General features: G+C 37.2%; 1 long non-coding RNA gene across 1 annotated transcript; it reads left to right on the plus strand.

Annotated features, from left to right (window-relative positions):
* Positions 1 to 59,134: 59,134 nt before the first annotated feature.
* Positions 59,135 to 85,486, plus strand: LOC131557210 (uncharacterized). Its single transcript, XR_009274711.1, has 3 exons — positions 59,135 to 59,197; positions 83,850 to 83,921; positions 84,866 to 85,486. It is a non-coding gene; the product is annotated as an uncharacterized LOC131557210 (long non-coding RNA).
* The last annotated feature ends 58,693 nt before the right edge of the window (positions 85,487 to 144,179 follow it).

Consider the following 144,179-nt stretch of genomic DNA (forward strand, 5'->3'; position numbering starts at 1 on the left):
CAGTGACCCATACTCCTTAGTAACTGATGTTCAAGCTTTCTATTGCATTCTTAAAAATGAATGTATTTCAGTCCTGACCTCCATCACTTGTTCTGATCCCAGCCCTGAACCTTTTCCAACCAGAGACTAGCAGCGATAAATAATGTGTTACATTTTGTAGTGGCTTTTTACTGTGAAAAGAATATCACATATAAGTTGAATGAGATCACTGGCTGTATTTCTACTTGTGCTGACAGAAACATGGCTCTCAAACCTGAGAGTAGTTTACATGCTTTACACCCAGCCCACCCAGGTCAAGCACTAAATACAGCTGTTACAAATGAAGAGTCTTCATATGTTAGGAAAATGAGTAGTGGAAAAGTTAAATAATACAACCTTTGTTAGTATAATTCATAGAGAAAAGTTCAAAAGAAAGTACCTGGGTAAGCCCTATGTATGATGAGGCTTCTCTGCAGTGGTTAGTCTTAAAGAGACTTTGTTATCTTTATGATAATTCTTAAGAAACTGGAATAAATTCACTATTTTCAATGACAGCATAAGATGGTGTTGCATGTTGATCTTATAATCAGTCAGAAGGTTCTAAGGTTCATACTGTTCTATGTTACCCTTGATCCAAACATTCTTATACCTAAAGGTATAAGAATAAAGGAATACCTTTATTCTTATACCTGTAGATATGCATAAGTATGTGCAGAGTGGTAAGCATGTTCATATATGTAATGCATTTCACAAAGGTGAAATACTGAGTTAATAAGAAACACGGAGATTTTCAACAAATGAGTTGGTATGCATTTCCCCAGTATCTACATCTGCTTCAAATTCATACTCAATAACTTTAAAAAATTTAAGAACTGTACCTTTATTCTTATTGAGGTGAGTTCAAGACATTTGCTGTGCTTTCACATCAGAGTAATTAGAAACCTAGGAAATACAAACATTCTTCAGATAACATTCTGACTTTTGAATTAAGATTAAGGAAAAACAATCTTGACATTTTCTGTAGCTAAGAAAATTATGGAATGTATTGTAATCAAGTGGTCTTATCTTAAAGGAATCAATGGTGTTGGATGCACTCAAGAGTGCAGAGGTGTATTAAAACCAACTGGATTCCACAAACTAACTGAACAGTTGAAGTCATAGAAAACCATATAATTCAGAAGAAGGTCCAGATCAGAGTTTGCATAACTCAGGGCTAGTGAAGTTTCATTACTGCTGATTTATTGTGGCCTCAGGTAGGCCTTATGCAAAACACAGGCAATGAAAGGGCTTTGCCATAGCTCCATTCATAGAGCTGAGCTCTGCTAAAGAGAGAGGTCCTGTAAATCAGCCTAACCCATTATAACCTACTTAACCCATTATAAAAATAAAGGAATTAATCTAAAAATTTGCTAGATTCATAAAATCACAGGATTGCTCAGGTTGGAAGGGACTTTAAAATCGTCTAGTTTCAACCCCCTGTCTACAGGACAGGAGGGACACCTTTCACTAGACCACTCATAATGTATAAAATATTGAAGTGTATAAACTGCTATTGATAACTTTCTCTATTTTAAGGTAGATTATCTTCCTGACAAATCTTACTTTATGGCCCAATATTGCACCGAGCCCAAGAACATCATCTTTGCTGTCACAAGCTCCAGTTTATGAACACTTCAATATATGAGAACTTTGGGCATCTATGCAGCCAATTTGTTTCCTACTTTTTTTTTTTTTAAATCAGTATGATTATCTTTCAAGAAACACAAATTAACTAGAATTTGAGAGTACAAACTTGCTGAGTAAAGAGGGGTTTATTATTTATGACACTAATTTAAATATAAATGAAAGACCCAGCTATGTTGCATTAAATCTGAAAACACAGCTTTACAGATAGTAACTAATCCTTCAGACCACCTAGGTACTGCTGGCAACACAAGGTCCTACTCCCCAAATGGTTCTCTATGCTCCCCTCTGCATAATTTTCTGCAGACTTGCCATTTTCCCCAGAATTTCGCCCTAACAATCAGTAAAAGCTAGTCACTCCTCAAGTTCTGTACTTTTTTCAGATTCTCCCTTTGTTTTTTGTTATGTCAAACAATTTCTGTTCAGTAGTTTCTCATTTTCTGTTCAGCAAACCTCAGGCCAGGATCCCCTGCCTGCGTTCTTTACCAATGTTCCCCCATGAAGAGGAAAAATTAGTAAGCCAAAGAACTGCCTGTGGTTATCTAAGCTCCCCTAGAAATTTTCCAAAGAGCAATTAAGTCTAGTATTCTTCTAAATTTAACTTGAGTTGACAACATTCCACTTAGGTATTTTGTACATGCTTTTTATTCTCCCTCAAAATCTCACTCTTATCCCTTCCTATTGTTATTGAATCTACTAGAAGAAAGTCTGACCTCAAGAAACTCCCCAGTCCCTTCATGTTTTCATCTGTCTGATGCAAAATATCTTTATTAGCAAGTGAGCAGAGGGAATTGACTAGAGCCTCCTTTTAGAGGCTCCTACAAAATTTGTTTTATCTTTTGTGCCTTATATTTGACTTTGCATGAAGGCACTCTGTGCTATGGCTTTCTTCACCTGTGTCTCTAGATGGGGGTATCTGCCTAAAATACACATCATTCATGTTTTTCAAATTCACATACAGTCATCATTCATGGTTTCCAGGGGTAGAATGAGAGCAGGGTCAGCCCCCAAGCTCCAGCTGGTCAGGGCTAGGCCCTCCTTCCAATGTCTTTTATCACCATTAAGTAGAATTGATTCAACTAAACTCAAAAACAACTCTATTCTTTCTACCCTCATGACACACCACCTAATGGCAGATTGCAAAAATTCACAATTTCCCAAGATAAAGCCAAATGATAACAAGTAGAGACAGCTTCAGAGAATGGGGGGAAAATTATATTGGTTAATAATGGAAAAAAAGTAAATACATGAAAATATATGAAAAGGAGTGGAGAAGTAAATTCAATAAGATACTAAAAATGTATGAAACACAAAAAATGCAGAAGCGTAAAGGAGGAATAACACCATAAACCTTTCCAGTGAGAAAAGAGGAAGAGACAGCTCATAATATGGGAAATTAAAAGAAAAATCTTGCCAAAATATGACATAATATATGGAGTGATAGTTGATCAGTAAAGGGGGAAAGATCTTGAGAGGAATTATTTTAGATGAAAAATGAAGCAAAAGGCCTGTTTCCCTGGAGTAGAGATTATAGTTGTCCTCCTAGTCATAAAGATTTCAATAATGTTTGTTAAAATCCTAAGCAGAAAATACAGCAGGAAATTAACCTCTAATTAAGGGATGAAGGGTTGTTTTAATTTACCAGAGTATATTTTAAAAAAAGCTTTCTTCTGAACTGAGAGTGTGCTCAGCAATTTTTAAGTCCAGATTATAAATTCAGTTGTTTAAGAAGAATGTTAAAATGAATCTTCATTGTCAAACTTTTAGAAATCCTTTAAGACATTTTTAGTCTTCTGAATCTTAAAAATGTTTTTTCTATCAGTTAGTTTCAAGTCGGAAGTTAGGTGTCATGAGGAAGAGCACAATAATCATAGTCATGCTTAAACTTTTCTACCTCTTATAAGCCAAATGAAAATTTGTCAGTTCTAAAATAAAATAAAATATAAAGGTAGATTTGACCAGAGGAATTTAAAATAAAATATTATATTTTTTAAAGGGACTGTTGATAAATTCTATAAAGAAATGGAACAGCAAAACTTACCTTACTTTCATGTAAACTTTGTTTTGCAAGACAGCATTTTTTTGGGGGTTTTAATCTCTGTTTTAGGTCAAATAACCTCTTTTTAGCCTTGAAAAGTGTCTTCTTTAGTGTCTTCTTCAGTGCTCATTTGCTGACTATTTATGGAAAAGAATGCCTAAAAGCACCATCCAATTCAAACACTTAGTTCCTGTAACAGATACTGCAGTCCGAAGAAAGGAAGTGCAGGAGGTGCTACCATGTGCTCTTACATGAGCCAGAGCTCAATTTTGCAAACTCAGAGACTGGTGTGGTTTAATCCTGCAAGTTGTGTAGCCCCACAGTAGTTTTGACAGGCCTTGTGCGCCCTGGGCTGCGTGCTGGAGCAGCAATGTGTGGGTGTCCCAGGCTGTGGCAGCACCTCCGAGCGCGGGGACCTGCCCCAGGCTGAGCTCACACAACACCCAGGGCAAAGGAGCAGCATCAAAATAGGTGTGCATCAAAATCAATTTCTACCTTGCCATCAGCACCTTACACGTGAAAAGGGAGATAAGCCAGAGACAGACTTTTCATGCCCTGCCACTTAAAAGGTTTATTGGCAGAGGTGTGCAGACCTCAGATGGATTTTGTCCAAATCGCTGCTCAGCTCATCTGAGCTGCCTTCCCTTGGCTGGAGGCATCTGCCCTTTCCCATGTAAAGTATTTGTTGACTACAGAGCTAAATAATTAACACTATATTTTTAAAATCTTACTTTAAACTGAGAATCAATGTGGCTCCAGTCCATGATTTGAATTATAAACTGCTCTTGGAACTCAGTAATATTTTTACTAAGTAAATATATTCTTTAAAATGCACTTTAGTAGTGTATACTCAACCTTATACCATCAGAACAGAAAGTGCATTTAATTGGCAAAATATCAGAGAAAATAGGAAGACATTTTTTCTTATATGTGACCCAGCACTTTCAATATCTCTAGAATGCTGAGGGAATATTTTTTATAGGACTGTCATCATCATAAAAAACGCTATGAACTCTCTCATAATATTAGGTAGCCAGAGGTTCCATATCGAAATCTAAATGTCCAAGAATGCAACAGAGCTTTAGCTCTCACTAAAGTTAATTGAATTTAAAAATCATTAAGTAGGCAAAAATATAAAATATTATATTTATACCATTTATAAAATATTACCATTTTATATGTCCCATTAATATTATTTATAATAATAAATAAATAGTCCCATTTTAAAATCAAGAAAGTGGAGAAATAAAGAATTCCAGCTGTGTTTGCATTTCATGATTAAAGGTAGTAAGGCAATGTGGACATGGTTTACTGAGAAGGGAAATCATATTTCATTTATATAAATTCTCTGTTTCTTTAATAAATCACGATTTAAAAACACACATACACACACAAACAACTTTTATTTATATTTAGGCCTAGCTTCCAGTCTATTTTTCTCTGTCAGCAGTGCCAAATTAATCTGAAAGCCATTCTGAAGGGTTAAAATGCTGGAAGTGGAGACTCTCCAGGTTAAGCGGACTCCTCCAGGTGGCAGTGAATCGCAGCCATCACAGCTCCTCGGGTTATCATTGAAAACCCAGTCACAAATACACGGGTCATGTGTGAGAATGTGCAAAAACAACCTTTTTTTTTTTTTTTTTTTTTTTTTTCCCTTGGCAGACAGCCTGCCTGCCTACTGAGCAAAGAAAGTTTAACATTCAAGGAGGGCAAATCTTTAAGGCTGACACTCTGGAAGGAGATTACGACGAGCTGTCAGTGACCCTATTTTCATTGCTCCTAGTGAAAAAAAAAAACAAAAAAATCTTCTAATGGGTAGTTGCAGCCTCTTGCTCGGGAACAGAGACAAGCGTGCCAAGTCTCCTGCAGAGGAATTAGGGGGTGTCCGGGGCTGCACCAGCATTGCTGCTGCATCGCGGCCCCAGCGAGCCTGCCGGGGAACCAGCAGCTGCTGCTGATGCTGCCTCTGCTGCTGGAGAAAATTCCCTACAGCGGAGCATCTGGGGCCTGCCACTGCCATGTGAAGCCTTGAAATTTTTGTTTGAAATAGCGAGGGATGTGGCACTGGGAATTGAGCGCTAAAACGTTTCCCTCACGAAACACAACAAAAATGTTTAAACAAAGACAAATGGCCCTGAAAACGCTAAGTGCCGATTTGTTTGGAATAATAGAAGTTATAAAAAATTGAGCATATCAAGTGGTTTTCCTTAGCTCTTTGCAGCAGATGGGCGGTTGTTCAGTTCAATCCTGATTATTTTGGCTGTAACCTGGCAATAAACAAACAGATACTAAATCTTACCTAGTGATAAACTGAAGCAATTTCTATGATGAGATTATAAATTCCCCCAAAAACATCTAAACAAATTCATAGCTAAAAATAAGTTCTGAGGAAGGATGGCCATGGCCAAATTTGGATGCCTGAAGGATTATTCTGAGTCACAAAAGTATGACGTTTCCACCAACTCAAACTTTCAAACAAAACCCCCAAGTTTTAGGGGGGGTCTTCATTAGGGACTAAAATGTGAATGTAAGAACTGAAGCCTAGACTTTGTTTTAGAGGTTTCCTGCTCTTGGCTTGGAGGTGCAACAGCACTCAGGAAATGAAGATATAAAAATAGCATTGTCTTAGTCAAGGATTTGGCCCATAAAAGTAGATACATCTTCCAGCTCATAATGATGTATTTACTTGATTAAAAAAAAAGAGTCTCACAAAAAGAGTCACATTTATTTCCATTATATATGTTCCAGAAAAAATGTGCTATAAGTGTTTTTATTCTGCATGAATATGTGCTAACTTAAAGCTGTCTGAAGTACTACTTTCAGACATACTAGAAAGTAGTTTTGTTCTACTGGTTTTGGAGTTATTAGCATTTTTTGCAACAAAGCTATGCCCTGACACAGCTACTTTCCTTAGTAGCAATGAAGCTGTTAGTCATGGGAGGGAAGTCCATAGGAGCTGGAGATGCCTTCTTCAGCAGCAGCACCCAGGCTTGGCAAGTCATTACCAAGGGACACTGGGATGAACACAAACCTTGCTGGTTTCAAAGCAAAGCAAAACAATGCACTTCCTTGGCTTATCTCTCCTGTCACTTCTCCAAATGAGAGTGAAAAAAAGGAAGAGGAGAATAAGGAAACAAAGAGAGTAACAAAACCAAAGAGAATTAAGGGATAGGGTAAAGGTAGTAAATAGTCCGCCTCTCCTTTAAAATTATCCTCACTGAAGAATTAAAACCATGAACTACACACAAACCATTATCAGCCATGAGATTCAAAACTTGTTTAAGAACATTAGAAAGTGTCCAGAATTCATAATTTTTGGCAAACTAGAGTATCCAAAGAGACAGCTTCCCCCACTTCTACCTGTAACATGACAAAGGATTAATGGGTTTCAGGACCAGAAGTAATAGACTCATATCATTTGAAGGTCCACCCAGATCAGGTCCATAATTTTGATTTGATTGGCAGTGTGACCATTAGAAAGACCATTAGGGATGTATCACACACTACAATTACATATGTGAGATCTGATGTGCTCTCATCTTCTGGGCACCTGTGGTTTGGACCATTTTTGTGGTCTAGAGGGTGTACTTCTGTTTGCATTATCTGAATTTTATTTCCTGTTGGTTTTTGTCAGTTGCACGCAGTTCAACATCTCTTACATTTTAAGTTGTTTCACAGACTTAAGCACTGCATCTTATCAAGCAGAATATTCACATTTTTTTAAAACATGTAAGGTATTTCAAATTCTCTTTAACCTCAAGTGAATGGAGAATTATCAGATTAGCGCATAAACAGTGCTTCTATTTTCTAACTGTTGGATATTGCAGTTTGCTCCATTCATGGTCTGTTCATGCAGGGTTTTTCCAGATGTAAAATGTAATACAAAATTAACCAGGTCTCCATCAATTCGTCTTGGTGTTACACAGATGAAATGGTAGTGTCTTCTCTCTTCTCTCCTTTATATGTCCCAATTGTGATATTAATAAAATAGCCAATGAAAATATTGCATTGTTATATAATTTTTTTAATTGGCATTTCATTTAGAAGATGTTGCGAGGGGTTGTCAGGGAGGCTTTAGCTACAAGAAAAATCAGTATTTCTAATTTAGAGGACATCTGCATCTTCATTGAACTGTACACATTCACGTAGAATAATTTGATGAGGCACTGCTTTCTTGCCATGATCTGAAAAAGGGGGTTTCTTTGAAAGTCTTAAATTCAATTGGAAGTCTCACATTTTCAATTGTTTACTTTACTGGAGAACATGACAGTATGTCTCTCACTGACTTTTATGAAGATTAGATGTTTAATCAATTGACATATACAACCATAAAATTAAACACTGTTAATGTAATATTTTGTTTTAATAATGCACTTATTTAAATATTTCCATATTCTGGAGATAGGAGGTCTTGTTTTCTGATAAACAGATGTAGACACATATATTTAAATACCTACTTTTAAGGCTGGAACTGAAGACTCAGACAGGACAAACGCTTTTACCAAAAGGATTGAAATATTGAGAATGATTTTGCATGTCAGAAAGCAATCCCAGAAGTGACCTGTATTCTGTCAAGTAGTCTGTAGCAGGGAAGTTTAAAGTTTACAGTTTGCTGGCTTGGTCAGCCATGGAGACCACATACAAGCAGGATGGGATTTAGATCACATCAGTTGATGCCAAGTTACTTTCAGAAAGCAAGGCATCAAATAGGAAGAGTTCCTGCCATTCCTACTTCAGCTGGGTAATTCTTTTCAAGCCAGACTCTGATCTGATCCACCTCCTCTTGCAGGAATGTAGTGGAACAGTTTGATATTATATTTTAATTATTAATAGTCATCATTCTCTCCCACTTACCACAGTAGTATGACTGTGCAAGTAATATGTGACCCAGTGCTATGAAAGGCACAATGATTAGATGTTCCAATTGCTGTATCAGAACTTCATTATTCCTATCACCATAAAGGTGCAAAAGCAGTCTGGATGGAATGTTGATTCATCAGTTAATAATCAGTTAAACCTAAGCAATAACTCACTGTATGGCAGAGAGTAAACATAGCAAAAGAACTTTTATATCTATGCTTGTGATTTTTCAATCCATTTTTCACTGATCTGACTGTAATTAAATCAAAAAGCCATTCTGAGTAGTAGTACTTTCTTAAAGTACAATGTTGTTGTGAATCAAGTTTTTACTTTTTTCCATCAGGGAATAGAAATATTTCTTGGATGCTGGGAGTTCACACAACAGCCCATAAGTTTAGCAGATTAACACGTGTGTATCTGCCCTATTTCTTATCCACCACTTTTTTTTTTCAATTTCCTCTTTAGGATTATCTATAACCTCTATTGAGTTACTTACTCTGCATATTTTATTTCAGTATTTTTCACTTAAACAGGTCAGGGCAAGTGAGTTCCATGATGAAGAAAGTGGCCTGAGAAATTTTTATCTTCTTAAAAGCACAATATAGGGATGATCATCCCACTGAATTCATCACTGCTGTAGCCTTCCCTGGAGTACTGTGTGCAGTTCTGGGCCCCACAACTTAAGAAAAATGGGATGTTCTAGAGAAGAGCAACAAAGCAGGTGAAATGGCTGGAAGGCCTGTGCCATGGGGAAAGGGTGAGGATCTTGGATTTGTCAGTTTGGGAGAACAGGAGGCTGAGAGATGACCTCACTGCTCTCTACAGCTTCCTGAGGAAGGGATGTGGTGGATGAGAAGGGGCTGAGCTCTTCTCTCTGGTATCCAGTGACATCCAGTATGGGAATGGTTCAAAGTTGCACCAGTGGAGGTTTAGACTGGTCATAAGGAAGGATTTCTTTACCAAGAATATATTCAAACACTGGAATGGGTTTTCTAGAGAGGTGTCCATGCCCCAACACTGTCAGTGTTTAAAAGATTTTTGGACAGCACACTTAACAATATCCTTTATCTTCTGGTCAGAACTGAAGTGGTCAAGCTGTTGGACTAGATGATCTTTGTAGATCCCTTCAAATGGAAACAACCCATCCTACTCTATTCTCTGATGAAATCACAAAGTATTTACTCTGATGTGAAGAAAGGTCTTATTAATATTTTATATTTTGCCTCTCCTAATGATGTTTTACATTTCGAAAGAGATACCCTGGATTTTAAGGAAGAGAAAATTCGAAAAAAATGCAAACTATTCTGCTGCATTGGAAATTAAGTACTATCTCCACATGTTCCTGAAAATAGTCTATACCATAGTTCTATGTAAATGCTTCTTGTGATCACCCCAAGACCATTGCAACAAGTTTAATGCTAGTCTTGAATTTATTGTATTTAATAACCATCTCTCTCTTGGAGACATTATTGGAGATATTAATTCTGTTGTTGTTTATCTGATACAAAGAGAGCTCAAACAATGCAAAACAATAGCTGACATGAAAGTCCATGAGCATGACAGTTTCTGCTGGACCAGAAAGTGTTCAGAAGTAACCCACACTGCAGTTAAATTGACAATAGAAAACCAGAAAAGTCCTCTTAGAAAGGAATGGGGACTCAGATCACAGCCTCATTTGAAGTGCACTAACCATTACTTTATAGACTTGTGTGCACACACTTGTGTATCTCCAGTAAAATAAGTTCTCAGTTCTTCACTGTGACACTAAACCAATTCAGGTCATGTGCAATGAGGTGCCTGGCAACCTCCCAGGCTGTGGCTGCACTATGCAGTGCAGCCCAGCAGCAGGAGATGGGAGCAATGCTGAGGACTGACATGCACAGAATTTTATTTCCAGAATTTTATTTAATGCTAGCTGTAGCCTGGCCCTGAAGGACTGAATACCCATCAGTAATTGGAGGGAAGAAAGGTACTCTTGGAATACATTTTCTACTTTCTTGCCACCCAAAGGGGCAAGAGGAAAAAACACTTCAGGACTTTCAAAGGAGCCAACTGGAATGACAGTGCTGTTACCATTGTCCAGAGGGCTCCATACAGAGACACAAGGAAAGGCTCTTCAAAAGCATACCCCCAGTCCAAAATCAAAAAAGTAATGAAGAAGCACCTGTAAAAGCATTATTAGATGCAAAGTTTAATCCATCCCAACAGTTGAAGGGAACAAATTGTGGCCTTCTCGGCTTGGGTTAGTGATGTAATTAGATAAAACAGTGGTAGTATCAGTGGTGCCCCGTCTGGCTGCCATTTCCAGAGAGAAAACCCACTGTGCACCTTAATGAAGTCTGTACAACCACTTTGTGTGCTGTCTGGTGCCTGCTGTACTCACACTTGAGAATACCTGCCAAATCCGGCTGTTCAGAGAATTTAGGCATATGTTTTGTGATCAGATCCTGAGAATCAGGCCCTGCAAATTTCCTGTGAAATTGGTTTGGGAGGTTTTCCAGTTAGTGGGCAGGTTCTTCCTGCGGCCTTTAGCAAACCACTGCCCCAAGCAGACAGAAGGTGTTGTGCCACCTCCTCACCTACAGTCATACAGCCTTTTATATGGTACATAAACTCCCAATAAAGAACAGGAATGGGGAATTCATTGTTTTTCCTTTTTTTTCCCTGAAAATATTTACTTGAGCCATTGCAATGGGGGTTGGAATTAGGTAACCTAAAGAGTATCAGGAACATGCATTGAGTCTGTCCTATACTTTCATCAAAACCTCAAAATGAGATAAGTAAGCGTGTAACAGAAACTTTTAAAGCACTTGAAGCTAAGCTTTGCTGACTGTAAATAAAAAGAGACAAGCAGGAAAAAAATGAATAAAAGTAGCATCACAAAGGAAGTAAATCTTCTGGTGTCCTTAAGCCTGGATCTACTGGAGGTAAGCAGGAGTATGCTTGTGCAACCAATACTGCAAAAATGAAACCTACAATTTCCCCATTTTTTTAATAATCTGAAACCCACAGAGAAAAAAAAACCTCAGTGTATCCAGGCAACCCAGAAATCTCATCTTTTGTTAACATTTTTAAGTCAATATTGATAAATATTCAATAAGTTAACAACATACAAAATGCAAATATACCCTTACTTTATCTATATTGAAACATAATAGCTTCAGCCAGCTTCTTACTTTTTTACTGCTTGCTGACATTGTAATTTTATTTAAAAGTTCTTTTAAATTTTTTTTACTTAAAAATTGAGAGCAGTAATCCAAGTGCTAGCATTGCTGTTATTATTATTATCTACATTTATGTCTAATTTGTTGTGGAAATATCCACAAAGAACCTCTAAGGCATCACACCTTCACTGGTTCAATTATTCAGGGAAAGCCTCAAAATCTGTCCTGGCAACTGCATGACACAAAGGGTCTGTCTTTAACAACTTTCATATGCTTGTGGCTTTAAAATTACATTAGTAAACATTGCAGGTCTCAGAATGAGATCTTGGTTTGTTCTTAGAATTTAATTTTTTTTAAATTTATTCAGGATAATGAGTAAAATATGATTAATTTCTAGCTATACAAAGTCCTCTAGTCTCCTGATGTGTTATTTACTCCAGAATTTCATTTTAATTAGCGAGAGCCATGGCATGGGCACAGGGGAATAAATGAGAACAGAACTATTAGGCTGTATATAGATCAGCACACAGATCTCGGCTGCTGGTGGATCACCTTTTCCAAAAACCTAAAAAAAAATAACATGAGCAAGATTCTACTGATTCTGACTCAGCATTGCTGCCCTGATGGACAGCAGAAAAGAAAATAATTTGATTTTGGAAAAGAACATGTGGCAATCCAAATTGGAGGTGACATGTTTTTAGCTTTTTTTCAACTCTTCCCTTTAATCAAACCAAGAATGTGGTTCATTTAGTACAAGTTGAGCTTGTGACTGTGAACATATACATAAAAATGGTAATGAACAGTTTTTTCCTGCACCACAGAAGATAATCTTATGAATACCTTTATTGTCTATTTTATCTAGCTTGGCAGAATCAAATCTCAGCTTCAGCAAATAAAGCCTCAAACACACTGATAAGGTACACTTTAAGTAGCTGTGATTTACGATAAAAATCCAACATTTTATATTATATCATCATTTTGTAGATTTGGGAATCTAAAGTGATACCAATAACTTAGGGAGTTCATTTTTTTCACACAATTGGAGATTTCATATCTGGAATCTTTCATTATTCAAAGGCAATGAGGAGATGAGGGTAGTTTAGAAGACTGTAGTCAAATTGGTTGAATTGCTACTTTTGTTCCAGATCAAATTGAAATCTTTACATAGGAAAGCTGGTTTGAAGAGTAGCTGAGCTCAAGCAAAAAGCAATATAAAGGAAACATGTCTATGTGATACTGCTGGGATAGTAACAGCACACACTTCTCAATCAACATCTGTCACTGATGAGACTCCCTCAGAGGAAAGTCTGCAGCAGAATATTTACTTCATCAATAACATTAAGTTTTAGTGATGAATGATAAGACAAAATACATAGATACTGTAGTGCAGTAGCAAAAAACCTGGAAATTAGGAAAAAATATTTTCATGTTTTCAAATTAATGAATAATTTCTGACCCATCCTTTTAATAGCATAAAATTACTTTTTCAGTAATATTCTTGTTCCCAGAAACACACGTATTTATGTTTCAGTAATATTTTATCATTACATAGCATGATAAAAACAATCTAAAAAAGAAATACATATCATAAAAACAAGAGGAGATTATGTATTTCTAAGATTCTATATAAATATCCATGTCAACCTAACCTTTAAAATGATTCTATGAATATGATCTCTATAAATTATGGCACATATAAATACATGTAAAGTATGAAATGACCAAAAGAAACAATTATTCCTGCCCATATGTTGCCATCTTTTTGTAGGGGATCCATACTGTTGTCGCCTCATCACAAAAGCTTCATACCTTTGTCATGCTTCCTCACGTGCAGCTCCTCAGAGCACCGACTCTTTATTCTTCACAAAGAAGCCAACTGACTCCAGTTCCCTTCTCACCCAGCCACGCCACTCTTTTATAGAATCTTCTCCTCATTGCTTACAGCTGTGGCCTGTTGAAGTCAGGCCTGTTCCCAATCTTTGATAATTGGCCCAGCTGCAACTCCTTAAGGGTAAGATTACTGTCTACACTATCTTTATTTTCTTATATTCTATCCCCCTACACCCATAATTTGTTTCTGGCTGAGACTGCACAATTCTACATCATTCAATGTCAGTAATTATCTCCACAAAGATTAAACAATGTGGACCTTTGTTTACCACCAAAGATGTTACTAAAACATACTGTGAATTTTTCCAATACATATTAAAGTAGCATAAAAGTGTTTAGTTTGGAAACTTTCCTATTTCTATAATCAAAAATCACATTGACCTTTGTGGGGAGTACGAGCATAAATCATTGGTTTATATGTAATAAAATGTAAGAAATCCCTCCTTCTTGCTATATTCTAGAACATTTTCTTTTCCTGATTCCTAAGTTACACTCACTGCTCTGCAAAACTATTTTTCTCCTCTGTCCCTGATATACAACCACATGCTTGGTAGGATTAAAATACATTTTTTTTCCTTGTACCCTGAGAGCGAATGATCAAGTTATTTTAGACAATTTCTCATTATCATCAATGAAATTTATTGCTCCCAATTTTTTATGTGGAACCTCAAATTTGCATTTGCCATATTCTTATGTTTACTTGAAATTACTGACAATTTAAACATGGAGATAACAACAACAGATTTCATAAGAACCTCCCTTTCTTCCAATGTGCAGGCATACATTTGTGCTTCGGAAAGTGTAATCCAACTGAAAAATTTCCTGCTCATCACTTAAATAAAGCTATTTCTGAGGCAGAGTGTTACAGCCATTTAGTTACTCAATCTAATACTAGACAAAAGAGCTGGGGAAAGAAAACCCCAAACATATACAAAAAATTCTTCCTTTCATTAACATGCATGTTGCTTTCTAATATCTAATTTTTATTTTTTTCCATGAATGAAATCTTACTAGGTTAGTTAAATTCATGTTATTTCAATATATTCTTATTTATTTAGAAAGTTCAATAGGAGAAATACAGGTTGTGCATTTTCTATGGCTAATTTCTCCCCATATTTAAGACAAAGCTCAGTGAGGAATATGAAACGCTTTAGATAATGTGATCAGTAAATTATCTATCAAAACAAGTTCTCTTTCAGATGCTTCACAAAAGCCCTACCTAAAAGAATTGCAAAGCTTTTTGTATAAAATATTTATTTTTAAAAAAAAAGTAGTCCAAACTGGATGCTTTGTACAGCAGGAAAACTTACAACTCGGAGTCTTCTGACCAGTTGTAGAAAAGACACTGATGAGTCTTAAATTTTAAGGCAGGCAGCTTTGGGGTTAATTGCTACATGCCTTTTGAAATGTCCTCTCTATTGACACATCTTCAATATGATGAGTACCATTTATTTACAGCAGTGAACTCGCCAAAGAGGTATGGTTTTGGACATAAAGGTCAGTAAAAGAGAATGCAAATGCTGGCAAGAATTTCTCTTGTATCAAACCCAGCAAACCTCACCAGGTCTCAGCAGAGCTGTACCGTGGATGATTCAAGTGAAAGGTTAAAAGGAGCGTAAGTACAAAAAAGTTGCACCTCCCTTGGTACAATCACTGAGTGGTTGGTAACCAGCAGTTAAGGACTTTTTGATCTTGAGATTGTTCTCTGGACATTTCCTCCTACTGATGCTTGAGAAACCTATCATATATTAATGTCCCAATTCTTCTTCTAGCCCTATTATTGTGCTTTATCAATCCATGAAAACTGTGACTACGTTGTATTTTATTTTATGATAAGAACCCTCTCTTTGATTTGTTTTCAGCTTGTTCCCTAACAATTTTGCTACAAGTTAAACTTTACTCGGTTAGGGTATTTGTATTGTTTGAGATTTTACATGACCTTTTATCCATTCCTCCTATCAGACAACTTGTTTCCAAAGTGAGGAGTACTTTTAATCTCCAGATTTCTAATCTGATTTATCCTCTACCTCTCCAACTGCCGTACTTCTGCTGCTTTTTCTTACAAGGATGATCAGAATTACATCCACAAGATGCAGATTCACCAGACATATTGTCATAATGACAATTTCTGTTCTTTATTACTTTCCTAATACTTCCTATTTACCACTTTAACTGCCTCTGATCATTCAGCTGATGCTTTCAAAAATCTACTTATAATGACTACAAGATCCTTCAGAGATCATTATTGTGCATTTACAGTAGGTTATTGTGTTTCTCCTACCAAATGCATTATTTTGCATTCATTGGCATTGAATTTTATCTGCCATTTCATTCCCATTTCCAGAGCTAATATCACAAGATATTTCTGCAGGTCTTCACAGTCAGCTGTAGATTTTAACTCACTATTCTAAACATATCTTTTACTCACACCACTGACTCTGTCAAAGGACTCCAGTAGATTTGAGAAGAAAAAATTATGTTGCAAATCACATTCCCTTTACATAAAGTACACTGACCTTTTCTAATGTATTATGGTTACTTCACCATCTAATAAGTCTGTCTTTCTCACAACATTTATTTATAGTCTCAGGTTTGAAATCAAGCACCTAGAAATATCTAGATACCTCTTGCTGCCCTTCAGAGAAGATAATTTGACTGACAGATGGGTTACCATAGTCAGTATTTCAGCAATTTGATATTTGAATTTCCTTAGTTCTCCTAGTTAAGAAATGGTATTGATGTCTTGCCACAAGGTATTCTATTTAACTATTCTGACAACTGACTCTTCAATATGAGATGGTTGCTCCCTCCTCCTCCTTCTCATTCTTTTTGTATTAATGAAAAAAATTAATTTAAATATTATGCTATGGCCTTGTCTTTCTGAAGATCAGTCAGTATGTTTCCATAGTCTATTAAACTTTATTTCTAGTTGGATTCCTGCTTCTGATATGTTTGAATAAAACTGGGGGTTTTCATTTTTATACAAGTAACAACTTCTTCCTTGAAATTTCTTTTTGCCTTTATTGCTAGGGGCTTATATTTAGAAAAATAAGTTTGTATTAATGGATTAATGTTTCTATGTTATTTCATATTTTTCTTCTTCTAGGCTTTAATTTTTCTGAAAATTCTTTTTTTTTTCTATGACCTTCTTTTACTTCGCTGTTTTAGTAAAATCAGTGCCTTGCTTGATTGCTTACTTCCAATTTTAAGGGAAATTTTGATAAGCAAAGTGCAGGATAATGTGTAGTGCTAAGTAGTCTTCACTCTGTCATTAGCATTTTACTCCTCTAGCTGTTCCTTCTCATATCTCTAGTTTCCAAAGAAATGGAGAAAAACCCCAAAAGAAAAGGAGTAGCATGTAGTGATACACCCCTAGACTCTAAGCATTGTGGGTCTTCGGTTTCCCAAACAAAGGTTATTGTATTTATCTTTTGATTTTCTCCACATATTTGTCAAGTACATTTTTAACTCATGTACTGCCTCCTTTTCTATGCTTCAGACCCTCAGATACCAGTTTCTACTCCAAAGCATTTCAGTAACAAGCATACAGATGTAGAAACCAAGACCTGTGTGCCTACACAGTTCTATCTTTTATGAACAGCATTTTTTTCCAATAATCACAGAGAGAAACATCCTGAAGTTTCTGCTAAGGCAATAAGGCTGGGTGATTTGGTAGGATTAAGTTTCTATTTATTTATTTATTTGCATAATCCTGGGTAAATGACTGGTATTAAATGAAAGATGTTTGATCTAATGATTGTAGCATATTTAGTTGAGACTGCAATGTACTCACTACACGTAGATGAACAGAGTTTAAGACCATGTAAAATTGAGATAGTTTAATAGGATTGCCACTGAAAGACCTCTTAACACATCTTTTATTAGCATCAAAATATGTGATTATTTTGACCATTGCAATTTTGGGTCCTTTAGGAATGTCATAGAAAGATTATGCTAAAGAGGACTGCTTCTTAAGCTCTTGACTTCTCTCTGAGTCACCTCAGCAGGTTTTTGAGGCTAGTGACATTCAGTCTTTTGGTCACAGCAGATACTTTTTTTGAGGAACTGAAGAAGGAAAAATGTTTCCAAATCCAGAAGTTTATGAGATTTTTTTTTCCTCACTGCAATCCTGTATGGCTTAAAAGCCATTAATTTTTCAGCTTTGAAAATCAGCTTTCTTCAATCCATGCCCTGGCACCACGAGGCAGTGTGGGCAGCAGCCAACAGCTGTGGCTCCCAGGGCTGCACTGGGGACAGGGACTCCTCCCAGGTCAGAGGTTCTCTGCACCCCATTTCTGGGAAGAGGAGGCCAGAAGGAAAACCAGAAGGAATTCTGTGTGTTATTCCTGCTTTGTGTTTGGGTCGTTGGAATTGTTTTGATCTGATTTATTGCTTTCTTATCTTGCAGCATTTGGTTTGCAAGCTGCCAAAGCAGGCTTATTAGCAGAGCATTAGAAACTCAGACTTCCTTCTTCACCTTAGGGTTTAAAATCATACATTCTGCTGCTGGCATTCAGCTTGTATCAGGAAAAGAGGGTGTGGAGTTTCATCAGCAAAAGACAGTAAAAACAGTTCTATGGAGTCTTAACAGAATATTTGAAATGTCTAAAGAACTTCTGTGGGGATCCACAGGCAGAATTAGAGATCCTCTGAGAGCAAGGTTTAAATATTTTATTACCAGAACTATCGTTTTATGTAAGGATGATGTGCTCAAAAACTACACAGACGTTGTTTTAATGACAGCTTAAGCAAAAGATTGCTTCCATTCTTCCCATAATGTGACTGATCCCACATCTGGGATAAATTCAGTGCTTTTTCCAAGAGAAATCCTCATGATTGTTTCCTAATTCCAGCAAAAGCCGAGTAAGAAGGTATGCACTGCTACTAGGAGGCATCAGAAAGAACCAGATGGGGGAAGCATGGAGAGAGGAGAGGCTGGATTTCCACCTGTACACTTCAAGTGGCTGACTGAGCTTGATTATAATTTCTATTAGAAGGAGGGGAGGAGGGAATATTTATCTTTTTGCAAAGCTTCTGGATTTATTCTCTCTTTGTGTTGACTTTGCGTTTTTTACAAGACTTTCTTTGGACTTCTGGAGCTGTCTCTGAAACTGCAGGAAAGCCAAAAATCCTCCAACAACATTTTTTGTGCTAGAGAATCAAGGCATTACTTTATTCTGGCCAGGATGTGCAACAGAAATCATTTCATCCACACATAGCCCACTGTGTAGAGAAAATCATTGGAGTATGACCCATGACTCTTTACCACATTTTGTCAGATACTTATACAGTCAAAACCCATAGAAATTCACTGGTTCAGTGTTTGCTCGTCCCAAATTGTACAGTTCTTAGTATTTGGTTTCCTGTTGGCTATCAGTGTCTTCACTTTTGATGTGAATTAGGTTCTCACTCTTGGTTCTCTTATGTTTCCTTTCCCAGGCCAGGTGTCTCTGACCATGCCAGGGGTGATATTTGGAGCTGATGGTCATTAATGGTTGTTGATGGTGGTTACCTTTTGTGTATCCGACTAAAGTTATATAAAAAAAATTAAACTTGGTATGTTTTCCAAAATGGCCATGATGGTTTTGCTTTGCATTGGTTGGTTTGGGGTTCTTTTTGCGGATCAAAATCCTTCCTTCAAGCTGTTTGACCACTGCCAATGGCCTCTGGTTTATTTCTCTCCACTGCAGTGGCTTCTGTTCAGCTTGCTGAATGGCAGCCTGATTCCTGGCAGCTACTTTAAATCTGCAGGACCAGAAAAGTTGGGAGGATAAGACGGAGTGAGGACCCCCATGTGCTCTTTCAGAGGTAAAATCTATTCAAGTTTTATAGATGTTTTAGGCATGAATGGATTTTGAATATAGGTAATTCATCTATTAATATACTGCAACAAAACAAAAAGAGCTTAGTTTCTACAAGCTATCAGAGCAGTTACTACTTGTAGTCTATTTTACATATTACAGAAAAAATGTTACACTAAAAGTTTTTACAACTCTGCATTTAACACCTTTTGCATGTTTCTTTTCTTATTTTAAATGATAAAAAGTATATAAATAAAAAAAAAGTGTTTAAATAACTTCCAAACTGCATTTTATAGTTTAAATGAAAGAAAAAAAAAAATCTATTTTTAAACTACAGAGCCTGTACTCATGGAAGCTTGTGACACTTCATGATAAAGTCACCTGATCCTTGCATCAGGTCCTTTAATACAAGCACCAAGTCTATGATGCTGCACAAATTCCTAGAGCTCTGCTTTGAAAAGAAAAACACCTTCAGAGGAAGCACAGAAGAAATGCTCTGAGCTTTTGCCCAGAACAATGAATTTGAACCCATAATATAGTGCATCCTGATGTCTGTTAGCCCTCCTCATGACAATTCCTGTTTGGCCTCGGAAAAGAGCCTGATAATTTTGCTCTTTTGAACCGGTAAGTATAACAGGTACCTAAATATCTATTAAGTACCTATTATGTACCCATTAGGTAGAATAATAGCCCATCTGAATATGGCCTTAATTGCTTCTGTGTAAATGTTCCAGAAATTTGTGTGCTAACAACAGTAAAGACTTCCACTGCTGAAAGAAAACCTATGAGCAAAGTCACAGCTTCTTGATAATGGGCCATTATCCATTAACTGTACTCACATAAAAAGACATCTCTTTCGTAAAATGCCCTTTCAATGGGACTGCAGCTGAGAGATGATACTTCCTCTAACAAGTGTTTTCTAATGAAACAGAGGCAGCAATTTGCAAAGGCTAAAAGGGCAGCACAGAAATTATTCTGAAGGTCCAAAAGGTGATTCAGGTGCCAGGAGGATGCCTGTAAAATAAGGTAGGAAAAGATGACGGATTCTTAAGGCAGGGAAACCTGCAAGAATTGGTGAAGGCAAAGCAAAAGCCTCCTAAGAGAACACGGTCTGAAAAAAGCCTGGAGAGGAAATTGAGAAAAGAGTAGCTGTAACATAGGGAAGTGTCCATCTTCAGGCTTTTTCCTGCAATAGGGACTACATATTGTCATTCCTCTGTGTTCACTCATAACTTGCCTTCTTAGGGACATGACAAATAAGAGAAAAGTGAAGCCTTTTCACTGGCTGTGAAGGAAATGCATTTTCTTTTTATGTGACCAACACTTTTAAACCCCAAGTCCATCAAGCCCTGTCTTTACAGTATCCAAAATCACTTGCAGTGATTTGCATGCAGAAATTGAACTCTTCATTTCTGTACCAAGAGGAATGTTAGTCAGAAGATCTCAAGCAGGAGTTGAAGGCAAAAGCCAAGGAAACAGATCCTAAATTTTGCACATTTTCTCCTAAACACAGATGCTGCAACCTTTCTGTACGAGTTTGACATGTACTGTAGGTAAAAGAGCTCCAAAGAGGTTTCTCTTCTCATCTCAGTTTTATTCTCAGTGATATGGGGGACCAAAGAAAAAGTGCTACTATACATGGGGAACAGAGGAGTTACCACAAGTCCTGTGACATAGTATTCCATGGAGTCTTCATGCATTTCTATTGTTTAGACTGAACAGAAAGCCATAAGGACATTTGAATGAGATAAAGAGCATTCTGAAGTTTCTTGTGTTCGGGTGATAAGGAGTTCTCTGTATCATCATACATGTATTCTCAAGTAGTTTCCTTATCATGGCAAATCCCAGTGTTATATCTTGGCTAGGAAATGGATTGTTTTCATTTTTCACCTAGGGGCTTCAAACAACAAGAACTAATTAAGCATAAGAGTGATGTGAGACTGACAAGCAGAACAATTTCTTTTTTGCTTCTGACCATTATCTAATGAGATTTTTTTTTCTCTTACTGAAAAAAATAGATTGATCTTTAATTAAAAATGCCACCATTTGAATAACTCTTGATGACAGTGAGGTTAAAGAACGTAATTTCTGGCAGCTTTAATCAGAAAGCCATGAGACCATCTTACATGAATAATACAGTCAAAATAACAGACTATGTGCTAGCAATAATGATTTAATGTTTGACACTTGTTTGCCTAATTTTGTTTGTGTTTATGCAGAAAGAACTACTACATCTATTGCTAATGCCATAAATAAATGCATCAACTCCCAGCTCTTGTTCTCATGGTATCTGCAATATAATGGAGCCATTACTGCATTGCGCTGCTGCTGCCCAACTCCTGGCATGCAGATTGATCTATTCCCCAGGTGATTCATCATGTTATAAAGTTTGTTTGTTTCTGGTCCATAAGCAACACACTGTAATAAAATCTGGCTATAGTTGTCAAAGAAGTTGAAGAGTCCTGTTTTATATCACCCTTAGGCTAGCTAAGTTACAGTGAGCACCAGTAAAAATGCAGTTACCTGCCATCTGAGGGATTGAGAAGAAACTCCTCAAGTAGTCAAATGGTTTTCTGAGATTTTTGATTCAAACATTATTACATAAAAAGCTAAAATTGAAATTTAAAAAAAATCCTTTTCCAGGAAATTCTTCTATTTTGTTAATTTAAGACTGCTGACTTGCACAGCACTGCATAAGGAACACGCATGGGAGCTTTTCTCTTGACAACATTCCCCTAAGAGGTGAGGAATGACCAGCCAGGGTAGGTAATGGATGTATTCTATTGAGCCATCACTTCTGGTTTTTTACTAGGGGTGTAAAGACTAGAAAAATACCAAGATATTAATGCACACATTTTCATCATCAGGATCTCTTTTATATTAATTTATTCCAGCTGAATAAAGTTTGCATTAATTTATTTTAAATTCAGTTTTTATTAAAAAAAGAAAAAAAATTGTATACCTGCCTGTAGTCTAGCACATCTTACTCCTGACTTCAAAAATAAAGTGGTGCAAAACTGAATTATTTTCTTTATTCAATAGCTCATCTAATAAAGTGCTGTACTGAAAATTAATTATACAGACAGAACTGAATGCAGCACAAATACAAAATAATCTATGAATGTACAAAGCTTGATAACTTTAAGGAATTTTTATCAAAGTGATGAGAAGCTAGACTTACCTCTGATGGTTATCTTGTCCTTCTACAAATGTACTACTGTCTTTTGAGATAAAAACTGGTATAGATCCTTTCTGAACAGATTTTATAGGTTCTTTTTTCTCTCATATGTACTGCTACAGCTCTGAATGAATGATGGGTGAAGCTGGTGAGCAAAGTAGTTGCAGGCAGCCGAAGATGAATTTGAAAAATTTTTAAGTCTAATTTCTATTGGGCATTTCAAACCCAGATCCTAGGTTGGGTCATGCTGTGAAAGACTGGTCAGAGGCTGAGTAATGGAAGTGGAAGCTGAGGGAAGATCTTGCATCAATAGACAAAAAAAAATCAGAATATCACACCGAGAGAGGAGAGAGGCTTAAGAGTGCCTTTTGGAAAGGAGAGTTAGGAATTCTAAGCAGACCAAATGTCTTAAGCTCTCCCTGTTCATGAAAAAAAATCATATCCATCAGCTGATGGTAATGACAATAATGGGTAAAAATATCTTAAATCCGAGAAATTCCATCATCTTATTTCTTTGAGGGTTTGTAACTCAGAATCAGAGATTATCTCAGGGAGTTGGTTTTTTTTTTCCATATACAAAACTTTATCAGAACAAACAACTTTGAGTCCTGGGAGCCACTTAGGCTCCTAGGAAGACCAAGGTGGCCAGCATTTCCCATTTCCAAGAACCACATAGCTTCTGGTCACTCGGCCTGGTTGCCATTGCTCTGGGCAGGGCTGCAGGATGGTCAGGATACATCCAGCCCTTGCTGCCACTGCTGCCAGGGCTTCCCAGGCTTGGGAATGTCTTCTGCTGCCAACTGGTTTGGGAGCTGGAAGTGTATGAACAGGGAACATCACCTACAGGTGCACTGCTGAGGCCTCACTTGGAGTATTGCATCCAGTTCTGGGCCCCTCACTTTAAGAGGGACGTTGAGTTACTTGAGCGTGTCCAGAGGAGGGCAACGAGACTAATAAGGGGCTTGGAGCACAAGCCATACGAAGAGCGACTGAGGGAGCTGGGGTTGTTCAGCCTGGAGAAAAGGAGACTCAGGGGCGACCTCATCGCTCTCTACAACTTCCTGAAGGGTGGCTGTGGTGAGCTGGGGGTCGGTCTCTTTCTCCGGGCGACAACGGATAGAACAAGAGGACACAGTCTCAAGCTGCGTCAAGCAAGATGTAAGTTAGAATTAAGAAGGAAATATTTCACAGAAAGAGTGGTCAGATACTGGAATCATTTACCCAGTGAGGTGGTGGAGTCATCATCCTTGAAGAATTCAAAAAAAGACTGGATGTGGCACTTGCTGCCATGATCTAGTTGAACAGTTAGAACATCGACTGGACTAGATGATCTTATAGGTCTCTTCCAGTCTTGAACTTCTGTGATTCTGTGATTCTGTGAAGAGGCAGCATTAACTGCGCAATGGGTGTGGTGTTTGCCCCACTGGGCAGCACCGAGCTGGAGGGGCAGCTTTGGGAAAGGGCAGCTGGATTTTGGCACAGATCCAGCCAGCCCTTGTGTGAGGAGGAGATCAAGACTGGGAGATATTTTTCTTGAATCAAAGGAAGGTTTCCATAGAAACTTCTCTTTTATTTTAAACAAATTTAAAAGAGAAATTTAGCAAACTATAAAATCAAGCTTCCAGAGCCCAATTTAAGCTATTCCTTATTGATTGCAATACAAATGAACATAAAAGCCTGCAGCCTGGAACTGACAGCAAGAGACACACTTCTGCCAGCTCCCTTGTTCCTTCCATCCGTGCATAACCTCTATTAGTTGATAATGGCAGTGACACTTTCTAGCACCCTCCATTTTATAAAAGGAGCTTTCTTTAGTGTCTCATCTAAAGGCTCTTTGTTCGTTAATGAAAACACATTTCTTGGACTTAACATGCAATGCAGGCATCACCCTTATTCTGAACATCTCTTACTTTAAATTCAGTTATTTACAAACAAGCAGAGCAGATGCAAAGTGGCCATTTCACCACTACACAACACCTCCTGGAATACCAAAATACAGCTCTGAGGCTCCAAACACCTCTACCAGCTGGAGGTATGGGAGATGGAATCCCTCTTAGCAAGTATCTGATGCAGTGGAGAGGGTACCCAGAAGAAGCAAATAAATAAGCATCTTGAACTCAGCCACACATATGGCTTATTGCAACAAAAGCTTACTAAGGTATCCCTTTGACAACCATTAAGTATTGCACATGCCATTTTAAAGCCAGACCCAATTGCCCTCCCCCTCACAGTTTTGTTTTTTCAACAACCTCTTTAATATCCAACTTACAGTAGAAATGGAGCCCTCTTAAATATCCTTATTTTCTTAAATAAAAGTGTCAGGCTTTTCATCAGTGTTTACTGCAATGAAAAGGATCCAACTTGGTTGGTCAGGTATAACTACAAAACCTTACATGTTATTTTAGAGAAGTCTTACATGCTGGCAGTGCCTTGTGTACTCCAGTAAATGCATTGCTGCCATTCCATGCCAATCCATTCAAGTCTGTCATGAATGAGTGGCTTGGCTGCTTAAAGAAACATTGTAGAAAGTATTGGCAAAAAGAGGGTTTCACATGAATTTGTGAAAATGTGACTTTACAGAGCTTGATGGCAAGGTTCACTCTATTATGCACAACCCAGATCAAAGTATAAAAAGGATGATCAACTTAGAAGCAATTTGGAATGATTTGCACGGAAGCTTGGACTGTAAAAGGGGATAAGGGCGCAAAGAATACGGATGTAAAGATTAGGGTGCAAAAGGGTTTAGCAGCACTTAATTATTGAGTAACATTTACAAAGCAATTTGATAGGGTTCACTACAATTATAACAATGACTTAACTACAGATTTGAGATGGTAACAGTCAAATCATAACCAAATCACACTCACACAAGTTAAAGCAATATGTACACCTATTTTTTTTTTTGTGTGTGTGTGCAAAGGTACTTGTAAAAATTCCCCCTCAGGTGCAATGAAATACTCATAAAAAATTCCTCTGCATTTCCCAACAGGCAATGATTGCAGCTCAAGGAGCATGAAGATGTGCCAGGGGTATCAGCCCAGGGCTCATCTTTAGAGACAGTTTGTTGAATACTGCAAACTTGAGCGTTTGTGAGCTCCAAGAAGCATCCCACTCAAAGGGAGATGCTCGTTCAGCCTGCTGCGGTCCAGAAAAGTTCAAAGAGCCTCTCTGCTGTTTATAGGGTTGCAAGCTGATTAACTCTGGCCATCAGTAAGCTTCCATCCTGGCCATAGCCCAAGTTAATACCTACTACACGTTTTTTTTCCCAAAGTGCAGTGACAATAATATGGGTTCCTCTCAAACTGCAATTCCCAATAGTGCCACTCCATTCAGACTATGATTCAGGAAAATGGTTTACCAAAGGTACAAATGATAATTGCTTATCCTTTGTTTCCCACCTAGGTTGGGCAACTGATATTTCTGATTGTTACCACCTTTAGCATGCAAGCTCCTGGAAGATCAGGGAATGCCTCTCAGACCGACTAGTGTGGTAAAGGGATGATTAACTGCTCAGCTGCTTTGGCTGAGGCTTATCAGGGAGCGTCTGTGGTCATAGAAGAGGCCTGAGGATGAAGTGGGATTCAGACACAGCACCACAAAGGCAATGCTCTCTTTACTGGCTTCATAAAAAAATGGTTAAGTTTTCATTAAAGACATGATGGACCACTCCATTTGCTATGGCAGTCATGGTCACACAACCTTCCAGTCACCCAGCAAAAAGGTTGCCCTGCATTTTTTTTTTCCAGAGAAAATTAAAAAAACCTACATACTCTATAAAAGAGGGGCTGTTTTTGATCCTGGAATGACACAAATATTGGAGGTTAGCACATTTTCCCCTCAAGCACATTTTCTCCTATATATAGGAGGTGCTTTGCACCCGCTCTGACAAAAGAGGAGTCCAAACTTGCGTCTTCATGAGTGACACAGCACTCAGTAGGCTGAAAGGGCAGATGGCACAACCTCTCAGCTGCAGAGGGAATGAAGGAGAAGGATGGGATTGCCAGTACAGCCAGTTCTTTGTAATTTGGCACTGCTACATTTCTGCTGCTCTCTTCCCTTCATCTTGTGAAAGGACCCTGAAAATTGGAAATATTCCCACTTTTTGCAAGGATAAAACAAGATACTGGTCGGAACATTTCTTTTTCTTTCATTTAATTGTAAAGCTTGGATTTCTACCCTAGAAGACTGCTACCAGGTTTCTGATGTGAGAATAGCTGGAAATAACTGAAAGATGGGGTAGCAACAGTATAAAGGGGGTTCTGGTGGTACATGCTACTTGTGTTCAGGAGGAATCATCTTACTCATGTATCATGAAAACAGCCAAATAGATTTAACATTTCAGAAAAGAGCAGCGCAATTCAATCTGCTGTTACTCCGCTTTTTGTCCTGTGTGAGCTTAAATCTTGATTCCAAGTTATAAAAGACAGAACAGGTTGGAAATCACACATATGCTGACTCACTGTGAATTGTTATGAGTAACTTAATAGCTTAGTCATCAAACATAGAGATACATTTGCAAAAATATTGAAATCTGTGAAGAGGAATGAAGTGTAACAGAGCATAAATAAAATGCTCTTGTGTTTTTCTGAGATGATGGTTTTGATTTTCATCTGATATCTGACAATTGTAAGAAAAGTACTGCCTCAAATATTGAAAAATAGCAGTGATACAAAATAATCTTTTTTATTTCCACCTAGAAATGAAAAAAGAAACCTTGAAAAATAAATGTCCTCCAACATTTCAGTTATATCTCACATACCAACAATTTAAACCTATTGAAAGAGATAAACAAAAACCAAAAATATAATAATCAGAATTTCAATATTTTTATCCATTTGTTTTAAAGTTAAGAGTCAATAGGATGGGAACATATTGTTATCAGCAAAAATCATGTTTTCATTATCAGTTTGTGCCAAGGATTCCTGGCTATATGTGAGATCATGTGTTCATAGGCATTGCCTCAGAAGACATAAGCATATTTACACATAAAACCAACTTATTTCTACATTTTTGCTCTGTCTGTATTTACATGAAAAAAAGATTATAATATGATCTTCATATGGATTATCTTTAGATGATTAACATTTACTTGCAACTGGACTTACCAAATAGCATGCCCTGCTGGTGCAAACAGGAAAATTGATGTATTAGGCCACCCAGGCACTGCTGGCTGGACACTGGGCAGGAAGCAGACAAAAGACAGGCCGGATGCTGCTCTTACAGCTACCTAAGAAGGTCAGTGTATCAGAGCAAAGCAGCTACAACCACTGACCACCATGACAGAAACACTTAAAGTTTCCAGCTAGCATTTCAGATGGAGGAACTCCTGAAGGTGCTATGTATTTGTGTTATATAAATATCAAAGAAGATCATTTCATATTTGTTCATAACACATTTCAGCATGTAGACTTGAATAAAGTCAGAGAGTATTTCAGAACACATATGTATTGCTATTACTATTATTAGTTTATTTATCCGTTCCTAAAAAATGGAAAAGTATATTCCTTGGATTTAGAGCACTAAATTTAAATAGGAGGAAAAGATGAAAAGAACTAGCAAAAAAAAAAAAAAAACAAAAACAAAAAGGGAAGAGAGTAGAGCAGGATATAAAAAATCTCTGAACAAGTCATTAGAATACATAAACAAATACATATTTTGCATTTGATTTTCTTTGGTGGTTGTCTTTTTATTTTTAATTTTTTGTTCCTTAGCACAAAACTTTACTTTGGAAATGTCTAACAATTTTGATCCCTGAAACTCCTAACCCCTGCCAATATTCTTCATACAAGGTAGGATTAATCCCTTTGGAAAAGAAGTGAAAAAAAAGTAGGCTAGGATTATGGAAAAATATTAGCAGTAGCATAGAAGTTAGTAGCACAGTTAATACTCTGTCATTTCTGGATTAACTTTCCATATCAAGTTTTGCACAGTTTCCTTTCAAAAGTGGATGACTACTACGATCAATCTTTGCTGTCAGAGATAACCCCATGTACACACTCTATATATTAGGACCTGAATGAATGACTCATAAAAATCAGATAAAAGAACAGATGCTAATAATTTATTTAAATAGAGCTTTCTTGAAAAGGTTAACTTGTCACATTTCATCTTCAGTCGTAAACCCCCTATTTTTATAATCAGCAATATTGACTATCTGCTTTCCTCTTATTGGATGGGAAAGAACACACAATAAGTATCAAAAATAGCCTAAAAATTGAGCCTTTCCCCATTTGTGCAAAATGGTGTCTTGGCAATTATGGTAAAACTTCTTAACATGTACAAAAGTGCTGTAATTAAGCTCTTTCTGCCACCTTAAAATCCTTTATTTCCACCTCTTGGTTCAACCCATTCAAATACTGTGCCTCTAAAACTGCTGTGTGCTGTGAAAAAAATTCAGACTCTTAATAAGAGTTGCTGCACATGGAGTGCTCTTGAACTGTCCTGGCACCTTATTTACATTTTGTGTATCTCAAAGAAAGACTTTTTGGTCATCAAGGCTTTATATCATGAAATAAACTGTGCTACTCAGTCCTAACTCGTGCATGTTGCTTTGTTGGGAGAGCATCCTCTCCTATGCCGTTAAATATTTGGTACTAGTAGGTGGTCATGTTCAGTTTTGCAGCTGCTATGTGCTTATTAGTCCAGAGCTATGTGCCACATACCTCTCTCAGCAGTCACCAACAATCATTTATAAGGACTGGGTGTGAGAAAACAGACCCCGCAGGGAACTAAAAAAACCTCTTAGAACAACTCAGCCATTTTTTGTTGCAGGTTTACTAAACATTAAGGAGATGTGTACGGCAGCCTTCATCTGCCTTAAGTTGTTCAAGAAATTCTCAGCGTGTGGATGAGCTTGGGAGGAATGGTGAGACTGCAGCGCACTTCCTCATGAAACTCAAGAGTAATGCATCACAGAGATTAAGCAAAATGGCTTCTTTCCAGACTTCATTTCTTAGAACAAAGAGTACCTCCCTCCAGCACTAAGACTTGATTATGCCCTCAGATATGCACAGCACTGAAAAGAGGAATAATTTATGCATTGAAAGGCTGGCTGCAGCTTCCATGATGAACTGTCGTTCCTTAGAGATACTGTCTTCCAAGACGTGGTGCATTGTGCCGGTTATGCACGGCTGCTTCTGCACTTCAGTATTTCCCTAAACGCAGGATAAGTTTGACCAGATGTAATGTTATGTTTCTACATTTAATTTTTTTAAATGTTCCCTTAGATGAATATAACACTTTTTAAAGTTGTTCTTGTGCACCTTATTTTGTACTTAAAGAGGTACAAAATATCCATGATTTCTGGATGTAGTTCCTTCACTACACCATTTCAGCAAACTCAAAATTCATGCACTAAGTTTCAGCAGTATGCTAGAATACACATCCAGTAGTAACTTAGACCAATAACTTAATATATTTTAAAAATAAATTATCTGTGTACTTTTTGTATGATCTCAAAAGACATATATGGGAACTCCAGCCTGTGCTTGCCTTCTGATAGGACTACAGGACTACAGGATATGGCCAGCTGCATTCAGTCCAGCCACAGAGATTTCTTTTTTTTTTTTTTCAATAAGACACAGAACCAGATTCCAGCATTCCCTAATATAACTGACATGCTATTATTGTAACAATTCTGTAATATAAGAATATAGTAATTATAGCAATATAATATAAAAATTGTACAGCAAGAAGATATCTGACAACTGCACCTAACAAAGCCCCTTTTTCCATGGCTTTTTCTTATAGTTGACAGACATTGTAACTGAATTAGTCAAAGGCTGCAAGATGAGCTCACTCCTAACTAGATAGCAGAGAATGTAATGAGAAGATAAAGGTAACTGCAAATAAAGATTTTGCCAGCAAAGTTTTGCCAGATTGTTCCCTGTTACATATGAGAAGATCAGTAAGGGGCACCAACTTTGAGTAGCATCTGCTCTCATGTCTGCATATTTATGCATAAAGCTCCTTAACTGTTTTCCTGCAGATTTCTGGACACCTACTAAAGTACACTGACTTCATCCTGCAGTTGTCCTTTTAGTGAAGGCATTAGCACAGTCTTTGTTCTGTCCTGTTTCAAGTTGTTTGCTTTTACCAACAGGTGGAGGATCTATTTACGACTTCAATGAACGCAGTTTGAAGTTGGTCATTACGTTCAAAGGTTGCTAATGGGGCTCAGAGAGACGTCTGTGCACACATATAAACATGCAGCATCTCAAACTGCAGAAATCTGATTTACAAAATGTAGATTGCCAACACACAGCGCCCAGGTGTACTTGGTATGACTGAAATAACTTCAGTTAACACCGTAACACTGTTATGATGACATTCAAATCTGTAAAGTAACATGATTTTGCGAAAGTACGCTCCTCACAGAAATATTATTAATATTTGTGTATTAAATATTAATGTATACATATATCTTTGCATGGCACTTTTCAGATATTAAAAAGAAAAGGTCTCTTTCCTCAGGAGCTTACAGTCTAAATACCATTGTTGCAAAAAGCACTTGCCTCCCGATGAAACTGAACTACTCTGAAACAATTTCTTTCTTACGGAAATGTCCAGCTCCTCTAAGCAGTGCTCTGGAATATCAATGCATTTTTCCCACATGAAGAGGGATTTTTCTCCTGATTCACAACACTTATTTTCATTATAGCTAAAGATTTACAGGTTTTTCAACCTAATAATATATTTGCATATTTATGCATTAAAGTGCCCACTTTGCTTGCAAGAGGTCAGTGAATAATTTTGCTAGGAAGTTTAGCTTTTCAGGAATCTATATGCATTAAAAATATGCACATGGATTATACATAATTAGAATATCTGAAATTATCTAAGATGCAGAAATATTGTGCTTTGTTGTTCTGGAAGTGTGAACATTCTTTTTTGAATACCCAAACTGTTGTGCTGAAATTTGGATTATTTTGTGATAATACTTTGTAGAGTCTTTAATTCATAAACTTACACAGATGGATGAATATAAATTCCTTTATCTAACAACTGTGGAAATGGATGCAATATGGAATATGAGTTATTGAATTAGATAAAGTCACAGAGCAGGCCATTGGCAGAGCAAAAGCAGTTCTTCTAACTATGTCATCCCTCTGTTGGATTATTCTATGCATAAATTTGATCTCTTGGAGCAATTTGGTAGAAAATGTGCCTTTTCATGAAAAAGATTACCTCATTTTTGTCCTTAGTAGAAAAAAAATTCTTAATGCCACCATCTTTCATTTTCTCCAAACATCATATTGCTTATTGTGTGTTAAATAAAGTTCCCTTGTATCAGCTTATAAAACGGCCTTATGCTGGAGTATTCTCATGTAACTGTTTAACACGTGAAGTTAGTGGTGGAGGCTTTGGAAAATGAGAAAGAAACACAGGGATGGAGAAAAAGGGGAAGAGTTATTTGTATTGGGTGGAATGGTGAGAAAGGCAAGCAAAAAAGTTTTGGGAAGGAAACACTGACCTTTTCCAGTCTAATTCAAGTCAAACAATTTCATCTCCTAAGGCTTTTCTATTATTAATTTGATCTAAATATTGCTTTTATTTCTCCACCTTTCCTATTTCCCTTCAGATTTCATTCACACATTTAAAAGTTCTGTAAAGTGTTGTAGTATTATGAAGGGCGGCCTTGAAAAAGTTACATAACCCTCAAGTTATAGAGCAACACATGGTATAATGCTGCCACTATATTCATTTGTATCCATGATCAGAATAATTCCAATTCAATGCAAACTCAGACCATCAATCACAATGTATCTTTAAACATATAATTTTTTTGATCAATATAAAAGTATTTCTGCAGTGAATGGAAGAATGGGATGAGCCTTAGACCTTTTTGTTACCAACACATTTATTTGCTCACATGATAATGCTAAACGTAACAGCTAATGGGAAATACTTATTTGTTCTCTGCTCTGTTTTATTTATTGTAGAGTTCTTCTTTACTCTTATCTCTCTTAAGCCCCAGGGCATAGCAATGGTTTACAGGCCCCTCTGCAGCCTTTTCTAGGCCAAAGAAAGTTATTCCTTCTGGCTTGAGATGGATTCTGAAGCATGGAAGAGAGTTTGGTACCTTAAGCCCAATTGTTTTATGTTACTCCAACTACTCTTCCTGAGACGGAACTATAATGTAACATACATATACCTGTGTCAGCCTGACATCCATTATTAACAACAACAACAAAAAAACCCCAAAAACAACCAACCAAACAAAAAAAGTTACATGTTGTAGAATGGCATAAAAAAAGTCATGGTGTTTAAGAGCTATATTAATACTAATCTGTTCTCATATTTGATGCTGAATCTATATCGTTAGCCTAAAATTATGGGTTTGTGGGTTTAGCAGTTTTGGTGGGTTTTGGTTTCTATAAAATGGGAAATACCTATGAAATGTATCAAAAGAGTTGTATTAGGTTTTGAATTAGTTTTCCATTTTTACTAACAGTACATTAGGAAAATTGTTCTCTCTGTTTTAAAAGGATGAGAAATGAGAAAGACCAGCACCTGTGGTTTCACTATGAGAGATTCCATAATTTTCCATGGTTTCATAATGATTTTTTTTTTCATATGCATATGTGTAACTCTGGCTTTAGTTGAACTGTATTTGTATTAAGTTACTGAGTATGTGGCTCTGGCTTCAGTCATCTAAGGAACTCCAGTGCAGTCAGAAGGGAACAGTCACTTCCCAAGATGATTCACACTTTTTTTAAAGAAGTGGTGTTTACCTGCACACATGGGCTATCTGAGAGCTAAAAGCAACGCAGTAAGTTATCCATACCTAGAGAAGACAAACCCATGCAAGATGATCTAGACGACCCTGTCTTGGAAAACCCTCTATTTGAGAAAAAGTGTCTCCCAAGGATGAGACAGATGTGCTGATGGGAAGACAATGCACTCTGTGTCATTTTGTTTGGGACATCATGGTGCTCATCTCTTCACCTCTGGAAAGAGAAAGAAATCATGATAGCTGTCTAGTACTGAAACTGGTGTGCCTGTTTAAAAAAGCGTGAGTCCTTGCTGAAAAGCTATGCTTTCTCACTGCTCCCTGCACAGATTTGAATACACTTGCTCAGCGTTTGGATGTACCACAGGGGGAGTTGCAGTCTTTACATTAGCTTGCTAACACCTTATGATTATAAAAAATGCTTTTGCATATTTAGGAAAATATGATCTCCTGTTGTTTGCATGCAGTCTTAAATAACTGCAGAATTTTATTCTTTTAGGTTGAGGAGGGAACTTTTCCTTATTGGATAAAATGCTGCTCTGATCTGAGTGACTATTGTGAAGTCCTCCATATGTTCTCGATCCTGCCCTTGCATTTCAGAATCAGGACAACTAAAAAAATGTACAATGCAAAACAGGAGAAAACAGGTCTTTCTAGACTAATTAAAAGAAAAAAAAAAATACCAATCTAGAAGACTAACACAAAATAACAACCAACCTTTAACCTTAACCTAACCTTAACCTAAGTCTAGTACTCCAAAGTTAAGCACACTGTTTTTAAGGATGTTTATTCTTCAAGGACTGTCCTGCCATACACCCTTTAATTATATCCAGACAACACAATCTTTAATTATATTTGATTTATAATATTTAATTATGCTTTCCAGAAATGCCTTCCTTACCAGAAAGGCTGGGGGACAAGAAAGGCATAGGACTAGGCAGTGAATGACATTTTCACAGCGACTTATTAGCAGGAAAAAAACCCAAAAACTAGAAAAATTATCAGATGAATGCAGGAATAGAAGTGAAATAGTAGCTAAGGTACTGGATTTACACAAAATATTGTAATTCCTTCACTAGTCTACCACAGATTGACCTGCTGAATCAAGGGTCAAAGTTACTGCTTGGTGAGCTTGCAGACTGCTGCTTTCTTTGAGTTTTTATTTCCAGACACTCATCTGCACCAGGTTCAGGTGTCATTTTCAGAGCTCAGGTTCTAATTTGCTTAAAGGTTTTCTGGCTCCTTTTTGGATCTAGCCTTTGGTTTGGTTACAGTTCTTCTCTATAATGAAGTTTGCAAAATTTTGTCATGACGCTTACGCCAAAAATGGTTCTTAACAGTCCTGAATGAATGAAACAGAAAGCATTCTTTAATGAAAATAATAATTCCACACCATGTACAACAACTAAGACACAGGGCCATGCTTGAATAAGGAGGATGAAAATGCCAGCCCTGTCTTGTGAATTAGAGCCCTGCCAAGAGAAAAGAAATGCCTTACAGATTATACACAAGATAAAAAACTAAGATATCTGAAAGAACTAGAAGTTTGGTATTAATCAAGTTTGGCATGCCTGCCTTAGCAGCAATAAACCCGAATTTTTAAAGTCACTCATTAGGCTATATTAACTCTGAGGAGTGAAACATATTTCAAAGTATTATTCAAGGAACTGTCAAAATCAATTTCTTTTGTCTTGTTTACTAAGGAAGTTAGGCTTATATGAGTGTCTTGTCAATTTTTCTTGTCTCTTCACTGAACTCCTGACTGGCATCAGCCAAATTCAGCAGAGGATTCTCAAATATATCACATTGCCACAGATTTTGTTCCAATATCAAAACAAATTGAGGAATTCTAGATGAAAAAAATTCCAAAATGTAGGAGCAACAAATCAGCAGAAGATCAAGGTACTGCAGGTCTTTGGCCTTCTGTTTTATAAATTTGCATTTTGTGCAGTTACTTGTTGATTGGTGAAGTGCCATGCAAACAGGCATGGATTTAGGGAGAAGCTCAGGAATCTTCTGGTTACCCAGTGACACCAGCCAGGGCACCAAGGTGCTCTCATGATGTGTCCCCTGGTTGGTTTCACACAGTGGGGCAGTCGTTTCCTCTACCCATCCCACTTATTGGCACATTTTGAGACTTTGAAGCGTCTTCTAAGAGATCTTCTTTCTCCAGCATGGTCTCTTACAGAAGTCTCTCCAGGTTTCTCATTTGGGGAATGGGGGGATATAGTGGTATTTTTCTTTCGGGTGAAAACACTCTTAAATTTATATAGGTCCTACACTGCTTCAGTGTCTACTTTGACAGTCTTTTATTTGGACATGAGCATTTTGGTTTACATGGGAATGCCAGACCAAGTGTTCAACCTTTACCAACTGCAATTCTAGATGAACGACACTAACGACACTTACAATGCATTCACAAGGAACCTAGAAGCCACGTATGATTTGTGCAAAAAGGAGAAATGTCATTTGCCTGCATCTGCCTCGCATCTGTAGTTGTCCAGAAAATGAGGGCTATATCCAGTCTTCAGAAACAGGGCTTCACCCTGGGTTTAAGCTTATACTAACCTTGAAGTGGTGGAAGCTGCAAACAAATCTATATGGAACCGGAAACTGAGTGTATACTTTGAGCTATTAAGTTACCTTACTTAAGTCGAATTATCAGGAGTATTAATCCTATTTAAAGCAGCGTATAAAGCAGGGGATAGTACTAGAAAGTGATAATTCTGAACTTGCCATGAATGGAGTTCATAAATAAGGTCCCCAAAAGACTGATAGCAGGAAGCCAAAAATCACAAAAATCTTCTCCAAAACTGCAAGTGACAGATTTATGAAAAAGGATGGTGATAAAATCTTGGTGGGGAGGAATATGAATTTTAAAATCTAATTTTGGTTCTCTTTAGAGTGATCTGAGAACTAGAAGACAATGAATCCGTTGGAAAAGGAGATTAGTAAAAGTAACAACCTGAGAGTCTCAGACTTAATCCACGTGCTATCAGAAAGGCTGCTCCATCACAGCTGCAGCCCATCAATGATACACTCAACAGCTGCACAAAACTGCACGCTACAAGCGAAAGACTAAGTTCCACACCACCTTATTAATTTAGACACACGTGCAGATATATATATATATTTATTTTTTTTTAAATTTTTTTTTTTAAATACGGAACGATACCTAAGTATCACACGAAGCAATTACAAAACAGATACAAAGCAGTGCTGGTTTTTAAACTGACCATGGTGTTGCTGTTCCACCCGCCGGGGACCAGCGAGAGGAGCCCTTGGGATGGTGCGGCAGCGGCCGGGGGAGGCGGAGGGGCCGGGGGAGGGCGGCGCTGAGAGCCGGGGCTGCTCGGGGAGGAAACGCCGCTGCTCCAGAGCTGAGAAATCCCCCGCGCCAGCCGAGAGGAGGGAAGTCAGTCACCTGGCGGTGAAGGACAGTAAAACAGGGACGGAGAGGGAAATCTCTGCCTCTCTCTCCCTTCTCTTCTGCAAGAGATCCACCTCCTGTTTTCCTCCCAACTCTTCCAGCATAACCTTCAAAGAAGACCATACCGTACAGACTTTCTTTTATTATATATATGTGTATGTGTATATATACATTACTATTATTATTATTACTATAGACTATCTTTAGCTGCATAACAATTTTTTAGCCTATGCAGGACTTGGGGGATTTTGTTATCTTGCCAGCGAAATTGTTCATCGTTAATGTCTTGCGCTCACAGGGTGCTAAATTAGCTACCAGACTACTCTGGTAGCATGACGGGGAAAGGCTTTTATCATAGACTGTTCTCTTCAGTTTGAACACATTTGCTTGAAATTTGCTGCATGATGCTGTCCAGGGAAGAAGGATTTTTTCCTCGGGATACAGCGATTCGCCGGTTCCTGAGCTTATTGCAGAAGAAAAAAAATCTTTAAACTGAGTGGATTTTTTTTTTTTTGCTGTCTCCTTTCATTGCCAGAGGACGCGAATCTCTTTCACCAGGGAAGGATCACCTGTCGCTTTAATCCTTAAGGGAGTTATTTTTTAAAAAAGTGAAATATTTTATTTATTTATTTATTTATTTATTTAAACCGGTGGAGGCGTGATCGCGGAGAATGAGACTGAGGGGAGCTGCCGCGGTTTGGAGGACAAGGCTGAGTTTAGGCTGGAAACTGACAGACTAGATTTCCCCCCTCCTCCCCCTTTTTTATCTCCCCCCCCGCCCCCCCCCCCCCTTTGTTCCTCTTCATTTTTTGGCACAACTTCCGTAGTTTCCAGTCCGCTCCGTTCAGTTTCGCTCTATGGACAGATCAGCTAACCTGGACACGGAGGAGCTCAAGGTAGGCGACCCGCCGGTGCCGTGGCTGTGGCCGGGGTTGGATCGGCCCTGCCCTCACGGCGGCGGGGCCCGCACGGGGCGCTGCGCGGGGCTCCCGCAGCCCGGGCGGGGGGCGCGCAGCCGGCGGGAGAAGCGCGGCAGGGCGGCTGCCCCAGCCGAGCGCGGCTTCTCTCCTGCCGGCGCGGCCCGGAGCACCGTCATGGCAGTATTAATAATAATAGTGGTGGTGGTGATGATGGTAGTGCTCATGGTGCTCTCGGCTTTGCATGAGCACTGGGGGCAGCGCCGGGAACAGCTGGGAGGAAGCGGCCACTGACCCGCGCCTTTCCCAGCAGAAGTTGGCTCTGGAGCCATTCTGGCCTGGGCATCTCCTCTTCTTCCTCTTTCTCCTCCCCTTGCCGCCGGGAGCGACGGGGAAACCCTTCCCCACCCCTCCGCCCCCCCTCTCGGCTCGCCTCCGGCGCGGTGTCCGGTTCCCCCAGCCGAGCGAAGCTGAGGCAGCGGCGGTGGGATGCCGAGCCGCTGGGCCGCGGCCCGGGGACCGCTGGTACGATCAAACTTTGCATGAGGACGGTGCGAGCTGCGAGGATTCGGCTCCCCCCGCGCCCCCCGGCCCAGCTCTGGCTCCCTCCCCGCTGAAGGAGCATGCCTGAGAGCGCTGAGCATGCTCCTTTGCGGAGACGGAGCCTTCCTACACCTGCTGCCAACCCCCCGGCCCTGAGCGGAATTTGGCTCAAACCATCATCATCATCTCATCATCATACTAGTGACAATGATATAAATCTCTCTGTCCGTCTATACGCGGTAAACAGGGCGGCTGGCTCAGGAAGGCAGCAGAAAGGGAGCGGGCGCGTGGGGCGAGCTCCGCGGGGCCGCTGAGCCGGAGTGGATCGCGGGCTGTGCCGGAGGAGCGGGACACACATGCACCTCGCCAAGGTGGTGGCGGAGGTACCGCCAAAGAAGCGATGAGAGGGGCGGGGGAAGGTAGGCGTCCCTCGCCGCCTCATGCACGGCCGTCCGCGGGACGCCCCCTCAGGGCGCCGGCTTCCTCGGGCGGCGGAGAAGGGCTTGCCTTTGGGAAGGTAAACTGGCGAGAGCTGAAGTGCTGCTTTCCTTTTCCTATAAACCAGATCTGAAAGTACTGAATATTCATCCCCCCCAGCCTTGCTTGGAACTCCTACTAATCTCCCAGGGAAAGGCACCCCCGGACTGCAGCGCTGTTTGAGTATTTGAGGTGACGGAAGCGCAGGAGAGGAAAGCCCATAAAACGATTTGCTTGGGAATCGCTGATCCTCGCAGCGCTTCCAGGGCTTCCCCGCCGCAAACGCTGCTTGCCTGGGCTGCCCGGGAGTCCTCTCCCTGCTGCCTCAGCCTTCACAGGATTCACAGGAGACAGCTGTGAATGCTGTGAAATTCACAGCTGCGTGGAAGGCAAAAGACGAGTGTTCCGATTAAGCGGGCGAAAAGTTTTATTGTACCGGATTATTTTTAAGGGGTCTTTAAAGAAAATATGTTTATGCTACAAGAGGGCAGCACTTCGCATGAATTGTCCGTAAAGCCTGAGGCAGGTCCCGCTGTGAGCAGGGCATCCAGCCTAAGCTGAAGAGCAGGGGTTTCCAGTTATCCCGTAGTTATCTGCACTGCAATTCGGACTGACTCGTGTTGCAGCCTGTATAGGCTGAGCGACCTTGAGCAAGGAAGCAGCTGAGAAGTAAGCATCGGCACTTTTCCGCTCATAAGGACGAGAGGAGCTTCCAAAGGAGGTATTTCTGTTAGGGTCTGGGCAGCTCTGGGACCAGCCGCTTTGGCACGATGCACTTCCCGGCTTTCCCGGGTGTTTTATTGATGCGCGGCCTCTGGGAGAGATCCCGGGCACCGGCAGGGCGCCGCCGGAGCGGGAGCGGCCCCTGCGGCCGGCAGGGGGTGGTGCGGGCCCGGCCGCCAGCGCCGCGCCGCCGGGAGCCGCTCCCCGCCGGCAGCCATGGGCCTGCCGCGCCGCGGGGCCCCGCACCTCCCTCCGGCGGGCCGGGCTTTCCTCTCAGTGCGAGCCTTCCAGCCACTCTGCCAGCACCAGAGTACAAGGCGGGGGACAAAGCTCTTGGGGGTCTAGGAAGTTCCCAGCTGGTGACCTTGCTGCAGTTGCGCGCAGTAAAGAGCATCTCCCACACTGCTCCAAGTCGTGAAAGGTTTCATCAGTTTCTGGGTAGTTTCAGGAGGGGGGAAGTGCTCCACTCCTTTTCTCCTGGGCCGACACAGCCGCTTGCCAGGCCCAAGGGACAGTCAGGGCACACAGATAGGAGGCAGACAGAGGTACTGAGGTGCCGAGGGAACTCTCTCCCACACCACACTGCGTGGAGGGCTCATGTCAAGAATGTCAAATATCGTAGCAGCTCGTCGCAGCACAGCTTGCCAAGAATTTTGGAAACGGGCTGGACACTCTCTTGCTACTGGATTTCCTCCGCTAAGACAAATACATGCCAATAAGCCTAAAAAATACTGACAACTTCCCTACTAATAATAAGAAATGGGTTGTCTCTAAAGAAAATAGTAATAATGACGCTGAAAACACATACTATGTTATAAATGAAGATTCTATACACCTCAAAACATTCAAAATTTCTGTGTTATTTATTGCACTGATTGTAATAGATTCTGAATTGTTTATGTTCATAATAGACATTTTGAAAGGTGATTTTGTGAAAAGCTCAACAAGTATCATGTGTGCAACACCTGCTGATGAAGATGGTTGTGCTTTCCCTTACTAGCCTGTGCATAAAACCCTGAAGAAAATAATCAGTATGGAAAACAGACTGCTCTTCCAGAGGTTTTGAGCTATTCTGGTTTTCCTTTGATCTCTCTCAGCTGCGTACAAGAACTTCCCTCTGACTTTTCAACTCACAAGCCTGTGGGGGTTTTGTTTTAAAGGAGTAGTACACAAACTAAATTATATCACAGTTGCATTGTAGTCTTGGGTTTAGTGTTGTGAAGGGCTTTCTGTTACCTAATGTATATGCAAGTCTTTACCTACATTTTGAACGTACATGAAATGGTATGGTTGTATGAGTATCATGAATTTTATAGGACTCTGTAGTTTGTATATGCAAAAGATGATGAATTAACTTGTTTTGCATTTAGTGTATTTAAAAACTGTGTTGAGGCATGTAATTGCTTGAAATTGAACATCATTTGCAAAGAAGAGTTAGGAGGCATTTGTGTTTGCTGGACCCTGTTGACTTGTGATTTGCATTGACATTGGATGGATTATTACAGATTTTGTCCTTCACATTTGCTCATTCATTTGACATGTAATTCCTCTAATGTGTATCATGACTGTTCCTCTTATGTTTGTTTAGCAACCACAATTTGTCTACAGTCTTAGAGGGAGATAGTATTCCTTGTAGTGTGTAAACCACTGATACTTCTCTGGAAGAAAGTTGCTTTGTAATTGAATGTATGGTAACAGTGAGATTATTATTATGATGGGTTAAAAAACATCCTGAAAGCCATTTATTACTTGAAGGCACTGGTTCAGTGAGAGTTCTTCATTACAATCCCAAAATGTTTGATTAATAGTGTGCTTAAGTGTCTTGAAATTGCCACTTTTAATATGCAAAAGAATGAAGCACTTTATTTCTGAATCATCTTGTAAATATTAGCTGTTTTTTTTTTTTATTCAGCTCATGAGAGAATATTTCTAGTCTGTTTGCAGTTTTACATTTCCTAGTGATATAAAACTACTGACCCAACATAGCATGAAACTGGTCACGGAAGAGGTTTTTGTGACAATAGTCTTCCAGTGCAATTTATGTGATTTGTAAAATATCTGATAAAGAAATTCGAACAAGGAAACCATAAAAATTTGAGCAAGGAGTACTTTTATGGTCTTAAACATGTAAATCACTTCAGTATTTAAGTTAACAGGAAAATGAATACCCTGAGGAATTCTGTAATTTTTAAAATTTATTTATGTTTTAAAAGAAGGAGCCTGAGAAACTGATGTGCTTGGTGTGGTGTGGGAGGACTTTTAATGAGTTTAGGTAGGTAGTTTTATTTCTTTTTAAAGTTAGTCACTCCATAACAGAAAGTGCAGTACTCTATAACACTCAACAGCCTCTTATGAAAGTCTGTTTCATTTATTTAAGTCTTCTGCTTGGGACATGGAAATATTAATGTGGATATTAAGGGATTTGTCCTTTTAATGCAAAACCTTCTCTCTCCTATCCTTCTTTAGTACGTCCCTCCAAGAAACCTTCATGGTTTACTAGGGTCCTTTCAGCAATACTCAATAAAGACAATTAACCTTTGCATTCACAGTCAAAGCATTCATCCTTTAAACCATTCTTCATGGAAGGTCAAGCTGAAATGATTTTAAAGTAATATACATGCAAATTTCTTTTCTCTGTGTTCTTATTGTGGGATTTCCTCTCCATCTCTCAGTACGTATAAAGACTAGACATAGTTCAGGAAACTGGAGAGAATTCTATGCATAAAATATAGTTGTTCAGCAGACATAGAAAAAAGGTCAAGACAATGGCGGTGCTCTCACTATACACTTTAGAAATCATTCCTGTACTCTCACTGCAGAGAATCCATATAATCTGTGACCGAGCTTTTTGACATTGTACATTACAGCTTTGCTAAGCTCAACATTCTTTAAAAGAAAAGTGCATAAGAATCTGAATGCTTGGGTAAAAGGAAAAAATGTCTTTGTCTTCCTGTTTTTCATGGTTTTGGGAAAAATATCGTGTTTTCCTCTACCACTGTATTTTGCACTTAAAAAAAATAGATGAAAGAGATTTACATAAAGGTTAGCAACACATTTCTGTCTTCCTGAACTGGAAGAGGTTACTGTGTGATGCTACTGTAAATTGGGTTGTTTCTATAGGTCTGAATGTAAGATTTGAAGTCAATGTATAACTCATGCTAGAGCCTTTCAAAGATAAATCTGTAATATGAAGACACATTTGTGACTCCCAATCATGCTTTTGTACTACGTTCCTTAACCTTTTGGAGGTTAATACTGTTTTCCCATCTTCCTGATAAGGCCAGTAGTAAGATTGCTTACTTAAAGTGTTATGGCAAAAATGCTACAAGAGACATTTCCTGTGAAATCATTTCACCTTGTGGTATTATATATAAATTTTGTAAGTCCATATCTAACATATTTGTTCTATGTCCTCTAAAGATACAGCATTCCAAAGGACAAAGATAAGGATTCAAATAATAATAATACAAAAGGCACTCTGGGTTACAAATAGACACTTTTCTTACGTTGACATGGAAGTTCCCCATAGGGAAAGTACTGTCATTTTCTTCTCTCCTTCAAAGAAACCTGGAGAACACGGCTTAGAAGCTGTACTCTTTCCTTTATTTTGAAACACTTTGTACTTTTAAAGAGCTTACAGAAATGTTCTTAATGCCCTGTTGTAGTTCTGACTGCAGCCATGTATAATGCATTGTAAAGCCAGAATTACTTAGTCCAAGAAGGAAGACACATTTATCTACTAAGCCATCTGATCCTTTGTTAATTCTTAGATATTACAGGTTAACTCTTTGATCCACAACAAAACCCTTCTTTGTGAAGAAAGATGTTGTGTGGTTGCTATCCACAAGCAGTGGGTTTTGTTCCTTGTCACAGGAAGGAATGACTGTTGGCTAAGCCACAACAGTGAGAGACACAAAATGTGAGGCTTTATTCTCAGCAGTATTACTGCAGCTAATCACACAAGGCCAGATTTACACAGGTACTGAGTAAGTCAAAACAAGCTTCTGGTGTTCAGCAACTTCAATTTAACAAAAATGTGTTCTTTCTGTACCTTTCTTATACCTCTAGCTAACACATTAAGGAGGATTGTGTGATGTAAGCTCTGTGTATTTGAAATTGAAAAGTAATAAATGAGGACAGAGTATCTTTTTCTGCAATTTAAAATTAGCAGTACTTTGTGGAATCACTGCAGTTACATCAGCAGAAGCACATCAGTGATATGCCTGAAAATTGGTGCCATGAGCAGTAGAAAGCCTCAGCCATAAAAATCTGGCCTTCAGCCATATATCTCTGTTTTAGCAGTTCTATTCAGTTCATGTGGGCAGCATGGTCTGGAATTTATAGGTTCTACCTTCCTGCTCCTACAACTCTTGAACAAATTATGTTAGTAAACAGAGGCTGCCTCTACTGAAAATCACATCCCTTCTAGTTTGTATTGAGGTAATAGTGTATGTTTAATGGTAGCACGTAAATTGAAAACAGAATGAATTTTAATTTGTGCTTTCTAAATGTATTCTTTGTACTATTATCAGGGTGGAGAGTCCAAATTGTTGGATCAGATCCACAAAGGCATTTTTGTTATTTTCGCTCTTCAAGATGGGGATTGGTGATACTTCAGCTTCTCAGTTGTGTAGGTCGTCTTCTACACTAAATTGTTCATTAGTTATTTTGAGTGGGATTCAAGAAAGGGGCAAAACTTCCTTGCTTCCTGTTGAACACAAGCAGTGCAGTTGCCCAGGTATGCTGGGACCTGTAGTTGAGAAAGTAATGCTGTAAGCCACTGAAATTACAGAAAGCATTCTTTCTAAATGAAGTTAATTAGTATTACTGAATTTTATTATTTCTAGTTAAAGCTAGTCCACATGCACAAAGCACTCTGTAAAGCTCTGCCCTTTAACTGAAGACAAGTAAATGAACTTTGTTGAGGAAGGTTTCATGTTTGCTCAACTTAGGCTTCCATTTGAAAAATTTCAAGCATATGTGAAACAAAACTAAAAGTAAAGAATCAATAGAACCTTTGCTGCCATTGTAAGCTAGTAACTTTCTGAACATAGATCAACAGATGACAAAGATTGAAAGGCAGTCTAAAACTTCACGGGGTACCTATAATAAAGGGGAAAAGGGGGAAGAGAATAGTTGAATTAAGCCTCAGAATCTGGGTTTTACGTCACTTTCAGTTTAAAGTTACATTGGAAAAGGTGTTAAACCTGAATTCAGAAGGGTGCTCAGCTGCCACACGTCCAGCCTGCCTGCTCTGTGCGGAGCGGGTCAGGGCTGGGCAGCCCCCTCTCCCGTCTGTTCCTGATTGCACTTGAGGTTTGAGCAAAAAACTTGGTTTGTTTGTAGGTAGCTTTGGAAGTAGTCAAGCTATTACTAGGTTCACTGTGAGAGTTCCAAGTCCTGTTTGCCAGGAACAGTCATTATTTCCCTTTGGAACTGCTGCAGGGAAGGTGCCTGCAGTGCAACAGAGACTCTGTGCTGTAAAGGAATCCACTGAGACCCCACTTCACGCACAGACACGAAGAACTTTTAGTTTTCCCTGGTCACGCTGCTTTAGCCAATTACACTAATTGTGCATTTGCTTGCATATTTACAATCTGGACTAAGAGGAGTATTTTATGATTTTTCCTGCTTTAGTGCCATTGATATCCATCCCCCAGATATACTGAATTCTCCTGGCGTCCCCAGTGAGGGTGCTCAAAGGTGATTTCTTTGCAAACCTGAGTTTAGCACACAAAAGTGACCCCAATGGTTTTCACAGAGGTACCTGTGTCTTCCTTTTAATGTGGAATTTTTTTTTTTTTTGCTATTAACTTAAACTCCATGTATCTTAAACAATAAAAAGAGTCTGTAACTCTATTCGGAGGGGTTGTTTCTATTTTGAAGGAAAGAGTGAGCCAGTTTTCTGTATTCAAAGTGATTACTTGGTCATCCCAGTCCTCTAGAACTTCTAAGGATGTGAATTGCATTCCATACAGAAAATTCTGAGACAAGGTTCCAAGGCTTCAGGAGATACATAAGGATTCAGTCTGTGCCTTTTTTTTTTTTTTTTTTTTTTTTTGGTAATTTGTCTTGGCTAATTCAGGAGTCTCCCTGCTGAGCAGGCTGGCTGTTGTAAATCCCATTCACCACACAATATATGTGTGAGGAAGGAAGTTGAATAATCTATGCCTCAATAAATAGCAGAGAGAATTTCAGAATGCATTACAAACAGACTGGAAGTTTTTCCAAGAAGATTACTTAGCCTTAAAGCTGAAACTCATGGCATCATTTATTACTATAAATAGTTTGAGAATTAGCTCTGAATAAGTAAAAACTAGGAGACACTCCCTATAAAAATCTATTCTTCCGAAATGATGCAAAATCTTAATCCTCTCAGAAGTTTAGAACAGTTCAGACAAAAAAAACCAAACACCGAAAACCCAAAAAAACCCCAAAAACCACAAAAAAAAAAAAATCACAGAGTAAACCAAACAAAAACAAAATAAAAAACCCACACAAAAATTGGGATCAAGATCCATCTGTGTTTTTTTAGCTTGAGTCATCACCAACAGATGGTAAATAACTCTGTAGAAATCACTCAGCTGAGTTACTCCAGTTTATGGAGTTCCTAAGGCATTTACCCTTACTCCTAAACTCTAATACTCTTTGTCAGAACCTCAGTTCCCTCTGAAGGCTCTGACAAGTGCCAGCACACAGACTTGTGTGAAATTATGCATTTTGATACAGCTTGGTAATACTTGTCTTCCCTTTTATTTCTTCTGAAACAATAGGATCTAGTCTTAGCACAAGACTACCTAGCTGTGTCAAGCTTTATAGGTTGTTGCAGAAATAGCTGGCAACAAGCTGGTATTGACTGTCACTTCCTGTAGGACTCGAGTTGACATCTACTATTTCAGATACACATCAGTTTAGAAATATTCTATGTGCCATTTCCCAATTATTCCTGCAGTTCCTGAGCAGATGTGAGATGAATGCAAAAACTGTCCATCATATAGACTCATGTTCCCACTTAATTTTTATGCAGAGAAAATTATTCTTCTATTTCATCAATGTTTTATTAGATTTTCCTGAAAAAGCTGGCAGAAGAATATAATTCTTCAGAGACTAACAAGTTACTTTGAGTCTGCTGCTTTCGCAATACTGGAACTGACATTGTAATTTCTGTAAGTATATCTTGTTTTCAGGAGAGTGAGTTACTATTTTTAGAGTTGATCTCATACCTTTCTTCATTTCTCCCCCAACCCACTAGGTGCAAGTGAGTATGTGATTAGAAAATGATCTGCTTGTTCAGAAGAGACCTCTCTCTGGTTAAACTCCCTGTTTTGTTCAGTATTGTTTTAGATGAGGTGGATGGCATTCACTGTTCATGCAAATATGTCATCTACTCAGTCTAGTGAGACCACTTGCACTATTGCTTAATGAAATTATGAGATTGCAAGTAGTCACTGTGTCTCATGATAGAATTCCCATCATACTGCTGACAGGCATAAAACAGCCTTTGCTGAGGTCCTGTCTATCCTATTGAACCGAGACTTTTGCAAGCCTTGATCAATCAATGAATGTACCTAGTAGGCAGAAAATTGCAGCATGATGAGCAGAGCAGAGAGGGGGCACTAGGGGAGCTATGCTGAAGCCTATCACTTGATATGTCAAGAGTTATAGATTATATTGAGTAAAATATATTTTGGTTTTGGGTGTAAGCTGCTGCATCACACTATAATGCTGTTATTTTGTAATAGACATGCAGAGCTTGCTGATGCAGTTTTAGGACAGCCAACTAGAATGTAAAGATTTGAAGGTGAAAGGGAAGGCTGAGGGGTGCAGTAACAAATGACAGCACAGTGACAGAGAGCAGAGGTGCTGACAAACTGAATCAAAAGGGCTGTGTAACTCTCTGCACTGTTGCTGATGCTGATACCTCATGGACATATCCTAATTATTCACATATTATTACTGTATATTGAAATTTTTAATTCAAAGCAGAACCTTGTGTTCTGTGCTAATATTACTATTTAGTAAGTAATGTGTCTGTGGCATATGCAACATTTGAAGCATGTGGAAAAAATGAGTGAAATTTATTTGTTGAGGTGCCAGAAAAATCAAACTACTTACTCAGGTGCAGAGGAGGTGATTGGGCTAGAAAAATCTCAGAACCTATGAAAGCAGATGAAATTACTGTTGCAGAGGAATGTTACCACTGAATTGGTATGCAAAATGTTTTATGGTTTGCTTGCAGTTGACAAGGCATCTTTGAGCATGGACTCATATACGTTTTAAATTATGGATTTTTAAAATAATTGATAACAATGCCAAAATATCCTGTAGCATTGATACGCACTTAATGCATCTTGTGACTCCTCCCTGATAAAGCCAGTAGCATGAAGAAGGAAACAGGAGAGGTAACAAGAAGCCGATCCACTGGAAGAAGCCAATAGCACCATGTGAGCCAAATGAAGGTGCCTTCCATTGTCCTACCAAAGTCAGTTCAACACAGTTCTGTGCTCTTCTCTCAGCCTCGTTTCACCTGCCAGCCAGTTGCACAGATTGTGCAATTTTTCTGGAAGAAATAAAGTGCCACAAATTTTAATTTTAGGGGATCCAAACACTTTCAAACAAAACCAAAAATAAAATACGTCTGACTCAGCGGTGGTGTAGAGGTACTGAGCTCTGTTGGGGGGCTGGCAGTAGCAGCTGGTAGCTGGAGCATCTTCACAAAGCAGAATGGTTGTAATAGTGTTAGCTGCTCAATCTGTGTGTGATATTTTACAGACTTGTGTATGCTGAGTTGCCACTATTGATATTATTTCAAAATGAGGCCCATTAATCAAGAATCAGCAATTCCCAAGAATTTGCCCCCTCATGCCATCATGAGGGCAGATGTTTGGATCACAATACACAAAGTTCCTGCTCCAGATGGTTATGATGGCAGTTTTATTTCTTGCTTTTATTTTATTATTTCCCTTAATTTTTGTTCTTCTGATCTTGAAAATAATTTGTGAAAGTTCAACTATGAAAATACTGTTTTCTACATGAGTAAGTTAAATACTTATTTCCAGCTCAAATAAACCCCACTTCCCCTTACCTTGCAATGATTTGGTGCTCACTCACACATATTTTTACCCCAGTAACATACAAGTAATTGTTTTTTACAAAATGATTATCTGAAAGATATTTAAATGTAACCTTAGAGCATAAAACATGACACAAGAAAACAAAGTTAAACTTTTAAACCAATCAGTTTATTCTGAACACAGCAATTGCTTCTGCTGTCAGCAGGAATAAAGTTTACTGCTGTTGGAAACTTGTAAAAAGTCAGATGTGTTCCTGTAAAATGCCTTGTCAACTGCAAGCCAACCAGATCACACATGTCAAAAACCAAACATCTCCTTCTTTTAGTGTCTGTAAGATTTGTGTTCTAAACACCTGCTTAAAAGTAGTTTCAACAATGTGAATTGAACAAAGAGAAGGAAATGCTGTATTTCTAAATGACAAAGCTAAATGACAAAGAAATCCTGCTTATTGACCTTCTGAACTGCCTCAGCCAGAATACACAGGATTCAGTTCTTTATCTCATGGGGAGCCAAGGCCTGCTTATATCCAATATTGAACTAAGATTAATATGAATGTCTTTGTAATTATTACATCTAAGTAAAACTAATCCTTATATCAATACAAGGTATATCACAAATCTTAATGGCAGATACAATCCCAGCTTTTTATTGGAAAAAGAAAAGTTCTGTGACCTTTCAAGGGAGTTGAAGACAGAAGATGGAACAATTATTTGTCTGCTCAATTTGTTCTATTTGAATCTAGAACCAATTAAAATAACTAATGCTTTAAAATCTTTAAAAACATTTAAAAACCTTTAAAAACATACCTTTTAAAAGAAAGGTAAAATTGTAATGCATCCCTCATGCAACAGTCTGTATTCATATAAGTTTGATGGGTAGTTTGCTTCTATTTGCACCTTCTGAAAAGACAAAACAAATGAAAACCTCAAAGCTGTGAACTTCCACAGTCCAGAGCTAAGGATGAAATAGTAGTGCTGTTTAGTGGGATAAATCAGGTGTTACTAACAAAATTTAAGTACCAAAAGTTAATAATATCATCATCAGTAGTTCTTGAAAGAGACTTGGCTGCCTAAAGGCAGCCTAATTTTAAGCACTGAGACAAGTATACACCTAAAAATATGCAGAGGGATGCAGTTTGCATACATTAGGAGCTAGCTTTTTCTTTCTAACCTGTGAGATCTTGAATTCTTTTGTTTGCTTCTTCAGGAATGTAGGCCCAGATGCATTACTCTGTAGGGTATGGGTGGTTTTTGGTGGTTATTGGGTAGAGACAGACTTTGCAGGGGAAGTACAGGATCCTGAGAAATAGCCTTCTACTCAACATTCCATGCTTTCTGTCCTAGTGTTAAAACATCTTTCTCACAAGACTGTTTGTCTGGAGATAGGGGGATGTTGATGATCTGGAAATGTAAATGTCCGCTTGGCCAATGTCCACTGACTGCCTCCTGAGAGGTTAGGAGGTGGGCCCATTTCCCATATTTACATTTTGCATACATTTATCAGTATGCTGATAGCCTGTAGCATTTTAAGTGGCTAAGGGCAATGGAAAGCAAAATACTGAGATGTCAGTAAAGCTATCTCAGTGCTTTTGGGAGCACTGTCCTGGATTATGACTAAATGGATGTTTCTGATGTTTCTGATTCTGACCAAATGGCAACAATTTTGGCAAGGGATGTATCAAGGACAAGAAAAATCAATGGAATTTAACCTTTTTTTTCTTTTAATCAAAATATCTTTTATGAGCTCCAGGTGTGTTTTTGTGTTTCATGATGCAGGTAGGAACCCATTTTCACTTGACACTCTTTGTTACACCTTGTGCTTTGAATATGCTCTGATTAGATTTATTATGTAAATATCAACATAGGCTAGTAGAAAAGGATCTGTTCATGATCACAAGTGTAATGAAAAAAAGTATTATTTCCTGGAGATCTATTTTGACTGTAAACCTCAGAGAGAAAATAACTTGTCCTTTTAAGTCACATTGATGGATATGATTTATGGATGATAGCATAGTTACCCATTGACTCCTGGAAAGAAATACAGCAAACCTTATTTTAGATGTGATTCAGAACACAGACCCCATCAAGATTCAAAGGTCTTGAAAATAATGGGCAAGGGCACCTCAGTTTTTATCAACTGCTGTAGCCAATAATCACAGTGAGCATATTTTGATTTAATCTTTTCTCAGCCAGCATCTTCCTGAAGAGGCAGGGGGCTTGGTTACCAGCCCACCTCCTGCTCTGCAGCATGCCAGGGACAGACTGACCCATGCTCCAGGGGAGCTGTTGGAGGGCAGTCCTGGCTCTGCTGCTCCACCTCTCCCTGTGCTGCAGTGCCAGTGTTTCTTCAGCTGCCTGTGCTAAGAGACGCTTCCCTCCTACCTTGTAAAATAGCTCTGCTGAAAAGACAGTGGGATCTCAGGCCATATTAGTTTCCTTTATGATATGTGTAAAGAAAGGCAGTCCCTGTTGCTGCATTTCATTTAGCTTGAGTCCCATGAAGCATTTTCTTTCTCAGTAGACTAAGCTTCAGCTCAGCTTTAACTTGGAAGATCAAGCCCAGGCATATATTTTACACCTTTACCACTGTAAATAGTTACAGTGGATGTAAGAAAATGTAGGCTAGCTATCAAAATAAGGGGCAGCATTGCAGTTTTTGCAGCCATGTAATCAAAAATATTCTTTCATTTTTTGCACGGAGACACTTGCAGTCTGTAATAGACCGAAAAGAGATTTTATGTTTCCTTTTCCTCCCTCAGTTTCCAGCAAGGAAAACAAGTGCTCTGCTTCAGCAAGTGAATCCACCCATGATTGTGATACACATAGTGGCTGTGTGTGAGAATTATACCAATAATTACTGTTTAGAAGTGCTCTGCATGCAGATGCCACAATAGGGCATTGAGAATGCATCACATAGTTATGGGAAACACAATAGGAATCTTTCTGTGAGTGAAATAATTATATTTTAACCACGTTGGAACCAGATAATCTAGCTAGCTCTAAGTCTTTATTCACATGTAAAAAGATCATTTATACATTGTAATGCACCCTTGTTCAAGTAATTGTGCTGGAATATTCTATGAAAGTTTCTGAGCAGCTCTGTAATAGCCATACTGTTGGGTGACAGCAGTATCATTAGTAACCTACATAAGTATTTCTAACCATGTGCAAATTCATCTTTTATTCCATTGTAATTTATCAGTGTTTTCACCTCCTATGTATTTCAAGAGAAATTATCTTCCCTTGAAATGCTTCCCCAGCCCAAGCAGCTCCATGACTAGGTTGGATGATGCTGTGTTGGTGCAGGAGAGAAGACACTGTTTGCTGTACAAGGTCCCCCATTTGCAGGAGATGCTGGAAGGCTGGGTGGTCCAGAGGAGGATTGCTGCTCAAGGTCTGTTTGTCTGGACAGGCACAGTGCTGGGTAAGGTAGCCACAGGCAGCTCTCGAAGATCTCCTGCCCATTTGAAATGCTTTTAATGAGGTCCTTTAGCAAAGGTTCTTAAAACCTTTAAGCATAAAAATCCTCTAATAAGCAGTAACTGAATAAAAGAGAGGACATGTATTCTTCTCCAGAAATGGAAATAGATGGAAATATCCATCCAATATAATAATATTTAGGGAAATACTTATCCAGTCTTTATATGGTGTCTCCAAGTATCTTCCTACAATGATCCCTCATTTGTCTGATCTGCTGCAGCTGTTCTTGTGGTCATAAATAAACAAACAACATTGCTTGTAGTGCCTGCATGAATATCTTGAAAGAGTAACATCATCAAAAATACCTCCCCAGTGCAAATCTGAATAAGCTTGGCCTGTTTAATTTAACAAACAAACAAACAAACAAACAAATGAGACGATAGAATGCAGGGCAACTTCAGCATGTTACAGGACTTCATTTTAGTGGAGAAGGAAATAATAATAGGTGCACAGGGCATGTGTACATCCCCATCAGGCAAACAAATGTGTAAAAGGGAGCATGATTAGCTGCTGGAGTAAATTTACCAAGATAGAGATGAATTGTCAGTCTGTTGATGTTTATAGGTTGAGACTGAATGCCTTTCAAGATGATATGCCTAAGGCAGTCATAAATTATGCTTTAGTCTAATTTATGTTACCAGCTTAATGTGAGTAAATAAGGTAAATGGGGGAAATAAACCTGTGACATTGAGAATACTCCAATTGTTTCTTAAGAAATTAAATATCTAGAAAAATGGAGTAGTCTAAAAGTCTCTGACTAAATCATTAACAAAATGAAGCAATGTTTGTGAGTGCCATAAACACATTTTCAGATGGTCTACAGAGTTTTTAGTATGCACATGCAGAGATTAATTTTCTCACTTTTTATTTTGACCTAGGTTTTGTGGAAAAGATATACTTAATTTCTGAAGGTAGTGTAGCCATGCCAAAATGAGTTTCATGTATGTGCTGCAGCACCTTTGAGAGGTGAATATGTATAGTATCCAAATGATAGTCATGGCTTGAATTTGATTGCATTTGTTGTGAGGATCAACTTCTTCCTAACTTTTTCAGAAGAATTTTAACTGTACAAAGATGTAAAAAAAGATTTGTAGGATATTACCTAGTCAAAGAGGCTTAGCATCATCTTTTGTGTGGAAAATCAACCCTTCTGTCCTTCTAGAATCTACTAGAAAGTGTTTTCAAATGGTAATAGTATTCTAGGCAGAAATCCAGACCATTATATTTGCTGCCTGAAACTATAATGTAGGAGTTGTAATATATTCCCTAATTAAAAATATCATGCACAGTAGTGATTTTATTATTCATTTATTATCTGGATCATTGAACTAATCTGAAGAAAAACAGCATTCTCAGGGGCACAAGTGAAGAGGTTCCCTTTCTGTTTTTCCAGCAAAAGGGACAATATTTTTTGCTTGAAAAATGACTTCTCATGACGTGCTACACAATTATTCTTACACTTCAGATAAATAAATGTTATATTTCTTGTCTGAAGGAACATTCAGGATTACTTTTGTGACATTTATGTTTTGTGGTATATTGGTAATACTTCATAAATATAAATAAATAGGAGATTGAGAAGCAAAAAGAGATTGGAGATTGGAAAATAATCTATAAAATTTAACAATCCTTAACTGTGAGGCTAAAGCTAATTTTCAGTCATTTAGAAGAAATTGAAGGACATAAATCCTAAAAATCAGAATCAATTGCTCTCCAGTTATTTTCTTGTTGCACCAAGCTTACAAGTATAGGCTTTTAGCTCACATATATTGTAATTTTTTGTCCTTGTCAGTGACAAGTGGAGTCAAGCTGTTGCAGATTCAGGCTGCAGAGATTGGGCTGTGAAGCAGTAGACCCAGGTGGAGTCTGCAGGTCCCCACTTCAGTCCCAAAGTAATAAATAGACACAATCTTCTAAATAACAGAATACACTAGCGAATACTATACAGTATAGAATAGATAGTGTTTGAAATCCACTGTATACTTTGTAACAATGTGTCCTGATTTTCAGTTGCGTTATGTATGATGCATGATGTTGGTCAGTTTTTTTTCTAAAGCATCTACGCCTACCAATGCTACTGCTTGTGCTCTTCTGAACTTTCAGATGCTATCTATATTTCAGTGACACTAAGCTAGAAAGAACAAAGTGTTTTTTCTTCTAAATTTTATTAGATCTGCTTTACATTTTTCAGACTTTACCCTGATCATGGGTTTTGGATTTTTGTGGCTTTTTGACTACACTTCTTTTAAATCTTTCCTATCTCTGCTCTCCAAAACCTTGAAATCAAGAAGGAGAAAATCACTTTACTGTAAAACATGCAGTCCTTTTTTAGTTTCTTAGTAAATCTGTACAGAGTAGCACTAGAGATTCAGGACAAATTGTCTGGAAAACTAAAGCCTGAACCCTAGAACTGAGCAATGCTGCAGTGATAACTGAGTGGTCACTTCTCTTTTTTTAGATTTCCAGATGCTGAAGCTTCTTTACTGGAATTGAAATAAAACATCAAGCATGTATATGTTCTCAGACATCTTTCTTTTGGAAATTTATATTATTTGCATTGCAAAAATTTCTGCTCAGTTAATTTTACTATTTGTTTTTGTTGTACCATACATGTTTTTTGCTTTATACTACTACTTCATTGGTCTATACTACAGACACAAATATCCTTTTTTTATAATATAACCAAATTATTAATGATGTGCATGTACCTGAGTTCTTATTTTAATTTTGTCTATCTGAAACTAATTCCTGTTCCAAACTATTTCTTCCAGAGTGTTTAACTCATGGCATGGCATTTTATTCAACAAATGCAGCATAAAATGTAAGGATTATGTAGACAAAGCTCAAAGGTGAACTCAGTGTTCCACTCTGCTGACAAAACTTCTTTATTTATCTTAAAATTCTGAGCTGTTATACTTCAATAATTCTCTTTTACACTGCAGAATAAATCTAGAGTATTACACAGCATTTCTAAATTTTCTGTTGAACACAACACAGAAATTACATTGCCTTTGATTTGCTGAGTGCTGTCTCACAAAGAAGGAATATGATACAGAGAGAAGATCTGGAGCCCAGTGTATGGTTATGGCCTCTAAGCACTTCGGTTTTTCTCAGCTTGAGTTTGCTAATGCACATTGATTCATATTGATATTCAATAATTCATATTGATTGGTGTTCACATATCATCACTTTGCCATTAGGAATCCATTACTCCATTCAAGCACAATTTTAGGAAGATTATCTCACCATACTTTCAGTTGGCACAGAGTACTTTTTATTTCCTTGGAAAAATAAAAGTAAGCCCATGCAATACCGGAATAGAAATGCTGGTTGTAAAAGGTTACACAGACACATGTGTACCAAAACTTTTTACAGTTTGTGCATTAATAAAATAAACTTATGTATATATATCTCTTAAATCCATTACTACATACAGTTTTACCCTCAGAGAAAACCAGATTAAGCCATTTACTGTTGTCTAACACCAGGTCATAAACAGCAATTTTTCCTTTCATGATAAAGCAACTTAATCTGTTAATCCTTACGAAAAATGTAAATGTTTATATTAGTCAATTAGAGCAAGATTTTGTTCTGCTCTTGTTCTCTTTCTCTTTCAATATATACCTGATTTTTTATTCAATACATTTTTTCTTTTACATTTTTTATTTCTACACTATAACTTTGCTGCTTGAAAATACAGATGTATGTTCTAATTGCTACTAGGAAAAAACAGGTTTTATTTTGGCTGTAAATTTTAAGCTAGTGTTATTACTTTCAAATCTGGATTTCTCTCTATTTTGGATTTTTCTAATGGAACAGCTAATAGTTATTGATCAATAGGTGCCAAAACACACAAAATAATTGCAATGTCAACTTCATTAAGCTTCCCAAAATGCAAAACTGTGATGGAAACCAAAATCTTGGTGTGGTGAGATGAAAAATTCTTGTAGAATTCTAATTAAACAAAGGAAAGCCAAGGAGAATCATCCTAAAATGGTTTAAGATGGTGTATTCTTTTATATCAAGTGAAAATGGAGGGAGGATGTCTGCAAGTATTTTGGAGGAGATGTTTAAGATCTAAAACAATCTTGTTAATTGGTATTTTGGTCTGTAAAGCAGGATGCAGTTCAAGCAGGACAAATGGAAATTATTGCACTTCAGTAAAAATAATCAGCTGAGGAATGAAAGATAGAAACTGCCTAGCAAGCCAAAAAGTGAAAAAAAAAATGGAGATGTTTTATTGAAGGCAACACCAGTTGTCAAATTTATATTGTTGTAAGAGGAAAAAAAACCCAACCAAACCCAGCACCTGGTATCCTGGTTTGGTTATTGCACTTCAAATAAAACACTGGTCAGCTGAAGAGATGGCAGAGAAAAGCATGGTGAATGATCATGTCCAGAAAACAGGACCTGAGGAGGAAGGAAATAATCTGTTTCCTCCATCCAGTGATGTGAAGGAATGAACCAACAGTGAAACAAGGGATTTACAGACATTAAGACATATTTTCAAAGATCTGGGGCAGAGTGAAGACAGCTGTTGTGGAGTAATCAAGAACAGATATTTTTACTGAATGGCCTACACAAAAGCCTGAGGGTGGTTTTGTCACAGTTGATTCTGACTTAGGAGGAAGAAACAGAGAGAGATTTTAGGAGATATATTTCCGGTTTGATTTTGTGTGGTTAGTAAATTTGGGTATTCCAGCATGGAGTTACATAAAAGAAAGAGTAATCTTAAAATAAAAGAAAAAAAAAAAAAAGAAAAGAAAATCTGCTGCTTTGAATTATTTACATGTTTTTAAATTTAGGATTAATTTTTTTTTTTTTACTTATGACCCTCCTTGAATAGCTTCACTTCACCTTTCATGCAGTCTAATTCAGCTTATGCTTTGCCAGTCAAACTGACATAAAAAGTTATTGCACGTTTTTCCTACATATTCCCTTTTGCATGATAGGAACTAACCAAAGAAATCTATAAAATATTATTTTATCTTTCCCTGCATCTCGGCTTAAAACTTATCCAGGCTCTGAAACTTACCCAATCTTTGGTAAGTTACATCCTTGAATCTTGTTACAAAAATTATTTTGTTGTTTCCATAGAGAGAACCCTTCTCCCCATCCCTTGCCCTTTCTGCATTTATTACTTGCAATGCACCAGTATGTCTTTAGATGCATCAAGAATCTGAAAAATCTCTCAAAGTACTCTCTCAGGCCAAATGCCAATGTTCCAGCAGGAATGCCCACTAGCTTTTATCAATATTGCTATAAAATCCAAGTCTCAGTTTACTTGAGTTTGTGTCTGTCAGCTGATTTATGTTTCTAGTCAAAATGTATTGAAAGCATAAAATGAAGCTGAATGGCCTTCAAAAAAAGTGGCATAAAATTGAAATGCTGAACATAGGAAAAGGCTTTTAATCTTAGTCTCTTTCAGACTGCATTATTTCTACATTTTATTCTTCATTGCCCATGTTTTTAACCTTCTTAGGCTTTTTTGCCTAAGACTAGAAAGAAAACTGTTTCCGTTGCCATTTCCTTTGCAAGATTACCTTGGGAAACTAAATTTTCATATACTTTACTACAATTAACTCAAATAGTTCTTACATTTTAGATTGCCTATTATTTTCTGTTGAGAAAATTCTAGAGAAATGAAACCAATGAAAGGAATTTCCATTTGTCAACCTTTCTGATTCAGTACTGGCATCTAAATAACCCTCTCTGGTTCTTTACCTCACTCTGTTCTCCCCAGGTCATTGTAGTTCTTTCCTTACACTGCGCCCCAAAATCTTTGAAACAGGAATTGCAGCCCAGTTCTGTGCCTGCCGTTCAAAGTCAAACCCTCGTCACATTTTCCTTATTTTGTACACCATCCCTGTCCCCATGTGCTCAGGCAGGAAAGGAGGTCCTAGAACTAAGTCCAAAAACTGCCTTTCATGCATCTCAGCATCTTCCCTGCTTGCTCTTCACATATGTTGTCCCAGGTACAACTTCTACTCAACTATGATAAATCTCTTGGCAGAGGAAATACACTTATCCAGTAAGCCTATATAGAACATGAGTTTTAGAAGCACATTTCTGGAAGAAAAGGTGGAGAGGAGTAATGAAAAAATGTGTCACAGGGTTGCTGATGCAGAGTAGGACTTCTGTGTTATATCACACATGCTTAATGTCTTTAGCAACAAAAGCAAAAATGTTTTGCTTCCCAAGGCAGTGGAAGCATGATATCGAGGAAAGAAAGCGAGAGGAAACTTTTTGTAACACAGTTCCTTTTTTATGGACGTCATGAACAAAAATATTCCATAAAACTGAATTTCTCATTCATGGCCTCTGTTTTCCACAGATGGATAAAAAGTGGATAACTATAAGTGAGGAAGACAGAAGGCCTGGTGCTGTAAGAACCATTGCTGTGAGTCATGAGCCTGGAGCACATTTCTTTATGACAACTTTGTATATCTTACTCTGTCCATGAGGTTGTTATTCCACAGTAGCTATCAGCAGCACATTGGGTCAGTGGTGTTCCAAATATATTCTTTTCTAGAACAGAAGAAGATGATGTCATCATGAACAGACCTTTCTTTGACTTTGGAGACTGCTTTAACTGATAATAAATATTGAACTTCCATTTCAGACATACAGAAAGAATAAGAGATTGGAGAATATTTCTGATATAGCATCAAGCTTTACTTACTCAGTTCCTTCTGCAAAGGGGAACTAATCAGCAGGCCCATTATTGCAAACAATCTTTCCCCTTTCACTACCTAAGTGTAATTTGCCAGCTGGTTGAAAACTTGATCATCTGTTAGAAATTTATGTGGTTTTATGTTGTTGGACTTTTTGACACATTTTTTTAAACAGACTGTCATATTTTTTCCCACAGTCACAGATATTGAACTAGATTTCTGGGGCACGTACCCAAGTTCAAAAAATACCCAATTCCCAGCCTATAAGAATATTTTTCTTCTCTACTGGGAAAGAACCTGCTGTAGGGGGATACAATATAAGAAAATAAAGGTAGTATAGTAATTAAGCTTACCCCATTAAGGTAATTTATTGGCAGCTGAGCCAATTATTAGAGATTGGGAACAGGCCTGACTTTAAGAGGCCACAGCTGTAGCCAATAAGAAGAGTGTTATAAAAGAGTGGATTGGTTGGTTGGGAGTGACTGGAGTCAGCTGGCTGCTGTGAGGACAAGGAAGAAACAAGGCCTAGAGGAGATGCCTACGGGAAACATCAAGGTACAAAACTAGTAATATGGAATCTATGCAATGTAATGACAATAGAACTCTTGCAATATAATGACAACAGCCTACTGCTCTTGGTTTATAATCTCTTTATAATTTTATCTCCAAGCTTGTCTGAGTCAAAAGCATCACCCAGGCTCCTGGCCCCATGTATTGGTGTGGTGTGGCAAGGCTTTGGCAGCAGGGGATCTACAGGTGTGGCTGCTGTGAGAAGCTGGTGGAAGCTTCCTCTGCATCTGATGGAGCCAATTGCAGCTGGCTCCAAGATGGACCCACTGCTGGCCAAGATCAGCAGTCACAGCAGTAGCACCTCTGGGATAATGGATTTAAGAAGGGGGGAAAGCTGTGCAACAGCAACAGGAGGTAGAGAGGGGAGTGAGAATATGGGAGAGCAGCAGCTCTGCAGACTGCAGGGTCAGTGCAGGAGAGGGAGAAGGTGCTGCAGGAGCAGAGGTTCCCCTGTGGCCATGGTGCAGACCATGGTGAGGCAGCTGTGGAGTGCCACAGTGGAGCAGAGACCCATGGGCAGCCCATGGAGGAGCCCAGCTGGAGCATGTGATGGCCTGGAGGAGGCTGTGAGCCCTTGCAAGGTCTGTGCAGGAGCAGGTTTGCTGTCAGGACTTGAGACCTCAGGGAGGGCCCACATTAGAGTAGGCTGTATTAGAGTAGTGTGTGCCTGAAGGACTGAAGTTTGTGGAGCACTGTGTCCTGGGGAACGGACATGTTGGAGAAGGGGGAGTGTGAGGAGCGATAGGCATGTGTGATGAACTGACTGTAGCTCCCATTCCCTATCCCCCTGCCCTGCAGGTAAGAATGAGGTAGAAAATCCAGGCGTGAAGTTAAGCCTTGGAAGAAGGAAGGCATGGGGGAAAGCTCTTTTAAAATGTAGTTTTTATTTTTCATTCCCTACTCTTTATTTTGGTTCATGATAAATTGAACTGATTTCCCTAAGTCCAGTCTGTTTTGCCCATGATGATGGTTGCTGAGTTATCTCTCCCTGCATTTTACCCTGACCCGTGAGCCTTTCATTGTATCTTCTCCCCTGTCCAGCTGTGGAAAGGAGTTATGGAGCAGTGTTGATAGGCACCTGGCATGCAGGTGGCCCACCTCACTCCAAACTCATGAATTTGTTGAGTTTGGTTGAGGCATCAGTATTGACTCTGTAGTACTAATCAGTAGAACAACATTTTTAAAGCAATAACAAGCCTTTGTTTCACTCTGTTCAATCTATATTATTCAGTTGTAGATTCAGAAGTAACTTACAAGATATAATTGTGGTAAATCCTTTATTGAAACAATTTAAAACTCAGGACATTTGATAATGTTGCTGTTTCTGGTGACATTTTGGAACAAGATGAATCAAAACAACGCAAACTCTAGAGTCTACTGCATTTTTCCACCAAGGACTTTTAGAATCCAAGTGTAATTCCTTGCATGCAACACACACCTTTCTCACCATGAAACTATGACAAAGTTTTTGAAATGATTTTCACAGTTTACCATATTTTTCTGTTTCTTCTTGAATATTTTCATGTAATTCAGTAATGCTAGACAAATGACAGTGACAAAGATCATAAATGGTGCTCTTGCTATTTTCTGTTTTGCTGTTTTCCCCGATTCTAGACCCTAGACTGGTCATTGAGAAGGACACATTGAAAGAGCTACACTTTTGAAGTTATTTTTCTCTATAGAAGAGTATATAAATCTTTTTGCTAAGGCAGATGTATTGACTGATATTCACTCTTGGCTTGTTGGTATATCTGGAGCAGCAGAAGCTGCACATGACCAGGCAGCTGCAGGGCAGGCACTCTTGAGCAACAGTGAGCAGCTTGACTTCAGTGTCAAACAGTTCATTGGCTGTATAACTCAAGAAAGTGAGTGGAATGTATGCCTGAATAACCACGGAGTCAAAACTTTGTAAAAGTGTAAAATTCACATTTATTGGAGTAAATGTCAAAAGACAGCAAATTTTAGAGTTCATATAACTTCCAGAAATAAAATAGCTTATAGAGATTACACATTGCACTTGAAGAAATTTATTTTGCTGAACTTAGGGAGAAAAAAATCAGCTTTTGTTTAATTGTATAGTCAAATATTAATCTAATGTATAATTGATAGGGAAAAGACTGAAGAAAGGAGATAAAATTAAATCAGTTGAAATATAGATATAATGTATTTCTTGTGGAAAGAAATGAAAAAAAGGCTGTTTTCACCACTATTGGTGGTAGAATAATCTTACCCAGAAGAAAAATGTAGTCAATGATATTTGCATTACAATTAGCAAAAAAATTGCAAGAAATTAAATGATTCAACCAGCTTGCTCTGCATTAGATTCTTTGAGGATAAGATAAAATTAGGAAGCTACAGAGTAGTGTGAATTTCTTAGTATCCTTCTTTTCATGCTTAGCATATATTAAATAGCCAAACAATCAAAATTGTCTACTCTCCTGTGTGCTTTTAGTTCATCAGCTTATTTTAAGCCTGTAAGCATACCTGGAAAAATTACTAGAAACCTTTTAGCTAGACTACTTGCATGTTTTACATTACTGTTGATTTGGCAATTGACTTCAATTATTATTCTTGTTACAATTTTCAGTGTAGAGTATAATCTGTTAATATTGCCTGCCTAATGTTACTGAAAGCTTGACTGTGTTTTTTTCAGTTTGTTCAATCACTGGTGAGACATTTCATTATGTTGTCTTTTGTTAGATTCAGAACTAAAAATGACTGACATGAAATGGCACATTTTTTTTATAAAAGATGTTAAAAGCTTGTACTTCTGTTTTTGAAAGTGAGTCCAAAAACTTACTGGATGTTCATTTAAAACTAAAATTCTATGACTGCAGTACCCCAAGTCCTAAGGCAGAACTTCTTTCTGTGGGAGCAATGCTGATAAATTGGTGGACTCCTTTGAGCTATAGTATGTGAGGTGAAACTTGTGTAAGTTTGTATTTTACCAAGTTCTAGTTCTTCTGTCACAGGGAGAAAAAAAGGGTGTTTCCCCTCCTTGTCCCTTTTCTCCTAGCTGGCAATTCATTTTATATAAGCAGTTGTTACATTTTAATCTAAAGAGAAGCAGCAGGAAGTGTGTTTAAAACTTCACATAAAATTTTCTTTTCGGATTACAAAAGAGCTCTTCAAAAGGCTTCAACAGGAAAAGAACTTACAAATGTACTTGTTAATTGGTTGTGGTAGAAATGAGTGCCTAATTTCTAATTGTAATATGTGTCACTTTAGCTTCTAACCTTTGCTTCCTGTTTCATTTTCTCGGCTAGATTAAAGAACTCTTAACTACCTACCTTTTTTCCTCTGTGAAGATACTTTCATAGAGTAATCAAGTTATTCCTGATATGTTCTGTTTAAGGAAGCAGCTTGAGCTCATTAGCTATTTAATTGTATAATAGATTCTTAGGTACTAAAATTTTATTTGTGTTTTTCTTTCAACATATTTCCTAATCCTTCAGAATCCATTTTGAGAAAGGAGCACTCAGCTGTTGAGGTCTCTCTGATGAGCTGCAAAAATGCATTGCAAGGTCTACCTCAGAGTATATATTAACATGATGTATTTTTAAAAAATATGTTTTTATGTAGGTGTGTTTCTGTGTTTAGTCAAAGGTTTTAGTAGTCCTTTTTGTCTTGGCATTTCATGGATGACTTGACTTCCTGAGCATATTTTCATTGTTGGCCAGAGCACTAGTCCATTCTTTTCTCTATTTAGTCTGTATTTGTGTCTTTTGTTTGTAGGTATGTATGTAAATTCTGTGTTAGTTCAATTCACACAGTCTGTGGGGGCTCTGTCCCTTGGAGAGCTCAGGATGACAGCTCTGGAGGTGACACACTCCAGCTGTGTGGTACACTGTGCACCATTTATCCCTGGGCAGCATTATTTCCTTGCCCATGTGGGCCAGGAGGCTGACATGGCATCTTCAGCTGTGGTACCAAGTCTGGACAACAAGGAAAGTAACAGTGCCTTGACTTCTCTAATAATTAATATAAACCTTTGGGGTTTTTCAGTTTTTACTTCCATGGGGAGCTTCTTAATACATAATCTCAGTAAATTCTGGATTTTTACTAGAAGATGATATAAAAGATCTTAGAGAACCCAAACTTTTGAGTGCTTCAGTAAAATGACATAAGCAGCAAGAAAACTGCTACTATTTTGGAATCTGGCCCTCAGCAAAATAATGCACTAAAGCAAATGAGAACACACAGTAAATGAGTTTCAACTACTGAGTGATGCACATATCATTGATCTGGTTTTTAAAGTGCCTCTATATTTTTCATAGTATTCCTAAAATTATGAATAAATTATGAAAACTATCACTATGCATAATGCAGTCACATCATGACTGCAAATCTTTAAACCCTAACACCACAGTTATCATCTAACTTGTCACATTTACTGTAATATATTCACCTTCAGCTGTGATTATGTGTAGAGACCTTTTGGAATTATGAAGTGAAAATGTAGCTACTGAAATATTGTATAATATTTGAAGTTCAAATATTGAGGGTTCTCTGTTTTCTTGCCTTGTACAGATTTCAGCAGTAATATGGCATATTTAATAATAGCATTTAATAACTCTACAATATGCTCCCTGCAGTACTGTGCAGCTCCTTATGAGCCGAGAAAATATGGAAGGCATTAAGTGAGTGAATCTTTCCTAACTGAACACCATTGCTGTGGGGCTAACATATTAAAACACATTTAACACATTGAAATTAATGAAGTACTGTCTATGTCCAGTGGGTCCTGTATTAAGATTTTTTAGGGACATATAGAGGTAGATGTACAGAAACTGTGAAAGAATAATAAACTTAGATTACTTGGATTAAATACCAGATGGATTGCTACAAGCATAATTCCTGTGCTTTTTACCATGTCAGAAGAACTCTGTGTTCCTGCTCCTTCAATTTCAGTATTACAGTCTGCCTCCTGATTTTTGGCATAAAGCAGATAAACAGATTTCCTCCAAAGGAATTGGTCTAGTTTTGTCAGGGCAACACAGGAACTGTGGAATGTGTTGCATACTCCAGTATCTGTGCTGATGATATCTATGGCTGAGCTGTAAATGGCGTTTCCCTTCACTCCCAAGAGGGCTGAAAAAAGAAATATGTTTATTTTATATCAAAGTTTTGGTGGAAATACAACAGGTGGAGGCTGTCCTCACAGTAAAATGTTTTTTTTTTTTTAAATATCAAATTAGGTAGGCTTTAGGCGTTGTGTTGTTTCTCAGTGTGTGTTACTCAGTCCATATACATAAAACTATTTTCTTTTCAGGTCTTGTTAGTCAGGAAAAGGTAGGTAAGAATACAGTTCATGTCAGAATTGAGAGTCCTGGGACTTCAGTATATAGGACAGTCTTTTGCAAATCTTTGTGGTTAAATCTCACAAGTCTGAGTAATCAGGTTTCCCCATGGCAGAAATAGCAGAAGTAAAGCCCTTAATGTATTGTGAATAACTTTTTAAAAAAAACTTTACCAGAATTTTGAAGTGGTTTTTGGCACAAATTGGTGTGTTTAAAAAATTTCTTCTTGCATGTAGAAAAGCTTCAGACAAAAATTCCCAGATCTTCTCTAATGCAATTGTCCAGATGCATTGGCGATGGTGTCATATGTTTGTTGTGAAAGGGCAGTTGCATAGGTGAGCTTTTTTGATCACTGAACTTAAAAATTATTACTGAAGCAAGGAAGCACACAAAAGAAACTGGAGCATGGAAATATGATGGAAAATTGCTAAGGATATACAAAGCAAATTCACTACAAAAACACTCAGGACATTAAAAACATTAATACATAGTAGATGATATGCACTAACTGGATGTATTTTTGTAAACTTGGGCTATCTATTTTCTATTTTATTCAAAAAGCTACTAGCCTGGTCAGTGTGCTGTGCTGTCTTTGCAGTGCACTGTAACAGTACTTGGAACATGGTAGGTGATAAATCTTAAATCAGACTAGGAGCTAACAAAGCGTGGTTTCCTGCAAAATGCCTGCACAGTGTGTATGACCTGCAGTTCACCGATGGACCTCAGAAACCACGTGCAAACAATTCAGTGAGTAGGTACACTGACCATCTGATTTAAACATTGACTGATTTAATGGCTTTGCTTGTTTCAGCTTTCATAGGCCTAATTATGGGCATTATGCATAGCTGCATTTCCATCCTAATTATATGCTGGCTCAGTGATTTCTGATGGTTTAACTGCCAAATTCTAACCAGTGGCATAGGACTGCTCATTAAATAAAGCATTCTCAAATGGCTTGTTCTTTTAACTTTTCATTTGAAATTTAGGAATTCCAGAATCAAATAGTAGAATCCAAGTTTTTCTCTGTATTACCTGCTATCTGGGTCATATTTAAATCAAAAATAAAGCTAATTTCCATGGTATGGTGTGCTGGTGTGAAAGAGTGCAATTTTCAGTGTTAAGCTCAGTGACAGAACCTGTTTTTCTAGAAATGTTCTGACTCAACTTAATTTCAATTAGTATTTAATGTGTGGTTTTATGTCTGTGACACAGTGCAATTACTGCACATTAGATTTCATGACCTACAGAATTTGTCAGGATATCTGAGTGACTGAAGTAAAATCTCCTATGCACACACAAGTAGAATTAGTGAATTTAGGGAACCACCTTCACTTAGGAATCAATGAATATTTAATGAACATTTCTTAGTTTTAATTGCATATCAAACCACAACATTTGGGCTTTGTCCTTTTAGGCTTCCTAGACTTCTTCTCAGAGGACATAAAAACACTTGTCTTTTTTGAATTTAGCACTCCTTCTTTGTGTACCCTTGACTTTCCAAGGGTCTGACTGCAAGAATTTTGTTTCACTAGCTCTAAAGGAGCACTTGAGCTTGAATATTTCTACCAGACATCTGGACCTGAAACTTCTGCTAGATTTAGTACTTGGAACTAAAATAGTTTAATGAGTTTGAATATGTATAGATCCGAGTAAGTGAATAAAACTGCCAGAGAGAACACAATATCAGCCAGCAATCTGCAGGATTGGGTACTAACAGAGTTTTCTGGTGTCCACTTTTAATGACTTCAGATGCAAACAGATAGTGAGTGATTCTGTACTCTGTAGTTCCAACAATTAAAAGCCAATGCTGCTGAAGTGGATTCAACCTAGTGTCTATAAGCAAAAATACTTTCAAAGAGATTGAGCATCATAGATAAGTAAAAAGCTTACCATCAAGTACTTAATTCTTTAATAGAGCCTTGGTGTTACTGTTTTTCTTGTTTGGTTGGTTTTTACAGGAGAACCAAAAGAGGATACCCTTAGCAAGAGGTGGGTGCTGAAAACAATAGAGGACATATCTGTGACCTGAAAAACCGGGATATATTGATGACTTGGACAAAATGTGGTTGTTTATGTTTTTTTTTTACTCCTGATAAGAGACCAGAATTTTTATCTGAATATAATTTTCTATATTGCTCTTCACTAGGTTGGCAGTTGTTATTCCTTTGAAAATACTTATTTCTGAGAAAGCACTGCAGTTTGATATCACAAGTATAGACACAGATTCTTTCTGTTGAAAGAAAAACATTGTCAGCTTCAGTTACTTCACAATCCTTAATATGATGTCCATAAAAGCCTGGAATAGCTGTGACTGACTTTTTGTAGGTGTATGGTTATGTCAGTAAACAGTGTGCACTCATTCCTTCAATCCTTCCAGTTTATTCAGGGAAAAATGCTTTGGAAGGTGGGGTGTTTTCTGTTAGGTTTTTATTCCTTGTAGTAAGTAAATTCTGACATTTTATGTTGAAGTGCTGTATATTATCTTAGTTAACAGACTGCCCAATAAGTATGCGTTTGCATTATTAATTATTGCATTTTCATTCTTTTAATGAAATAATAAAATTTCTTGATAAAAGGTAAGAGATTACAGCATAAGAAGGCCCAGCTGAGTCACAGCAATTGTCTGTCCAGCTTAATGTTCTCCAACTGAGAATAAGGAGAAGTGCTATTTGGGGAATAGCATGGGTTTTTTGGTTTTTTTTGTCCACGAACTGCATTTTCAAAGACATTGGCAAGTTAGATCTTTCTTGTCTTTTAACTTCTTTCTCTGTACTGTGAGGGTTGGGGTTTTGGGTTTTTCTTAGTTATAGTGTTATCCATTTAGTGAATAATAGTTTTGCAGTCATTCACTAGATACAGAAAATTTTGAAGTGTAAATGTGATGTTCGTTTTGTGTCATTGTCTCCAAATCAAGGAGTCTTAGCTTTCTTAATCCTTCACTGTAGGGCAGCTGCTGCGAACTTTTTTCTTTGTAGTTGCCCTTGTCTGAACTTCATTGAGTCCCCTGTTCTTTGGAGTGTAACTCAGCTGAGATGTGGAGTTGCATGTGCTGCTCTGGATAAGATGTTTTTAAGGTAAGTTTTTGGGGCAGTGGGGTGGTTTAAAATATATTCTTCTGAGTTACTTTTAATACCTTTCCTGAGGGATACTAGTGCTAAAATTGTTTCACTTGGAGTCCTGCTATATGTTGAATTGGTGGCATCAGAGAAATATCAATGATGACTCTAGAAAGTGTTTCTGATGTTGTTACTTTCAGTTCTGGACTTTTTATAGGGGTTTAGATTATTGTTTCTGTGCTTTCAGGAACTTGACAATTCATCTGTTGTCTTTTAGCATGCTCAATTTCACAGAATTCCTTAGCTTGTTTTTTACTTCAAGTTTTAGGTCTTTTGATGCAGTCTTTTCTTTGAAATCTTGTATCTGCAAATACAGGTGACTGCTTTTATGTGATACTGATTTTCCTGGCCAAAACCTTATTGAGTGTGAGAAATGCTGTTAGGCTCATGATGACGTTCATAATGCTGCTCCATGTCTGTGTATAAATAAAATATGAATAGGCAGCATACAGCTTGCTTTCCAGTTTTTTAATACTTCAGTGTGTGTGCAGCCAAGACATGTTTGTCAGTTTTTAAGTTAAATATTTTGGCAGATCATTGGTGGATGATAGTGAAGTGCTAATGTTGTATGGGTGAACTGATTCTGATAGAGCAGATAAGAGAAAGCTGCCTAAATTATTACTATTGTCATTATTAGTACTTATTCTGGTAGCTCCCACAATACTCATGGCCCTGCTTGTAAAGATGGGAATACTTGTTCCCTTCTCCAAAGAGATCACAAGAAGTGCAAATAACAGATGAAAGTTGGAGGTATACTATAAACAGCTTAAAATTAAAATCAGCTGCATGTCAGATTGTGATCATAAGGAAAGCAACACATGGGGAAAAAGAATTTAATAAAAACAGAAAAAGAAATTTGGAAATGTAAATACATAAAACTTATATTTCAACAATCTAATGGTAACTTCTCTACTCATTTATAAGCTTCCCTCCAGAGAAAAAGTTCTTTAATAAAAATAAGCATTCAAAGAGAATTTTTTTGATAGTTTAAAATGATCATTAAATTCAACCTAATTTTCTAAATCTATACTGGCCTCAAAGCACGCTAAAACCAGACTTCAGTGCAACAATACCCAACACTTTATGCAAGTTTCTACAGACCTTCACATTGAAAATTACATTCTCACTATTTCTGCATTTGTTTTCAAACTAATGTTCAATTCATCTTCTCTTTTGCTTATATGAAGTAATATAAATGGAATTAAACTGCTTTCTCCTGTCTGTAGCCATCTAAAGTAAAGCCATTTAGTTTGATCTCACCCTCTGTTATCTGCTTCTGATACATAGAGGTCTATTGCCATTCTCATGTGCTGCAGCTCCTGGTCTGGCTCTGGACAGGAGAGTGCAGACTTGTTTGGTGTCCCCTGTCCTGTGTGACAAGAGCTGAAAAGGCAGCTGGCATTCAGGCACCTGTCCTAATTCTCTCCACCAGACAGCTAAGAATTAATTTCTCTTGACCATAAAGTTAGCCAAATGAAATTATTTTGAAAATAAATCTTGTCATTTCAGGCTTTTTTTTTCTTCTCTGTTTTGGTGTTTTTTGCTGTATACAGGAAACAAAATATCTTTGTTCTTCTTGTCTTGTGTAGTTACAATGCATTTCACCAGTGAATCTTTTTTTTTTTTTATTAACTGTTTTAAATCCTACAGTTACTAGCATTTTATGAATTACTAAGTGCTAATTATAATCCATGAAAAGATATGAGTTTTTTGACATAATGTGAGCCAGATACCTAGATATATAAAAGACATAATTACTTTGTGAGTTTTGCCTTTCAAAGGAATATTTCCTACAAATTTTCTTGCATATTATCTGATGAATCAGTTCTGTAGTGTCAAGAAGTTAATACTATTCCCTGAAAGCTCATAAATAAAATTAGACTTGGATATAGTTAGTTTTTAATTAAGGATGTATATGATCTTCATTGCACCAGAATTGCTTTTTCCACATACCAAGAATTTAATCACTGACCAATTCCTAAATAACAAATAATGCAAGCTTGGTATCAAAGTATTGGTTATCTACTTGATAATTATTAGATAGTTAAATAAGAGCAATGTATCTTTCCTCAGATATTCAATTAAGATTTCCTAAAAGATTTATAAAAAAGCTCTAGTTAATCAGAAACTTTTTTAGAAATGTTGATAACCTTTGTTTTACAAATGGATCTGACAAAAGCCTTCTGTTCAGAGTTGTGCCACATGATTTGTGCTGGGTATCAGTGGATTTTAAAAAGATGTTCAAGCAGGCATATATAAATCCAGTATTTCTTTTTTCTGTAGAAAGCAAGGAAATTTATTACTATTACTATTAAATGCAGCATAAAAACAGTGGGAAAAAAAAAGCAGAAATGAAAGGACTTTGTATATACCAGTATAAGTAAAGGCTATTGCCTTTTTGTCTAAGGAGGGTAGTAGTGAGGAAGCAAATCAGAACTGATAAAAAAATATTATGGGGATAGGACCAGAAGGTTGGGAGGAAAAGCATAGATTGGATATTCTGAGCATCCAGGATATAAAAGGATGGTGACCACACCACCTGTAATGACTTAGAAAGTCATGGAGAACTGAGAAGCTGCCACTGAGGTGGGATAAATATATTGCTGATGGAAAGCATGAACCTAAATTTACAGCACTGTGCAAGAGTCCTAACTTTAAGTCTTGGTAGTATATGGAAACAGATGCTGATTTTGTAAGCTCTCACAGCTTACTGAGTGATAGAATAAGGAAAGAATGAAGAATATCAGGCAAAAGTAACTTCTAAATCATCTAGTAAATAGCTAGATGATTTAGCTATTTGTTTTTTGAATAGTCAAAAAATAGTGATATAGGAAGCTTAATGTATGTAAAATCTAATGAAGTATTTGGGATAGTAAAAATTACTAATAGTGATTTGCAAATTCTCATTGAAAAATTATTGTAAATTGGCTCAAATAACACAGAGGCTGAAAACTGTCCAAAGGACTTAACGTAAATAAAAGATAATGGTAAGCAGCAGTATTGAGCTGGGATGCGAAGGGCAAGAGGTGTGTACTGAGATGTCACAGAGATCAATTTTATGTCTGATCTGATATAAAATTTTCATTAGTGATTAGCAAATTATATAGCCAGCATGTTAATGAGTTTCTTCAGATAAAGATGTGCTAAAAAGCAGCACAAGCCAATGAAGTTAGTTCAGAGATCTAGAGAGGTTAAAAAATTAAGAAGCTCTTTGATCCAAGAGGCTGCATAATTGAATATGTTGTGAAAAGTCTTTGAGACATAGATAATTGAGGGCTTTTTTTTTCTTATTATAAGCACACCTGTAGTTGGGATAACAAGAAAATAACTGTGTGCAAGTCCTGATCAAGAGGTGCCATACATCTGCAAATAGATGTGCCATCTCTGAGCCAGGCAAGAGGCAGATGGCAAATGCCTTGGTGTCCCCTCTGTAGTGTTGACTCATGAAGTAGGTTGGCATTTCCACAGTTGCTACCACATCCACAATGGCTAGTTCTTCTTTGCTTTCTGACATCATCGACACTTTGTGTTTTCCAGTCACCTACAGACAGCAACATTAACTGGTATAACCAACATAAGCAGATTAGAATAAAATAAAAGCATGATCTATTATTTGTATTCATTTACGTGGACTTTTAGACTTAAGATGTTTCTCAATTTTGTTCATAACTTTCCACATGCTGCTGGTTATAGAGTAAACCCATGTCTACCACGTTCCTTTCAGTAGCTGTGTAATAATTGAATGTTAAGTTGTGTTGTCATGCAAAGCATTCATTTTAATCTTTAATGTATGTGAATGTGTATGCCTAGATTGTCAAATGCAGGAAATATAATAAATAGGAAATATATTAACTCTCTATTTAGGCACATACTGATTTATGGATGTGGCTTGGTGCATTTCAGACCTCTGAACCTCAATTCCCAGCACAGATGGGAATTGAGAGACTTTATCTACCTCACTGAGGATTGATAGCTAGGTATAAGATACACTGATGTTTGAGTCTTGACATTGTAATGTTTTCCTTCATATACAGATTATCCTTATTGATATTATAAGACCAAAAAATAGGAAAAAAAGTCAGACTTGGAGGAAAAAGTAGGACTGTTCTTAATCTAAATGATGCTTGAAAATGATAGGATTAAAGATCCATTTTCTGTACTCAGTTAAGAAACACATTGACAGAGATGTTACCCATAAATGATGGGGAAATAATCTTTCCTAAGTTACACAGCTAGGTATTTTCTTATTAAGCTATTTGGCTGGTGCTCTTTAGTCTGTGTAGCTTGCACTAAAAAGCTTAAAATTCAAGAAATCTTTGCATATTCAGACAAGGGATACAGAATGCAAAACACTTGAGCAGAGAGTGTTTGAGACATCTGGTCACGGATCAATCCTCAGTGCTGGTCCATGGATAAACTGGAGTAGCATTGGATATCCGGAAGAGGGCACTTGTGGCTCTCCAGTGTGTTTGCTCAACCCAAACCACTCTGCGCTACAAACCTTGTGATTGCGGGGGGAAAGGCTGGAGAGACTCTTGTCTGAAATGAGCCAAAGTGCTAATAAGCAATTATGGGCTTTGCACGGCATCAGTTGGGAGATTTGCTTGCAGGTTTCTGCTGTCAGTGGGCATATTTATCACACAAGCTGCTATCAAAAAAGAACAACGCCTTTCAAGTGCTTTCAGAGCAGCAGCTGATGGCTGCAGAAAGCCACCCTTGTACCAAAAGGATTAAAAGCATTTTCTGCTAAAAGTTCAGCCCAACCTATTAGACTTAATAAGTATTTAGACAGTGACACTGGGTGTTTGAGGACAAGAAAAAAATCTATTTCTATATTTGTTGTACAGGAAAGAAAAAGAATAAAAAGTTGATAGAATGTTGTACTTGATGCAATATAATTCAGTATTTGAGGTTTTGCATGGAAAATAAAGATACAAAAAATTTGACTGGTAAAGTTTCAAAACTCCAGGTAATTATGCCTTTGAAACCAAAATAGGTGTTTGAGTATGATAAACAGAGGTGATCACATAGCATTGAAACCATGACACCTAAGTTCTAGTATATGAACTGAGCTGTCAAATGTGCTTTTGAAGAGTCAAATCAGGAAGACTGAGGTACTTTAACTTCTTTGCCGAATAAATGAGACATAAAATATGATAATTTTTAGGGGGATTTGTGTGATGTTAGAGGAATAAAACCTAATCTGAACTTTTCCCTCGTACAAGCACACTTGGTAGCAGAACAAATATTTTGAAAGTGCCTATGTTGCAAAAAAGTCATGTTTAGTACACAAAATTAAAGTTTTTTAAAAGTAATTCCCAACTAAAGAAATATATATTTAACTGGCAAAGTTCCCATGAGAAGTTACAGCTCAACTGAATGTGTTACTGTGCAAAAGTCTGACCTCCAGTAAGCCCCTCTTCCAAGGGGCATTGAACCTTTCTAACTATATTTTCCTCCACTGTTTTCCTGGAATTACTGGGACTGACTTCTGACATGTAAAATTGTGTCATATGTCACATGCAGCATTCTGAAGGCTAGAGTTTAATGGTGCCCTGGGCTTGAGAAAAACATTTTTTAAAACTAATTGCAATGCCAAAAATGTGTTTGTGTTAGATACTTTGTTAAACTTTAGTGGAGTGTCGAGACAAGTCTTGAGAGGTAGAAAACAATTATTCCAACATGCATTGACAACATTTAGTTTCCAAAAAATGAGTGTCTTTTACAGTTATATCAGCTAAAACTTCTCTTTTTTGCTGTTGGTGAAGAGTGCCGAGTGAAAATGTGTGTGTGTGCTCTCTGTTGAGTGGATGTAGAGGGATGTGTAGCAGTGGCATCTCTTTGGGTTTTTTATTAGCTACTGTTTTGCAAATTAGCCTTGCTGAATGATTAAATTGTATACATTTTTAGCAACTCTCCCTCCAGTTGCTATAGCAATGCTGCGGCTATCGTGTTGTGTGTGTCTGGGCTTTTGGGAAAAGATTGCGAGGCCAGCTGATGTGGTTTGAATGAAAGGGAGAAGCTATCTCACATAATTCTTTTGACAGTAAGGTTTGTTTTTTGTATCAATCAATGTTAGTTGAGAGAAAACTATTTTTCCTATAAATCTTCCCTTGTTTAGATTTTCCACTGGGATCTCAACACATCAAACTAATTGAATTGTACTAGATACAATTTGTAAAGCAGTATCATCAAATTCATTTCAGTTCTCTCTCTACACTGTATTTCTCACCAGTGCCCTCTTGAGTTCTTATTAAGTGAAATTTGATGAGCTGTGGTGATTGCAGGATCGCCTTCTTGATTCACAAAGAAGCTGCTGAGCAAAAATATTCTACAATGGATTACAAAAGTAATCCTCTAATTTCTGCCCCTCCAAAGACTGTGTTGTGTATCTGTTCAGGTTGGCATGAATGAAAAAAGAAAAATGGCATTTTTTATTAACATATCTGTACAGTACCTGTGGTTGAGATGATCCTAGATTTAGACTGTCATATTCTTACTGCTGACTGAAAAATAATGAAAAGAAAATAGCTGCATGCATTCTCAGGAAATGAGAGACCTGGAAGATATGACTGATTTAAGTGTCTACTCCATTTAAGGGGACAGGATTGTGATGTAGTACATCAGATGAGGTTTGTCATTCCCAAATTAAAACTTGTGTATTGAAGAGTACACACTAAAATTGCAAAAAATGGCTGTGTGAAATATCATGAGTATCTCTTCTATGACACGGGAAGGATGAGGAATCAAGGAGTGTGAGGGGGTGGGAAGGATGTCTATGCATATTGGTAATGTTTTACAGTTGTGAAAACTCATAAAGGTCTGGACTTGTACCTACTTTAAAACAAACAAACAAAAAACTAATGCCTTTAAAAGTGCCAGGTAGATGCCCATTATCATGCACTTAGTTTTTTAATTTTCTTGTGTTAAAGCCAAGAGGGTTGCTCATGATTAGTGTCTCTAGGTCCAGTAACACATGATAAAGAATGGTCAGAGGATTATTACAATATTGGTTATGCATTCTTGCTTGTTGTAGGCAGAAAGGTATCAAATGATTCCACTACATGTCAAATAGAAAGACTCCAGTTAAAACTGGTATAAATGTTTCAAGTTCTTCTGTCATTACAAGGAAGAAAACAAGAGAAAAAGAAAGTGTTAGCATATTTTGGACAGGAAATATGGTTCTAACCAAAGCATAATTTATTTTTCTCCATGTTTTCAGAGAATTAATTATTGGTGGACTCCTGACTGAATCTGGAATAAGCATGATTGTCCTTGGCCTATAATGTATATGATGAACACAGCTGGTATTAATTATGTCCCACAGCTATATTTTCTTCAGCTTGTGAGAACTATTTTTTCTGCTAGAATGTTGTCTGAATTTTTTCCAGCACAGACACTTGTAATGGTTGTTGCTAAATATATAAAAATTAATTAGTTGCATTTTTTGAGGGCTCTGGATGAGCATTTTTAAAGATTGTAAGGACAGCAGAAACATACTTAATGAAGGGTCTAATGCACAACACATGAGATTCATTTCAAGTCACATATAGTACTAAGGAACACAGAAAATTACTTCAGGCTATGGGAGCCTGATGAAGGAACAGACAATTTCACTAATTAAATGCTATTATTGGTGGAAGTGAATATGTTGACAAAGCATACCTCATGATTATAAGGAGGGTAGACAGAGGCTGCTGTAAACACTGATACCACACATCTGACTTCTCTTATCCAAAACATGCACATATAACATGTCACCTACGTTGTTGTCATTTTCTCAAAAATATAGATTATCATTTTTTGCAATGACTTGCCTCATTTTTTAAAACTTTTTCAGATTCTCCTGTCAACTGATAGGCATTTAATTCTGCTAGAGGGTGCTGGGAGGTATGGGATGGCTAGAAGAATTTTTGTAGCCAGCTGAGTCATTATCTCTAAAGTATGTAGAAAATGCTTCATTCACAAAGCAAGTGTCCAGGTACTCCAAGATGCAGAGAATCAATTTTATTATACAGCTATAATAACATACTCTAACCTATTCAGTTAAGTAAATGTTTTCTTAACTGGTGCAAACTGTATCCTCTCAACTCTAATAAATTTTATTTATTCTTTAGTATCCCTTTGGCATATTGATTCAATGAATAGGACCTACAGTAGCAGCAAAACTGGTGTGCATAAGGAGGTCTTTGGTTTTATCTCTTTTGCAGTCTGACACTATACACTGCCATCTCCAATAAATTTATTCTTCCATCATGTATGCACCTCAGGCACTCACGGTAGGTTTCCTTCTTCCACCCCTACCATACTGTTTCCTCTCTTAATTTGACTTCAGGCTCTTTTCACTAGCTTTGTTCTCTCTGCTTGTCTCTCTTAATACAAAACACATCATGATTTCCTATAATCTGAGAACTTTGAATCTTAATTACTCCATATGTCTCTCCCTATATTTATTCCCTTTCAGCGCTTCTTGCTTTGCTTCTGTGAATTTCATTATTTGCCTTTCAGTCTGGCTTTAGACTGAATTCTAACAAGAGCATAGTAGTAAGCGCTCACTAGAAATGCTACTGAATAAACAGCCCAATTTAATGTCAGGACTTCTTATCTGGTGGTTCTGGTTCTGATAAAAATTCAGCAATTACCTCTGAACAACCAGTTAATTCCTCCTGTGCTTCTCTTCTCAATTCTTCAATTATTTTGTCTATCTTCTCTTAATAGAGTGATTTGGAGAGAATTACTTGCATAGAGTTAGCAGAAATGGAATCATGCAAGTGCGGAGTGTTAGAGGTTGCAAGGGGCCTCTGAAGCTCTCTTATTCCCACGCCCTGCTTAAAGCTGGCCCAGTCATCTCAGTTTGTTCACTGAGTTTTGAATATATCCAAGGACACAAATTGTATATCCTCTCCGGGCAACCAGTCTCATTTTTTGGGTGTTTCTCTAGGTGTGTTTACCTCTAAGGATATTGGTACTGAGAGCTTGTGCTTTTCTATTTTCCAGGGATCTTCTTCTTGGAATCTAATATTCTTCATTGCTAGAAAGAAACTTTATATTTGAACTGAAGTTTGTTACTCAAGAAAATTCTTTTTGTCAGAGGACAGATTAAATTAAAATTGTTCTTAGGTTTAGAAAGAAATTTTCTTATGAAACATTTCTAAGCCTCTTATTAACAAGTTAAATGTAAAATAATATTAAACTGTCCTGATTGTTTTGTCCACTGGATGATAATTAAATGTGTTTTTTCACAAAAACCACATTATTGCTTTTGTATCAAGTATGTGTATGGTTTTGAGAATTCAGCAATTGTTTTTGTTGACACCAAAGTGAACAATATGACAGCTGCATTTTCAGATGTTGAATCACAAATTCTCTGATTTCTAAATGTGCATTACAGGTAGCTCTTGAAGTCAGTACTGATTAAGGTGCCAGAATACCTCTCAGAGTAAGAATAAAATCAAGATGCCAGAAGAATATGGGAAAATATTGTATGCTTGAATATGACAGCATTTTATCATAGCTGATAAAAATGCCTGTAAATTTACCTATCATACTAAAACATGCAATCTATAACTGCAGCCATTACAATGGGATGGGCTCAGTGCAAGTGCTATGCAACTCCCAGTTCTGTAACCCTGGGGAAATAGATGGACGCTGCCATTGTGTTATTATTGTTGTATGACTAAGATTCTGTTTCCTGTCTGTGCCTGTTTAAATACAGCCTTCAGAACTGAAAACTGAGCTCTGTTCAAGAGTTTCTTAGGGCTGATTTGTAGACATATACAGTTTAGAATTATGAAGGAGGAAAGATAATCTGATTGAACAGTAAAAGTATGTAGACCAGGATATCCTCATGTCTCCCTCTTTCAGTCTGAAATGGTATTAGTTTGACTTGCTTTTAAACTCAAAATAAAGCTAGAAATTTCCTTTGGATTAATTATGTTCTTCCCAGTATCTCTTAATCCTACTTAGTCTTTCTCCTTGATCAGTTTTTAAAGATTTGAGTGATTAATCCTACCTGTCCCAAGAAAGAGCTAAGAAGAGAGACTTTATTTTTCATAGTTGCCACACTTCCCAGAAGTAACACAATTTGGAAGCAATTTGTGGAGAGGTAGTGGTTTTCTCCACTTGGTTATTTTGGGGTTTTTTTTGTGTCTCGAGGCAAATCTGAGCATTAAGAGTTACTTCCATCCCATTTGTCTATTCCATGCTTCCCTTTTTGATTTGAGTGATGATCTTGGTGAATATTCAGAGCATTCAGCTGTATGCCTGCCATCTGCTTCTTGACAGAGTTGCTTGTCTGCGCCTGCCACATAGGAAGGGCTTTTCCTCAAAATCTATCACTTGATGCTGACATTTTAAAGAAGCTTACCCCAGTACCTTGGTCTTTCAAATCAGTCTCAGGTTGATGTACACACAGTTTAATAAAATTTACAAAGTTATAAAACAATCTTCTCTATTAGTTAGCCTTATGTGGAGCCACTTTTAAAACTAGACAAGACTAATGTCACAACACAAAAAGTTTCCAACAATATAAAAGAAAACTTTGATTACAGAGGTGGCAGGTGGAAAATATTGTCAACAAATGTAATCATAAAGCAGCATAACAACTCCAAATTATATTTAACAGCAGTTCATTTTCATCTTAGCACTTCTCTTCCAACTATCTCAAGGAAGGTTTTGGTTTTTAAAGTTACAGAAAATAACATGCCTATTCCTCTTAGACTGTCTGACACTGTTATATCAAAGCAGTATGAATATCTAGCCCTTTGTTTCACAGTTCTGAGTATCTTTTATCCCTTTTTGCTCCAGATAAAATGTGCTCTGCCTTTTCTTCTTAAGCTTAAGAAATGTAATTGAATTTTTATGAATGTTCTTGATTTATTTTCCCTTATGAAAGTGATTTGGTTAACTCCTGTTTTCACCGGTTTTCTTCTGAGTTACTTCTGTTGACAGTAAGGGCCCTTTGCCTTCAGGAAATAGTTGTGGAATAACTGAAGACCACTGAGGTTTTATAAAGCATGAATTTGAAGTAGCACCTCAGTAAGTACTGAAATTTGGTTTTGTGTTGCCTCAGAGGAAACAATAAATTTTAATACATCTCCTTTAGACCAAATAATTATGCTTAATAAATTACTTCCAGGCCATACCCTGGGCTTTGGAGATCTTCCAGTCTCCTTTGACTCGGGTCCATTTGATGTGCCCAGTCTGGTGAGGCACTGGGTCAGTATAGCTGCAGGATGTGATAAATGCTTGGAATGTGCTTTATAGTACTGGCCATACCAATGACTATATGGCAATATGTTGTGCCATGGCTTCAGCCTTGCTGTATATTTTATACTGTGATCTTCTGTGTTCTTACTCCTTTGGAAAACAAAGGGGACCATGGTGCTGATGAAATCCATAACAGAGCTGGAAAATCTTGAACTGTCAGTAGAGCATTTTGGTTTAATAGCCCATGCCTCTTCCTCTACAGAGCTTATAGGCATAAATATTCAGAATTTCTAACCTGATTGTGTCAAAGATACTTTAACTAACATAAAACCAGGAAAAAGATGAGATGCAGTTGAGCCAGGAGAAAACCTAAACCATAAAAAACTACCCTATCTCCTTCATTAAAATGATACCTGCCTCCTTAAAACAGTCTTTTGAAATGTTAACAGAAACCCTTCTACATTCACTTCCACAAGAGATGGGATGGAAGTAAAAGCAGAGTCAGGACCCCAAATCCTGCAGATTCCTGAACAAGTGATGCAATATGCAGTTGACAGTCTGGTTTATCACTGCAGAAAAAAGCAGCAAAATATAATTATTTTTTCTTATGCTCATCCTTGTCCAAGAAAGAGAGCTGGGAACAAAGGATCCCAAAGAACATATTTCTTTGGATGTGAGCTGTATATATAATAAATTTGAAGTAGCATTTTTATGCCTTGCCTAATTACTTACTTGAGTTATGCTTCAGTAACTTTAGAACAGCTATTTAACTGTTTTTAGTTTAATTGCTGAGAGTAGCATTTAAATCTCTCTCACTTCAGTACCAGCATTCATCACAGTCAAATTATATAGAATTATTATTTGTGAAAGAACAAACATATTTTTCCCTATGCAGTTCTTTTAGGTGCCTTGGGTAGCACTGATCTAGAGTTTCTTGAAAAACTGTTAATTATCTCATTTTTATTATTCTAGTTACTATCTTAATTTTAATGCAATAAGATTTAAAAATTAGGCAGATTTAGAAATAGTTAATTATTTCTTTGACTCTAAAGTACTGGAAGGCAGAAGTTCTGTTCTATGTGTGTGAGTACTGAGATAGCCACTGCAATAAATCTAAAAGTTTAGCTGTTACTTTGCCTCTGGGCTCTTGAATGTGTAACCATATAACTTTGAAGTTATCTTTAAGTACTTCTCGGTGGATTTGCAATGTGGGGTTGTTTTTTTTAAATGCATGGGAGAAAGGTGGAATAAAGGTGTGTGTGTATGTGTACATGTGAGTGAGCATATAGATGTATATGTAGAAATGCAAATTAACTGAGCACCAATGACACAGCCTCTTTCAAAATCTTCTGGAGGTCTGAGTGATATGTTTTATCCCCAAAGTTTAGAGAAAAAATGTGGGTTTGTACTCTAAGCTTTCATCCAATATTCTTGTCATCTTTTCTCAGCAATCTGTAATGCAAGAACAGGCTGAATGCTTGGATAGCTGCATCTAGTTTCAGGGGATTTTTTTGTTTGGTTTTGGTTTTTTTTTGAGATGACGGTGTTTATTTTTTCCCATTTTTACTCATTTTATTGGTTCTCAAAAACTTGAATTGATAAGTTGCTGAAATTTCAAAATAGGAAATGGATTTTTTTTTAATCTCTGGAAGATATATAAATAAATGTGCTAGCCTTTATGAAATACACAAATAATGTATGTTCATCATTTTGTGTGAAAGTTAGATGAATCATTAAGCTAAAATCATATTTCTGCAGCACAGGATAAAAGGGCCTTATCTTCTCCACAGGTGTTGCAAGTTGACATAAACATTTCTTCCAAACTTCTGGCTTCCTGGGAATCAACAGTGCATGTGTAATGCATGATTTTTTTTATTTACACAGTTATATTTAAAAAAAAAGAGCATGGTAGTAAGCGCTCACTAGAAATACTTCTAGCTTTGTAGGAAATAGGAAAAGACAATTTTGAGAAAATTAGTATAATTTTCAGATTTTCTTCCTGAAAACTCAATTATTTTTGGAGCAATGTAACAGGTGTATAGCCACTGCATGTCCTAAGATATGATGGACAGAGCATTCAAGTAAATCAGTCCATTCATGTACTTCTGCAGATGTGTTGATTTTCAGGAGAAAAAATTATATTTAGTAAAAAAAAAAACACAGCATCTGTCTTATTTCACTCTTATTAGGCTTATAATCCAAACACTTTGGACAGTCAATTGTGTTATTTAGAATAAATGATGCAAAGCCTTACAGATGCTTGAACATATCAGTCTTCAAATTATACACATATCTAATGATATATAAAAATTACAATCCAGACTATTCCCCATGATGTAGTGAGGTGGAGATGTGAGACTTGTTCTTTCTTTATTATGAATGTTCTTAAGCATGACATTCAGGGATAACAGTGGTAACAACCTTAATCTGTAATGGACTTATTTTCCTCCATTATCTTTTGTTGGGGGCCTTGCGTAGGGAAGAGAAAACAATATTGCTGTGAGATATGAAGGCTACCAGAGAGTGAGCAAGGAGATTGAAGTAGACAGGAAGGAAAAAATTATTAAATTGAAGAGTGGGAAAAGAGGTGTTTTGTTATTGTTTCTTCGTTGGTTTTTGTGGGTTTTACTTCTATAAGACTGAAGTGGGAGATATCTGACAGGGACACAAAAGGAGAACCATGTTACCAGTGACAGATGTTTAAGGATGAAATTGAGCTGGAATCATAAGGTAATGCTGACCTACTTTTTTGTGTGTGTAAATATTCTGTGTGAAAATACAGTGGCATTTTCTCTGTATGCCACTTTTAAAAACATTTACTTTTTTTTTTTTTTTTTTTTTTTAAATAGTACCTTAGACCTGTTTCCCACATAGAAAAGCTCATAAAGTCACAAGTGGTGTTTTCCTCAGGCAGTTTTCAACTTTGGGAGTACCAAACATCTTAATGTGCTTCTAAGAAATACTTTCCCACCCCCCACCAAATAGTAAAATGCATTTCAGAAAGAATGAAATAGGACACCATTTCAGTGTAACTTTCTAATGGTGTGCTCTCTAGCCAAAAGCACTTCGTGGTAAATTATTGCTTTATAGTATAGAAAACCCAAGTGAAGAGAAGACTACAGATTTCACATTGGAAGGTACCTGACTTCCTTTGGAGTCCCAGAAGTGAAACTAGCTATGAAATTTGCCAAAAACATTGACTTTCAGGTCTGATTCACCCTATGAATCTTCTGCTTTCTTTACTTTTTTTTATGCACCCGTGACTTCAGGTAACTGAGGCAGGCAAGTGCAAAGAAAAGCCTTGTGAGACAAATTTGGATGATCGCAGGAAGAAATAATATGACAGAACTAGAGACAGATGAGAGAGAGAAATGGTGGCAGTTTTCCTTACAAAAGCTGAAGTACAGTGAGAGAACTGTGAGGAGATCTTGTGAACACTGAGAGAGCTGTGAGGTCTTGAACCCAGCCTAGGAAAAACATGAGGATGAAATGGGAGACTGATTCCGACTGCTCTGGAGAGCACTGCCAATAGGTAGTTTGACAGCCAATACTTGTCTGTTCTTTGGAGACTATTTTTGAAGTCTGTGAATGAATGTTGCTTGCTCCACCTCCTGTGCTAGTCTGTGATGATATCTTGCTGTTTCCAGAGAATCCTCTCTATACTCATGCAACAGCTTTGAAATGGATTTTAATGCCTCAGTTCTGGTGCCAAGCTCAGCAGGCATCTCAGAAGATGCAATAGATGGAATGTTACTTTAATTTCTGAAATGCACACTGAGCAAATTTGGCTATGATGTTATTTATGGTATCTTTCACCTCTTAAGCACCTGGTTATGCAGGCTTACCCTTTGTCAAAGGTTTTGTGTGCTGGCCTGTGTCAATATGAATATGTGAAACTCTTGCTTGGTTGAAGTTAATGGAAGTTTGCTGGAATTTCATTTGGATTCTCATGTTGCTCCTAATGTTTTGTGTCTTTCAAAAATAAATAGATTAAAAAAAAAATCCAAAAAATCAAGTAAGGCTTCATATTCACCTAGTAAGCAACTTCATGTTTTGGGTTTATTCATTGTCATAGGCTCTCACCAAAGTGACAAGTTATATTAAAATTTTAAGCTAGTAGCTCAGGAAACTTCTGTATGAGGCCTCTGGCACTGTAAGAACATGCCTGTGCATGGATCTGCCAGCATGTATCTACATTGCACATTAAAACCTCTATTTAAAGGGCAAACTGAGCCATTTAATACCATTCTAGATATTTTCCACCTGTAACAGTGGAATCGCTCTGCAAGCATTGAAACTTTTTACTCATACAAAGGAGAAAATTTGTGGTTTTTTTGCTCTCTGGGTTCTTCTCTATGACAGCAATTAAAGACTTTCTATTAGCTACGTGTTAGGCATCTAACGTGTTTTCTAGCTAACGGATATGGATAATAGACGAAATGTTACACTAATAGCTGCAGAAGTATTCACGTTCAGGTCTTTAGTTTTCAGGTCAAACTTTCTGCAGTTGTACTTTTTAACTAGATTTGTCTTGCTTTTTGGTACAAATATTAATTACATCTTTCCAAATATATTTGACTTTGAAAACAAAACAAGCAATCTGACTCCCTCCCTCCAGGCTGCTAATCTAACCTAAGATTAAGATGTCTAAAGCAAATCCAGAATCATCAGAAGTTATTTTGCATTATATTTCTTTTAGCAGTTAAGCATGGCTTTAGCATGGCTTTAATTGCAGGAAAAAAATGCACCTGTATGTTGTATTTTCCATCTTAAATGTCAATTTGTTAGTTTACATTCAAATATATGCTATTTGCATATATGCATGTATAAATGAATTTATAGATTCTATCATTAGAGTGTCTTCCAAAATATTAAATTATAAGTAAGATATTTTTCTTTAGCTTTTAATTGCAAAAAGGCTGATTTCTGAGATCAATTAGGAGAGAGTCAGCTGGCAGCAGAATAAGTCATATTCTCCTGGGACATTGTGAGACTGTTCATTCCTATTTTCAGGTCCAAGTTTTTAAACCCAGAGACTGGAAGTTCAGTTTACTCTGTGGCTGGAAAGAAGCCCTACTCTGTTCTGTGAGTAGACAAGTGTTTCATCTTTCTGTGGGACACTTTCATTATAAGAGAGAGCTTGTATCTTTTTAAAGACCTTTAGCAGTTATGAGGTCACTTGGTTTGTAAAGGTCATGCTCTCTCCTTTGTGTTGCACCTGGTAGAAGTGAAAAAGGAAATTTTGCAGAGACTTAAGCTCTTATCAAATTCAGTAATTTTTTTATGTGGGTCATCCCATCTTCCCCTTGCTCCCTTTTTAGTCTTCTCAGTATGTGTGTTAGCATCCTTTTTGTTGAGGGAAGAGAGTGATGAGACCATAAAGATAGCACTTAAAAGTAGCATCAGTCAAGTAAACAGAGAAACTTCGTTACAGTCCTTTTTAAGAAGAGAAGTGAATAAATTCTGTTTGAATGTGTTGTTTTTTGTAGTGTCTTCTAATCTATATTGTTTAAATAGGCAGAATCTGGACCCACTAAAAACCTGAAAATATTTTCTCCAATTTTTGTTCATGATATCTTCACATTTTGACATAATTGTGTGCAGGCTTCTACATGCAGGTTGAATAAATATGACAGTTGCTGCTTCTTAAAAGAAATAATCTATCAACTTTGTATAATTGCATTTTTCACAGTTCTGTCAACTGGGAACAGTCTTTGACTAATAAGTAGTGCTCAGATTTAACTCAAGATGCATTTACCACTAAAACTGGAAACTCTTATCTGAATAAAGAAAATAAACAGTTTATGCAAGAAGGTGCTGTGGTGCTTTAATTCATTAATTAGTTAAAGGATAGTAGTCCTGGTTTTGGTGGGGACAGAGATAATTTCTTCTCAGTGGCTGGTACACAGTGCTGCATTTTGCATTCATTATGAGAATAATGTTGATAACACAGGGATGTTTTGGTTGTGGCTGAGGAGTATTTGCCCTAAACCAATGACTATTTTATTTTTTTTTACTCTCATGTTCAGCCACTGAGGATGTGCACAAGAAAGCTGAGGGGGGAGCACAGCAAGGACAGGTGACCTGAACTGGCCAGAGGGATATTCCATAACATACAACATCATGCCCAGTGTATAAAGAGGGGAGTTACCTGAAAGAGGGATGGGCTTTGGCATTGCTCAGTGAGTGATTAGCCAATTGTACTGTACATCACTTTCGTTCTTGGGTTTTATTTATTATTGTTATTACTATTACTGTTGTGTACTATTATTATAATATTTTACTTTGTTGCAACTATTAAGCTTTTTTTTACTTACAGGCTTTATTTCTGTTTTTCCTCCCCATTACACTTGATGGGGGGGTGAGTGAGGGGTGCCTGGTGCTTAGTTGCCATTGGGGCTTAAATCATGACATAAGCAAAAGAAGCAGTCTTTGGTTTTGCAGTGACCAGTCTGACAGCATTGCAGGAGCTTTAGATTTTAGCTTCTGCTTATTACATTGTTAGTGCTGAAAGATAGCTCTGTAGTTTGCATTTTGTTGGAATAATACTCCTTTGCAGAAGAGAAAAATGAAAATACAAATTCCATCTATAAATAGACCATGAAAACTGGAAAATCTTCCCTCCAATGTATGCCTGTGGGAAAATGAAAGATTACTCTTTTGAGAAGCTGACATTATATATATCAAAAGAATAAATGTCTCATTATCATTTTTATATGGCTGCAATATATTGATTTTTTTTTCTCTAATCAAACTTGAATAATAGATGCTTCCTGGATGTTAAAGATGAAAATTTGTTTTTGTGGGACAAATACTGATACTTGCCTCTGACTGAAGCCATAGGCAAGTTCCTGCGAGTGTAAGGTCTAAATTTTGCTTTCCTGTTTTTATTTTTATCCTAAGGGTCATAATCCTAACTTCTTAAGGAGAAATTCCCTGTACACATTTAGATCACCAGTGTATAGTTATATACAGTTATATACCAGTGTGCTTGATGCTCTCTAAATTACTCTTGCTATGACTTCTGGCCAAAGAGAAGCAATATAGTTACTGGTGATGTAGATGCCAGTTATAGCCCTCCTGCAGAGAGATCTGAGGAGGGGAACCACTGAAATAGTCAGATGAAGTAGAAATAGTATGCCATAATTGTCATCAAAGAATGCCATAATTGCCTAAGGAAAGACTGACAAACTGGTCAACTATTTCAGAACTAAGTGTTCTCTTTAATTGTTTTATTGAAGCTGATCAGCCTCAATAAAAATATGGGGAAGTATGTATGTCAAATCAAATCTGCGTGGTCCTTTGATGTTTGAATAAATGGTAGTGCTACTGCGGTTATCTTTGTCAGAGGCACAGTTATCAAAGAGGAAAAGATGTGCAAGTGTGTGCAAGCTGCCTGCTGTGTTAGGGACCAGCTTCAGCATGACCAAGATTGTGTGCTGGACAAGGAATTGTACTCACTCACTATTGTTGTGTCCTAATTACAATTGCATCTCACTCATGGCAAAACCATAAGTGGCTACTGTCATACTCCTGCAGTTGAGAGTACTCGAGATGATTCATGTGATTCTTCCAGAATTAGCTACATAAAATAGAAACGTAGGTTTTAGCTAGACATGACTTGGAGATAAATTAAGCTAGAAAAATTTTCATTGTGAGAAGAAAAAATGTGACAGGAAGTTGAATTTTTCTGAAACTGTGTTGAGAAGAACAACAACTATTTATAGTAACGTAAAAAATAGGTTTTATGCTTTAGCAAATTCTCTGAACTGGTTAGGTTGTAGTATATGTGCTCATACGAGCTGTTTTTGGAACTCAGAAACTCTTTTATGAAATCAGATCTCCTGAGTTTAGAATATTATGTGCTGAAAATGGCTACTCCATAGATCACAAAAGCAAAAGATGTCTGGGGACTGCCTTGTCTGTTCAGATTTTAAGCAGACCTATGATATAAGTTCTTCCAGAATTATTTTTGCTTTCTAGTACTTTTGACTACTTATTTTCAATATCTTGAATATGTTGGGATTCAGAGGTCTCATTTAACTTAACCAGGTAGTGTGTGCATTCATCCTCAAATAGTGAATTAAGCCACCAAGGGGAAGAGAGGTGCTTGGACTTGTTTATTCAGAGAAATATGACATGTGTGTTTCTGAATACTCTGGCCTCAGTTACCTAATACACAGAAATATACCATATAGTTCACAATTAAAATTATTCCATTAAATTACCACTGAAATGGAGATGATGATCATTCTCAGAAGTCCAGAAATGGACCATACATTTAAACATATGCCATTATAAGCAATTCTCTCTTTTATTTCATTTATGAAATATGTTGATTTGTTTATTGAAATCATGGAATGGATTAGATGACCTTTAAAGATTCCTTCCAATCCAAACCAATCTCCCTGCAATGAGCAGGGACATCTTGAATTAAATCAGTTGCTAAGAGTTCTGTCCAACCTGATCTTGAATGCTTCCATAGATTGAGCATCTACCACCATTCTGGGCAACCTGCTCCTGTGTCTCTCCACATTCACAATAAGTAATTTCTTCCTTACAGTCGGATTCTACCTTCTTTTAGTTTAAAGCCATTACTCCATGTCCTATTGCAACAAGGCCTACTAAAAAGTCTGTTTCCATGTTTTGTAAAAGGCCCCTTTGAGTACTGAAAGGCCTCAGTAAGGTCTCCCAAGTGCCTTCTCCAGGGTGAACAAACCCAAATCAGTCAGGCTTTCCTCATAGCAGAGGTGCTCCATCCCTCTGTTTTTGTGGCCTGCTCTGCACTTGCTCCAACAGGTCCGTGTCCTTCCTTGTGCTGGGGCCTCAGAGCTGGGTGTATTACTCCAGGTGCACCTCACCAGAGCAGAGGGGCAGAATCCCCTCCCTCCCCTGCTGCCCTCGGGGCTCTGGATGCAGCCAGGACACCTTTGGCTCTCTGGGCTGTGAGTGCTCATGGCTGGGTCATGTCCAGCCTCTCACAGCACCCTCAAGTCCCTCTCAGCAGGGCTGCTCTGGATCTGTTCATCCCCAGCCTGTGTTCATGCTGGGGCTGCCCCAACCCAGGTGCAGCACCTTGTGCTTGGTCTTGTTAAACATCTGGAGATTCCCATATCCCAATTTTTCATGCTTGTCCAGGTCCCTCTGGATGGAATCACATTTCTTAGATGTGTCAACCCCACCACTCAGCTCAGAAATATACAGAGATAAAAATGGGAGTTGATTCTTTTATAAATAATCTTAAGGTTCTAATAGCTTCTTTGGTGAAATAGTACAGAAAATATTTCCTGCATTTATTTCCTTTGGAATGATTTTTTCATTATTTCTGAATTTCACAGGGAAACTTTATATGTAAAATGGTTATTCCACAGCTCCCATACACCTTATTGAATACTGAAATACCTTCATTAAAAGCTCTTTAAAATGATAATTACTTCACTGTGTTCAAGTGCATGAAATTCATATCCTTTTCCAGGGTATGGGAAAATAATCCTGTTTAAAATAATGCATGGTATTACATTTCTCCAAGCATGCGCTGATACTGAATTGTATAAGCAATAAATGTTTAAACATTTGGGAACTTAACTGTCAATGTTGCTTGAAGATAGTTGCAAGTTGTTAAATTAGGATATGCCAAAGATAATGTACTTCTCCCGACTTTATTTCCTGTCCAGAGATGTTTTTTGTCCAAGTACTCTATCCTCCATTGAGGGCAGAAACTCTTTTCTGTCTGATAATGCAGTACATATGCAAAAGGAATTCCAAAATTTTTCCAAACTGGTGCGTATTAAAGACAATACAATTATTAAAAATAAACTTTTGGAATATTTACTGCTTGATTTTCTCAGAATTACTTTTTCTTATGAAGCTGAAAGGTTATATTCAAAGCAGAGTTTTGGAGTAGACAAAGAGGAGGTTCATTTGGTTTTTTTAATATTATCCAAACTGGAGTGATGTATTTCTGCACTTGTAACATATTCTGAACCTCTCTTTTAATGTGGAGTTTGACTAAAAACCTTTTTCTATATGAAAATAATTTTTATTTTAAACTGTATGGTACATAAAAATGAGGGCATGTAATAAATCAATGATAATGTGTAATGTCTTGAAACTTAATCCTATTTTTTCATAGGTAGTATTTCTATAACAATGTTGTGTCACTGGTTTAGCCCAACATGTAACTGATAGATCTAAGGGGTGATCAATAGGAATTTATTAACTTTCTGCATTCATGTTTATGTCCTTTGGATTTTGCAACTCTGAGAAGAATATGCACCCAAGAAAGAATGAAAACATCTTTAGCAAGCCAGAGCTAGTCTATGTCTGCCTATTGTAAACCACAAATTGCCATAAGTTACAGATTCAATACCACTTTCATGAGCATGGACGCCATAATTGTGCTGCCTGACTGTTTTTAAAGCACATTACTACTTAAATGTCAGATAAGTGCAACTTTTCCCTGGTACACTAGTGAATTTCAGCAAATAATTTCTTTAAGTATTTTCACTTGAAAAAGCCACAGATTTATTAGGGAAGACTGAGAAAAAACATTGTTCTTTTCCATGCAGCTCTTTCCTTGTGTGAAATAGTTTTTGCTCTCTTACTGAGCCCAAATGATGGTTGAAAAAGGCACAGGAGCAAATAAGCTAAAATAGTAGGACAGAACAGTGCAGGAAGAAATAAAAGGGAATAAAGAGACTGAGGGAAGAAAAAGGTAACTGAAGAAACAAGAAAAGATAGAAGGATGATACTGAAAACAAATGTCAAGAGGAAAAGAGAAAAAAAACAACTAATACAGGAAAGAGCAAAATCAAATGATACTTTATTAGATTTCTTTAACTTCTGTTACATTTAGTTTGAAATATTTTCTTATAACATTAATTATAGGTCTTAAATTTTTCTAATACTCAATACAAAAAAATGTAAAACATTAATCAATTAGAAAAATATTATTAAATAGAGCATTTATAAAAAAATTCTGCTTTTGAAGTAAAGTAATTTAAACTTGATGTCCTTGTATCAATGGGATTTAGATATGTATGATGATTATATGTCCATAGCAAACCAAAGATTAAAATAATGTTGTATCAATTAAAATATAGTTCAAGGTAAATGAAAAAAAACCCACCTTTTAAAAGGAAGAGGATATGTCTAATCTGGCTGCATGTGAGGAAACAGGTATTTGCATTATGCATCAGGTGACTGGCACTGTCTTGTTCCTCAGATCCTGATCAATTTATGTCTGCAAAATTGTATTGATGAGCTACTTGTTTTTCATTAAATGGTGTGGGCTTAGGACCTTGTTCTTCTTGTTGGACTGAAAGTCACTTTCTGATTTCTGTGCTCAGAAATCTCTGTTTGTCTTGTATGTGTGCTGTGAAATATGCTGCAAATATTTGCTCTGCAAGTATTTTCCTTCATTGTGAATTTATTTATGCTCTCCTGGTTTACCCCAGCCTGCAGCTGAGCACCACAGATCCACTTGCTCAATCCCCCTGATGGGATGGGGGAAGCATTAGAAGGGAAAAATAAGAAAACTCATAGGTTAAGATAAGGACAGTCTAATAGGGAAGGCAAAAGTGTTTGCACAAGCAAAGGAAAACAAGGAATTCAATTACCCTTTCCAATGGGCAGTCAGGTGTTCAGCCATCCCCAGGGAAGCAGGGATCCATTCCACATAAGGGTGACTTGGGAAGACAAATGACATGGCTCCAAATGCCCTCCTCCCCTTGGTCCTTCTTTCCCCCCCATCATATACTCAGTGTGGTGTCATACAGTCTGAAATATCCCCTGGGTCAGTTGGGGTCAGCTGTCCTGGCTGTTTCCCCTCCCAACTCCTTGTCCACTCCCAGGCCCCTCAGAGGAGGGGTGGGCTGAGGAACAGCAAAGGTGTTTACTCTGTGTAAATGCTGCTCAGAAATAGCAGAAATATCTGTGAATTCTCAGCACTATTTTCAGCACAAAACCAAAACATCACTGTATACCAGCTACTGTCGAAAAAAATTAGCTCTATCCTAGCAAAGACTAGCAGAGGTGTAGAATGTAAAATCAAGAACATCAACTCAGCAGCTTTCCCTGACTGTACTGCCTGCAACAGACTATCTACTGAAGATAAACAAAATGGAAGGTCATCAGCTGATATGAAAATACACAAATGTATTTTTGAATTCTTAATTTAGGAAGATGCAATCTATGCTATAAATTCTGAAATATCTAGTAAAGCTGACAGGCTTATCAGTTGGCAGGGAAATCAGTCTGGTTGTCATTGGTTTCAGCACACTTTCTTGTGAGCTGAGAGTGATGAGATTTTCTCCAAGGACATGAAAGGCAAGCTTAAAAGTGGGAGAGTGCTATGGTTAAAATATGAAGAGTTGTAGATAAGAATATAAGGGTGAAAAGAAGGTCGCTAGTATCACATATTTCTACTACTCAACCTATTCATTTTTCTTCTTTTCTTTTTCCTTCTTCATTTTCAGAAAAGGAAACTTACTGGTTAAGAGCAGTAGTTTCAAAATAGCTGATTACACAACTTGCTTAGGATTGTGTAAACTAACTAATGTTTTAACTAATTTTTCTCACAAAAGTTTTCTATTTGCTAAGTAAGTACAGTGGGAGAGCAGGATAGTCTACATAGTGATGTACATTGCATTCATTCCGCTTACATCATACCGTGTTTTAGCATGCAATCTGCACCTGCCCTTTTGGAGTACTGTTTTAGTGTGCCTAGTTATAGGAATATGATTTTAATTCACCAGCTGTGCAGTGGACACACCAGTTGTTCCATCTGCAGCATTCCTGCTGTACCAAATGGGTAGAAGGTAAAATCCTTTCTACATTAGAAGTTGTGGGACGGTTTCTGGGGCACAGCTGAAGTGGCTGCTGATTCTTTTACAAATTGTCTCCAAGAAGCTCCAGCAGCTGCCTCTGAAAGAACTGCTTTGGTCACAGCTAAACCTGACCCACAACCACCTTTCCTCCCTCTTTGATTAAACAGAACTCTTGCCTTATGCAATTTATCCTACGGGTATTGCTGAAATACCAAGTTGTCTTTGTGAGGACATGAGGAATGGAGGCTGCAGAAGGAAAGGGAATTTTCGACAAGATTAGAAGTCCATTTACATAGAGATCTCATCTTCTTTGGGCATTGAGGCTCAGGAGAATTTTGGGAAGCCTGCTTGAAGGGAAAAGTGAGAGAGGCAAATGTAGACTTTTACTCTAGCAGCTGTAAGAGCTGTACTGAACACAGAGAACTGTGGGCTTGCTATAAGCAGATGTAAGTCTTACTTAAAAACTAAAATGCTTCCCTTTTGCTTCCATTTTTGGTTTTTTTTTTTTTTTTGTTTTGTTTTTTTTTTCCTTCTCTGTTTTACCTACTTGTTTACTATTAAGAGGGTATCTTGCTCCTCTTCTAACCATGATAAAGGGGTGTGGGTCAAATAAGAAGCTGATGGAGAAGACCTAGCGCAAGAGTACCCAGTGTTCTGGCCTTTGCATGCATTAGAACAGCTTAACATTTCGATGTGTAATTGGAAAATGCTTATGCAACCATTTTGGCAGAGATGCTTAAGAGAAACAAAGATTGCTAGAACTGCACAATTTGCAGAAAATAACTTCATGCCCTTGTTATTGCCTGGAAACATGGATTTTGAAAGCAAAAGCTAGAAGGATGAAAGAGAATAGAAAATGAAAGGAGCATGCATTCCTCTAGCAAAAAACATCCCTTAAATTTCTGTAGTGATTATTTACACTCTTTGGCATTTGAAAACTTGAATATTTTTTACTCATGTTGTCAAAAAATGGATTTTGCATTTAAATTAGGATAGAAGGTAATGATAATGTTATAAGATGAAAGCAATAAAACAAAGAAAACCATGAAAGGTCGGCTATGCTTGGCATAAAATAATTGTCTCTAGTGGGAAGAGAAATAACATGTACAGCTAGTAGAAACCATAAAAGCTCTTGAGTATTATTGAAAAGACAGGAATTACATACAAATCAAGCTGTACCTTCTAAAAATAAAAAAATACTATGCTAGTGCTTGAGTGCTAAGTACACTACTTAGTGGTAGCTGTACAATTTTATTTAAAATAAATAATAAATATTATGCCTTTATGATTCCACATTTTTGGTGGAAAATAAAAGTAATAAATTCTTAAAAAAACTAGAAGAGTTCAGTTTTATAAGGAAGGTAACCTGAACTTAAATCTTGTGAGATTTTATTACTTTTCAGAAAGTACAAATGGTATAATTGCCTTTCAAGACTTTAAGTACAATATGCCCTGTCATAACATACTTTGAAATAATTTATAGGAAATAGTCCTCACTGCTGTATTTGAATATTAAAAAAATTCCTTTTTGTATTTTTTTGCTTGATCTCACAATATGGAACAATATCTGAACTGGTAGGTGAAAAAGCTTTTTTGCAAGAAAGATGTTAGAAGTAGCTTTTCTTCCTTTCCTCCATTTTTTTCAAGTCTTGAATTAAAGCTAATGAAATAATGAAAGAAGCAAACAATTATGAGCTGAAATAATTAAACTAGAATTCTATCAATTTCATTTTCTTATATTGCCAAAAGAGATAGCTGAGGCTTTATTTTTTTTTTAAGTGTTAAGAAAATGTATTATAAAAAGGTGTTTTATTATGAAACTCACACAATACAGGATCAAATTCTTCCTTAGCTTCTTTTTTTTTTTTATTTAATCAATCTGGTTCTAGGTGCTTAAATTAATCTGGATTAAAGCAATGTGAGTTAATCAAAGAGCTAAAACACTTTTACTTTCAATTGCCTACAAATACTATGGAAAATGTGAATATATGTAGATTTTGGAGCTTAATCTATATTGCATTATATTGCAATTAAGAGTATGGATATGATAGTGTATGTTTAACTTTCATTTGATGCACATTATAATGACTTCTTTTCAAAATGCATCTTTGTTGTTATCCTAAGTTTACAGTTATGATTTTCCTACATGTTATTCAGTAGCATTAGGTGTACTTTCTGCTTTATTGTTTATTTGAAAATGTTGCATAGAGAGTACTTGGTGAGTAATTAAAGTTGGCCTCAAAACTTAAAACAGATCCTTTAAAATAGGCAACTTTCTGATCAGATCAGGCTGTAAGGAGTTGATTTAATTCTGATGAACTAATGTCTGAAACTGCAAACCCTAGGAAAAAACACTGATTTGCTCTCAAACTGGGTCCTTAACCTTTTTAGGCTTTTGCATCCATGTGTTGTTTCAGTGAACAAATAAGGAAAGAAACAGTACTTGGTATATTTGGTCATCTGGCAATTTATACTTAGCAAATTTTCTGTGTGGGGTTGAGGACATCTGGTAACCAGAGGATATTTTCTTTCAATTTTGAGGACATGTAATTTTGATAGCACCGAATGTTTATGTCTCTGGGCATATATGATGTACCCTCTGCATGTGCCTTCTGCTCCGACCCACTGCCTGCTACTGACACCCATTCCGAGTTTGGGAGTTTGTCTGAGTAGTTGTAACAAACTTTCCACTCCCCTGACTGTGCTGAAACCGCACAGTAATGGAGTAAATGGATGAGTAGCAGCATCCTTCCATCCCTCAAGAGGCTGTCACTGCCGTAAGCCTTTAGGTGTTTTCAGAGCAGTGCCACAGAATCTTTGGGCTGGGCACATCTCCACTCACTGCAGAGAAACAAAAGGATGAGACATCAGATGTGGAGGTCACGTTTTCTCCCGTTCACCATTTCAAACTAATAAAGAGTCACAGTTTTGTCTTCTGAGACATAGACTGAAGAGAGAGAGACCAATTTCTTTTATACTGTGCCAGATTTTCAAGACAATCATAGGAACAATGTTGAAAGTTTATGAAGGTTCAGGTTAGCAGTATAAGCCTCTTCTATAAAGAAATTGATTCCATTAGAGCAAAAACAATGAGTTTCAAAATATGGCAGAAAATGTCTAAAAATTATGTACTGAAATTCATTGATTTTATGCAGAAAAGCACTCAAATTATTTGAATTATTTTAGTTGTGACAGAAAGATATCTATGGAACAGGTAAAGGGTGTTGCCAATTTAGAATAAAATCTTGGAGATTATGGAGCAAATATGTTCTTCAACCACAAGAAAAGAGTAACAATATCTACTGTGTTTGACATATGAAATGTTCATCAAGGGAAACCAGGTTTTGACTCCATTGCTCTTGCTGCACTCTCTGGAGCTATTCCTATAGCTTGCTTGCAGAAGAATAGGAATTCCTACCTTGAAGGACCCTGCAAACCTTTCTGCCCCTCACCTGCCTCATCCTTATTTCCGCCCCGTTTAACAAGAACAGTGTGATTGCTAACAGCAAAAACCAGGTCTTAGCTACATACAGCTCATTATTTAGAAGAAAATCTCTAGACATATGCTCTGGGCTGCAAAATGTTCAAAGACCACTCCTATATTTGGCTGTTATGCCATATTGATATGAAACGGGAGTTAATTGAAAAAAAAAAAATTATTTTTGCTATTATATTTCTTCAAAGATGCCATGTCCATCTTTTAGCACATTCTATAACAAGGCAGTGATACTGATATTACTGACTGGTATATCTACTTCTGTTACAAGTATTGTTGCTGTTTTCACAACAACAACAGCAACAATAATAACAAAATAATGTGACAACCTGTCTTATCAGGTAATTGATTTCTATAGAGAATTAAAGAAAACAATGACATATATTATGACATATTAGCATTTCCACCAATCTATGTGGCTTTGGAGAAATAATGTGCAATATTATTAATAATTTTTGAGCATAAAATTTATTCATTTAATTTCAAAGGCTGTCCTCAAAGCAAATAACTAGGCTGAGGAAGGAAAAATAATGAAATATAGTTTTCAGTAATGGTTTAGTTTCTTGCAAATTGTTTTTGCAGAACTTTTAACAGAAAACGTTAGGATAAATGTAATGCAATTCTCACTTTGACAGTTATTGATCTATGTGCTTGTTGCTCAGAGATTATACGTAATCAAAAATAATTCAGGATTAGTTGCCAAATTAATAAAGGCATTAGGCATACATTCACTTGAATTCTTGGAAGGAGCACAATGTGCTTTTCCTTACTGCTTTAAATAAACTGCAGAGCAGATAACTAGTGATACAAATTCTTATGTTCAGTGGAACTAACAAGCAGAACTACCTTTGCACAACACTGAGAATAGTTTGATTGGTTTTTGGGGTTTTTTTTCCAAAAAGAATATTTATTATCACAATATATTTATCAAATTTGTGATTGTTTCAGTAAGTCCCTTGGTTTCATATAAACTCCTCCAGAAGTCTGGGAAAAAATATTTTGGCTTCTAGATATCTTGAAATTTTTGTTGTTTGAAAGATCTGCTTCTCTGATGAGCAGTTTTAAGGGTCAAAATGAAACCAAGTGATTCAGCTTTTAAAAATATTTTTGGCCCTGCTTAATGAATCTTTTTTTTCCCCCAACTTTATTTTCAACATGCAATGACCATATTCTTGATTCTTTCAGTCACCAGTTGTTTCAAATATTTTCTAAAGGCCCCCCAAGCTATTAAGGGAATATAATGCATTCCTGCATATCTCTGTGAAATTAATTAAATTTCTATTTCTTTATCAGATAGTAAATAAAGGGATATTTGGCCTTTTAATTTAACACATATTCTTTTACATTTCAGTATGCTGATAAATTGTCCAGAATTAAGCTAAATTTCATAAGTTACAAGGAGTCTAATAACAATAACAAAGAAAGAGTTTAGAAAGCTTGAATTAAATCTTTTGCCTTTTAATCTTCTGAGAGTTGCCTGCCTGAGCTTCATTCTGTCATAAACAAAACAAAGGTTGCTGAAAGGAGGAATGATGTAGAGGGGGAGAAAGGAAAGAAATTAAGACTCAGAAAATCATACCATGATGTATTTTCATAGCAATCTAAAGATTTAAACCAAATACATGAACTTCTTTATGAAAAAGATGGTCTTAAAATTTAGTTTGAATTTTCTAGCTTCAGGACTTAAAAAAATGCAAAATAAGGTAGGTAGCTGGAAAGAGAAAAAAAAATCTTTTTCACACTTCAGTTTTTGTACTAACAGATAAAGATACTATATCTATTTAAGGCTAATGCATGCTAATCAAATAAGCATACCTGTTAGAATTCTGGTCTGGTGCTGTCTTCTGCCAGGTATAAACTATTTTTACAAACATGCCAAATATAAACTGCAGTGAACATAAATCAAATATTTTCTATTAAATTGTCTCTTAGAGTTGTTCAGTACATCTGTACAAACCAAATAACCAATTGTTCATTTCACACATAAAATCTTAAGATATTTTAAAAATTTGAATTGCAACAGGCCTCAAATTATTATTACTTTTTTTTTTTTGTATGGAATGGGCAAATTTGGAAGTAACTGCCCTTTAAGTCGTAAGACAATTTGTGCTTTAGATTATATTGTTAATGAAATTCCATTGTAATGAGGATAACATAACAACTATACTAATTGGATTGCAATCAGAAAACTTTGGCCTTGAAAGATTTTAAAGCTAATTACTGAATGCCATAGTGAAACAAATGAAACTCTTTATCTCTATTGTGGTAATATCTGAATTGCTACTAAGCATTTCCTCAGCAAAGATACTTTCTAAGTGATGACAGGCCTAAATATTCCTATTTAAGCTCCAAAGAAGTTTTCGCAGCCACCTTTATTCTCACCAGCACAGTTGCCTGGTGCACATCTGTAGAACAGCTGCCATGAGGAAAAGGTGAAGTGTTTTTTGGTCAGGATGGGTGGTGAAGAAATCAGACCACTGATAGGAATCAGCTGGAGACCTGCCCCGACAGAAAGCTCTCTTGAGTCATGTCTGCCTTGTGCAGGTACAATCTCCTGGCTGACCCTGCAACATCATCATGGATCTCTTGTAGGGTTCTCTCTTGATTAGGGTCATCCCTTTTTCCCCCCACAAAACACCTTTGAGAAAGCTTTCAAGAGTAAAATCTTTATACAATAACACTTCCAAGAAGCGCATGAGCAAATTTTGGTGTTGCTGTGATATAGAACACAGGAAAGAACGTGATGTGTAATTTTAATTTTTTTTTATTGACCCTCCATATTTGAATTCTATGTAAAAGGAAAAAAAAAAAAAGGAAACAAATAACAGAGTCTGAATTTTGTCTCTCCCTTAGTAATTTAAATTTTAAAAATAACCTCAAATTAGCTTCAGGGAGATTAACTCACTAACTAAAACTCTATGTTGTTTTCTCAAATCAAACAAGCAGACAGAAGTGTTGCCAGTTAATGCATTTTGTGTTTATACCCTTCTTTAAACAGTGGGTCTAAGTATTTACCAGGATACTTTCAGAAGCTAGTGTATGCAGGCTTTCATTGGCATTTCAACATAAACAATTGATGTGGAAAGCAGTGTAAAACTCTAGAGCACACGTCTGCTTTGGTTGTAAATGCCTCATAGCAGTTTATGATGCTGCCATTGTGTCAGGCTCCTAGATTTTGTGAAGCTGTTGGACTAACAGCACTAGAAGGAAGCATTTTATCTTCCTGGATAGAAACACACATCAGAAATTTTAGTGGAACACGGGCTTCACAGCCTCCTGAAAGAACAAACTGCAGTGCCTCAGTAATTCTAAAACCAGGATTGCAATCAGTTGAGCCACTGTCTGCTATCTCAACATGCACAGCAATGTTTTTAGAAGGGTGGCTATAGGAAAGCAATGTACACAACATCATGGCAGCAGGGTTATTGTGCAGCATGAGTTTAATTAGAGGCCAAATGCAAGGGCTATTTATTTGGATATGGCTAATTTCTTTTGAAAAAGGAAAGAAGAAAGACATCAAACACCTCCTCAAAATGTTTGAATCTTGGACTGTGTGCCTGTGAGGTATCTTCCTCGCAGTCAGGCTTTGAAGAAGACTGGCTTCCACAGAAAAGGGACATTGAGCAACACAGGGTTTCAGAGAGAAATGAACAACAGCGCGTCTCGCTGTGTGTTCTTGGGGCAGCTCCTTTGGTCTCTTTGCACAGTGATCCACATTGCTTTATTGTTAAGAATAACCCTCATCCTCAGGGACCCACAGTGACAGTCCCTCCCTTCATTGAAGGTAATGCGAAATTTGCCAGGAACCTCAATACAGACAGGAATGAATCATTTATTCTCTGCTGCTGAAACACATGAAAGCTTGACATCTATGAATAGGTAGATTCACCCTCCTCTTATTTTTAGAGTCTATTTTCGAATATTCAGAAAGTATCTTCAATGAGAAAACTTAACTAGACTCTTACTTAGAGTCTTGGCCACCATGAATTGCTCTCTCCTGAAGTAAACTATTTTTTCAAACTACAATATTCAACAGCAATAGTAGTACAAGGTGTATAATTTATATATTTCTGAAAAGACACAACTTCCCAAGATGGTCCTACTTTTAATGGATACCATGAAGTGAAAACCAGAATAACTTCAATCACATCTCATAATTTTGCAATCTAGCTGAAACATTGAACATGATTGTTTCTTGAAGTCTTTAATTTTCCTCTGGTTAAACATGCAGCTGATATTTTACCTTCTGTAATTAATACAATTGGGTTATACAGAATACAGGATATAGGAGAGAGTGGAACCTAACCACAGAAGTTCCTTGAAAGAACCCTTCAGAGGAATATTTAGGAATATTTGTATTGCAAGTTTAAATGAATTTTCACATTGGATAATCCTTGCGGAGTTGAATTTTGTGCAAGGGTAAACTTGGTTTGCAACACTCAAAGAACATTATTAGTTTAACAGCTTTATTTCATTATGTGACTGCTTATTTAATATTCCCTTACAAGCTTGAAAATAGACATGTTTTTGTCATTTCCTCTAAAATCATGCTTGTTTGACTTCTCTACCTTAAAAGGTACAAAAATACTTCAAAGAGCAGTTCTCTCTATGCAGAAACATTTTTTTTTTCTGGCAGCTATAAAGATTTGTTATGTTTGGAATATTTCATGTTTATTATGTTTTTGCAGAGGAGTTTTTGCATAGTTACCATGCCACATTACAGAGTTATCACAAACTATAGGAGGTTGGCCAAGACCTCATCAGATCATCTAATGGAACTTCCCCTGCTCAAAGCAGGGTCAGTTAGAATAGGTTAGGACACATGCCCAGCTAGGGCTTGAATATCCAAAAGTTCCCTGGGAAACCTGTGCTGGTATTTGACCATCTTCACGGGAAAAAATATTTTATTATGTTTAAAATTAATTTTCTCTATTTTAATTTGTGCCTATCGTCTCTTATCCTGTCACTGGGGAATGCTGAAAAGTGTCCAGCTTCATCTTTTTTTACCTTTATATACATGATGAGATCCTCCTGAGCCTTCTCTTCTCCAAGCTGAGCACTCCAAGCTTCCTCAACTTGAGCTTCATATGAGAGATGCTTCAGTCCCTTAATCATCTTTGTGGCTCTTTTTTGGATTTTTCTCCAGTATTTCCAATTACTTCTAGTATCAAGGAGCCCATCACTAGACCCAGCACTCCAGGTGTGTCTTACCAGGGCTGAGTAGAGGGCAAGGGCCCCCACTTTGCCTTATTAGCAATGCTCAGCAGCCCAGAAGGCTGTTGGCCATATTTGCCAGAGGCGCATCTTGCTGGCTCATGGCCAACTTGTTATCCAGCAGGACCATTTTTTTCCCAAGATTTTTTTTTTTTATTTTCAAGCTTTCCATGATTTGGTTATATATGAGTCGAGATAAAATTAGAGGAGATACTGGTAAGACCAAATTTTCTCTACAAATATGACTTCACTCTTACATTCTTGTGATGACAGAAACAAGCCCAAGGAGGAAATTTCAGTATCTGATTCTAATTAATCTCCTTGAATCTAATTAATTTCACCAGTTTCAAATTAAGGTGAAATAGGGAGTTGGTGTGTTATGTAAAAGCTGTTTAGGGGAGAGAGGTTCTTGGAGAATGGTGGAGAGCAAAGCAAGGAGCTAGTTTAGTAGGTGAGATCAAATTACTTTGTTAAAAAGAGGTAAGGTTTTAATGAGTTTTTGTTGTCTGTGTTCTTTTTTTTTTTTTTTGTTTATTGGTTTGTTTTGGTTTTTGTTTGGTTTTTTTAATGAGAGGTAGCTCAACAGTTTCACAAACCATGAAATGCAAACTTCTGGTAAGCAAGTTAAACTGCTCTTAATTTGTGTATGGCGTCTAAATATGTTAAGTGATGTAAGGGCTGGTAAGTAACCTGTCCTCTTTCCCAACCTAAATCTATGTTATAGTTATGCCCCTGAAATTAGAATATTTATTTGCCAACACAACCCTGGACTTTCTTGTACTTGAGATATTTTTCTTCTCAGTATTACATGTGTGTGTTGCCCCTTCCCCCAGGCAGCTCTGTGGCACTCAGCCACTGTGAAGCCTGCTGTCTGTACAACTCGTGTATAATTGAGCTATGCAGATGCAGCAGCTGAGTCTTTCTTAGAATTGCTGCCTATGTGATTGAGCTGAAATACTGGAGTTGTAGTGATTATGCAGATGAATGATGCTTATTGATGCAGGACTCTCCAGTACAAGTGAGGTTGCAAATACCCAAAAATCTCTTTACATCCCTGTTGCGAGAAACATGTCGGCTTTAGACTCCTGCCCAAAGCAGCTGCAGTGATAGTTACATCTTTCTCTCTAGCGATCTTCAGAGTATCTCACTGTACCTTGCAGCTGCCTCCAGCCATTTGAGGATTAAACAGCTGGGTAAGATATGAGTATTCGACTTTTACTGAGAGCTGTGAACGACTAAGTGTTTGAAACTTCTGGTATTTTAGTGGTGTTTGAGTCTGCCTGAAGGTAAAGCTTTAGTATGGGAGGAATATCAGGTTGTTTGCTGTCAATATTAAAATGCACAAGCTTCTGTTAGAGCATCTACTGTGTATAGGCTTGTTTGGTAAGCTGTCAGCTACTGGTCTTCAAGCAAGCCAGAATTCCCTATAAAGCATTGTTTTTTGCTTTTGATTTTTCCATAATTGTGTCAGCACTTTATGGTGAAGAAAATGCCAATTTTTACTAATAGTGGAGGAGGTTTGTGTTTTATCACTTGTTTTAGTTACTTTCTTTCTCTAAGGATGACTTTTCTGTGTCACTCTGAATAATTTTGTGGTTAACATTTCGTTGCTTCTAGATTTAGGTCTTAATTTTTAGGGGGAAAGTCAGGATATCAAAGAGCCTTGAACAACATAAAGAAAATGCTTAGTTCTCTCTGTTGGCTTCCTTATGTAAATGTCTGTATTTAAAGAAAGGCATGACCTGGTTTAATCTGCAAAACTCACAAAGAGATGAGTAACATCCCTAACTTCAAGTTCCTGTCTGCTGGAATGATTTCTTTGAATCCCAGGTGGTCTAGAGTGGCTGCTCAATGCTATTGATTGGAGACATTTGTTCTCTGCTGGAATATTATTCAGGCAGCTGTTATACAAACTGCTCTCATTTTTGTTTTGCCTCCACTCTGTGACCTTAGGGTGTATTAGAAAGTAGGGGGCAAAACAAAAAAATTCATTAACCTGGTAAACTGCCTTTTTCTTTAAGCTTAGGTGCTGACAAAACAGTATCAGTTTTCTCTGATGCTTTTTACTTCTGCTTTTATTCAGTGTCTTTAGGGAAGAAAAAAGAGTGATAGCTAGACAAGTTATATGGGAATTGCAGCAGTCAATGGAATCTGAACTCTGCCTGTTTGGGTGGATTTTCTTCCTGTTGTTTTTGAGTAAGAGGTCTGTGTGTGCGAGGTGAGCTTTTGTGTTGAAGGTTTTACTTCAGTAGCTTTAGATGCAAGCAGCCGTTCAGGAAGTCTTTTATCTTCAGGGTGTTTTAGCAGTTCAGTGAAAAGCAGACATAACTGTCAAATCAGATTTTATTTTTATTATACTACTCAAGAGTAAGTGTCTTCACCCATGAATATCGCCTCCAATTCACTGTGACCACGGGTGTTTCATTGTTATCTTGATTTGATAAGGGCTATCTGCACTCTAGTGTAGCACTTATTGGAGCAGTTGCTGAAAAGCTGATGTTTATTTTTAAGTCTTGGATCAGAGAGTGTCAGCATATTTAAGGCAAGAAACCACTTTGCTCTGACAGATGACAGGGCTTTACTCTCACTTTCTTTGCCCACGGGACTGCCATGGCTCTGTTTGGGCCCGGCACTCCTCAGGAGTAAGAGGAGAAAGGAGTGAGGAGGAGCTGTATAAGAAAGAAGAGTAGGAGAAAGCACAAATGGCCCCTTAGTGATCAAAATGAAATCACCCTAATCCTAAAGTGCTGCAGGCACTTGCCATCCATTCAGCAATGTGTGACAGAAAAAAGTGAGTTCCCATTTTACATACGTGTAAGCCTGTACTCTTAACAGGGAGTTTAGTAAATTGTAGCTAAATTTGTGATCTTGAAAGAAAAAACAGGGAATTTTTTTGTGTGAAATAGAAACAAAAGCTATTTTTTTTTAAAGGAAGTGACTATTTGGCAAGCATTCTTCCCTAGAATAGTAATTTCCAACATAAGGAACTGGTGACATGACAGGAGGCACTAAATGAATTCTAAGTGCTATATTTAGAGACTGTTTTCTGGATCCAGCTAGCAGCAGTACTTGACTCCTGGCCTTCTGACTTTATGCTTTTTAGACACCCTTATGTGAAATATTAATAGTGAGACCTTGGAAACTCAGTTTTAAATACTAATTCAAATAGCGCCTTTGTCAGTAAGGTTCTTTTCCATACTTAAAGATTGCAACTTTCTGAATTGCGGAGTGTTCGTTTTTGAGACAACAGAGTACTTACCTGCTTATAGCCAAGTGGTAGGGATAAGGAAGTCATCAAGAGATGCTGTAGAGTGCAGGAAGGTTGGGATGATATTTCAGTTAAAATATGTAATGTTTCGATATAACCATTATGTAATATCGAAACATTACATATTTTACATGTATTACATTATGACCTGTATGATGTTATTAATTCCAAGCACCTAACAGGAAAAAAGAGTTTTGAGTAATCACTTTTCAAAGAGCCGTTCATGAAATGTTATATTTTTTAAAGATCCATGTATTTTATAAGAATGAGATTTTGTAATATGCTGGTAATTGTAACATGGAGTATTAGAGCTATTCAACTGCTCATTTCCCTATGAAAGCTTGATGCAAATCTGCTAAAATTTGTGGTTTCATTGGTAAACCTAGAATCAAGTAAACGTGACCAAATCCAGGGCACCAGAGCAAACCTGCCTGTAATGGCAAAGTAACAGGGGAGTCCTAAGCAATAATTCTTTCTGATACTTGTCTGATATATCCCCCCCAGATATACACAGAAAAAAAAAAAAATTCAGGCATTTGAGTCATAAAAATAGCTACTTGTTCAAATTAACCTCTTTATGAGTTTTGCAGAATAAATTGGATGATGATATTAGACCTTTGTATAAGGGCAAACAGCTTAGCTGCTCTTTACTGAAATCTGAAAGAAAACAAAGGTTTGCAAAAAGGATTCACTTGTGCTATAGGACACTGGAATAGGAGCAGATGCTGATGGTCTGTGCAGCAGGCCATGCTGGTGCCCAGGCAGCTTTGGTGCCCAGGCTCATCAGCTTCTTGGAACAAAATAAAAATGACACCTGATACTGTATTTGAATGGTAACAAAATATAGTAACAGTGCTTTATGCCAAACACAATGACAAGTTAGAGCACTCCACCAAGTTTTGCATGATCAATGTGCTGCAACGTGACAATTAAACATCATTTGGATCAAGCAGTAACTGTCATATCCAGCCAGTAGGGAGTGTTTGAGTACCAATTTGGCACATGAGCATATGGCTGGAGTCCATAATGGCTGATGCAGTGGTAGATCCCTCTGAATTTGCAGCTGTACCTCATCTGATGATAAAGCAATTCTAGAACCACGACCTAAAAATGTCAAAATATTTCAGGTTGCCACAACAAACTGTTTAAGCATGCAAAAGTGCTGTATTTCTTTCAATTTATATTGACATTCCATTCAGCAAAATTAGACCATGCTTTTTTATTTCTGTAAGATTTGTACTCCTCTAAAACGAATCCCAGCCCATTTGAAAACTGCTTTTTGAATATCTGCAAGAAATTACTTCTACACATACATTACACTTGTTGGCAGGGTGTCAGTATGTTTCTATAGGCACTGATTCAGTAATGTATTTCATCACTTCTGGATTTTAATTTTTTTTTTAGAAGAAGAATCACAGATAAGCTTCTTTCATTGTGGGAATAGTGTCTTGAAGAAAGTGTGCTAATATGCCATAAAGGCTTCTCTGCACAAATATTCCAAACAATTTAATTTGAAAACTATACCCTAGAATAAAATTTCGTTGGTAGAGAGTCCAGAGAAGAACCTCTGTGTGCCCAAACTTGGTAAAATTATTTGGGGGATAAAGAGACTCTGTTCCAGGAAAACAAGATAATGCTGATCCAGAATTTAGAGACTGACTAAATCACACAGGTTCTATTTTTACTTAAACACTGTTTCCTTAGTAGGAGGGAAGGGACAGGTGAATGTTTTAGACCAGATGCACAATGTCTGCATAAAACATGTTTACCAATATGTGTAAATGGTACCTCTAGAAAAAAAAAGAAACTGTGAGATATACTTTCACTGAAGTGTAATGTCTTCTCTGCTCAGTTAAATCAACAATTACCCCAATACTAAATACAGTTGAATGAAGATAAAATGAAGAGCTCATTCTGCTGAGAATTTTACTTAAATGCTCTATCATCTGATATATTTAATTAACTAACTCAATTTCTGAGACAACAGACATGGTTCTAAATGTTCTTGAGTCTTCCCTTCTTAAGAAAGGCTTCATAAGAAGGAACCTTGTTTTATTTCATAAATGTTGTACTGTTTTATTTTGTCTGAAGTTTTGTCCACTGCTGAATTTCGAAAGATGCCACTTTGCTGAATTGTCTGCATTGGTCTGTCATCACTTTTTGTCTTGAGGCTAAGCTATCAGACGCCTTTGTGGTTTAGCTGGTATTTGGGCTTATGTGTTGCCATTAATTCTCTTTCATTAAGCTTTGCCACCCCTTTTAAGAGTTCAGGTATCTCCAGTTCTGACAGGTCTGCTTACAGCCTGTTCACAAGCCACAGGTTTGTTTAATGAAACATATGGGAGCAACCAATGTTATAATTATCCAAATAATTGCACTACATATCGCCAGCATCTAAGATCAGATGGCCAGTGTGTGCTTGAATAATCAAGGCTCCCTTCTCACAGGCTGTAGTTGTGTAGTTAATTTTGTCTTCCTTGGAGGTCAGTGAGTAGTTTGTATAGTTGAATTATAGCTATTCAATTGCTGTTCTATTAGTGCTATTGTAAAATTTATTCTTAATCTTAAAATCTTATCTAAAACACAGCTATCTCATTCCAAAGTTTAAATGTAATTACTGTGGGGTATTAGTTTACATTTTAATGGGAAAAGGTACACCTATTCTACTTCCTTATTTTATGGATGAAGGGATCTTATAGCTGCAGCCTTTTTTCCCCCAATCATTAGAGTGAGATCTTTTTGCTAATGGGACTAAAGTTTTTTACCCTACGGCTACGAGTTTCATTGCCCACTTGAGCAAATAAATCATTCACTTCAGGGAAGAAATTTATCAGAAGAATTTTAAGAAGGTGCTTGAAAAATACTACTAAACTACTGTTTTTTAGAATCATGGGCAAATCAACATTTTGAACAAAAGATACAGATTATCTCATCATGCAATACCTTCATAGTGAGCACAAAATTCTCTCATAAATATTTTCTATCAAAGTATAAACTCCTATGTGCTTTTGTCTATATGCATACTGCACAACACATATGCTCTGTGTAAACCAAATGTCTTAAATTAATGTGACTGTCTTAGACTCTGTCTACAGTGAGGGAAACCATAGTTCTAGCTGTCAGTATAACCTTAAATCTTGTTGTGCATAGTACTACACAGTGCACATAGAAGGGAGTACTGCTGTAGCAGGGATGTCTACTCCAGACCTGATTTGTGCAGTAGTCTGTATGTAGTATGAAGCCAGCTCTCTTTTGTTCCACTGGGTTTGTTTACTTAGATATATTCTAGGCTATAAAATACTGTGATGCAGCCTGGCCAGTGATTTTTCTGGTATTTCTTCTCAGATGAAGCATCTTATGCCATGAGTGAAATGTGACTTAGTATGTTGAATACAGCTGGTAATGAGCCAGTTGAGCCCTTTCTGCAATGAGCATCATGCATGTGAAGCATAAAATGTGTGGTGCAGGGTAATTTTTGTTTTAACCACATGTAGGGCCTCTATGTATGACAATGCATTCAGATCAAAACATTCACCTGGCATCCAGCAGTACATGTGGAGTGCAAGCTGTTCTTGCAACCTGAAAGGCAGAATTTCCTCCCAGCAACTGCCTGGCTTTGTGCTTATACCTGTTACACACTACAGTTTTATAGTAATATTTTGAAATCTGTGAAGTTACTAATGATTGCTTTGATGCCCTGGGGCCTCGTCAGAGAGAGTCCTATAATTGCATGCAGTAGAGTATCACTGAGTGTCATTAAAATGGATGGTTCATTGTCTCAGGCTCCTGGGACTCAAGCTAACAAAACAGCCTATCTAGCTGACAGGCAACACTTCCCATTTGGAAATGCCTTATTTGGTGATATAACCATGTGCTAAAACTATGCACTGACATCTCATACAAGCACTTGAGTGACTGTGTTACTAAGAAGAAAACTATGAGTAGCCTCTGAAAAGTACTTGGAAAGGCTTTCAAAACTGCAGTTTTGTTAAAAATTGTGGTAATGGATCTATTAATATGATATTGGAAACATTACTAATTTTTTCTTCTAGGAACGGGTAGAGAAATAGCAATCTCATATGCACTTTGGCTTAGAATGCATTATCAGTCATCTAACTTCTCATTTGAAAAATAAACTTTTAATGCAATAAGGCCAGCACTCTCTATGGGAGGTATCATTATTGGGGAAAAAAAACTAACAACATAAGCAGCAACAACAAATGTTCACTGCACAAAAACCCAGCCAACCATACAAAAACCAAAACCTAAACCAAAATGTGTTGACAAGGTTTCATTACATCTGCCAAACAACATTTGCCCAATTTCATTGTCTGTTCTGGAGATAAGGAGCCAGCTAACTGGAGCATGCTGGTGAACTTGCACTGACTCTGAGTGAGTGCAGAAAATATTTTTGTTATTCCTTAGATGGGCCACTCTTGAATGTCACCATGCAAATAAGACTAAAACTCCTAAGTTAGAGTATGCAAAAACTTATAACCCTCTAGAAATGAAAGGACAAGTTACCCTTGCTCAGGATACATAAATATGTGTCTCTGTGTCCATAAATATGTATATACATACCTGTATTTATGTTTATATATATGCATCTGGAATGGATGTATGGAAATATACCACTAGTGATTGAAAGAGGAGGGGAATTGTATGATGAAGATCTAACCGGTTCTTTTTTCCTGGGGATGTAATTTATAGTGGGTTAATGGAACAGATACTAGATTCTGTCAGACTGGAGGTGACAATGTCTTCACAGTCACATTTATCCTTATGTTAATTGCCATAATTAAGTTATGTCATAATTAAATGAGTTCTAAGACTTCTGCTTTTTAGGTGTAGAAAGAGGAGTAAAGAAGACTCTCATAAAGGTGACAGTCATCTTAGCAATTATAGGTGGGGCTGACAGCACTGTGCTTCTTCCCCATGGGTGGTTTATTACTTTTTAACAGTGCTTTGACATTAAACATTCAGGTTCAGAAAACACAAGATGCCACCTCCGATCAAAGAAATACTGAAAATCCATAGATTGTATCTAGTACTAATGCTCAGTCCATGTTCATTATTGATCTTCCCCAAGAAATCTGCATGTGTTCAAATGCATCACAGGGAATGCAGTTAATTATTGGGCTGGTTGTCTGTTTCTCTTGCCTTACATTACTTTTACTGTCTCATTCAGAAAGTTTACATTGAATTTTGAAATGTACATTTTATAATTTCACTAGAGCCATTTAATTTTCATTTATTCAAAGTTGGTTTATATTTTTCTTTACTCTTTATTTGTTCCTATTTTAATTTCCTTTCCTAGTAATAATTCCTCTCATTATGCAGTTGGCTTACAAGGAAGATGAAGAGAAATATTTCTCTGAATGTGGTACACAATAATATCTTCCCTTTAATTAGTTACTAAAAAATTAGCTGTTTGATACTGAGCAATAATTGGATTTACATCAAGCTGAAGCTCTGAGGTAATTTCCAAGGATGTATTTCATTTTCCAGTCCTTTTCCTGCCATGCCTTCTGATCTCCCACATATCCTAAGAGATTAGTTGGTCAGGAGCTTTGAATCCTTTTAGAAATGAAGGAAGCGTAGATGTTTGTCATAGCAACCATACTTATTTACTTATTGAATAGTTCATAATTTTAAAAAGTGATTAAGCCAAAGACTCATTCAACATGACTTGAAGAAAACATTTTCAAATTTGTTTCCTTGTGTTTTTTCGCACTAGGGGAAACTTTTGCTTTGTGTAACTAACTTAAAGAATAGGTAAGGTCTCTTTTCCAAAAGGTATTCACTGAAAACAAATGCACACACTTTTAATTTGAAGTACTATTGCAACAGCTACTCTGGCTGCTTTTTTTTTTTTTTTTTTTTTTCACTTATCAAGTACTTTTATGCTACACCATGTACTTCCAGGACCATGTGCATTCAGAGGTCATGCATGTCATTAAATGTTCTTTTACTACTGGCTTTGTTCTGACTGATGCAGTCTATGGCATCATAAAATAATTAGCAAGGGAAATAAGAAAATGCTTTTTCTTCTGTAAGATAAAAGAAAATGAAACCTTGTAACTCTTAAAAGCAGGCAGTTAGGAAGTACAAAGAAGAGCACTTTAAAAATCTGGAAGTCCTTCTAATACAAGAAATTTTCTGAATGTCTGGCTCATGAATTCTTTTTTCAGGGATGTAACTCATCATCAACCTCTGTCATGCACTATGTAGGTGTATTCCATCTCTAAGCAGTAATTGGCTTCTAAGTCATCTTGAGTCAACTCATCTATAGGCAGTTCATCTATCTAGAATTAATAAAAGAACATTTTTCTAAGTACAATCAAACTTTCAATAAAGAGCGAGTAATTTATATTTGAGTTTTATTTCTTTATGGAATAGCTTTTGCACATTCAAGTGATATGGAAATGAAAGAGGATGAGGGCCACCTTTTGTTGACATCTGCACCTTTAATTGCATACTGCCATTTGAGTGTATCTCTCTGGCTGAAGAAACCTTTCTGCAGCAGTGATTGAATTATGGGGCCTGCTAAGATGCACATTTGTTTCAACTTTTTTTTTTTTTTTTTGTTTGTTTGTTTGTGTCAGGAGCTTTTGATCAAACCTGAGGATACCAAATAATGACATATAAACACAAATTGTTTACCTGACATTGTTACCCTCCTCAGAGCACCTGGAGAGCCTCACTGTTAAGTGTACTCTTTCAGGATAACAGCCTCACTGCCCTTCTCACTGAAAATCCACTGACCTTTCACATGCTGCCTGTATGTCCAGAGCAGGACTGCCATGACTGTAACTCCATGTGAATGCCAAAACCAGCTCAAAAGCCTCCTCCTGAAACACAAATGATGTATCTCAGTATGTGCAAACTGGTGGGAGCCTCAGTGGATTCCTCAAATTACATTTACTTAGTAGCTGTGTTTTTATACCATGGGGAAGTGTGCAGCAGCTGTTCACCTGCAAACAGGGGTGTTTTCTACTGAATGCTGAACTGACACTGCGGTTTTGGGAGGCTTTTCATTTCCTTACAGTTCTGAGTTTCATACCTTGCAGTTTTCTTCTTTCAGCCTATTTCTCAGTGTGATGTCAGCTTATTTCTCAGTGTGATGTCAGGGACATGGTTCGGCTGTTTGTGTCAATAACACTTAATACAACTACCTAGCAGAAGTGTTTTCCTGCCCACACAGCCAGGTTATGTTCGAGGGGTTCCAGTGTTCTTCTTGAGGAGGCTCATGTACTTTCTTAAATCCTCTTCACAGTCTTATGGGTACTAGCTTGTAGAGTAGATCGGATTCAGTAATCCAGCAACCTTTCCCCTTTGAGTATGTCCCTTTTCTACTATAGTTTCTGCTGCTGAATAATTTCCTGCAAGCTAAAAATATCTGTTCTATATCAGGCTGTTTTAATCCTTTTATCACTGTTCTGGACCTGTGTCATACCCTGGGCAGTGTGGCCCAGCCCAGGATCTCAGGGTATTAATGTACTTCAGCAAACAGGTCACTGATAGTTCTCAATAGGCTTTGACTTGGGTAATAAAATATGTCCAGGTTTTAATACAGCTTCAAGCCAAAGAGGAAGCAAATTTAAACTGATCTGTTATTATCATTAAAACTTGATCTTACACTTTAGTCATAAGGTATTAGCCAGAAAACAAAAAAAAAAAGCTGAAAATAAAGGAAATTAGGCTAAGTAATTGAGATTTCCCTGTGCCTTTCTTTTATTTTACTGAACATAACATGTCCACTCTACAATTTTATTTTTGATTTCCCCAAGTGGCAGTAGATATCCAAGGACAATTTCCTTAAAATTAGCTGTGGAAAGTGAATGCTATCGAGTTGCTAAGAGGTATATGTTTGTCTCTCTAATGAAAGATCACTTTGGCTACTCCATCTAAAAGGCCCTGCTTATGGATCTCTGCAGTCGCATTTTTACCTACAGATAGGCTAGCAAATGCTTTTACACAGCAGTAAAATTAATAATTCTACATATCAGTAGAATTAAACTAAAAGCAATTCTACCAAAACAAAAAATCTAATGTTGTCATTCAGACTTGTGCATTGTTTTAGGAAAACAATGAATGGGGAATATTGAAAGAAACAAAGGAGAAAAAAGGCTTCCGGTTAGAAATTCCTGTATGAGCAGGCTCATGTATCTGAAATTTGTTTACAGTTGTATGCTATGGTGCAATTTTATTGTCAAAAAGCAGTAAAATGTATGTGGCAGGTTCAGGAAAAGGGAAAAAACACAGCTGAAAGAACATCTTGTTACATTTGTTCAAATGAGATCCTCTGCTGCTCATACTTGAGGACTGCTGTGAAAGTCAATTTTTGTTAAAAGTGGTTTTTTGTAATAGGCTTTAGTCTTAATTGAAAGGATGAAGAAAAAAAAACCCTGCCTAGTCTGTGGAAGACAGGATATGAACTCCCCCATCATTATTTCACTCAGGAGCTAGAAAACTGTTTTCAAGCAACATAAATTAGTTGTATGCCACCATATGTATATGTTTGACCTTCTCATGATGCTGTATATTGTACAACTGCAGTAGTTCACCTGTTTGGAATGACTTGTATTCTGAAATGACAGATTTAAGTTTATCTAGCAAAAATAGTAGAGAAGTAAATTTAGAAACCACTTTTGAAATATACTTAGTACAAAAATGATCACAGTAATATCTCAATAGTTGAGAAAATAATGCAGACCTGATGTTGTTGACTAGAGGTTCTCTATTATTGATGCAAGTAATTTTAACTGGAAATCTTTCAACTGGCTTCTGTACTCTCTGTATAGATGTCTGCATTGTAGAATGCCTCTTGAATCTTAATGTGCCCTTTACTTTCTCAGCAGTAGCACATTGGCCAAGATGCATGCTTGCTTTCTATAATCTTCTGATAACATAATGTAAGCAATGTTAACAGATGATTTAACAGTAAAATAAACATGTTACGTTTTACAGAGGTCAGTTCTGTAATATTTTGAGGCTAAGGGTTCATGCAGACCAGTGCAATGTTAAAAATATCTGAAGTAGATTGGGTTTTGTTCTTTTTTTTAATCTGATATTGAATCTGAGTTTTCTGAAAACAAAACTGAATAGTCTAGAATTTGGTATAGTTTCATTATATAGCCCCCTCACCTAAATGACCCATCCCATTTTGTCCCTTATTTAGTGGTCTCTTGTTGTAAAACACTAATTTTAGCAGAACAGTTCAGCTATTTAGGAGTTATGCTGCAGATTTAGGAAAAAATACTGATTGTGTATGATTTCTGTTTCCCACTCCTTGGAACATAAGAGCCATAAACAGCCTTGCTTTTTATATTTTTGCAGTGTGTCCTGAAGTTGTTTCTGCCAGATAGTGTGTCTTAGGAAGTCACTGGGACACTGTAAAAGTCAATGTGCTCCCTGAATACTTGTGAGCTGTAGTTGTAACAGAAATTGTAAGAGATAGAACTGCTAGCACAGTGTATCACCATAGCCCATCTGTCAAACTCCACCCTGAAACTTCTTGGTATGTTAAAACTATTGGGTTTGGAATTGGCCCCCATTGGTCTTGATGGAGGTAATTCTGGTTTTTTCCCCTATAATTTCAAGTTGGAGTTTTTCTCAATCTTCTAGGGATAAAATGAAAAACCTTATGCTGGCAAGAATAACACTGTGCTGTTGATGGAATATTTTAGGATGCTTTTTTCATTCTTGTGTCCTTTAAATTTTTTTTCTCCTAAGGTTTTCAAGGTGATCAAATCAATCATTGCAACATAGTACCCTTTTACTATAGTAACATGGTTTTTGAGTTCTTATAGGGAGCATTTTAAACATGAAGAAAAGCACAGAATGGATGATGAAAATTTCAAAAAAGTAAGGGTTAGATAGAAAGGATATGTGGGAGGGGAAAATGTCATCCTACAGAGATATTCTGAAGAAAAACTGACAGGTATAAAATATACAATTTTCTCTGAAGCTAAAATAATGAAACTATAACCTTTGATCTGTGCAGTAGATGAAAAAGAAAGTTGCCATGTTCCTTCCCCTTCTTGCCAAGGTATCACCAAGGAATTGCTCCTGGAGCAGGGAGAACCCTGAATTTGTTGTCTTAACTGGTATGAAGTTCACTTGCAGTAGTCTGTTTGATGACACTAGTGTTAGCCAGGCTCCTCTGTAGGTCCTGTCTTTAGTACTGGAAATCTGTGGAAGTCCAGGTGTCATAAATGTGGAGGTGTTGGTTTGTACTGGCAGTGCCAAGAGCATGCTTGAGAATGGTAGGAGTGCAGTTATGACCTACGCTTGCAGGCAAGACATCTTTGGTTGGTAGGAGCAGGTTGTTAGGCTCCCATTAGTAAGAGTAAATGCTACTTATGTGCCTTGTTCTTCCAGCAGCTGCAGGTCTCCACTCAGCTGAGGTGGCACCTAGTTCATCTTCAATCAGAATTATGACTATTGGTATTCTAACAACTCTTTGGATTACAAAGCTGTAATAAAACAGTAGGATTATAGTTGTTGGAGATTGCCTTGTAAGGGGAACAGAGGGCCCAGTATGCCAACTGTATAGGTTTAGATTAGATATTAAGAAATTCTTTACTATGAGAGTGGTGACACACTGGAACATGTTACCTAAAGTTGTTGTAGATACCACATCTCTGGAAGTGTTCAAGGCCAGGTTGAATGGTGCTTTAAGCAGCCTGGTTGAGTGACAGGTGTCCCTGTCAACACCAGGGGAATTGGAAACAAGCTGATCTTGAGTTCCTTCCAACCCAAGCCATTCTGTGTTAGTTTCCTACAGTTCTTTACTTGTTAGTGTCATGGACTTCAGAGTACTTCTGAGTTCCCATTGGTCATACCCATCAACAACATTGAGTTTTGTGGACTTCTCTACATTTTATTGTCATGGCAAGGATTGATTTATGATGTATGTGCATCTTTATTTTATGTAATAGTTATTTATCAATACAAGATTTGCTGGTTCCTCTTTCTGTGCTGCTTCTGTGTTTCCTCAACACCGTCACAGTTTGGACTGCAGAATCTGCAGTCTCGTTAGAGGGGTGAAAAATGAAAGTAACTTCAGGATAAAACAACTGTTTTCAGAGTAGTTTCTTATGAGATTAGTGTTGCCCTTTTATGATATAATGTATTCCAGCCTTGGCTGCATTGTCACAGCTTTCTCCTGGTGCTGCTTACTATGCTTGTCTTTATCCACAAAACTTGGGTAAAATAATGTATTTCATAAAGAGACAGCAAGATGAGCTCAAAGCTTTGGCCCAGTCCCAGAGATCTGACATCACTGGCATAAGTGAAACCTGGTGGGATGAATCCTGTGACTGGAGTAGCCTGTTGGATGGTTGCAGGCTTTTTAGGAGGGTTTGTAAGGGCAGAAGAGGCAGAGGAATGGCACTGCATGCAATGAAAGAGTTAGAATGTATGGAAGTCAGTTGTCAATGGAACAGTTGAGAACCTCTGGATAAGAATCAAGGGGCAAAAAGGTACTGCAGATGTCATATACAAGTGTGCCCTAGTCCTCCTAGGCAGGACAATGACACTGAAAAATCATCCTTTGAGGAACTAAGGGACACCTGCAAGTCAACTCCTCATGGGGGACTCCCACTTGCCAGTAATCAGCTGGTAGCATCACACAGCTGGTAAAACTGGGGCCAGAGGATTCCTAAAAGCCCTGGATGACAGCTTTGTGGAGCATGTCATAAGGGAGCTGGCTTGAAAAGGTGTCCTTGATCTGCTGCTTGTCAGCAGAGAGGATGTGTGAGAGAAGTGGAGATCGGTGGCTGTCTTGATGATGGCAACCATGAAGTGATTGAGTTTAAAATCTATTGATGGGAAGAAAAGTGCCAGCAAAACCTCAGCTGTGAACATGAGGAGAGAAGACTTTGGGCTACTCAGGGCAAGAGTGAGTAAAGTCCCCTGGGAAAATGTTTTTGCAGATGCTGGGGTCCATCACTGCTGGTCAATTTTTAAACATCACCTTCTAAAGACATAAGAGCAGGCAATTCCCAAATGTCTCAAGTCAGAGGCAGAAGGCTGACTAGGCTGAACAGGAATGTTGTCATAGAAATAAGGCAAAAAACAGAAGGTGTTTGATTTGTTCAGTCTGGGGGAGACTGAGGGGAGGCCTGATTCCATCTTCACATGAAGTGAGAGGGCCAGGTACCAATCTCTTCGCCCTGGCCAGTGACAGGACTCACTGAAATGGCATAAAGCTGAGTCAGGGGAGGTTTAGGTTGGATATAAGGGAAAGGTTTCCACCCAGAGGGTGACTGGGCACTGGAACAGGCTCCCTGGAGAAGTGGTCACAGCACCAAGCCTGACAGGGCTCAAGATGCATTTGGACAACCGTCTCAGGCACATGGTGTGATTCTTTGGATGTCCTGTGAAGAGCCAGGACATGGCCTCAATGATCCTGATGGGTCCCTTTCAGTTCATCACATTCTATGAAATTAATTTTTTGAAAACCCATATTAAGGCATTTGTAATCCTGAAATTCTTAAATAATGTATGATAACTATGTAATGATAATGGATATAACTGTAGTAATTTTTCAATTGCACTGTCTTTATCAACTGTCGAATGTCCTTGAGATATAGCTGATTTTTAACAAGCCACTTATAAGGACAAACAAGGCAAAGTACTGTAGCACTACTCAAATTTTATCAGTATTAATTCACACTCTATATTTAATTTATTTTACCTGATAACTCAATACTTTAATAGTAGATTTAATTGAATTAAATTGAGATTCTGTGCGAGTAAAGCAATTCTAATTCTCAGTACAAAAATTAATTAGAATAAAAATTAATATTTGCTTTCATAATTATTTATGAACATAGGCTATTTGACAAAATACTCCATGGGTGTTCTGGGTTCATTGATATCTTAATTTATTACAGCACCTTCCCTTCATTATGTTTCATTTGGAAATTTCAATGGACAAGCATAAGAAGCTGAGGCACCAGGAGATACATTTAGGTATGCTCAAAAAGGGCACTGTGGTAACATTCATCTTTGAGCAGCCATTGGACCTATAAATATTGTGTGAGCAGCTAGACTGGCCTGCCTAGAGCTGTGTAACCACTAGTGGGTAACACCACGAATTTTGTGTGTAACTGAGCAGAGGAAATCTTTCAAGATCAGAGAAAAGGTACAGACTATAAAGCAATGTAGGGGTGTTGTTTATGTACACCTGCACACTTCTTTTTACTATTTCTGTGTTGGATTTCTGTCTGGGTATTTGTTGGGATGGAGTTAACTCTTCCTAAGAGACTGTATAGTGCTGTGTTTTAGATTTAGGATAAGAATGATGTTGATAACACAGAGTTTTGGGATCATAAAATCATTAAGGTCGTTGAGTCCAAATTTTGGCCTTTTGGCTATTGCTGAGCAGTGCTTGCCCTAAGTCATGGACTTTGCTGGTGCTCACCCCATCTGTGAGGAGGCTGGGTGTGCACCAGGAATTGGGAGGGGACACAGCCAGGACCCCAACTGGCCCAATGGATATTCCACACCATGTGGCATCATGCTCAGCCTATAGCAGGAAAGCTGGCTGGGGGCCACTGCTTGGGAACTGCCTGGGCATTGGCTGGGGTTAGTGAGCAATTGTATTGTGCATCACTTGTTTTTTGTAATCTCATTGTTTTATCTTTATTATTATTGTCTCCTCAGTTTCTGTCTTATTAACTGTCTTTATCTCAACCCATATATTTGAATTATTTTCCTCCAATTTCCTCCCCCATCCTGATGGGGGGGGGAAGTGAGCAAGTGGCAGTTTGGTTTTTATCTTCCTAGTGCGTTAAACCCCAACATTTTCACAGGCATGTGAATTACTCTGAGAGTAACTGGATATAACTTTTTGTATGGTTTCTGTGTACCACATAGGATATTAGCATGTAGTAAATTGATATATATTATTTAGATAAAGAAAAATATTAAACAGATAGTAGCGTTCAATAATATGAACCATTTCTCAAGTCTGAAGAAAAACCCTAAGGATTTAAAATATGTGATACTTTCAAGATTTTTCAGATAATATCTCTGAATTTGCATTATTCTATACTGATTGCTGCAGCAAATATTTAGGCAATTCTTCTAGACTTGTTAGCAGACTTCAGATTAAATTATCAGCTTAGGTTAATGAAACTGCTGATTTTGTCAGTAAAGTGGTTTCTTAACTGATATATTTTTATGGAGATATGACTGAGTTTGATTTACTGAACAAACTAAAAGGTTTCATTATGCTCTTCTCCCCATATAATGAGTCTATGTAAAACAGATTATTTATGCTGATTGGTACTCTTGCTGAAAAATTTGTGTCCTGTGGCTTTGCATAAAAGTGCGACAAAGGGGAGCTCAAGTTCTGCTCTAAAATTTAATAAAAATTTCAATAGTCATCTGAAATTGAAAAAAAAATCACTAATTCTCAGTCATTGTAAGCACCAGGAACCTTTGTTTTATGCATGAACTAGTTATGCTATTAATATCAGTATTCTTGCTATATATTTATTTGACTTTTTACCTACTTTATCTCTCAAAATTGTCTTACAGTAATCTCAAAACCTGAATATTATGAAGGCTTGAAAAATATCCAACTAGCTAAAGTGCTTACAGCAAATAATGGAAGGACTGATCGTTTGCATTAATTTCTGTCACAATACTTCATCTGTGATTCTTTTAGACTGTGAATTGTACACATCAAGTAGAGTGCTCTGATTTAATCAATGGGCACATTGAACTCTATCTCAGTGTTCATAAGTCTCATGAATTGAGGAATATAAATGTTTTTGATGTTTATAATTGAAAGACAACTAATGTACACAAAGGGAAGATAGGTGCCACTTTTTTAAAATGGAAGTGCTAGAGAATCAATTTACTGCAGACATTTGTATATACTGTGAACTTGTTGCTGTAATTTCATAAATATTATAAATAACAAATGCAGTTTCTACATCTCCTGGTGGAATGTAAATAGCAACTGTTGTTTACATGCTTGCTGCCTGGAGACTCAACATGGAGCTACAGAAAGAAAAATCACTGCTGAATAATATCCATCCTATGGTGGGAGTTCTCCTTTCTGAAAAGCTTTTTGTAAGCTTTATGCACAGACTATTTATGTCTCTCAGGTTCAGAATGAACGAAAATTCTTACTATTACAGAAAGGCTGAACAGCTTGCTTTCTGGAATAAGCATTCAACAAAACAAATCTGGAAGTGTAGATCTGCTTTTCAATGCAAATGGCAACATCTTTGCTGGCTTTTGAACAGCATGAATGTTTGAATCCCATTGCACAAAACTAAATTACTGGTTTCCACCACTGCTGATATGCACACACACATATTTCCTCTCTCTGCCCCTGCTCTGATTTTATATGGTGTTGTACTATGAATATTGTGTGTACAAACAAAGCTAAAATTGATTTATTTAAAAAACGTTTTATCCACAAAGGTGCTGTATCATCTGATTTGTCCAAGTTTGCACAGCTATATAGGGCTGGTAGATGTCTGTAGAAGAGAGACTGGAGGTAGAGAATCTGTGAATTAGTGCCCTAAATATGGCTGTTTTATTTGAATAAATAAGAGAAAGAAGTTGGGGTGGGAGGCAGCAAATGTTCTGGGACAAGCTTTGAGTATGACCCTCCTGTTTTTCATCAAAAAGGCTTTACAGTTTGGTTTTAACTGAACAAATTCCACCTACAACATAAAAATCCTGACCCCCAAAACTATCACAGAAAACCTCATGGCAAAATGAATCAAAAGCTTTTAAAATCAGTAAACAAAAACCTTTTGGTCTGTTCATGATAAACGATGTACTCAGTATTCTAAACTTGAAATATATTGTGTACAAACTGTTAGTCTGAGACTTTTCAGTTGACAAATTTGTGCTTTTCTTAAAAAAAACCCAAAAACTAACAACCCCCAAGTAATTTTTCCAATTAGTTTTCAAAGATTGTTTGTAAATATCAAGATGATGGATTTATGTAAATGAACTCATGAATATTGCAAGTATGAAACATTCTATCCTCTACAGCATTTGAACTTGTTTGACTTGTGGATATCAATGTAGTCTATTGGGAAACCACTCTTCTGTGACATGTTTTCATAACTAGCTTTCACTGGAACTGCTTTTCATACTTTTTTTTGTCTATTTAAATACTGCTATACAAAGGCAACCAATAAAGCTTTCAAACAGTAATGTACAAATCTTTTTTTTTTTGCATTCATTAATGTTTTAGAGAGTGCAAAATACTTAAAACAAGTCAGACCTTTATCTAAATCCTCCTTGCCATCAGTAGTAAAGACCTCACAGCATTTCCAGTAGGCCTACTTGCCTTGGGTGGAAGGACTTCAATGTTTGGTCCCCCTAAGTGCATTGTATCCTATGCTTTAGCATGGGGTGGATTCTCTTGAGGCTTTCAGTTCTAGGCAGGAGTCTCTCTGCACACTTCTGTGATGCTCCAATAGCATCCTCTCAATAATGCACCCTTTGTGAGGAATACACCCTAAAAATTGTATCTGCTATGGATAAGAGATGAGATATTATCACCATGATATTTTCTGAAAAATCCCTTCACCAGGATTTTTTTCCTGAGAAGCCTCAGAAAAGAAATGTAAACAATAATTGTCTGATTGCTTGGAATGTGGTCTGGAGGTTGCTTACCAACAGGTGCATTTTTGATCGGTTCCATGTGAATTGTTTTTAATTAATGGCCAATCACAGCCAGCTATGTCAGACTCTGAGTCAGTCATGGGTTTTTATTATCATTCTTTTCTAGCCTTCTGTCTGTATCCTTTCTCTATAGTTTATTATCGTTTTAATGTATCATTTCTTATAACACCAAACCACGCACCACACAGGCCATAATATTATATAATATAATATATAGTATAATAATAAATCAGCCTTCTGAGAACTTGGAGCCAAATTCTCATCTCTCACCTCATCTTTGGGACCCTCACAACACCACAAGATATATATCTCCTATTTCCTGCTTGTAATTAAAAAGAGCATCTCAGTTCAGTGTGTGTGGCTGGTATAATTGTTACAGACTTTCCCTTTGTACGCCCTTAACTCAGTAGGGGAAAAGATAACAGATAGATATGCTTAGTACACCTGCCACATGCAAGTAAGCTTGTTCTTTAAGAATGAATGCTTTAAGATTGATTGTGAACTGACCGTCTTCATCAATAAACACCTCCTGCTGTGAGAGGAGATGAGTAGAAAAGAGATCAACAGTAGTGGGAAGAGTGGCTCCTTGCAACATTGTCTGCATAAGAGGCATGAACAAAAAACTGATGAAAAGCAGACCATAGCATCTAAATTAGCTTTAGGAAAAACTTAGAATGGGAAGATCAGTCATGTTTATTTAAGATGTGATCTTTAGGGGCTAGTGGGCAGAGGGAACAACTGTTACTTGAAAGTTATTGATGTACAGATTAATGTACAAAATAAGTATTTCTTTCATGTTGTCATCTAGTGGTTATTGGAGTGGAAAGAGACAAATGCTGTGATCAAGCAATTGAAATAGTAGAGATTTTTAATTTAAGCTTGATTTTGACTGCTACTAGGATTGAGCTGACTGTTTTCTATTGCAATGCTAGGCGCATAGTTGCTCTTGTATTAAAGAGAAAAATAACGCTGGGAGGGGATGGGAAGGGAAACTGAAAAAATGGTGACTTTATGTATTATCATTAGTGTGCTACTCATAATTATTTAAAAGAGCAAAGCAGAGCAGCAGGAAGAGTGAGGGGTAGGGAGAATGTAAATATAAAGCATAATAGGAACAGATATCTACACAGTTACATTTCAAGTCTGAGTGAGAACACTAGTTAGATAAAAGATCTTCCTCAGTTTTGTTGTGCTAAACATGAAATAGAATTTTTCATTGCTGATACTGTGTACTCATCAATTCTATATTCCATCTGCAATGTACTTCCACTAAAAAGGAACTCGTTTATTGCTTGTGTATTTACTTTCATATCTATTTGGTGGTAAGTGGAAATAAAAGCTTTGACGTGTTTCATGTGTAACACTGAATAGAAAGCTCCAAAATGCAAATCCAATCATAGCTCATTAAAAAAAAAAATCACCCCCATAAAAAATCATCCAAAGAAACAAAAAACCAGCCAAAACCTAAAGAAATTGAAGGATGTTTGAGAGGCTCGGGTGAAACGTGACTGGTGAAAGCTTGTCAAAAGATGAAAGTGCATTCTGGGCACTTGAACCTATAGAAATTGAAAACAGGAGCTAGATGCAAAGGTTTTTCTAAACATCACTAGACTTGGACTAGACTCTGCTGTTAAAAACTAACTTCTGCTTGGAGGAAAAGATGTGCATAGGGAGCTTTACCTCCTATAGAAAATCGAGACAAGTAGCAGTTTCTGTATCCCTTAATTTTTTTTTCAGCTTTCTAAAACTTCAGTTTGATTCTGATGTGAAGCCCTTTGAATTTTTTGCATATAAGACACCTTAGATCACATTTTGTGAAATATCTTGTGAATAGTCAACATGCATTCATGAGTGAGGAGAAAAAAGAAAAAAAATACTTGCTAGTCTATTGAGATAAAGGACTTGGACTCAGTCTCCCCTATACTACAAATTTTTTTATCATGAACAGTCTTTATTGAATGTCTGTCCATGATTTTGTAAAATTTGGTCATTATAGTAGAGGAAAGCCCAGCATGTTGCACATTACCCGAGGGTTAACAAGGGATGGAGGTGGTGTGGGATAACTTAGGCACAAATATGATTTTCTATGATTCCCACAGTCTCAACAAAATGGCTGCAGAAGGACATGAATATAATCAGAAATCTACTATGCAAAGAAGCAAACTTGTGCAGTAGGATTTTCACTGGACACTGTGCCTCTTCTTGGAAAGGCTTTAGAATGATGAATGGCTATTCTTGAAATTTTTTCTACAAATTTGCTAATAAACATATGTGACACTCATGTCCAGGACTGTCTGTAAATCCACAGACATAATGAGCACAGGCATAATGAACCCAAGACTCTATCTTTCCTTGTCTCTGATCATTATTTTTTATGTTATAAAATGCCTGTTACAGGAGAGGTCAGCTGTAAAGATATATGAAGAGATTCTAAAGAACAGCCAATTAATCAAATGAATATTTGGTAAAAGAGGTAAAATATGTCAAATGATCAAACTACTGTATGATAAATAGCTGTATTAGGAGTACACCTGAAATTTCCTACATCCTGAATGAAGCTGAGGAAAAGTTATTTTAGGAGAAACTATCAAGGTGACTCAATAGGGATGTTCAACAAAATTTCTTCTTTGTTAAAGATTTATTTGAGCCTTGTGATCACATATGTTCATAATTGTAATTTTGGTTTTCCTCTTAGGTTCCCAAATCGGTATGAATCAATTATTTTATAAATTATATATAATTTCGCAAATTTTATGTTTTAAAATATTTATGTGCTTTCTGAACCTGTTGTGATCTTGTTCAAAATAATTTGGAAAGTGACTAAAAAACTGGAGCTCACTATGATGGATTGGTACCTTCGCATTACCCCAAGCAACTCTAGGAAGGACCTGAAAATGCTGTTCATGTACTGTAAACAACTATGTAATGATGCATACTCAGGAACATGATGTCAGTGTGTGGAACATCCTGTTAACTAAATAGTTTGCGCCATTACCATTTCAAAAGCACTTTGGCGTACGAAAAAGTTTAACTGATATGTTTTCTGTGGGACATGAGTGTTCTCCTCACAATCCTTCTTTAGCACTCTTCCTGCTATGTTGTCGAAACATTTTGAAACAAAAATCAGAAACAGGATTTCTGGTAATCAAGGCTTTTTCTCATATCCCCCAGCTGGGAGATGTTGATGGCAAATTAATATAAAAACCTGTTGATTTTTAAGTAAAATACCACTGGGATAACTTTATCATAAAAACAAACCAACTCTACTCTATATTTATATATCACAATATGACAAATTATGTCAGATGTGTCACACACTCATCTTCTCACTGTCACTTCAAATGCCATGTAATGTTTCTGTCCAACTACATGCAGTGGATGTAACTGACTTGTTGTTCACGGTCAAGTTAGTCTTGAGTTTTGCCTTCCACAAAAGCAGAGACAAGTCTGTTCACCTGTATGTCTCACCAGTAATTTATAGCCATGGGTATGAAAGGAAGGACTTGTCCAATTTGTACTTGATGAGCTCAATACCTAAGGACGTTTTTAATGTAGCGAAAACACACGATAACTGAGTTGTTAGGTACTCACTGATTATTGTGATGGTACTTCATTGACATCTTTTCATTAGAATGTAGTATTTCATGAGGGACAATTGTTTCTTGTTATTTTATTATATATATTCTTCTTATTGAAGATAAATAAGGTCAAGAAAAAGAAAATGTACTGAAGTACTGTAGTACTAAAGACTATTTTAAAATGATACCATTCATTATAAAACACTTTCTTCCACTCTGTTCAGTATTTTTCAACAGTGGTTAAATAGTTGCTAAATGAGATGAAAATGGAAGAAATATGCTTAGATTCTGCAAAGAATTAAGCAGCTCTTCTTGAAGCAGGATATTTTCCTCTGGTCAGAATAAAAGACAAATCACTCTCTTTTACTTGTAATTCCACACTCAATGACCTTTGAGTTGGTCATTAAGAGCCTCATTTCTTCTAACCTATGAACAAAATAGTAGTCCTGTGAAGTCCTCCAAAAATTCTTCAGTAACACACTTCACATTCTTTCCATACTTATGAGACTATTGTTTGGTGGCTCAGAATGGGAGTGTTTCAGTATATTAATTCAAGCCTCTATGAAGTTCTGGTGCTAATATGGACTTAAATGAGCCAGTGGCTTTTTTTCCCACTATGCCTGGAATGCCGAAGGTATATCTCTGTCTAACCTGTAGAATTGCAAGTATACTGAAGCATTTATCTCAGGGCAGTTTGTTGGCTCAATAGCAAATTTTGTTTATGTATGTCCATACCAGTGGAAGTCTTATTCCTGTGCAGCTGGGGAACTTGCCATTCAAGGCACTCTAAACTGGGGGAACCTGCCACGTGCACACCCAGTGCCACATCAGGCTGCCTACTGATTACTGGTGGGGTTCTGCAGAGCTCCATATTCAGCCCAGGTCTCCTCAACATCTTCATGCATCTTCAAGTGCTGCATTCTGCACTGAGGACAGGGCAACCCTGATTGTGTGTATAGATTAGGGAATAAGAGACTGGAGAGCAGAGCTGGGGAAAGAGACTGGGGGTCCTGATCAATGGCAAGCTGAGTATGAGTCAGCAGTGCCCTGGCAGCCAGGAGTGTCCTGGGGGCATCAGGCACAGCATCACCATCAGGGCAAGGGAGGGGATTGTCCTGCTCTGCTCTGCACTAGGGTGGCCTCATCTCAAGTGCTACATGAAATTTTGGGCACCACAGTATCAGAAAGACATTAAGGTATTGGAGACTGTCCCAAGGAGGGCCACAATGATGGTGGAGGTTTGGAGTGGAAGCTGTATGATGAGCAGCTGAGGTCACTTGGTCTGTTCAAACTGGAGGAGACTGAGGGGAGAACTCATTGTAGTTATGACTGCCTTGTGAGGAGAAGAGGAGGGGCAGGTACTGATCTTTTCAGTCTTGTGACCAGTGGCAGGACTCATGGAAAGGGCATGAAGCCGAGTGAGGGAATGTTTAGGGTAGATACCAGGAAAAGATTCTTCACCCAGAGAGTGGTTGGGCACTGGACCAGGTTCCTCAGGGAAGTGGTCAGGGAACCTGACAGTTCCAGAAGCATTTGGACAATGCTTTGAGGCATATGGTAAGATTTCTAGGGGTGTCCTGCTCAGGGCTAGTTTTGGACACCATGATCCATATGCATCCCTTCCAACTCAACATATTCTGTGATATTTTGATGACTGAATTCATAGATGCATGTAGCTAATCCAAACCAGAGCTCCATAACCCAAGTTAATCAGGGTATAAGTAATCAGCGTGTTACTTTAACTGCTCAAATTTAGTATTTGACTTCTTCTAATGTACATGCATTGTCATCCAGAAGTCTTGCAGGTGTATGGATATCTTTGGATCTGAATCAACAAATCTACACAAATTTATTTTTACATTGATTGCTGCTTAGCTAATCTTGCTTTTTATTAATACTTTTCCAACAGAAAAAAAATATATTTTTCTCAGAAAGCCCTGTTCCTCCCAAAATTACCAGATGATGAGTATAATTATGTTACCATATTCATAGGAGCAAAATAAAAGTAATTCTGGAAGTAAGAACAACTAACAACTTGAGAAAATATTGATGGAACTTGCTGTAAGGGAAGCAACACATCAGTGTAATTGAATCCTTTAGTGTGAGCACAGACATTAGCTTTACAGTAGAAAAAGTGTAAAGAACATCATATTTCTGTGTCAACTTCCTGAAAACACTGATAAATCATCCTCTTGAGATTCATGGCTTCATAGATAGAATAGTACACTTTCACACATGAGATGCACTTAATATTAGCCAGTGCCTTGGTAGACAGAGAACTCTGACCTGCCAGCATTTTTCACTGTTCTTGTCTGATCTAATCTAGCAATGGATCTGTATGTGAGACGTGTTACCCAAATATTCACTGGTCTTTCTGCTGAGGTTCAAAGTCTGCAGTCTGTTACCAATCAGTGTTCTGGTGTGGGTAACACAGTACATTTTAACATCAAAAAGACTGCTTTGTACTGCCCTCCAAATAACACATGGAAAACAATAGCAGTGTGCTACTACATGATAGCAGGGGCTTTGGAGAAATCTTAGGAGTACACACAGCTGCTGAGCACCACTATTCTTGGCACTAAGTAGAGGTTAATTTGCAACCAGGGTAAACTCATGCAGGTGTGCTGTCACAGCTGCAAAGGAATGCAAGATGCAGCAAAATATCTGGTGTTTGAATACCCTCAAGCTTGGGTTTTTTTCCCAAGCGTTGAAGCAGGACATGTGATGTGTTGTTCTCAGAATGGCAAAAACCAGAAAGCACTCTTGGCTGCACTCATACTCATCCTGTCTGGGTAGACTCCCTCTTATGGCTCCTTAATATTTGTTCTTATAGGACTGCATATAAACAGGCAGCATAGACATGGGAAACAGGGAAAGAGGGGAATCACTTAACCACCAAAGGGCAATCATTATTTCTCAAGGCTGAATACGGACAGGAGTTCTGATAAAAAATAAATTCTTTAATAAAATTATTTGTTAAATAGCTTATCTGCATGTAAGAAAATAATTTTTAAAAAAAGTGCTGAAATGACCATGTGCTCATCAGAGTGTTTATTAATATAATGAATAAAACTGTAATGTATCTCTAGCAGAGACTCCTGCAGGGTCCAGACATGAGTAATATCATATTAAGGAGCTTCAGACAAGTTCATAAACATTTTACAGCCTGGTAACAAACTTAGTTGCTTTCTGTATGTTTTCTTGAGTTTATAGGTCTGATATTTGAACTGAGGCTGAACTTTTATAAAGTGAGGCACTGAAGCTGCAGTGTGCCTGTGATGAGGAACCACTTTTTGTAAATGATGTGGAAATGCACAAACACTGATAACAAACATTTAAGCCAAAAATACATTGAACTTCTCTCTTTCTTGATTTCCTCCAACATCTTTTTTGAGAAAGGCCAATTTTGAAACCTCTTGTCAGGACAGTTTCCTGGTGTAGCTCTGCATCGTCAGCTTGGAGACAAGTTTAGTCTTCAGTAATCAGTGAAAGATTACTCCCAGCAAAGAGAGCACCTGGGAGCAGTCACACATTCTCAGTGGTTGTCTAAACATAATTGACCAGAGATGAGAGATTAGTGAACTAGATCTCTAAGAAACTTGTAAATGTTGACTTGGAGGAAGGTACTTGGCTGTTGATGTTAATCAGTGCATGCAGCTGCTGAAGGAAGCTGATCCCAGATGGACTCTTCTTGCTCCAAGGAGTGGTGGAGTGATCAGGATTTGCTCCTGTGCTGGGCAGTCTTGGGAGGGAGCAGGGAAAAGTGGGCTGGAAATACAGGACTTTGCCTCAACATATCTGAGGCCAGACTGACAACGAGCCATACTAATAGATATAACTTCTAACATTCTTGATGTAATTCTATGCTTGATGTAATTGTATGCCTGTCTCTTGAGTCTTTAGCTGCTACTCCATAGATATTTGCAGGGACTTTGAATGGTATGAGTTTTTATGAATTTCTTCACGCTGTAGTCCACCACTAACTTGTAATCCCTGGATAAGACAGTTTCACAATTCAAGGTATGTGTTAATTTTCTGAATAGACAAGAAGTAATCAAACAGATTTTTATTTGATAAGTAGTCTGGAGTGTGTTGTACAAGAAGAAAGCTTTTCAGAAGCCTAAAGACTTGCTTACAGTTTCTACATAGTGGGATTTAAGGGCTTGCAAAACTGTAATTCTTGATCTTTGTAACAAATAAAAATTAAAAGTATTGCACTTGACAAGAAATAAAATGAAATTAATCAAATTGGTGACATGAGTTCTATACATGTCAGTCTGGGTTGCCTCATGGCTACAATTTTGTTAATCAGCCAGTTGGTTATAGGCAATGTCTCCTTGAAGAAATATGGGGCAATCAATTGCTGTCCTGCTATGAGCTCCATTTTTTCCTGCCTAAAACCATTCTATTATGGAATTGTGTGCCATTCTATTATAGAATAGCAGTGCTGTGACAGAAGAAAACTTCAAAGCCCTGCTGCTAGTGGAAGGGGGTAGAAGGGAACGAGGGAGAATTGTGTTTTATGACTGTGAAATGATAGCCTGTGTCTGAGATGAGAATGACAGGGGGAAGTGGGTGTGTGTGGAGTCTGCTGGTATGACTCAGAGTGCCCTCATGGGTATGTGGTTGTGAACTCTGTGACATTTCAGAAATTTTGGCACGTCTATGCTTTGAAAAGTAGTATCTTATAACAACTCCAGGAATTCTTTTAAAGAAATGAGGTGTTCTCTAAAACTTTACTGCAAGTGTCCAATTTTGATGCTACTGCATTTAAATATCTACTTTATCTTTGTCAAGACCTTGTGCATAAGTATTACAAATAATCAAAGCTGGGTGTTAAATGCAATTCACATTTCATCATACTTTGTTTTGCATTTGCTTTAAATTTATATAAACAGCCTCAGAAAATGGCAGAAGTTACAAACTAGGCTTTGAATTCTTGTGTTTGCTAAAAGGGAGTGGTGTAATTTTGGTTTTCCTCTATCAGCGAAAGCACTCTGTAGCCATTTAGTCCTATGGGAAAATAAGCAAGGTATTCATTCTTTCTTATTAGAAAGTGTTTGATGAAGTGTTAATGGTGATCATTGCAGCTCTTTTACAAACTCCCACCCCATATACCACTTCCCCACTCCAAAAAAAAATAAAAAATCAGATAACATGACCATTAAAAAAAGGAAATTAAAATAGTGCACTGACCTAAAAAAAGAGACATATAACTTCACCTTTTTTCTTTTTAAATTACACCTTCTTATTTCATGGAGCAGGGAGTGAAGAACAAATAAAGATTCCCATAAGCTGTCAACTCCTTAACTTAGAGTTAAAACCAGCATACTGCATATGAATAAGAAATGTCTTTTGTTGTTGATCCAGGCAGGGGAGAAAAACCTCCCTTGAAACTTTAAGCTTTGTAGCTATACTCAGTTTAGATGTAGATAGTGTCTCTAATGAGCATTCTAATCATTAGAGATTTTTCTTCTTTTCATGAATATGCTTTGACTTCTAGGAGAAAACATTTGCATGACTGTATTTGTGTTTCTACAGACTGTTGTTAGTACGACAAGATGAAATTATTCATCATGGGGAATATTGGCAATTTTTTTTTCCTTATGAAATCATTCTCATGAGTTCTTGTTTCTGTATGAATTATGGTACTAAGATGTATTTAGCTGTCATCTCTGTCTTCTTGAGAACATCCCTGGCAGCTGGGACAGGTCAGCCCACTGGCAATTCTAGGTTGCAGTTCTGAGTTCAGATATGACATATCATGTACCTAGACCCTTCTGATACGGGAAGTAGGCACCAGGTGATGTTTAAAATGTCAGGTACCTGCTTTTCATCATCTAGGATCTTGGAACAGGGTTCCTGAGGAAGATGAAGCCCAGCTCAAGCTGCCTTTCCTCCCTGAGGAGTGCACTGTGCACCCCTGCTGGAGAAATCCAGGTCCCAGCCTGAAAGGTTACTGCTCCTCTTGCTTGTATTTTCTTGCCATTTGTAAGAAAATGGAGTATGTTGGAACTGTTAACAATTAGATATGTGTATTTTTTCACTTAAGTACCTCTCTAAGTTTATTCCATATACAAAAATGAATTAACTTCCATTGCCATACCTAATTTTTCTCTGGGCATTTGAAAAATTACCATCTGCACTGTTTGATACAGTCAAAACTGGACACTTTTGGTAGCATGTAACATTATAAGAAATCCCTACTATCAAACTATGCAGAGTATAAAAATGATGCCTACCCATACTGAGAGAAGGAAAATATGTTTCTAAGGAAGCTACTGTTCTAAGCAGAAAAAGGGGACACACACGAATTGTTAATCCATCTTGCAGCTTGACAGACGAATTCAAGACAGTTTTCTTTGCAACAGAAAATATAACAAAAAGGCAAATAAGGTTTAAATTATTCAAAATAAAGTATGAAACTGGACATTAATCTCTTAAATGTTGAAGTTTCAAATACATTTTCTGTTCTAAGAAGCAATGATGCATTTTTATATCTAGTAACATTTTTTTTAATAGGCAATGATTTTGACCGAAGTTGAAGAAACAGTATGTATTTTTTTCATATAAGGTTTGAGCAGACTCTTTAACTAGATTGATTTCTATTAGAAGATGGATTCAAGTTTAAGTTTCTTACAGTCTTCCTTTCCTAAGAGGAGTAACATAAAATGGCATTCATGTATTTTACCTAAAATTACTTGAAGATCAAAGAGGTATGGAAAAGATTTTCTCATTAAGGACAAGAAACTCATTAAAGAGCTATAAGTAGATCTGGAATGGAATATAGTAAGGGAATATACTCTCATCTTGTGAGAAGGCTAATAAATACTTCTCAAGGCTACTCAACAGAATACTATTTTTTCTTGACATTTTTCAGCTTAATAAAGGCTTCTTGATCAGAAGTTTTCTAGACAGAGATGAAGTGTGTTGACCTTATTTTTCTGAGGTTTTGAGGCTCCTCACATGGGGACCTAACAGTAAATATATTTGAGGATTACAATCATATACCTTGGTCTGCCTCTTGTTATTGCTCACAAGAGCAGCAGTGCTTGAGCAGATTAGAGGTGATAATTAGTTGCTCAGGCGGTATTTACTTTCCAAAGTTTAGAAGCCCTCTCCTTTTTTTTTTTTTTTTTTGATGAAAGATGATTTTTAAAATAATTTTCTCAGAGTATAATCAGTAGACATGCCATCTCTTAGCAGGAAATGTGTACCTGAGTACCGTCAGACAATCTTACAGCCCTAGTGACTGTTCCAGATGTATTCTAAGTGTGACTTCAGGAACTGCTTTTTGGTTCCTAACGTAAGCCGGGGAATTGTCTCTAGTATGCAAATTTTTGCTGCAGTTTTGGGTGATGCTTATCTGCCCTAGCAAACTCTGTGTGTTTCTGTGCTGGAGTGACAAGAAATTTTGCAAACAGAATGGCAGACATCTCCACACCCTATCTCCACTGTTGACTGAGGTTCAAGTTGTGGGTTTTTTTTTTTTTGTTTTTGTTTGATTTTGGTTGGTTGGTTTGGGGGGTTTTAGTCTTTCTTGGGTTTTTTGCTTTATTTCAGATACACAAGGAACTAGCCAATTCTGTAGTGTGGCTGTAGGCTAATCTATCGCAGGTGAAGGACTTTCTGTCTTTAAGCTCAATAAAGTTCATGTTTTCTCCATTCTCTCCCTTTGCTGCCTGTCCCCGATTGCACAAGTCAGTAAGTTAGATAAGGCAAAGAGAGGGAGAAAGCATTAGTGACAGCCCTGATGTTTCTCCCTCTTGTGTAGGAAAACCAGTAATGACAGAAACTTAAGTCCTCTCTGTTTATCCTTTCAGAAGCTTTTCATTTATTCCCTAAAATATATTCTACTATCCAAACTCCTTTCTCTTGCCCCTTCAATGAAATGTTGCCTCCTAATCTCTACCACAAAACATTCTGTATCTCTTATGAGGTGGAGTCAGTCATTGGTAGATACAAAACTCATTTGAGAATGTCAGTGTTGTTTAATTTCACAGATAATTTACTGTATTTGCAAAGTCAAATCAGTCTAGAACTTGGATTGCCACAGGAATACATGGATATGCCACAGGAAGCATAAACTCAGATTCTCTGCAAACTCTGTAGCTTCAATGTCTGTTGGTTTTGTTCTAAGTTTTAGAATTTTCCTAAATGAAATCCAGTCTCTTGATTTCTCTAATTGGAAACATAAGCAAGGAGAGGATCTGGCCACTATACACATTATACTTAGTTTGATTTCCTACTCAATAACAACCACTGAGTTTCTGCCACCAGCCAATATCTCTACACTTACGATAAGCAAATGGAATCCATCAATTACTATTTTCCTGTTAAGATAAAGCAAAAGCTGCTATTTGCTTTGCACATTTACTATTTTGCTTTGGTAAAACCTTTGGATGATGCCTCACTGCTTCAGTTTATTGTCCAGAGCTATTTTTCTTTTTCTAGCAATAATGCAGTGTTTTATTCCCCTGCACACCTAAAAATTTGTTCTCCTTATGTGATTCTTCCATGCAAGATGATGCAAACAATTAATAATCTTTCAAATCACTATAAAAATTTGATAGCAGGCTCTTCACATGTGTTTGCTTCTTTATGAATGCATTATTACACATCTTTCTCTTTTCTGTAACTATCAGAGGTAGTTTCACACACAATAATATCACAAATCTATTTTCTTTGAAAATGTGCCATTCTATTACTGATTTATTCTCTTGCTACTTCAAGGTAGAATATAAATTATTGGTTTGGTTTATTTTGGAGCACATATTAGAGAGTTTTGAAGAAAATGCAACAGGTTTTATTACCTGTCATCTTTTAATTTCTGCTTAAGTCATTTTCTGTGTCACTTTCAACCATAATCTTAGATGTAGTTTCTGTGAAGAAGACATCAAACTTTATATTCACTGAGTCTTTTTGATTATTGTTTTCTCCCTAGTTCATATCGCTTTGTTCAATATTGTCCTTTTTGCATTTGCAAAGAAGTAGTTCTTAATTACATTTTGGAACGCATTTCTTTTGTAAGATTTCTCAAGTCTTAGACAATATAGAAATGTAGGTGTTTGATGTCTTTAATTGGTTTCCAAATGATTGCTATTATTGTAATCAGCTGAATGATTAATTTTCATTCCACTTGAAGACAAATCTAAACAATCCACCTAATTGCTCCAATTCTAACTGATTTCTAAACAAGGTAAGATGGATACATTTTTTGTAGACAAACACTTATTGAGTGAATCAATCCGGATCATAACAACTAAACAAATTATGAAGTTTCCTTCAATACCAAAGAAGATAACACAGAGCTTACCTTCTTGCATTTTCATATTTCATGCTGTTTGGAATGATGAAAAACAGGAATTAAAACAACTTATGTGGAACTTTTAACTGTTTGGTTTCTGTAGATTGAGAGAAATATTTATGATCGTGCCTACTTAAGCAATGCAAGTAGCTATCATGTTATCCTTCAAAACAATGTAACAGAATTAATTGTGTAAAGATTTTCCAGTGGGTAGACAAGTATCCAGCTCATTACTTAATACTAGCTTCAAGTGCATAGATTCCTGTTTGGTTTTTTTTCATTCTGTGAAACTGAGCTTACTGAGCAAAATACCCACAGCTCCACATATACCCTGTAACTGAAAATGTGTAAATGTATTGATTTTGCTGCAGAAGAAATTAATTAAAAATGTTACTTCAACGGGGTAATTATCTTGCAACTATTTTGAGATGTGTTGAATGACCTTGCAAATGATAATAGAAAATAAGCGAACATCAATCCCTTTACTAAGAAGGATTAATTGAATCCATAGCAAAACTGTAATTTCACAATCTCTTCTCCCACAGTTTTTATATATATATATATATATATATATATATATATATATATATATATATTCCATATGATTTGAAATGAGCAACTGTTCAGATAAGACGGCAGTAATTGCTGGTTATTACTGAAGTATTACCTAATTATGAGGTGAGTCATTTTGTGCTATAGTAAAATCCTAACTTATCTGGAAGAGGGATCTGTGCAAAGAATAATACTATTGTGAGAACTTGTAAAATGATCACTTTGCATGTTTGTGCTTAGTGATAGATGTTTTGAAGTTCTCCAAGAATACACTAGGGAACATGACACTTCATATACTTTGTTCTATATCAGAAGAAACAAAATACAAACTTTCTGATTCTGCCAGAAAAAGTGTCATTTAAAAGTTCTTGAGTCAAACCTTTCGAGAGATTTGCTGGTATTGTAGATTATTCATTTTATTTCCTTTTTTTTAGCAACTGATGAGAAAATTCATTTTTTAAATTATTTTTTTTAATTAAGCCAAGCAGTCTTTCAATAATAATTTCCATTAAACTTAGCAAAAGAATTTTAAGAAGTAGAAATGGTACATAATGGTAGGTCTTGCAACAATGACAGGCACTGTATGTTGTCATAGGCAGGACTGTGTAAATAGTTCCATTTTTTATACAGAAGGAAGGTGGGTAAAAGAGACTTATTAGTTTTTCATGTAGGACATGAAGTATTTTTACTAAGAAAAGCAAAACAAAAGTCTCTTAAGCATCTCCAAACAATATAGGACAATGTTAATTAGGTGGAAAATATGTCCTCAGATGTAAAGCTTGATTCAGTCTTTGATATTTCACTCTTCAGAAACAGCCCACAGAACAAATACCTATCAGTAAAAAAATATTTTTATTGTCATGTATTATTATTACTACTGCTACTCAAAAATACCAAATTCAAAAGTCTTAATTTTAATATTATCTTCCCTTAGTCTTGATTGAAATGTTTTTTGAGAATAGTGATCCTGAAATTCCTATCCTTTCACATCCTTTCACATTGATTTCTCTGTCCAAAATAAATAATTACCAGGTAGTCCAAGGAAGGGGTTCCATATGTTCCTCCTTTCTTTTTCTTTTTTTTTTTTTCTGATTTATTTTTCGAGGGCTAATGGAAAGAATTTATCATAAGTGGACACCAGGTCCAGATTCTTGAAAATTCCACAAGCGATGGAGCTGGGTGGCACATGGAAGGAGCAAGCAGCTCAGTGTGGCTGTGGCATCAGCTGGGGAGAAAGCAGGAGATGTCTTCCATATGGAAGGGTTTGTTCAAGGAAGAATGTGGCCACCCCTTTTTGCAGATACTGACTGGAATCATTGCCTGGTTTCCATGACTGATCCCCAGTACCCTTCTCTCCCCACCTCACCTGTGTGCAGTGCTGGTCTCTCTCCTCTAATCTGTTCTGTGACCAGAAAAACAATTACTGTACATGTGAGACAAGCTAAGCTTTATCCTGACTCTCCTGTGGTATATAGATTATGGGTGATAATAAGCGTCATGGTATTTTAGTTTTCTTGGAGTGCTGAGTTTTATGAATTTATGATACTGCTGTTAATGAGTGCATGTCATTCTGGTGAGCTACTTATCACTCAGGAACAAAAGTCACACATTTGAAGATGTCTCTTTGTTTAATGTTGTATGATGCTCCTTCTTTCTTCTGGGAGGGTGACTGTCCCATCTGGGGAGTTGCTGGAAAGGGAAAAGCTGGAAGTGGCGGTACCAGGCACTCCTGGGGACCTGTAGCAATTAAAATGGGGGTCCCAGGTGACAGGTGTGCTGCAAACTCCACTTTTGGGGTGGTTTTCTAAATAGGAAATTTTCCTGTTAGGGTGGGGGCTCAGGAAGGCAATTTTTCTCCCCTACTTTACGTTAAAGAATGAAGGTGTTAAAGCTTGAATCTCTGCACCTAGACTACTTTTAAAAACTCCAAGTGAGATATTAGAATACATCTCAATTTAAAAACTGGTCTTAAAAGCCCTCCCAGTTATAACATACATATTCAGGTTAATATCAAAATGTCTTGGCACCATACTCAGATTAGCCATTAGTAGTCAATTGACTTTTTGTTTCCTGTGGAAAAACTAAATAAAAGCAAAAAACTCATCTATTTTTAGAAATAATCGCTGTAAATTATTTCAATGATGGAAGAATATAAACTCTAGTTTAAAACCTCAGAGGGATGTCCTGATTTTCTCTGCCATTTAAAGTTCTATTTTTTCATTAATGCTTGTGAGGATCTATGATTTATTTTCATACCACACAGTGTTACAGCTAAAATATTCTAATTTCTAATTCTGCCCTGACATTCCTTTCTACTTGAAGAGTAGAATGCTGTCAGTAGATTCTGATTCATTCTTAGCTTTTAGTAGTTGAATTTTATTTATTATCTATTTATGCTAAACAGATAAAAGCTGACCTGAAAAGCAAGCCCAGTGATAGACTGATTCCAATGTGCAATGGAAGATGTACAAAAAGAAGGCACAAGTACCTCACAGACAGAGGTTATTATAGAATGACTTGATGAACAGAGAAAGTTTGTTGCTATGCATTTTTTTTAAGGTATACTCATTCCCACTAAATTTCTACAGCCTCTGTCACTAATATCCTCAGTTATTTACTTGTTGTGTGTGGGTTTTTTTTTAATCTCTGAAATATTGTGGTCTGATAGATTTCTTCTTTGTAAGACGTTGCATTTAACAGTTTAAATATTACTATTAAGGCAGCTGCAGTATATTACATATTCTGAAATCCACCTTAAACTTTCCTGTTGAAACCTATGCAAAAGTTGTTTTCTCACTTCTAAAGTCCTGGTCTGTGACATTACAGTATTTAGTTTTGGTAGCTGATATTTGTGATCTCCAGTCTTGAAGCCCAGCTACTGCTGAGAACTGGGAAGGGTTTGTCTCTGCAATTTTTTAAAATGCCAAGTGGAAAGCTAGTGAGAAAAGTCTCATTCCTTATTCACTTGTATCTGTCTGTATTGATAATCTGTAATTGGCAAAAAATCCAAATCCAAGGCTTGTGGTAATGCTCGAGTTGGAATGGAGGGTAGAAGACAAGTGTTCCCTTCTGGGGAGTATGTAGGCAAGGATTGAGGGACTACTTTTTCATTTGCAGCTCTTCCTGCATACAGTTTAGTTGCATACTGAAGTGCAAAATTCATAGTTGGTCTAAGTGGACACTGATTTATTCCTAGAAACTTCCTTAGGATATGTTCCAAGTTGCATTTGTTATTTCTGAAAATATCATAGAAGATACACAGACCTATATTAGAAGTTTCTTTTGATTTAATCAGTTTCTTTTTCTTTGTTCAGGACAGCATGATTAAGATAATTCTGTAAGTAATTTCTTGCTGTTTTCTAAATTTTTCTGTTCTCCTTTACCTGTACCTCAGGCTTAGTAACTCTAACCTCAGCATGAAAGACAAGAGAAAGATCTTAAAATGTGTGAACAACAATAGCTAATCAAGCACAGTAATGATGCAGAGCCTATTTTCTTGTTTATGTAATCTGTCTGTGCCAAACCAGGGTCTGATTCAACACCTCTCTAAGTTAGTGGCTTGGCAGTTTAATGCAGTATCCAGCTCAAAACTTTCTTCCACAATTAAATTGATGAATTACTTAGCTTTTACTAATAACTTAGAGACAGAATTATTTAGTTCACGACTTTTTGCTCAGTTCCATTACCATGTCTGTGGAAGAATATTTGATTCTTTTAATCAAACAGCCTCCCCTCAAATAATTAAACCTTACCAGATCTATCAGATAAGTATCTGCATATGTTTGATAGGCATTCATGAGAAAATTGTATCCTTTTCTCTCAGACGGTGTTATATGCTTGCAATAAATCCAGGTAAAACATGCATTGATATGATGTAAAAATGATTTTTTTCTATAGCTGTAAGATATAAAAATATCATTAGAGAAATAACAGAATTCATGATAACAGTTAGAAATATTTAAAGAGCCTAGTTTTTTCTCTTGCAGAACATTGCTTTAAAAAGTGGAAGTTTAGAGAGGAGAAAGCTTTTCCCTCATCCCACTTTGCTTTGTTGAAATCAAAACCTTGCAGGGACACTCAGGTTTGCAGTTTTGATGGATTTTTCGGCACTGTGTTGTGCATCCCTCCCTCACCACTCATCTCTTTGGCACCCCATCTTGATTTCCAGAGCTTTCATTGCTCTTGCCTTGTGCTAGGCTGTACCTTTCCTGACAAGTCTCTGGCAATGCCTGTGGAACTTATTAATCTGCTCCTGCATTCTGTGTCTGTTTCCTATATCCATAATCAGAATTATCTACTCTAACTGTAAACTTGTGGAGATAAGTGCTGTTTTTCCACGGGGCACTATCACAGTCTTGGTTTGGTCCACAGCACTGCTGCAGGGCTGTGTGATAATGATGATTAATGACTCCACAAAAATCCCATTACTACAGCTGGCTTGAAATGTTCCGGTGAACACTTCATCTCTAGATGCTGATTCACAGAGCTCAAAATGTGTCCCCAGCACCGTCTTCAAAATGGAACCCCTGAGCTCCTGTCTGGACTCTGACACTCTGCTCCATCTCTTTCCCTGCCAGCTTCCCTAGCCTCAGTTTCCTTTCCCCACCAGTCTGATGCTGCTGTGCACTCAGCTATTCAGCTCTTGCAAAGGCACATGTCACCTCAGGTACTTCACTGACCAACCACTGAACCCCTGTGGTTTTGCTCAAGAGGTAATGCAATGTTTTCTCTCTGCAGTATTGAGTAGAGAGTAGGTCTTTCAGTATAAAGTATCTTCTCTGATGCTTTCTGCTTTGTATCAACCTGTATACAATAAACATACCTGGTCCAAACTTCTGCCTGAGATAAATATGTAATGTTTATTTCCAAAGGGACAAGTGAGTTTGTGCTGATTCCAGTGTACTGTAAAATCTGGTGTTGAATCATTCATCAGCATTCATAGAAACAGGTCAAGAACTGGCTTAGGACAGACTGCAGAGTATTCCCAGGAGCCTGGGCTGGAGGTTGAATTAATCCAGACCCAAGTTCCCAGCAATTTAGTTGGGCAAAATGGAGTGGGGAAGGTAAAGAATTTCGGGGTGTGACACAATGGTTGCTAAACTAACTAAAAAGTTAGTGTATATTGAGCTCTACTTACAGGCTGTATGGTAACACTTCAATTCTAATCAAAAAACAGAGGTACAGATGGAAGACATGGAAGTCACAGGGCTCTCCTATGAAAATTTGGTTTTGGACAGTGTTTTCACCATAAAAGGTAGTTAACATAGCCTGAGGAACTCTGGCAGACCTAAAGTGACATGCTTTGAAACCCATGGCAGAAGATCTAAAACATGGGAAGAATTTCTGTGGCTTCCCCCATGACTTTACTCTAGAATGAACGTTTTGAATTCTTCCAGCACCAACCTTTCTTTTGCTTGGAAAGACAGTATTTCCAGATCACAGGATATTCTGAGTTGGAAGGATAATGGAGGTAATGCAATTAAGAGTCCAACTCTTACGTGAAGGACCTATCCAGGGGTTGAGCCAAAGACGTTGGTGTTTTCAGCACCACGTTCTAAATAACTGAGCCAAACTCAGCATCCACAAGAATTATTTTCTGATGACACTTTGTGTTGTACCTGACATCTAGCTGCTGAAAAATGCTCCACAGTCACTTGTCTTCAAAGTTAAATTTGTTCATGAAATATCTGCTATGAGTAATGAGTTGAGCAATGAGGAGTCTCTATTGGTAAAACTGAGAGGTTTTATTTCTAGTACTTAAAATTCTTTCTAAATTAAGGTTAGGAATCAGATTTCAAAGCTAACTTCTGCTGTGAATAGTTGTGCAATTAAATTTTAAATGTATGTTTGCTCATGTGGATTTGTCCATTCATTCAGTTACAAAGGAGAAATATTATCAAAGATTTCAACTGAATAAAATATTCCTCTAAAATCTCCTGTAGGGAATCACTAGATGAGAAACACTGCCTGCTGTATCACAAATAATTTCAGAAATATAAAAACTAATAATAGCACATTGAATAATTTTAGATTGATATGTTAAACAAAATATCTTTGATATTTAAAGAGTAGGAAAAACTCTGAATATGGCTAGTTTTTCTTATAATTTCTCCTTTGTAAATATGCTTTACCATAGATTCATTCAGAAATCAGTGCCTCTTTGTTCCAGAGGATTTAATCTGTATGGACAGAATTATGCCAGAATTTGAAAAAAAACTTAGGAAGATACATCAACTATACTAGCAATGGCAGTAGCTGTACCGAGTTTAGGTTCTGATTGACCTCTGGTCAGGAAGGCATCAATACATTAAGATATTTATTATATATATAATTCATAATGATGTTAGCTGCTTAGTTAAAGGTATCTACAATTTAGATGCTGAAGGAAACCTACAGGAGAAAACCTCTTAGAAAGTGATCAGCTTGATGACTCGTTGGGTTCCATTTAATATGGAAGTGTCCTCTGTGATAAGTAAACCTCTTCCAGAGTAATAGAATAGAAGATTTTCGAGGAGAGTTTAGACCCACAGGAAACTTTTATCAATACTAACCTCAATGAGGCCTTGCAAAACTTATTGAAAAAATTTGGTTCAAGCACTTCCATAAGGAATAGTAAATCAGATAAAAGATGTTAAATGCATCCGAGAGGGGAAAAGATATTTTTTTCAGGTTAGGTACTGTTACTGTTTTGCTTTAACCTGCAGGCAACTGAACAGCACACAGCCATTCAGTCACTCACTCACTTTCCTGAGGGATAGGTGAAAGACTTGGAAAAAAAGGTAAAAATTTGTGGACTGAGATAAAGGCAGTTTTAAAGGACAGAAAATAAAGAGAAAATAATAAATAATAAGTAAAGAGTATTTCAAGCAAGTGATGCACAATGCAGTTGCTTACTGTCTGCTGGCCAATCCCCGGCCTGTCCTCAAGCGCCAGGCTCACATCCCTTGGCCAACTCCTCCCAGTTGTGTTGTTCAGCACAATGACATAGGGTATGGAATTTTCCTGGCGTCAGTGAGGGTCAGCTGTCCCAGCTGGTGCACACCCAGCCTCCCCTCCAGTGGGGTGGGGTTGGCTGAGGAGCTGAAATGTCTTTTACTTAGCACTACCTAAAACATCAGTGTGTTTTCAACATTGTTCTCATGCTAAATCCAAAACACAGCACCAGCTAGTATAAGAATATAAGAATATTAACTCTATCCCAGACACAACCAGGAAAGACATCTAAGAAGGTGTTTTTGTTCTCAGCACTTCTGAATTTAATATTTAAAGAATGAAAATCAAAGTAATATTTTGCAGTTCAGCAATAATTCAGGCTTTTTTCCTCATTTGCAATGCTAGTGAATATGTGATCTCTTACTAGTACTGCTCCTCTCAGATATGTATGATATATTCAGAAGCAATACCAAAAGATATCAGAGCTTCCTGGATAAAAGACAAGAATGTTTTTACTGTTATAGCTTAGATATTTAAACCAATGCACAGTTTTAGTCTAATCACTCACATATTTTTTACAACAAGTATTTCTTTATTTTTTATTCTTTATAGCAATGCTGATTTGACATTGGTTTTGTTTTCTTTGATTTAAAGAAATCCTGTAAGAAAGCGCTTCTGCTGTTAAAGTGCAAGAATTGCAACATGCCACTGCCCAATTTAAAAACAATCTCAATCCTAAATTATTTGAAAAATCTGGTTATAATAGGGAAAAAAAGATTAAAATTGCATTTTAATTTAAAAATCTGTTGACTTAAGCAAGGACTAATAATTTTCTAGACCAAATCTCATTAATTACTGTGAAATTGGTCCAACTTTCTGAAAACTGTCACATTTCTTTAAAAAGATGCTATGCAAAAATCATGCTCATTTACACGCGTGGTTTAGAAATAGTCTTAATGGAGTAGGCACATCTTATTTTTATCTTCCATATGAGTAAATTTTTTCCTTATTATTTACAGATTAATATGATAACCTTTGGCACACATATTTTTCAGGTATTAACAAAACCTAAATATATTTGGCATAAAATTGCATTTCTGTTTTTGCATGGATCCCTAATACTCAGTTACCTCTTTTAGAGTCAATGCAAATGTCTTTGAGAAGCTATAACTTATTATTCAGGAAGCATCCTTAACTGTACCAAAAGGCAAAACAGATGACTACAGTATATAGAAACAAGGTAGCCTTTATTTGCAGCAGTTAGCTAGAAGCCCTTTATGAATTAAGAATTGTGCAGCCATATAGGATAAAGAATTCAGAATTAAGAATTATTGCAGGTCTCAGCAATTGCTAAGTTAGCTTAAATTGAATAATTGGAAAAAATCTTTTTTTTAATAAAAGTAAATAAAAAATTTTTCATGTTACTGTTCACTGCAGTGGTATTATAATTTTTTTTGTGTAAAATGCTTAATTAAAGACAAATGTAAGCATCTATGAAAGGGGCATGTAAGAAGCATTATACCAGGCCATAAGAAACAGAACAGTTTTCTTCTGTTACATGAAATGTGTTTTGTCTGTGAGGTATGCATGCACAGGCACACCTACAAGAAATAGTTGAGAAGACAGATAAAGGAGAGGAGCTTTGGGGGATTGGAAGGGAGACTTGGGGATTAGCTTCAGTATGAATTAGATGAAGGGACTATACACTATGATATTTGGAAAAGTAAGAAATAAATCAGGACTTTAAATGAAAATTTCTCTAGGGAGAAAAAAAATCCCTTATCTTCCTTCAATTTCCACTTTGATATAGAGTTACTGAGCTTGTCTTGTCCAGATTTTTACCGTTTTTAATTTAGTATTCTTTGTGGTCTACATCTGGCTTCAAGAAAAATAATATCTTTTAAACATACTTAGGAATATGGGACACATGTCTAAAGTGACGGCTTTATTGCTCTACTAATTAATGGACTTGACAGCTGAAAGTTGTAAAGGTTAAGAGATATTTGCATAGAAATCATAGGTGCAGTGCTGGTGAAAAGTACAGAGGGAAGAGAGGGAGACATGTTTTCACTGTCTGCAATACTATTATGAAAAGAGTTGCTCCCCTGTTTCTCTGGAATTATTAATTCTGATTGGACTAAAATGTAGCTATGCACATTTTATTACCAGCTATTAGCAGCAAAAGAACACTCCTGGGAAAAGGTTTGGATCGATTTACCCATGCTAAACGCTTCAAATTATGAGCAAGAAGTACATTAGCTTTCTCTGTACAAATTATCACTGTATTTTCTTCTAGCTTAAGGGACAGAATGTAGTAGTTCCTCTTGGTTGTTGCAACTGTCCTGGTGCTATGAAATCCTCTGTCTGTGACACTCTTCACAGTTTTATAGTGTTTCTTTGGGGTCTGTGTCGTTCTGCTCTTATGAGAGATGGCCTGAAATAGGAAATTTCTTCTCCATGACTGAGCCTGTACAATGCCAACTTTACTTTGCAGTATTTGATACAAACGGAACTTTTATTCTTTTTGCAAGATATGCTGTAGTTAATGATGGTCTTGTCATTTTGCTGCCCAACTGTGACAACCATGGTTTAGCTATAGGCTGAATCAGAGCCCAGAGAAACACAAGGTCTTTGGCTTCAGAAATTCTCTAATCTTGCTGTGCCTGTTATTGATAGCTTAGTTGTTTCAGCAGTTTCTGGTTTCTGCCAAATCCCCAATAGGTTATTGAACTTTTGAATGTGTCATATCCTTGATAAAAGGAAAAAGGTCTTCTGCAGCATGTGTTGCCTTCTGGGATGTCATGGAATGGTTTTGGTCAAACTAATTGTCCACGCCTGTGAGGCTTTGGCTGCAGAATCAAAGGAGTAAAATAAAAAAGAAAAAAAACACCTTCTGCTCAAAACTTTTCCCTTCATTTTCTTTTTAAGAATGTGGAGGATTTAACAGACGTTTTAAGTAGCCTGGATTACTTTCCATTATGATTCCGGCCACATAGTTTCTACAGTTAATAAATTGTCCACATTACAGTAGTAAAGTCTGCTGGGAAGAAAAGGCATCTGAACCACAGCATAAAATTCCAACTTTTTTGGAGTTGAACATGTAGCTAGACTAGTTAATGGAATGTTTGGTGATCTAGCTGTGATGATCTTCCTTAGAAACGTGAAAAGATACTAGAAAAATTGTAGCCTCTGTAAATGTTTAACATCAGTATGACTGAGAGTTAGAGAAAAAAGGGATGAAAAGCCTCAGGAAATAGCCTGGTTCATATTTCTGTCTGTGATTAAGGCATACTAAAGGAAATACAAATTTGGTCCTAATGCTGGACATTCCATAGCTCAAATAAAATGATAAGATACATCTGAAGTATTGATCAGACTCCAGTTTATCTAAGCATTGTCCTTAATGTGAAAGGCATATGTTGGTTTCAAAAAAGGAATCACATATCCACTGCAAACCTCTTGGGAATATTTGTAACCAAATAAATTGTAAACTGACT

Source organism: Ammospiza caudacuta, chromosome 4 (genome assembly GCF_027887145.1).
Source record: "Ammospiza caudacuta isolate bAmmCau1 chromosome 4, bAmmCau1.pri, whole genome shotgun sequence".
Lineage (NCBI taxonomy): Eukaryota > Metazoa > Chordata > Aves > Passeriformes > Passerellidae > Ammospiza > Ammospiza caudacuta.